This window comes from Callorhinchus milii, unplaced genomic scaffold (assembly GCF_018977255.1).
Source record: "Callorhinchus milii isolate IMCB2004 unplaced genomic scaffold, IMCB_Cmil_1.0 Scaffold9, whole genome shotgun sequence".
Classification (NCBI taxonomy): Eukaryota; Metazoa; Chordata; class Chondrichthyes; order Chimaeriformes; family Callorhinchidae; genus Callorhinchus; species Callorhinchus milii.
Window position 1 is genome coordinate 5,644,116 of NW_024704750.1, and position 122,312 is coordinate 5,766,427.

The following is a 122,312-nucleotide window of genomic DNA, read 5'->3' on the forward strand; positions in this document are numbered from 1 at the left end:
GTTGCAAAGTATTCTCCTACTCCCCTCAGCTCCAACGCCCAGTCAGAATTGTCAAACGCTGTGGGACGTCCTCCCAACATTGAAGAATTTATATAAGTTTCAATTATACTGTACTGTAACCAAACGGTTGAGAATCGCTGGACTAAACACTGACTGCCTGGGCTCAGGCTTGAAGAATGACCGACCACTCATGTAAGATACTCAGTGCCCAGAGCCCTCCTCTGCCAATTTGTATCATTGCCTTGTATAAAGGGAAAACATCAAAGGTAAAATCAGAAGGAAGAAAATAACATGTAAACATGTCAGTTACTGTAGCACCATAACCCATTACTGTTTAACTTTCAACTCTTGTCAATTACTTCCTCTGGCACCTGCTGTGGGACCTGTCAGGTGACGTCTCCACAGTGAACCTGCTCAAAGTTTACTGAGGAGTTGCATGTCGAGTGGCACTTGCTGCAGTGAGCAGGATGAATCCAGCGCACCTTATTCTGTGCAGTCTGCTTTTCGGTGAGTACAGCATTGATCCTGGAGTCCTTGCTTTACTGTTTGCTTGTAACCTCGAGACTGGGCAAAACCAATCGAGCTGCGCATTTCCACAGCAGTAAGACCAGAAAGCAAAGTTGGCAATTTAGGGGGTTTGTTGCAAAACATTACAAATTTACCATAGGGGGTGAGTTCAGCTGCCTCGGGAGGGAAGGGACTCTTATCAGGACCAGCTGGGGATGTTTAGCTCATGTAGAAAAAAAAAACAAATTCAGTGCAGTGATTTTTCTAATTCTACACCTTCAACCGCTTGGAGTTGTTGAGAATTGCACAGTCCAGGAACATGCTAATAAAAACAATCCCAATAAACTGCAGTTAATTATTGTTAGTATGTATGTGCCACCATAGCATTGTACAAATCAGAGTCCTGTAAATGTCACAAAAATAAATCCTTGCATTTTTCTTCCACTCCTAAATCTGCAAGTCAGTCACTTGTAATCAGTAAACTCAGCTCTGACTATCTTACCTTGGGACACTGCTGCCCCAATTAATTGGCTGCTGTGTTTCGCCCACAAAATATACAGTCAATTCACTTTACAGTATATTCTGTGAAGCACTTTGAGATGTCTCGAAGACGTGATAGGGCGCTATGTCAAATGCAAAGATTATTATATTTATAATATTGTTACCTGAGCTGTTTCTCTCCTACTACCCACTTGGTCTGGTTCTATCTAAATTATCTCAACCTACAACATACAGTCACTATGTTTTGTAGTCAATTCTGTGAATTGCTTTGAGACATCCTCCCAACTTGAAAGGCACTACATCAAGTACAATGAGTATTATTATTATTAACTCAATTTGTTTTGCTACAGATGTCTCAAATGCCTTGCACAGAGAATGGATACCTGACACCGACTTCCACAATGCCACAAACTGGGATAAGGGGAGGGTTCCTTGTAAAAATGATCACGTGTACTTTTCCAGAGATCAGGTACATTATAGAAGTCATCTCGGTCGTTTGGGTTTTCTGCTCACAGTGAGCAAATGAAACTCGCGTTGGTTTTTATTGGACCCTGTTGTTTTCTTTCAGAGTGTCTCTGTTTTTGTGGAGTCACCGCTTGCTCTGATGGACATGGTAAGGACACCACTGCATGTTGCAAGCTAACGGCAGCTAGTTACATACGTATCTCGGTTTTAGCCCACTCACCCCCACTTTCCCTTTCCCCTCCCCCCCCTCCCCACACATGCACGTCATTCAATAAATAGTTAATGTGTTTCTGTGCAGTAGTTTGACATAGTTTAGTCTTTGGCCTCTATTCCCATAAGTGCTTAAGCTGTGTACTTTGAACTATCTCATATTTATTCTATCAATATACAACTGGAATAGTTTTAAATAGTAGCAGACAGCTAAATCAACTTGGTATCTGGAATAAGAGACTGAGGAAAATAGGGAGAAATGTTTACACAAGGCGATTTCAGAGGGTGAAAGATAGCATTTTTGTTCGCCCCTCCACCCCACCATTTTTTTTCTTTCATTTCGGTCAATTCTTTGCCAAATATGTGCAATTTGGATTACTGTTTCAGCACTATGCAATTGCAACTCTGACTTGACATGGCTCAAACACAGGGTAGAGATTCCCCCCTAAACAATGAGGTTAATGTCTTTCCAGAAAAGTATGCCTTACTGCATGCCAGAGAGATTTCCATTCCCCATCCCAGCTGTTCTTAAACTCCCTCAGCTCAATGCTCCATTTCATGTCAAATTAGAAGCTGTTGTAAAAACTGGACTCGTATCCACTGGGACCTCATTTGAGTTTATCCAATTCAAAATTATTATTACTTGGGATCCTTAACAGCTGCCTGAAGACAGGCCGACATTTTATAAAGCTTATTATAATTGCTCATTGTTTAATGAGTATAGACCTGTACTTTCATGTAGAGAAGCCGTAATATAATGATTCTGGTCCAGAGTTTGGTACAAGGGTCCACTACTGTGTAAAGATTCCATTTCTCCTGCTCCCTCCCCATAGCACAATTGGTAGGGTTTCTTTAAAGCCAAAAGGTTATTGCAAAAAATATTTCACATTGCTGTTTGACTGGACTGGAAAGAAGAGCAGTGTTCCTTTCAGGTCAAATCTGCATTGACTATTCTCTCTTCCTCAGGTTTCACTTGCTGTATGAAATTTGAAATTAATAAACATCTGAATCAATTATATAGACACTCCAACGCAGTGCTGGGTGAGCTTTCCATTGTTGGAGGTGCCATCCTTCAGTTGAGATGTTAAACTGAGGTGCTGTCTGCTTCTTCAGCTGGAGATAGCACTATTTGAAAAGAGAAAGGAATTTTCTCCCAATGTCTTGACCAACATCCCCCAGATAAAATTGGTCGTTCACTTTATGATTGTTTGTGGAACATTGCTGTGTGCAAATGGTTGCTGCATGCGCCTACAAATACACAGTCACTACATTTCACAATAATTCCTGTGAAGGGTGCCTTTGAGACGATTCGACACCTTGATAAGGCATTGTACCAAATGCAAGGATTATTATGATGAAACAGGCTAACACTCCTTCTTCCCAATCCTTTCAGAAAATCCCTGTCAATGGAGAGTTCATCTTCAAACAAGGTGCTGGGTTTGTTGCTAGTGATGGGCAAAGTGAAGCGGGATGTGAGAAAGGTACACGTTCATTTATTGTGGTGACCAGTGTGTTTCCCCTGAAAATAGTTGGTGAATTTCTGTTATATAATACACAGTAATAAAATATGTAACAATAGACTCCTCCAGAGTCTCTGTCAGGTTGCAGGATTTGCTGAGCAATGCTCTGTACCCAGTTCAGGATCAAATCTCTGAGAGATACGCTCAATTTTGGATCGTTTTAAGCGTTTCACTGATAAATATTTCAAGTTCTGGATCAATAGGAGCTCACCTCTGAGAGGTACTGCAAGTTCTTGATCAATATTACCTCTTCCTCAACTGTTAATCCTAGTTCATGATAAATATAACCTAATTGGTGTTGATGCATCGTCCTCTGGATCAATAAGAGATTTTCAGTGACAAATGTTTCCGGGTCTGGATTAAATAAGAGCTGTTACCTGAATTCCCAAGTTCTGGATGTGCACAAACTTGTCCCTTGATTATGCTTGAAGTTAAACTCTCAAAGCTGGGTTCAAATCCAGTATAGTGATAGCATGAAATCTCCACTGTCTGTGGCCCTATATTAAATAATTCCAGTGACTAAGAGTTCATGTTGGATGGAGGCAGGTGTGAGATGTATGGTACAGTAGAGACAACAGTACAGTAGAGGGTGTATTTTTGAGCCTGAGGTTAAAGCCCTTTTGCTGGGATAGTGCAATGCATGCTTTAACCCACGTGCTTACCCCGTGCTGTAGCTCTGAGTACAGTTTTTGACCGGGCTCAAAAAGGAAACATATTTAGTTTCCAACAGTGCTATTCAACACCACGATGATCGCAATAAAATTCAGCATAAAAACACTCACAACCAGGACAAAAAATCTCAAAACTGAGAACTCGGCTTCTGAAGTGCGTAAGGTGCAAGACATGTCTTTTTCAATTCAATTACAGGTGAGGATATCACCTTTAAAAATCCCAATCGGTATCAATGGTTTGATCCCAAATACTGGCTCACACCTTTGTCCTCGGCTGAGCTGGAAAATGAGCCGTACCTGTTCACTATGGATGAGGAAAGGGTTCCCTGTCAGTATGATGATATCATTTTCCAACCTGAATCATCTTTCCGGGTGGGTTTGGACACAGATGCTCCTCAAATTAATGTCAAGACTATTTCCATCATGAATAAGGTGAGTGTTTCATGGCTTCAGGTCACTAACTGGGAATCTTAGCCACTGGACACAGCCCTCGTAGACTATTGAGGCAAAATGTCTTGCATGGAAAATTTTGTCTTAGTTTTAGAACAAGGAAGATATGACTTAAAAGAGTGATAACATATTTAACCAATTACTCTTGACTTTCTTAGTCCTTTTCACCTTTCTAAACTAATCATCCATAAATCCAGAAAAAGCTTTTATTATAATCTTTAGGAGATGGATCTTTGTTGTGCTTACAACAGACTCTGCCCTAATCCAAAGCACAGTCGCTGCACTTTACAATAAATTCTGTTGAAGGGCTTTTCCGTGAAAGCGGTCCACCAAATGCAAGGATTATTAAGAATTTTCAACAATTACTTTAGCTTTCATTATAAAGATGGTTGAATGAAAATTTCTGTAATTTTACCAAATTAAATTTTTCAGTCATCAAAAAAAAACTTTGTTCTTTTTTTCTGAATATTATTGATTGTATCAACTTCAGCCATTCAAATAGATGGAAAATGAAAGCCTCTGTAACTTGCTTCAAATAGCATATTGGAAAACAACTCGTGAATAAATGCAAGACGGAATATATGGATTATATTAATTGATTCTCTTTTGCTGTTTCATTTCATGTAGGATTAACTTTTTTTTCTCTCTCTAATAGAAATTTACCAGCAATGAAGAATTTGGTCAGTATCAGCTGACAAATACAGGAAAACTGCAGTTTCATGGAAGTGGCTCGATCAGTTTGACTAACAAGTCATGTGAAGATAAATCAGGATGTGAATGTGGTAACTCTGCTGTAAGCACGTGGTCGAAGCAAAGGATAGCATTAACTGTATCAACATAAATCCCCCCCCACACCTGTTCATTTTGCCATGAAACCTGAACCTTTCTGCACCTTACATTGTTATACTGAAGCTATGTAAAGTTACATTTCCATTTCTTTATATATACTTTACAACTACTTGCGCTTGCAGTTATAAAGTGGAATATTCCATCTTGAGGACAAGTACAGCAGTTTCCTTACCTTACAGCAGACTCTGCCCTACCTTATGGTGTGGCACATGTTTACTATGGAACACCTACCAGTAATAGATGGTGTATTGTGCATTTTAGGAACTTCAGTGATAGATCTCAACTTTATCCATCAGTGTTTACAGCCAGAAGCTTGATATGTCACCCCTGTAGATGATATTTTACCCTGTGTGCATCGTTTGTTTTGGGAATGTCTGTGAACTGGGGGAATGGAATGGTCTGCGCGAGGCAAGGATTAATAATAATAATAATTCCTACATTTGATAAGTAGTAAATGCATGCATGCATACATACATACATACACACACACATACATAAAAAAATCTGGTGCTCTGGCAATGTCTGCTCATCCTATGTGATGCTGACTAGTGAACAGTGCATGCTCACTCATGTACTGGTTCAGTTACTAAATCGAGTGAACCTTCGATGGAATGGCGTTATTTACTGCTTTCAAAATAACACATGGCCCAGCTTGGAATCATCCGTGTGCTTGGTATCATCTTGCTTAAGAGCATAGTTAGAATGAGCGAAGACCTGTACAAACAAGGAGTTTCAGGGAATTGGCTGCAGATAGCGTAGCCTGGAATTTGGAGGTGGGCAGGAGCACACAGCTGCAGTTTGCTCAATCTGTTGTGGTGGAAAAGTGAGAACAAACGGCTCCACTAACGCCACTGGCACTCGTATCTTAAACATTGAATACAATGCTTTTATTCAATTGCCTTGTGATTATATATTTCTACAAGGGTGATCCAATCTTCTGCTCTATTCAGCCTCCCGAATCCCCCTCTGAATTCTATTTGAATAACGTATGTGCACTACCTTCTTATCACTGTGACTCATAAGAGATGAGAGCTTTAAGTTATTGAAGCGGGAGCGTGCCTCTGTCTGTTTGCCAGATCCCCACCTCAATCCCCCCCCACCCCCACCCCAGGGCATGCTCCTTTTCTTCTGAAGGGATTAATTTATGCTGGGATCCAGTTGCACGACGTCCTTGTTTATGTACTGGAAACAAGCAAAGCTGAAGGTCAGAGCAGCAAAACAGAGCAGGGCTGTGATATGCTACCCAGCGTGAAGAGTGCTAGATAACTGCAAGTTATTATAATAATAATAATCCTCGTATTTGATATTGCATCTTATCACGTCAGCGAGACGTCTCAAAGCGCTTCAGAGAATATACTGCATAGTGAATTGACTGTATATTTTATTGTAAACACATGAGGTCTCCATAGGTGTTCTTCAGCTATGTTCCATAGGTGAATAATATATCTGTATACATCTGTTTATCCACACTTTCCTTCTCAGAACCTTGGCAGGATTTGTTCCAACCTGCAACAAGATTCAGGGAGCCAATGTCCAGGCCTTCATTGTGCAAATGCTCTGAAACCTCAAGGCCATTGCTGTGGGATATGTGGTGAGTGTCACTCATCTTTCCTTTACACTCTCATTTGCATTTATCATAAGTGAATTCAATTCAGATCCCATTCATTACATTTAGTGAAGGCTGGGTTGCATGGTAATGATGGAGCAAATTGGTCCTTAAATAACATGAAATTCAATCTCCGTCACTATAAAGCATCAGGCTGTATATTTGTGCTGAACTGAATAGTGTGAACTGCCAGTGGAGTGTGGTGTAACCCGCACTCCCTATCTCAGTTGATCCCTTCCTTTCCACCACCAACTAACCTTCGAAAATTGCATGAGTAGAAACAAAGTTTTTGACTCCGATAATGGCAAAACTCATTTGAGGGAATAACGTCATTGGAATCAAAATTCTTAAAAGTCATGGAGAATCTGTGTAACTAAAATCAAAAGGATCTTCGTTTGTGAATTTACTCGTTATCTTTAGAATTACTGTCCCATTTACATGCCTAGATGCAGATTAAAAACTATTGTGAAGAATACAAACTGAACAGCGCACTTAAGTAGAACTATGAGTCTTGGTGGAAGGTGTAAAGTTGAGGCAGTTTTGGTTTAAGATAAATTCTGATCACTACTTTACTGCTAACAGCAGATTCTACTATCGTAGCCAATCTAGTATTCTAGGCTTTTTATTGGTATTGTATCTTAGTTGCAGTTGAGGAAAATAGAGACTTTGTTTCTTTGTTCTGATATTTGTGAAAAATTATGTCTACCTTTAGTATTTATATTTTTCTAAATGTTTGTTCAATAACACTGTATTGATGGCTCGTTGAATTCCAGGTGCCATTATTTACTTAGAATATAACCACTTGTTTGACATAGAGGCCTACAGAGAACAACTCATCAACTCGTTCCTTGGTTTGGTATGTATGAATGTGTGAAGAGACGTCTCTCTTTATACATTCACCTCTACGTGTACAGTATTTAATTATTTCTTCAGAATATGAATAAATAATGGTTTATAAGAACATAAGAACATAAGAATTAGGAGCAGGAGTAGGGCATTCATCCCTTCGAGCCCGCCCCACCATTCAATAAGATCATGGCTGATCTATTCTAACTCCACCTACCTGCCTTATCCCCATATCCTTTAATCCCTTTGTCCATAAGAAATCTATCAATCTCAGTCTTGAATACGTTCAAGGACGGAGTATCTACAGCCCTATAACATAACATGTAGGAACAGGAGTAGGTCAGTTGGCCCTTCGAGTCTGCCCTGCCATTCAATCATGGCTGATCTTCTAATCTAACTCCAGCTAATAACCTGTCCCTGCCTTATCCCCATATCCTTTAATCCCTTTTGCAATAAGAAATCTATCTCAGTCTTGAATATGTTCAAGGACTGAGCGTCAACAGCCCTTTGGGGTAGTGAGTTCCATACATTCACCACCCTTTGAGTGAAGAAGTTCTTCCTCAACTCAGTGCGAAAGGGCTGCCTCTGATTTTAAGGTTGTGACCCCTGGTTTTAGTTTCTCCAACCAGGGGAAACAATCTCCCACTATCTACTCTATCGTGCCCTTTGATGATCTTATAGGTTTCTATAAGATCCCCTCTAATACTTCTATATTCTAGAGAATATAGGCCCAAATTGGTCAGCCTATCCTCGTAACTCATCCCCTTCATCCCTGGCACTAACCTAGTAAATCTACGTTGCACCCCCTCCAAGGCAAATAAGTCCTTCCTTAAATGAGGAGACCAAAACTGGACACAGTATTCCAGGTGTGGTCTCACCAGGGCCCTATACAGTTGCACTCTTATACTCTAATCCTTTCATAATGAATGCTAACATACCGTTTGCCTTCCTAATTGCTTGCTGCAAAGGTTTGGGGTAGAGAATTCCATAAATTCACTACCCTCTGAGTGAAGATGTTTTTCCTCAACTCAGTGCAAAAGGGCTTACCCCTAATTTTAAGACTGTGACCCCTGGTTGACTGTGACAACCAAGGGAAAAAGTCTCCCACTATCTATTCTGTCGTGCCCCTTAATAATCTTATAGGCTTCTATAAGATCACCTCTCATGCTTCTATATTCTAGAGAATATAGGCCTAAATTGCTCAACCTATCCTCATAACTCATCCCCCTCATCCCAGGCACCAACCTAGTGAATCTATGTTGTACCCCCTCCAAGGCGAGTACATCCTTTCTTAAATAAGGAGACCAAAACTGCACGCAATACTCCAGGTGTGGTCTCACCAGGGCCCTATACAGTTGCAGCAAGACTTCCCTACTCTTATATTCTAACCTTTTGTAACAAATGCCAACATACCGTGAGCCTTCCTAATTGCTTGCTGTACCTGCAAATTAACTTTTTGTGACTGGTGTACAAGGACACCCAAGTCCGTCTGAATGCTAACACTATCTAGTCTCTCCCCTTCTAAAAAATAATCTGCTCTACTGTGTTTTTGTCACCCAGGTGGATGACTTCACACTTCCCTACATTATACTTCATCTGCCACCACTCACCCAGCCTATTTATATCTCGTTGTTTTTTTTATGTCATCCTCGATGTTTGCTCTCCCTCCTAGTTTAGTGTCATCCACGAATTTGGATATATTAAGTTCAATGTCCTCATCTAGATTGTTGATGTAGATTGTAAATAGTTGAGGCCCAACCACTGATCCTTGTGACACTCCACTAGTCACATCCCGCCAATTTGAGAAGGTCCCGTTTATTCCTACTCATTGTTTTCTTTCCGTTAGCCATTCTTCAATCCATGCTAATATATTCCCCTTAATTCCATGGGCCCTAATCTTGTGGATCAACCTTTTATGCGGCACCTTATCGAATGCCTTTTGGAAATCTAAATACACTACATCCACTGATTTCCCCCCTATCTAATCTATTAGATATGTCCTCAAAAAAATCTAAAAGATTTGTTTAGCATGACTTCTCTTTTGTAAAGCCATGTTGACTCTGTTTAATCATATTGTGATCCTCTAAGTATCCCACTACAACATTCTTAATCAAGGATTCAAGAATTTTCCCTACCACCGATGTCAGACTAACTGGTCTATAGTTCCCCATCTTTTCTCTCCCACCCTTCTTAAATAGTGGTGTGACATTTGCGATCTTCCAATCAATGGGAACCATTCCAGAATCCAAAGAATTTTAGAAGATCAGACACAAGGCCTCCACTATCTCATGAGCTATCTCTTTTAAAACCCAAGGATGTAAACCATCAGGTCCAGGGGATTTGTCACTTTTTAATGCCAACAATTTCCCTAGCACTAATTCTTTGCTAATGTAAATTTCCCTAAGTTGCTTCCTATCATTAGCCCTTTGGTTCATCTCAATTTCTGGTAAACTTCTTGTGTCTTCTAACGTGAAGATAGAAGCAAAGTATTTATTTAGGGACTCTGCCATATCCTTATCCCCTATTATAGTTCCTCCTGTCTCTGCCTGTAATGGACCCACATTTACTTTTGCTAGTCTATTCCTCTTAATGTATTTATAAATACTCTTACAATCTGTCTTGATATTCCTAGCTAGCTTACCCTCATAATCCATTTTCTCACTCTTAATGAGCTTTTTGATTAATATACCATTTTCTTCAACTTTTGTTTAATGTTCTTTCTTTCAACTGTGCCCAGGTCTAAGACTTGTGATCAAGTGGTTCTGTAGCCTTCAGTTCCAGCCTTATATAATAATAAAAATTTGCTCATTTTTTCGCATTTTGTTTGCAATTCATTTTAGCTGAAAGTCTCTTTCTTTATCAGTCGGACTATAGAGACACTCAAATGGCCATTTCGAAGGTTTACAAAGAACGGTCTTCTGCAAAAGCAATCTCAGACAAGGGGGTTCCACAGATCCAGGTCGTGTTGATCGACAGCGAAACCGAGTCAAAATCAGGAACTCTTGCAGCTAAGTTGGCGCAGGATATCATGGAAGACATCAAATCCCAAGGTAAACGTGGTTGCATTTCATTAAATCCTCTAACAATCACAAATGGTTTTTAAGGAGCTCGGTTTGATCCTTCAACTCCAAACATTTCTTTTCTCCTCAGCAACTATTTACTCAAAACCACCGAGTTTGTCTAAGACGTGAATACTGCTCACAATTCTGGTCAGGCTCTTGTAACACTATACTTGCATATGGAAAGGCTTTTGGTCTCATTACAATCCAACCATTCTCTCTCTTTCTCGCACTGCGTTTTCAACCTCTCCTTGTTCTCCATGCTCTGTGAAAGCTTGATATTGTTAACTACAAACAGTCTGTTGTGCTTTATACAGGCAATGTGTTTGGAATCACAGAGGCTGAACACATGATAGCCACTGGCATTGCTGGAGATAGAGGGAGTAGCGGACAAATAGCCGGGATTGTGGTCGGTATCTTCATCGCTGCCCTGTTGTTTGGAGGCTTCTTATACCTCATCCTTTCAGGAAAAATTAGGTAAAAGAAAAAACTTACAGAATTATAAAATAGTCCAGGAGGATGAGAATTTCAGAGTCAGAATATTATACAGGGAGACCAAAACGTCATGATCTAATATTGATATTCCTTGCATTTAATGTAGCGCCTTATCACGTCTTCGCGACATCTCAAAGCGCCTTACAGATGATTCTGTAAAGTGAATTGACTGTTTATTTTGTCGGTGAAACTTGGCAGTCAATTGCGCACAGCAGTGTCCAGAACTATCATCTAAAAAAAAATCACCATTTCTTTAAGACTTATTAGACATTGTAATGGTATCAAGACTTTTTTGATCACCCTGTATTCTAAGAGATGGTGAATCCAGAAAGGGAAGGTTGTGTTTAACCAACTTGGTGGAGTCTCCCATTGTGGATGAATTGTGGAGCTTCTAGTTTTATCCCAACATAAATGGAGATAAAGAGAATCAGGCTAAAGTGGTGCTGAATGAGTATATTAGCAGGAGAAAATGTAGAAATATAGGTTATAAACAGGTTAAAATGGATTAAAACAAACAAAACATAGAATAAAAATACAAAGGACAGAAGAGATCAAGGAAAACCACACCGAAAGGGTAAAGTTTTAAAATATTTTATTTCTTTAAAATGATGGTGTCTGTATTTGTTTTAATAATAGGAATCATACGACCTGGATGTTTAAGTAGTTTTATTACAGTGATAAATATTTGTAGTTAGTATTTATTGCTACGTCAGAGTGTGTGAAAGACAGGGTGAATTGGTTACTAATCATAATCACTATTGACCTTTCAGCTCGTACACACTGAATCATTCTTACCTCTAGGACTATCTTACTGGTAATGATGATTCAGCTCTTTCACAGTTTGTCTCCCAAGCTTGAAGATGTGACTGGGATTGTGGTTTTGTCTTGTGAGTTTTGGTTTCTGCAGGTCTCAGTGAGCTGCAAACCCAGAGCTTCCGTCAGTTGACATTAAACAAGCTGACAGGACAGCTGACAACATAGCCTCGCTTTCACCATGAGGATCTCTATTTAACAGCGCTTTGGGGCGTTCTCCTGACGTGAAAGGCGCTCTATAAATGTAATTTTGTTGTTTTGTTGTTATTGTCTTATTTATTCTTTCTCACAGTGGGTGGTGATTGTCTCAAAACATCCAAATAGCTACCAGGGAGCCTCCAATTCAAATATCATCCTTCACTGGTCTATCAAACAAGCTCACAACTAGACTAAAATGGACAGAACAACAATAGCACATCACTATTAATAATTAATAAGTACATACTACAGAGTTCCGATTGTCTTTTAGTGTATTCTTTAATTCTGCACCACAATTCCTCACCACCGCTTGCACTGTTGCTAAATTACCCTTCACATTACTCTTTCCTCATAAACTAACGCTGAACTTGTGATGAGTGAGTAACTGGTTTGTGTTAGTTCCTGTGGAGTTTTGTTCCTATGGGGACAAAATATTTAGTGTTATATTGTGCTTGTGTTCCGAGGTCTGAGGGATTTGAAAGTGTTGTAAAAGGAATGATTAGCCCTTCTTCTTTGACAGGGTCAGGTTCCCATTAGGCCTCAGAAGTGACGAAGATTGTACCCACCTCGAAACCAGCGGTCCTAACGATGAGGAAATAGATCAAGGATTTGATAATCCCACATTTAACACACTACCAGACATGCCAGCTGTAAGTATTTTAAAGAAAAAATATCTGCTCTATTCTCTTTACCTATTAGGTACCCTTCTGTCTCAGTTGGTAGCAGTCTGACCTCTGGCTTCTGAGTTTAAGCCTAATGTCAGGACTTTGAGCTCACAGTCTATAGTGACACTGCAGTGAGGTTGTGCTCTGCATTGCCTGAGGTGCTGTCCTTCAGATGAGACATTAAACCGAGCTCCTGTCTGACAGTTCAGGTGGACGTTCATGATCGCACGGTAGTCCTCGAAAAGAGGAGGGAGTTTTTTTTTCCCCCTGAATCCTGACCAACAATATTCCAGATAAATTGGTCATTCAATTCATGTCTGTGTGTGGGGTCGTTGGTGGGCATTGCTGTTTGCAAATTCACGTTCGCTTCAAATACTCAGTCTACACACTTACACACAGCAATTATCTGTCAAGTGTTTTGACATTATTGGTACAATGTTAAAATCCAGGATTATTATTAGTAAATAATTGTATCCTGTCGAACACGGTAACTGCCGGGATTTGAATCTGTAACCATTTGATGAGAAACCATAATTTTCCGACTACAATTTGGATCCAGCAACCTTCGGATTGTTCCTGGATACGATACAATACAAAATTACATTTGTATAAGTGCCTTTCACGTCAGGAGGACGCGCCAAGACACTGGACAGTCAAGAATTTGGATCCTTTAACCTTCCCTTTGGGTAGACGCTCTTGTGACTATCGTTCCCAGATCTTTGGTAACCTCCACGCCCCACTTAAAAAAAAACATTAACGAAGCCAAATTGCCTAGATTAAACAAGGTGGATGTAGAAAAGGCGTTTTGTTTGATTGTTTGATACATCTTCCATATATTTTATACATTTTATTCCGTTTTATTATAAACACATTGCTGCTATGAATAGGAAAGCTCACAAATATTTAACCGTTCCTTGTGCATTACTCACCATCAGAGACTTACCGGAAGCAATCAATTAACAGGGCATATGAAGTGAGTGAGTGAATGTACACATTTTATGGGACAATCTAATCTGATTAGTTAGGAATCAAATTCCATGAACAATATAACAGGGAAGAATGAATGTACATACACCAGCCTTTCTCACCTCTCTCATTTTTTTTTCAGGAATGTAATGCAATATGTTCGGAAGAAATTAGAGTGAGGAAAATTGCGATATCTCCATCACAAATGGATTATCCCAATCCACTCTTTGAAACTGCCTGCAGTGAGAAAGATTGTTAAGCTTCGTGTTCCATAAATATTTGCAATGATAACTGTTTGCAAATGTTTTTAATTTGGGGACGACCAGTCTGTGTGCTTGCAGACAAGATGTGAGGAAGATATAAATGCTAATTACAATTTCACAGACACGGAATTTTGCTCCCGTTTCATTCAAGCCTTTCTCATTGGAAATTTCATGATGAGGTCCTAAATTATGAAGTGAGATGTATAAAGATGTGGGGACATTCATTTCTGATCTGCATGAATGCACAGTATTTTTAACAGTTTGATTTGCTCTGGATTTCAGAGAATCTAGTTTCTTTCGATCTTTGCTCGGAGATGCTGTGGATTTAATAGAATAAACAATATTAATATTAATAGTTATAAGATTCAAAATCCTAAACAGTGATTAAGGACCAGTGAATTTTCTTGCTTTATGAGCTCACAAGATGCATTCTCTTTTTTAACTGATTTGAAATCTCCCTCTTTGAATTGTCAAATTTTGTTTCTGGGCTGAATGAAGAGAGAAAAAAAAGAATTGGAGAGACAAAATAAAGGCAGAATGAAGACGGCAATAAAAGGAATTGTAGAGCAAAAGAAAAATGAGGGGGTGGGGGGGGGGAGAAGTTGAGTAAGATGCTATTTTCCTAGAATCAGAATGAACATCATTGTCAAATGGATAGATTAATGCTTCATTTATCCTGTATCCTGAAAGGTGAGCTGCCTCAGTTTGAACCTGGATTATCAGGGCCGAGAGCCATCTCCCAGGGTTTCTCCTTGGTGTTGACCAGACTAAATTACCAGTTTAGTGCATGCGCATTGTCCACAGGTAATTCAGACCAGATATTTATTTCTGCCGTAGATCTCTTGTGTCGAAACCCAGGAAAACTTCGACACCAAGAGCCAGGACCTGCGAACAGGGGCAAACAACTTTGTCTCATGTTCGCTTGACCATTCTATGCAATTCTGCATGTAATTTTATTGCTGACAGTATCCAAGCTTTTAAGAAGAATGAGATGGATTCACAGGCATTAGTTACAGACAGATTTCAGCAGTTAATATTGACCAAAGAAAAGCGATGCAGATGGAAGTGAGCAGGCAGTATATACGGCTTCTTTCAAATGTCGATACTTCTTATGTGTACCTTAAATATACATTTGTTATCATTTAAAAGAAAAGGCTTTGGACAAATTGTAAAAATAAAATCCCGTCGTCTTAACTTTGAAGTTTCTTTAAAGTTTCCGAACACGTTTCTCTCCAGACACTGACAGCACTATCTGACTTTGGGACGTGCATTTGGAAGAATAAGGGAGAATGCAATTGTGATTTCACATTCGCTGCTTCAACTTGAAATGTATTATGTTAATAAAGTCCCAAGCAAGCAATGGCTGCCCTCAGGACTGGTGACATATGATCCATTTGCGTGTGAAATGAGATCTTACCGCTTTTAAGTGTTTTTCAATTTCAAATAGTTTGCTCTGAGACGAGATTCCCTTCTCCAATGTGCTGCGCAAACGCAGCTTCAAACCACGAGAGGGAGCAAAACACCACCGATCACCAGGATTGGACATTTCGGGGCAATGACGACTAAAAATAATTGCCTTGTCAAATGTTTGATCTGCTGCTGCCTTTCACCACTTGATGGTGCTGTGTCTTATATGGAGGAAGCTGTTGAACAGGTTCTTGATCAATCAAGAAGCACATCTGTGGTAAACGGTGAGGTGTCGGTTTGAATCATAATCAGAGGGTTGTGTCACCACGGTTTTATGGGAGGAAAGGCATCCGTGGCTAATCTCTGGGAGTTTAATGAAGAAATGATGGAACTGGTGAGTAATGGGATATCATTTAATTGACCGTTGACAAGTTGCTACTTGAGAAGTTGCTTCACAACTTTTGCTTTGCGCACTTTTAAGCGCTCTTGAGATGCTGAAGGGCACAATATAAAATGCAAGTTGTTGTTGAAGACATAATGGGGCGGGCGGGAGAACTCACAGTTCTTTGGGAGAAATTCTCTCCAGTTAAATGAAGGAAGAATTCTTCAGTTATATCCATCAGATAGCCACCTGAGCAAGTAATCAATTATAGCGGTGTGACTATTTTAAGGATTCAGTTTTTGACTCTCACCTTTCTGTTGGTTGCTATAGGCGTCTCTCTCCAGATTGAGATATTTTTGATTGAATATAATCTTTCAGTTTAACTGGCTTCCCTGTGTCCATTTGCTAACCGAGACACAACAACAACAAAATTACATGCGTAAAGTGCCTTTCACATCGAGAGGACGTTCCAAGACTCTGGAGACAGTAAGCGGTCTGAGAATTTTGTTGCTTTCATCTTAGGTTTTAATCCCATTTGGTTATAATTTACAAGGAAAGATAATAAATGGAAATTTCTAATCATTATGTTTTAGATATGTTTCTATGGAACAATTCATCTACAAGTTGTTTTATTGCTACTGCTTTACAGAATCATATTTTTCTACCTTTGGCCTTTCTATCACTTTCCCTGCCTTTGTACTACCCTCAGCCAGGCGCATGGCATAATAGAGATGCAGGACAACAGCTGGTTGATCTACTTATTCAGCTCAATCTCTGGGTAAAAGCAGGAAACCTCCACTCACTTGTGACATGACTGAGATTTGCCACAGAATCCGTAGGTGCAAATCTGCATCCTACCACTGGGCAGCAGTGTGTGAGACGTCTCAATGACGTGATAAGGTGCTCTATCAAATGTAAAGATTATTATCAGTAGCAGTGCTGTCCATTAACATTTTATACACGAAGTCACTAAATACTTCACTATACATACCTTATACAGTAGGTGGCAGGAAAAGCTTCAAGACAAACACAGCATTTTCAATAAATTGGTTGTGTCATACATATTCACTGCGGTTGTTTTTTATGATGGAAGGACCAGCCACAGGCACTGAATGTATTTTAAACACTATTGATTTTCTTTTAGAACTCTACTGCTTAAAACCAATGAGGCTGTTCAATGCTGAGCACTGCCAAAATAGAAATGGATTTAAATTTTAAAGCAATAACAATATAAATAAACTTTATTCAGTGTCCAGAGGGTGAAGTTCTTTCTCGTAGCAGTTTCTGATCAGATACAGTGTGAAGGCTGTTCAGCTGTAGTGCTACGAGTCTGTAGCACTGCTTCCTGACTGCAGTTTTTATGCGTTCACTTTTCTGAATCTTGTTCCAGGAACAGATAAAATCTCTCACAGGGTAAAACAGTCAACAACTGAATCAGAGGAAAGCATTGAGTGAGATGAGAGAATGTTCCTGCGGTGGAGAACTTGTGACGGTTAAAAAAAAATGTTTAATGCCTTCCTATTCATGTACTGTAACAAGAGTAGAACCTCATAAACAGCCCATGAAGTATGCGCATCCCTCTCCACACACACACTTCCCTCAAACCATGAAAAAACATCATAGAATACCACACTGCCCAAGAAAAGTTTAACAATTAAAAAAAGGTCTTAATTTCACAAATATTTGGATTGGCGTTGTTGCACGTATCAACTGATACGCAGGAAACCTTAAATCCACATTCAGTCAGCAGGAACATTTAATGAGGGCAACATCAAAGTGCTGACTACAGCAAATGGCACTGGGAACAAAGCTATGCATTAGTGACATTTGAACCATATGCATGCAGGCAAAAGCACATACACCAAATGTCAATACTTCAAAAGAACAATGTTGTACTCCAGTTAAATAGGTATTGCATTTACTGTAACATTCTATAGAACTGTCACTTTATGCTGGAAACACAAGAAAAACCCACAACACAAAGGTACAACAGCCCAATGGACTTTGCTAACTTTAGATTTTAATCATAAAACTAACAGAAAGGGCGTAGCCTGTAAACTAATGAATGGAGACAATTATTCCTGCAGGAGTACATGCCTGTGCTATCTGAGCTTTCTAGATTAATGCCAGTAAAAAGTTTATTTCCACCCACACATCTGCACGTTTCATGTCTGGACACAGTGTGGTGTTACTTTTTTTGGTAAAATTATATGAATCGCTGTTCCAAAAGCACACTGCTAGTTAACTTGCTTTGTAAAATTATAGGAATTACTGTTCCAGAATATCCAAAGCAAATGCAAGTTACATTGCATTTTGCAAGTCAGGGCAGTGGTGCTTAGTTTTGTAAAATAAAAATCTGCTGTGGTACTCCCTGGATACAACGCTTGGATTATAAAAAAAGGAATGAGGTAGCTAAGGAGCTTCATCTTGAGAACCTGGAAAATAATGAATTAATAGGAGACAGAGTCACGAGCTTTGATTTAAATACAATGAGGGAGTAGGCTGAAGGAACAGAGTGCGGCACGAATTATCCGAGGCTCGAGAGGGACGTGCAGGGAAGCAATGATTATAGTATTATTGATAAACCAGAGACAAATGACTGGACGCAAGAGCTGCCCCAGCTCTGGAGCCAACACATGTTGCCACAGATCCTCTCCACAATAGTGTTGACTACTGAGCAGTGATGAACTGCCAATTCCTTGTTTAAAATTTTATATAAGATTTCCAATGTCAAGTCATCGAATTCAAAGTCACTTCAGATTCCAAAGAGATCTTCGAGACAGCAGATTCCTTGATTTCAACTGGCGCCCCATTTGAAGCAGACTAAATCAAAATGTTTGCAACAGACACAGCTCAAGACTCAGAAGTGTATTCAGTGAGGTTAGTACGATTGACCTCACTGAGGTGAAAGCAAGACTTTGCTTAAATTGAGTCAAGACAGCGGCTTGCGAATGCCAAGAGTTTAGTAAATCACGTAAAAGGCCACCCATCTACGATAAAACATTTAAATTGATGGGAGTAGAAAGGAAAGAAATATCTTCCAGGAATTTCCTTCTGTGAGCTAATTCTGTTTGTCTTGTCAGCAAGCTTCAAGCTCAACTAGTACTTCAGCAAAGAAACCTCCAGAGAGAGGAATTTAGCCTATGCTAATATTCTCTGATGACCCTTCAGCCAGACAAACTCAAAGATCCATATGTATGAAGCATCATTTGGGACAACCAAAGCCACAGGTCAAATATTTCTTATTAGAAAGCAGTATAAAAATAGAAGGGTTCAGTGACAACTATATTGTGTGTGTTTTATGATGAAATGAGCTCCGATACCTGAATTAATATCTCCATCCAGCCTTGGCATGTATAATAGATGAATGGTATGGATACAAGACCTCTACAGATCTAAACTGACATCCCCACCTCCTCTCTGTGCCCCAAGTGGAGTAAGAAACATTTCAACATGTAAACAAAGACTATTTTACACATTGGTACCTCTCTCTTATGCTTTATTGACAAGTCCATTTTCAATATTTTGTCAAAGCAGTTTCTTAATTACAAAGAGTGGTTAGCTGAATTTTAAGACTACCCACTTTCACAAATTAACATAAAAAAATCAAACTGTTTCACCAGTAGTGTTAGGCTCCACAGTGAGCCCTTTCGTATTTAAGTAAATGATAAAGAAAATCTGATTAGTTGCTTAATGTGACACGTCACAATTACCATCCAATATGCAGGGGAGCTGGGTGACTAAAACATGCAAATTCTTTACAGTGATCTATAGGGAACTTATACTGCATCTGTATAAACTGTAAATTGTCATAAATACATCACAGAAGGCACACAGGTGCGATGACAAATTTGATATACTGGCTGTGGTGTACAAGCCTTTAATGCAATACGGACACAATCCTATGAGTAATAATGTTATCATACACTGAACTTGAGTTTTATATATATATACAAACACACACACACACAACCACACATTAACTGTAACCACCAGGGAACATATCATCATCTTGGGGCATAGAACGTATAAGACTGCTGTGGAATTTTTAAAATAACCAGTACAACATTTTTGAAGGAATGGATATTCATGCAAGGACTTACAAAATGAACAGCAAATTAAAGCAGCTTTCCTGTATCCCAGAGTCTTCTGCCTTATACCTATAATACCTCATCAGCAATTAGAACAATTACATGTTTGTGTGTGTTTTACAATAGCTGTATGTCTGAAGCTGCTGCAGGTCTAAGTAAAGATTTTCCCCAACATTAATTTCTGCAGTGGGTCCATACACAAGACAGCACAACAAAAGCAAACTTACTTGAGAGATTAAAAACAATAATACAAAATGCAACTAAAATTCTTATTCACAGTATTATTTACTGGTGTCATGTATACCCTGAAGATAACATTTTTTTCTTTTTTTTTAAACTAATGGAATAGTACAAGGACAATTTTATTTCACCGTTTACCAACTATATTAGAAATCTGGCAGGAAAGTTTGGTGCAAAAGACATTGGCCCTCATTATCCCAAATTCTCAGTAATTCACTTGGCTGGTGCAGGTTAACCGTCAACAGTGCACAAAACCTAACGCGCAGGGAATATGATACTTAAGTCAGTCACTTTGTTTCCTGGGCCGACCATGGAAATACACTGGGAATTATTCATAAATGATCATGGATATATAATTTAATGTGCAATCTGCAAGAATTAACAGAAGAAATTATTCTTCATTCTTGGCACTTTCTTGTAGTAAGACTTAGAATTCAGCAGAAATCTATTTTTCACGTGGGGGGAGGGGGTGTAAGAAAATCTATAACAGTGAAGAATCCTATTGGTATGTGGCAGACGCACTATAAGTGTTTCTAGAGGCAATGGTCATGCATCGAAGGTGGAGTGGTCCGAACCATCCAGTGTCATTTGGTTCCTGTGGGGGGAGTTTGGACTGGGCGGGCTACTTGGATTTGAGCTGTTTGAAGGTGTTGAATGCCTCGTTGAATCTGAGTCCTGCTGATAAAGAAAATAGAATACATGTTAATTTGATCACATTTGTGGCTACCTTGAATAAGAAAATAAGATTGAAGTTCTGGATGCCATTGCATTTCAATGAACCCAAACGACAATTGTAGGTAATTACCTCTTTTTCAAATTCTTGATCAGGATCTGATATTTTACGTGATGAAATAGCTTCTCCACCTAAGAGGATGAACAGTGAAATAAGGTGTTGATACTTTCTGGCACATGTTTCACTTTTACTATTGCAACATATGGGGTAGGGACATAAGAATATACCATTGGTATCAGTTTTAAACTCATTCCTGATCCAAATATAAAGAATTTCGAATCACAGTTGCAGTTTAGTCTTTTTTACTCTTGTCCCTACTTCTATGATTCTACTTTTGAAGGATATGGGGAGAGAGCAGGGGTGCAGGACTGATTTGAAAGCGCTTCCAAACAGCCGGCACAGGCACGATGGGCCGAATAGCCTCCTTCTATGATGTAATATTCTATAATAAGCAGAAAGAGGCACTTTCAATGTTTTAAACTGCAATAGTGCAATCGTGATGTTCAGACGACAAACCAAGTTGAGCTCCTATCAAGACAATTTAAACCGATTGAGTTTTCTGTTCATAATCGTTACTTACTGGATTGACGTTTCATATTAAATCAGAACTTTAGCTACTAACTGGTTTAGTTAACAGGAATATTCAGACGTATCTTAAATAATTCTCCCTATTACCCTCCAGTAATAGGGAGAATTAAGAGCCCATTTAAAAAAAAACGACAAATAAGATTTTTCATGGGTTTGACAGCTTGTTTGATATACCCTAATATCAAAAATCAAAAAAAATGTGCTCTAGGACAACTAGCACATTTTTCACCTGTCGTGGAAGAATTTAAAGATATGGCTGCAGTAGATACCCTATTTCTCAGATGATCAAACAATTGAAAGGCATCTCACTAACAATGACACTCCACAATTGCAATTTTAACAGTCCAATCTTTCCTTCCACTTCCAAGACTCTGTAGGCAGGGGGCTAGATGACAGATCTAATTGTGTGATTCATTGAGTAAAATGGGAGGCTAGCGATATTTTCGCAAACACTTTCTTTGTACTCGGGGAAGATGCTGTTTGCTTGTTTCTACATGAACTGGGAGAGACCCTAAGACAAGATAATAAAAATAATTCGCATTTGATATAGTGCCTTACCACATTGTTAATTACATTACCTGATGGCGTACGTGAAATATATTGCTTGCTTCGCTGCTGCCTTGAAATGCTGGAATGGGAAGCACGTTTCTCCCTTGATTGCTCATCTTGTGATACTGGTGACACACTCTGCAGTAATAAGTGAAAATTAAATACATTTCCCCTCCCTATTTAAAGAAATGCTCAACACCTTTACAAACAATGAGCTCAAGATGATTTTGTTTTTCAAGGACTTAACCAGCTGCACTTTGGGATAGGTATTCCTACCCTGACTGAGTCAGAGGAACAGGGGCAGGAAGAGGAAGAGAGCAGAGGGAGGCCTTGCAGTGAGGAATGATTAGTCTGGAGATAGATTTCAGCAGAGAGTGTGTTCATGTGATAGACGTGCTCAAAGTTGGTTGGAGGAGATATCTGGGCATGCTGTTGAGAGGATGAGGGGGAAGGAAAATCGTTCTGCTAAGTCAACAAAAGGAAACAGACTTGTTAATTATCTTAGGAATAACATCAATAAAACTATTGTGTTATTCTACGATTCCATTATTTACAACAGGTTCAGATATTAAGTCAAAGTTTCACAGAAATGAGTGCAACATAAAGAATTAACTTAATGAATTGATTTTCATTTGGCCTTTCATGCAGTTTTTGCAAAATCAATATTTTTGGGGGATACCTGATAGTCGAACACTCACTGCCTAAACACGCAAGACAAGAAGCATTGTCATATTTTTTGCTCGCAGACATTTTTTGAACATTAGGTAAATAAAACTTTCAGTGAGATGTAAAAACATCAATTCTACAATTAGAGATAATTTTATTTCAAAACAAGCACAACGTACCGTTACATTTCCACAATAAAAAGAATTAGAAAGTGCGAATATGCTGAGCGCAAATGCAGTGTAGGATAAGCAGTTTAGGAATTGTGCAGTATTGCTACATACAGGTGAAGACCTTTCTGAATGTTTTACCTTAAGTTATTCAATTTGTTTTTGGTACTCCCCAATTTGATTTGCACGGTGAATAAAAATAATGCATTAACCAATTTACTTAAGTAGCTCTAGTAGTTTCCAAATAGGATTTGGGTGAATTGTCAATGCTCTGTACTACTTCCTACACCAACTTGGTAATCTGACTAAATGGAAGCGAGCATTTCAGCTGGGCTAAGCTATTACAGTGGTTTATTATCTGATCATAGATTAATCTTTAAAATGTCCTCCCTGCCCCGATAATTACCAGTGGGAGATCCATGAGCACTTGCATTCCATCGCCTGGTCCCATGTGAGCCACATGGTTGAAGTTTGTCGGATTTGATATCAACTTTGACCGCATCTCTGGATCTCTCAACATCTCTCTGTTATGAAAAGCATAACAACACATTAAATAAATCAGAAGTTTTAAAAAACTGTCAAACTTATGTTTCCAGATTGAACATTAAAAAAAGAAGGCTGTCCCCACCTCCTTTGTAGTAATCTTTCTTCTTCTGATACTTTAAAGGCAAACCTCTTCTTGCTCCGGGTTCTGAGCATCTGCTTCTTGCTGTTATCGGAAGTGTCTGGCACACTCAAATCATCGCCTTCTGTAAAAATTAGATGAAAGCAAATTTCTAAGACCAATTGTATAAGATGATATGGAATTCGAAGCCTCCAATTATCCGTTTAGTCAAAAACAGAGCCCAGATTTCAAAGGGTGATAAAAAAGTAAATTAATCTACCAACAAAATAGCATAGATTTATGCCATATATCCAAGAAATAATAACCTCCTACATTAATAGATACTCAATATGAGAGGCATTTATTTTCTTTATCAAAACTATAAACCACAGTTGTTCATTATAAAATAACTGTGGTGCATCCAATTCAAGAAACGAAAGGAATGTTCCACAATATAAATGTTCTGCACTTTTACTCACAGTAACATTCCTGAACACAGACCCACAGAAACAAAACAAAACTCATGTTCAGTTTCAGTTCATTAATACTGGCTCAGGACTGAGAAAAGCGAGAGAGAAAGAGAGAGAGAAAAAAAATCACATGCACATGTGAAAAGGGTGGGGTGGAACAGTCCTTGAGGTTAAATGGCATTAAAACAGCCAAAAGCCACATAAACCAGACTTTAGACAAAGTATCAAGTGTTCCACTTCGAAAAATACTGCTTTCAAAAAGAAAGGAACGATTTTATTCTCCTTTGCTCATATTATTTCTTCATGCATCACATTAAGTTACATATGAATTAGTGAAACAAACCTGAGTAGTTTTTCTTGAAGTATATTAACCGTGCAGGTTCGGAGTTGAGTTGGTTTAGTGTACCATCAGCATTTAATGGCCGGATCTATATATAAAAAAAAGCCAATATGAATACTGTGTCACATAATGTACTGGATGTCTAAAATAATTTGCATCCAGAGTAAACTTTGCAAGCACATGCAGTACCTTCCGAAGGGGAATTGTCTGGACCCAGTCCATAGTGTTTGCATCAAAGACGTCCACCCCATATTCACTGTAAACTGCTAGATATGAACAGCTGTAAACTGGTGTAGGTAAGAGAAGTGAAAAATCAATTATATATAAAACTAAATATAGAAAAAGCACATTATCACATTAAACTGCCAGGCTGTTCAAACTAAATCTGTAGCAGGAATCTCAGAGAAGCGTTGTTAAGGGAGCGTTTGCCGTGACACTGGAAATAATAATTTTTTTATATAAAAAAGAGTCTTGGGAATAAGTTAACTGTCTGCTTTAGGAGAACTGGCTTGATAGACTCAATCCCCTCTTCCTGTTCCTATGATATCTGGCTCAACAGATGAGGGGGAAGCAGGAAATATAGGGATTCTTGCCTTCAAATTTCTATTGCCGAATAAAGTAGTGCAATCATATGAGCTGGATGCCACGGCTATATTACCTGCACATAGCACTTGAAACAAAGAGCTAAGTTCAGGTAACTTGTACATTAAATAAAAGCTGAAAACAGCTCCTGCTGATCTAAAGCTGCCAGCATAATTCAGCTAGTTAGAAAAGAGAATCTCCATATATATTGTCTGAAGGTCAATGAATTTTCGACTGCAAATCTAATCGTTCTTCTATACTCACTTATAACCATCTAAAATTATATAAAAAAAACAAATGTTTTGAATTTGGTGGAATCCTCTTAAATGCTACCATTAACCACTGCACTTAGATGTTTAAAAAGATACATGAAAGAAACATTAGATGTAATGCATTTAACTTCCCACAGCCATTATACGAAGGAGAGGCTGTTTATTAACAACTTGCATTTATATAGTGCCCTTCACGCGGGGCAGTGTCTCAAAGCGCTTAAACAAAATATAGTCAATTAATTTGCAGTAAGTTCTGTGAAGCGCTTTGAGACATCTAAGATGTGATAAGGCCCTATATCAAATGCAAGCATTTATTATACTTTACTATTAAACATAAAGGAGAAACACAAAAACATACAATGCAAAAGTAAATAATACATATATACATACTGCAGGCTAAAGGAACCGCAGGCCACATGAGTTCTTGGGTCCGTGACCTTCTCCCTAGTGAGTCCACATATACACCCACATGGCTGAAGCAGAGCAAGAATTCCTTGTTACTAAGTTCCACTGCACAAAGAGCATCAAAAGGCTGCTGCGAGAGAAATGCAAGCGACGGGTCAATTGGATTTACCAGGTTAACGGAGGGCCCATCTCCCTGGACATTAAGCAGCGAGAATCCAGAAGGGTAGCCAACACAAAGCTTTTCCTCAAATAGCATCATCCATTGCACATTGCCCAAGGCCTGAACCTCATTGAATTTCTTGTAGTACGGTTTAGTTCGGCTAATTTCATAGCACAGGACTTGCCGCTTCACTGCCACAAAAAGACAGGATGCAATACCGTGCCGCAGATACCCAGTAGTCATAGTATGACAGCCTTTTGTTTCAGCAAGTTTAATATCAAAGCTGGTCTCAGATCCATCAAAAGCAGCCCAGGGATAAAAATGAACATGTCGATTGCGCCCACAGATAAGGACAATGAGTTTTTCTTTGGGTATAAGCTCAATCTGGTAGACTTTCTTGCAGTCAGCTGCTCGAACGATCACTGCAACCAGAGAATATTTGTTACTATATGAAAACATAATATTATTTTCCGCATTAAAAAACAATTACTATTGTTAAACCATTTTATTTGCTTACACATTTGCTCAGGTTTTGAATCACAACGGCATTTTAAAACTGCGCTGATAAAATATATCATACAAATGCTTGCTTTTACAACCAAAAGAAAACTTCTAATTGAGTATTATTTCCATCTATAAACACACTTTTCAAAAATCATACGTTCTCATATTTATTTTTTCACTGCAACAAGTAAATCAACAAAGGCGCCTTATAAACTCAAATTAAATTTGGTAATTTTTTAATGGCTTACTATCTCGTGTTAACTCTATCGCATACAGTCCTTCCTCCGTGCCAAGTGCTATACGTTCACGATCTACAAGAAAAAACAAGTTTGAATTTGCAAAATTAAATTGTACAATTTAAAAATATTAGAAAGCATATTGTCTCTTACCTATTCCCATAACTCTTCTTCCCCACCTTCTTTCACATTCCAAAATCTACAAGACATCCCCCCCTCCCCATCTCACGCGCGCGCACACAAACTCGCTGCCTCATTTCGCCCACAAAATAGTCACTTCACTTACAGTATATCCTGTAAAGCACTTTGAGACATTGGTAATGCAATAAGGCACTATATTAAATGCAAGAATTATTATTATTGTTATGTAAGATCACACGAGTTATCTATATCTTACCTATAACAGCAGCCGATAAACTTGTTTTAATAAAAGGTAGTGTACTGTCATATGCTTCTTGTGGAATATATACAACTTTGTTCCTAAGTTTATTTTTTTGCAAGATATTCTGCAATCCTTCTAGGATTCCAACCCATTTCCTCTTCTCATTTTCACTTTCAGTCAGGATTAGTAGTGAACAGGTTTTTGATGGCGAGGAGAGTAGTGAGGTTGTCACCTGTAGAATAATTATCGCAGTTAAAAAAAGTAAAGCTCGGGCTCAATAAATTACACGTATGTTATTTCACAAAGACAGCAAATAGTGTTTTGGGAAATAAAAGTTGGGATAATTTGGAGTTCTTCCTTAAGAATGCAAAACACATTTCTGGCCATTGGTTTGAGTAGTTTATATTACACTACCCCATAACACACTGAGCCAATAAATCTTGATTTTCATTTCACATTAAGGTGAAGAATGTCAGCATTGTAGAATGGAATGCAATGTCATCAATGAGTATCGCCAGTCTGGTTGCGAATGGCCATAGGCAAAATTCCTTCTAACTGCCCCAAATATGTACTCGAACCAATGATTCAGAACAATACCTTGATACCCAACCTGCAAACACTGCAATATTGCTCATTTGCCACATCCAGTGAACTGCAAACGCTCTGACAAATTCAATGACAATCTGTACATGTTGATACTCAACAAACTCACTTCATGTAAACCTGTGACTGCAAATAATGGCAGCTTTCATCCCACCAAACTTGATCAAGCCACCTTCCCCTATTCTTCATTCAAACTGCTAGGATGCTACACAGATTCAGGGCTTACACACTTTGCAATATAAACTATTAAACTGCAGTAGCTGAACACTTCAACACAATTTTTTCCCCGTTGATGTCCTGCTTCCAAATATTCAGTGATAACTCCATGTAAACATCCTCACATACAAATGGAACACCTGGCTATTTCTATTTGCCCAAATCCACCTATTCATCTGAGAGAGGATAACTCTGCTCAACATATTTAATTACTTTAAAATCTTACCTAAAATATACATGAACCATTGTATATAGTTGTAAAGTATAAGTTAGGGTAGCTTTTCTTAATTAACTTTAATCAATGTGCTGACAAATTGCTTGCTAACTGTTTCATTCTCGCAAACCAATATATTAAAAAATAGGTATTTTTGAGACTAATCCTTACCCTGAATATACAAGGGATGTCCTTCCTAGTGGCATGAATGACATCCGATGCAAGAACAGAACTCACAGAAAAGGCTTCATCTCTATAAATAAAGTTTAATAGTGTTAAACACAGTCCTCTACTTTCAAAGAAAGATATATAAAAAACTATCTTGTTAGCAATAACTATAGGTAACGCTTAAGGAACAGCACACAAATCTTACAGACTTGTCCTCCCACTCATATCTCTTCCCAATTGCAGTTAACTATTGATCAGTTTGGTATGGATACTCTTAAGCGTGGTGATATGTTTCTACAATTTTTTTTGACAAGAAATGAAGGATAAAGGTACAGGAGGAATGGACCTAGTTTGTGGAAAGATAGTTTTAATACACTGTTTCTATGGCTCTAGCCAGGTTTTATTTTTTTTTAATTATCTGTCTTCAAGCATCGTTAAAAAAAAACTCTTTGTTGCTGAAAGTTGACTTGCGTAACGACAAATATCAATGTTTGCTCATTTTTATTGAATCCAGGCAGGCCTACTCAAATCAGGTTATAGCTGTGAGCTCAGCTAACACACAATAGCATCTCTTCTTCATGAACGAGTGTGAAGTTTGTCAAATTATTTACGTTACTGAGGAACACTAAAGACTACTAAACTAGAAGTACAATTTAAATTGCAGTGACACGATCCCACTTAGAGAAAGGAATTCAGAAATAAATCTGCTACTGAACTATACATATTGGGACGTCCTCCTGACGTGAAAGGCGCTTTATAAATGGAATCTTGTTGTTGTTGTATACAAATCTATTGAAGGTTGCGAGAGATCATTTCAATTTTCAGAGTGTGATGTAAATTTTGAAAAATTAGTTATATTCAGAATTTGGGTAAATTTACTGGAAACATTTTAGGCTACTGAATTGAGTCAGTTAAAAATAAACTGTGGATGTTCATCTCCAAGAAAATCAATTTTGGGGGGAAAGAACGGACTCAATGAGATAATTCACCCAATGAATGTGACAAGTTAAGATCTCATACAATGATAGGGAAAATGCAATGTAGCATAGATTGCTTTAGCTTTACTTGAGCAATCACATTTTTGAAATATCTGTCTTGCTGCCAATGGAAAACCTATATTAAGTCAATTCCAGATTATGGAACTGACAGGAAATTGGCCACTGCAATACAAATTATGCCTGTTCCTACTCTATAGGAAAATTAAAAAGTCATAATATTAATGATTTTTCATTTCATTGCCCATAGTTTCTATTTTGTAAAGACTTACCTCAGGTCCAGGACCTGACTGGCAACAACTCCAGGCTGCATAGATTTGCCTTCAGCCACGTCATACAGAAACAGTTTACAGTCACAGACCACTGCGTATGCACGCTGCCAACCTTTCTTCACCCCAGTGGGCTTGGGAACCTCAAATGTAAGAGAGAAAAGAGAAAATATTAGTGCGTGGACAATGCATGGTAATGGAATTTAAACAGTAACAGTTCGCACATCTCGTCAAATTACTTTTACAGTTTTATATTGTGAAGAACCTACTTCATTGGCATTTTTTCATCTGAGTGCTGTTTAGAACTCTAATATTCTGGTCCTAAGTGCCATCATTTTAAAATTTTAATAGAGGTACTTTATAAAAGAAACATACAACACAGATTTGCATTCTCCATATTAAAACCAAAATTACAGCCCCCTTTCTCTACTGCCAAAATGACCTATAACACAAGAGACAAGAGCTTGGCTTTTACCAGTTATTTTTCTGCCAATTACAGCAGAAGTATCTGCAGTTACAGTTTATGATTACAGTTTATGATGCAATTAAAGTGAAATTGGATGTTAGAATCAGTTGGATAGGTCTCCCGTAACACAAGGATTCTTTATATCTGGACTCATTTCATAAACAAACTCTCTTATTAAACCTTTTCCATCCTCTAAGAAATACTTCCTGGTGTCTGCCTTCAAAAAGTCCTTCACAACTCTGAAATCTAAGCCATCCTGGCCTGGTACCCGATCATATTTGAAACTTTTGTCCTGATTTACATTATCTAGACCATTTAGTATCTTATATAACAAGGTTCAAAATATTTCAAAATATCAAAGTACTATATTTATCATACGTTATAACAGTCCAGCACAACCTTCTTCAACCTGTGAACCACTGAGCGCAAGCAGTGCTGTAAATTTTTTTTCTAACAGTGAACAGTTTGGAAAGTTCATTAATGGAAAGTTCACTAACACTAATTCTATTCATCAGCACAGTCATTGCTTACCCACAGCTTTACAACCGAGAGGCATATCATGCTGTGCAAACCTTTCCAATGCACATACTGTGAATACCGTTTGAACTGATTTTTGTCATGAATAATATAAGAACATTACATAAGAAATACTAGATGAATCTAGTTTGCCTACCTTCCTGGCGGTCGCATACACAAATGTCCCAAACTATGTACTGTATTGCATGATATTATTTCCTAAAAAAAACTATCTAGTCTGTGTTTGAAAGAATCAACACTTTCTGCTTCAACTGTCTCCTTAGGGAGCCTGTTCCACAGGTGGCATCCAAAGTTATACTGCAGCAGATTTCCTTACCTTTACATAGCCTTTGTAAGCTGTTCCTATCCCTCTCTGAACATCTATCCCAAGTGGCCTCTTTGTTTGCTCAGGGATAGGGCATACTTGAGGGGCATTGTCCTTGCATAAAACATGGCAAATAAAGGAGCACACTGTGGAAGAAACAGAAGAATTTTATCATATGATGGAGGGATGGAGGCATGCAGGAGGATACATTTAATTGTAACCAAACATTGCAATATTAAAATGGATTTTATTGACAAAATAAAAAAGTAGGCCTTCAGATGAATTTGCATATTTCGCTTTGCTTAATGCTATATATGGAAACATTTAAGTACATGCAAAAAATACGATCTTTTATAAAGAAAATGCTCAGTGTGTGCAGGTGATTTACACACCATAATACTGAACATTAAATCTGGTGTACCATAAGGTCTAGAATAACAACATGACACTCACCATCACAGGCATATCCCTGTCGTACTAGGCCAACCATTAGAGACGTGCAATGGCTGCACTGTGTAGGGCTGGAGAAAGTTCTGATACTAACTTGATGGGCTTTAGGCTTAATAAGAGAAAAGGTTAAAAAAAATCTTATTCAATAGACAAAAAAAAGTATATTTTGTTTATAAAGTGTTTAGAATATAGAATTCATTACATTAATTTTAAGATGATATAATGCATACAGTCTGGGCACGATCAGGCAGCTTGGTACCCCCCCCAATGTTATTCATTTATTTCCTCTTGTATAATCCACACTTTTTTAATAGATAGTGTCAGGAAAAAGCAAAACTGGTTTTAAGACCAAATTAATTGAACAAATTCATATTATGTTTGGGTTTCTAGGGCACATTTATGGCTGATTCTATGCAACTAACAGACTATTATTAAAAAAAATACCTTAGGCAAAGGAGTCGGCTGTACAAATATAGGAGTAGCAACAGGGATGGATCTGGGGGCCATTATTGGCTCCTGCAATTCACAAAACACCAATTAATGACCCTGTCCACACTCATAAATTTGAAATTTTCACGATTAACAAAAATTTATATTTATACGAGTGACAACAATTTTGAGAGTCAAACATGCTTCAGGACCAAATGCAAAGGATCATACGCTCATGTCAGCATCACATTACATAGAATAACAATTTTAGGTACATGATAGTACATGTTGCTTCAATTTAATAAAGTCAAAATACTTCACAGCTTAGGCTTGATAAACCTTTTGCTTCTAGTTTCCTAGCCATACTAAACTACAATGGATGAATTTGCAAAACAAAAAAGGATGTATAAAGTAACAAGCTAGAAAATTATCTTAAGACCTTTGTGTTACTTAATGATAGACCATCATTTTTGCAACTGCTTAATCTGTTTTCACAGAAACATCGGTTTTACATTCATGTTCCCACAATACATTTATTTAATGGGGTCCATTAACAAAATAGCATTGCAAGTTTCGTAAATTCCTAGACAGCAAAAGCATAAATTGTTTTAGAACTGGTATTTTGTTACAACTGAACAATGTAGATCTATTTTCTTGGGGATAATATTCTTTTATGGAAAAGGCTCACTCAACATAGTAGGATGCGATTGGAAGTTGCCCCCAAAATCTACCACACCTTCAGAAACAAGCTCATTTGCTTCAAAGGTTTTCTGGAGAAATGACAAATTTTGCAGTACTTACATCCTGCTGTTCAGCAAGACTAGAAATTGATGGTGATGGAGAACGGGAAGATGCTGGTTTTAGACCCCCGGGATCCGACTCACTAATGGAGCCACTCTAAAGAAAACAGTTTTGAAAATGAATGTTACAGAAATGACCATGCTAAATTAAAGCTATTGTACATTAATATGAAATCAAAACAGTTATTTTTAAAAACAAAATGCTGAACCTCATATCAGTAGTTGGAACAGCACCAAATTTGGAGTTGTGTAATAATCATAATCCTTACATCTGGCACAGGACTTTTCACATTGGGAGCATATCCCAAAGTGCTTCACAGGACAGAATGTAAAGTGCAGTGCTGTATTTTGGGTTGTAGACAATTTGCACATAGCAATATCCCACAAATAGCCTTGAAATGAACGACCAATTTTATTTGGGGGAATGTTGGCCAAGACACCAGGAAAAACTCTTTTCCAATAGCGAAAAGGTTTACCTGAGCAGCCAAATGGGACCTCAGTTTAATGTCTTGTCTGAACGATGGCATCTTCAATAATGTGGTGCTTCCCACAGCACTGTAATAGTGTTATCCTAGACAATGCGAGTTCAAGGTCCCGATGTGGAACCACAACTTATTGAGTCAGAGGTGAAATGCTACCAAGTGACACAGATTGACACCAACATATTGCAGTACAAAATAACAAGTGAAGCAAATGGCACCAAATTTAGCAAATCAAGAAAATATTTAGTAATAATTGTATCATTGGGTACCTTAAATAGAATCCGGTAAGCATAAAATATAAAAAAAGGAAAAATTCAGAAAATACACTTTAGAAATGGTTCAAAAATTGTCTTAAAGCTGCTAATTGTCTAATGAGTTACCTTGTCAGCATTAAGCCATACAGAAAGTTGTAGGTTTCAACAATGCTGCAAGCTTAGTTAGCTAAACATATTACAATTGCCTTCAGCACTTCTGGTTCAAGGAGGAAAAATCTGTTAGGATCCCAGTGCTATTTACCATACAGAGAACCCTGTTGGAAAGGTTATTAAGTATAGCTGTCAGCTAAAAAAATGTATGAGCCAGTGGTAGAAAAGTCTAATGCCTTTGGAAACAACCCGTTGAAAAAAAAATAATCAAAAAGAGGAAAGGAGAAAAAAAAAATCTTGGCAATTATAGTTCTAATAATGTTTCAAAAAGAGCCTTTTTTTCCCTCCCTTTTCACCATGAACTTTCTCCAACCAAATGTGGTGCAGGGGCTTGGTTCCAGCCTCCACCAAAGCTGCCCTGAAAATTACACCATCTGTGTGATGACTTTCTTCCAGTCGAAAATGTCTTGTTCTTGGCTCCTCATCGCCCAAGCCCCGTGCACCATTCGGCAGCAGTAGGTGCTCGTTTGGGCAGGAAAAAAAATCAATCATTTTTGTTCCTGCTGGAGTGTATGTGGTGTGGATGTTGGCTGAGGATAATGCTAAGCCCAACCACAATGGCTCCGTTTGAACAGCCAAAGCTCATACATAAAGAATGAGTACTTCTGGGAGATACCAAAGGATGTCCGTCAACTGTGGAATTGTATTCCAGTACAGGGCAACTCTTTGATAACCTAGTCAACTGGGTCCAATGTTTAAGTGGCCACATTATAAGTGGGATGTGAAAATAAAGACCAGGGTCTCATGCGTAGAGCGCAGTAAGTGACATCAATGGTGACCCGATGATCCCCAGAAGTGTGGGGGTGTTTAACACTGGAAGCCAACTAGTCAGTCAATGCCGGAAACTAGCTTGTCAGTCAGTGCATGGTACTTCTGGTTAGCACAGCTTCACACGACAAATGAGGCCGTGCTACAAGAAGTGGCACTTTAGAAGGAGGAAGGAGGCACGGTGGTAGTCAAAGTGCCTTCAGGAGGGGATTGCAGAAAATGGGCATGAAATCCTACATGTGTGCTAATGCACGAGTTCAACATACAGATTTTAGGTAAAATAACAGGAAAAGCACAGTTCCAAACTTCACGCAGCCAACATACTGACGTGCTAATGCTTAGGTCTGTTTATAATGCAGGTGCACAGAGTACCGTGGGATACAAAAGTGCACAACACACAGCTTCTGCCGCATACGAGCAGCTGCCTGGCCTCCCAGCCAGCATTGCAAATGCTCATAAGAGCTGTTCCTGGTTTCCTGCACTTATACACAGCCTGGTTCAGTGTCATCCACGACGTTATCATCAGCAGTATGCTGACCTGTAGGAACTGACCTACAGAATGACCCACTTTATAGACGCAAAACACTGCTACAACGGAGGACCGACTGTATATGCAAATACTTCCAATATAAGTCAATAGTGTTCCTTCTGTTGTACCAGATGATAGTCTTTTAATTTGTTCAGGTTATATTCAGGTCTTTCTTAATATAGGGCACACTTCATTATTACACATAAAGCTTTTGCCCATCCATCCAAGGATCAAGTTGTATTGAGGTTGAGGGATATTTAACTTGAAATCACCTATCAAATTACAAAGAGTTACCAGTTCATCCCTGCACCTTCATTTACTCACAGCTGACTACAGAAAGGATGCTGTCAGGGATGGTAAAATGTTTTCTTACATGTCTGTTCTTTATAAAGCAGGGCTTGATGGAAGACATCAAGTTGAAAGGGGAAGGTAACAAAACAAGAAGAATCATTAGAACAGTATTTCACAGAGCAAAGGGTGAAGTATATAATCACCAAGCGCCTGGAAATCTCAAGAATGGTTATGCTGTTTGCTCAGGAGTTCAAATAAGTAGTAATAACATCCTCACTAAAACCAGAAGATGAGGACCAAGGGATAACATTGCCCCACATCAGATGCCAAAGCTAGTCAATATCCAACACTTTGTTTGTAATGCATCCACTACAATTCAACAATTTTTACACTTCTCACTCACTACTTCTGTTGTTTATATTAATAAAACTCAAGAACCATTATATAACTAAAGCACTACACAAGTAATAATAATAATCCTTGCATTTGATATAGCGCTTTTCACGTCGGGAGGACGCCCCAAAGCGCTTCACAGAACACACGGTAAAGTGAACTGACTGTATATTTGTGGGCAAACGCGGCAGTCAATTGCGCACAGCAATGTCCCACAAACAGCCGTAGATTGAAAATGACCAATTTATTATTGTTTTTGGTTTCGGAGGGATTATTATTAGGGCTGTGTGTGGAGTAAGGAAACTTGCCCAAGGTTTCGCCCTGTGCCTGGAAATGAACTCAGGTCTCTCGCTCGCAAAGCGAGTGCTCTAACCACTGAGCTACAGGACTCCAAAGTGGCTATATAACAGATGAGGCCTAATTAAAAAGTCAAGTGCTGACAATTTTATTTGAACCCCTGTGGTTAATTTTCTACATCGGTGCTGCTGTTAAACAAAAGCCATTTAAAATGCACGAGTTTAGCTGTTTAGTAGAATGCTGAATTACAAGGAGCTTTTTATAATGGGAATAGAAGATTATTCTGAGTTTCTCCAAATGTTACAACTTGGAAGGTATGGCAAAATATGTTGTTTGTTTAATGGTTAAACACCAATGACTGAATAAGTAAAGGAGATTTCATGTAAAATTATAGCAGAGCTGATGGGCAGGGAATAAAGGAGTTAGTTCTAAGGGTCAGATAATGCAAGTTGGGTTGTAAATTGCTTACAGAAACTTACTTCTTCCCAAAATGCGAGAAGAGATGATGCAGACGAGGTAGAAACAAAGTCCTTTGTGTAACAAATATGAGAAAAATACACTCAGCATGCTCCTTTTTAAGTTCAAAAGCTACTAACCAGGATACTCTCTCAAAGAATCTCTGTGTACAATTAGGGTTTCAGTCGCTTTAAAAATAGTTAACTTGATGGAAGTTTTTGAAAAGTTTATAAATGCAATAGCCAGAATCAAACTATATCTGCTTTACTGAAGAGTGTGTGTGCATTGAGTGTGTACTTCTGCACAGATACGAACAGTTTTTTGTCTCGCACCAAATTAATTTGGGACATTCAATACTTTACAATTATAATTACTACAGGTTGATGCCATTTGGTTTCTATTTTAAAAATTACAGATACTGCTATAAAAATAACACAGGTATGCTCCTTGGGTTGAATTTCCCCACTAACTCCTTAATAAGCACTCACTTTAAATCCCAAATCATGTGGTGTTGGAGAAGTGTTAAAGTAGTCAAATATAGAGTCTTGAAAATCTGGAAGCTTGAGATCTTTTAAAGAAAAAAGAAAAATGAAAAAATAAACACGCTTCTTTTAAAAAAAGTCACACTTATTTAGATAGATGTAAAGCAATCCAGGTCTGGTAAATACAATACCTAGTAATAATATGACATGCTGTATAAATTACTAACCTTGCTCAGTTCTGACTCTGCTTTCTTCCAAGTCTTTCTTTAAAGTTTGTATCTCTTCCACAAATTGTTGATTTCTACCATCTGCGTCCCTCAATTTACTATAAATACATTTTCAATAACATGAATAGAATACAGGACGCATGCGAATTTAACAGTTAAACAATACAGTTTAGATTTTTATTGCGCTTTTCACATCGGGAGGACGTCTCAAAGCACTTGACATTGCTGGGCACCTAAGCAGGAGGTGGAAGCTGAAGAGGCGTGGAGGAGAAAGATGACGGAAAGTGCATTCCAAGAAGTACGTCTTGTTCTAATAAATAGTCACATAAAACCTGTCTGAAACTTTTAACATTCAATATTTTAATAATATTACATTCCTGCCAATATTCTCTGAAATACACTTTTGTCTTGAGCACCCTGATAACCTTTGAGATTTCCTCAGATCCACTGCCATACGTTACATTACTGATGATAGTAAAAAGATATATTATAGATCCAGCATCAGGGAGAGTTGATAATAAAAGAACATACCTCTCCAATGCTATGTTTGTAGCTTTCACTCTAGCCAGTTCTTCCTGAATTAACTGCTTGGCTCGCATTTCTGTTTCAAGAGCTGACTGCAGCTCTAGCCTGGCTGACATATCCAGCTTTGCACTACGTCGCACCTTCCATAGGGGATCCTGGGAATAAAGCAAAAAGAAATGTCAGCAAATAATCATGCAGATATCAAGGAGTGCAAATTTACTACTTAGTTGGAGTCTCACAAACAAAACCTCCCTGATTTCTCAAATAATTACAATGAATCTGAAAATCCTTTATTTTCTTTAATTGACACTTGAAAAATATTTAAACAGTGACCACTGATCGGGAACATTGGGGCAAAATGGCTTGGAAGAGATAGCAACCGTAACAATTTAATCAAGGACAATTTAGATTATTAAATCCCTGAAATACCTTTTGTTAATAATAATCGATTCTGATTTTAATTTTACTCTCATATCTTCAAGAGTTTCTCATCTAAATCCTCTAAAGTCAGTATTCAATGATTAAACAAAGATAAAATATATTTTAAAAAGATTCTAAAAGGAATCTAGAATTAGATATTATCCTGAATCGTTTTTTGTTACTCCATGACCAGCAATGCATAAAACAAAGCAACAATATGATATTCTTCTTAACTCATCAAAAACAATTAGTTTTGTTATGCTTCTCTGCAGAAACACAACCTTTGTATTGCAGGATATACATTAAACAGAAAATATAGAGCCGTGGCTGCATCGATTATACTTCAATGCTGTAGCTGAAAAATTATGTCTTATAGATTTGAAAACTGTCCAAATAGTGAAAACAGACTTTTGCATTAATTACACCATTAGCATTGCATCTGGTTAATGTCATGGGTTGAGGATATCCAGAGGCTTATTCAGGGATACATGTTGTTTTATTACAGAATTAGGAAGATCATTCAGGAAAAAGGTCAAATTAAACTTCAAAAATAAAAATAGGACATGGGGGGGAGGGACAGTTTAAAAAAAATCCACAGGTAAATGATATTAACATTTAATTTGATTTTATAATCTAGATTTTAGCCATTTTGGATTATTAATATAAGTACTCACGATACTCTTATAATGCATTAGCTCTAATATTAGTTTGCAAGTAATCATGCTGAATGAGCCAACAATGGACAGAACTGCTCAATTCAGGTGGGAATGGGAATTTTAGCAACATCTGCAATTCCACCAGCTCCTGCAGATTTTACTTTACACAGCAAACCTTGACGTAGTAATGGATCTCTACATATCCATTTTTTGTTAGTTTTTGTGAATCAGTTAAGATGACTGATTATGATTACTCTTGCCTGGATTCAGTAAAAATTTGTAAACGTCAATTTATCTTTTTTGTAATGTTCCTCTATTCAACATAAATAATATGTATCCATCAAAACTTTTTTTTAAGATGCTGTATGAAGAATTGCAATTTTAAAAAAAAAACTCCACCAACCATTGCCACGATGCATTAAAATGTCTGCTTGAAAGTAACAGGAGTATATTTTATAGTTCAATGTCACCAAATAAAAACATTAACAGTATGTCTTACCAGAGTTCTTGAGCCTAGACTGGAATTTCGCAGAGATTCCAGTTCTTCTGTCATCTTTGATGCCAGAGCCTGCAAATATCCTCTTGCATCCTTCTCATCACTTACCCTAACCGGATAAAGTATTAATTAGCTCTGAAAGTTCCTTAATTATATTATCAACAAATAATTATTAAATTATTACATGCAATATATACCTTCACCTCTTCAGTTTGAACGTTTATACATAAAAGGTTCTGACCCATAAATATCTACTTATTGTTCCAGTATTTCCAGTGTATAACTATTGGTACAAATTGCAAAAGGTGCTTAGTTAATTCCAAAGTGAATCTATGACAATCTTATAGAAAATCACAAAGATGACTGATACATCTACGATTAAGGACAACAAAATTAACAACCTAATAATACTTGCAATTGGCAAAGGGCTGAAAATTCTGAAACACTAAAGCCTTTCTCAGGGAATTCATCAAGTTCAACTTGTGCAAAAATCAGTTACTTAGGAATCAACTGGAATGGTGAACTTTATGGTATCTTACGAATTTTACAGCATCAAGTATTATTCATTATTTCCAGAAGCAGATTTAGATAGTAGACACACCAAAAGTTTTCCTACTTTTAGAATATGATCGATAATTTGAATATCAATGCAATTTATCAACATTACCAGAAATGCTCACAGATATTTAGTATTGGGAGTGAAGAACCTCTATTCTAATAAGCACTAGTACACACCACTGTATGATCTCTGCAATTTGAGCTTCCCAGTGGGCCACTGACTCCTTCCTGGCTGCCAGGTCCTGAAGCTCATCTTCCAGTCGCCTGTTCTGTGTTGTGAGTTTGTCCACAAATGAACACATCTTTAAAAATAACATTGGAATATAAAATGAAGAGTTTAAAAACGTGTACATTGCCTTTTTCAGGACATTTTAAACAGAAATTCACAGTATTTTGTAAAGAGTCCACGGAATATTAAAATCATAACCTATCACGTAAGACGTGTATAAATACATAATGGATTTTCAACTCCATGGTGACCTACACCTCACAACAGGAAACCACTTTGCTGGAAGCAGCTAAAAGGAGCTTTGGTAAGTGATCTCTAAAGAGAAATTGTCCAGCAGTCAAGACCTTTCTGGGTGCAAGAAATCTTAGCTGAGAAGAGTTATTCATTGGTCTGGCATAACTGTTCACAGCACGAGCAATTAGACCACTGATTGAATCAAAAGCCGAACCTACAATCAGATATTCTGTAACGTCAGTAAATTTATCATTCAATACTAAGAGTCCAAACAAGATAAAGCTATTATATATAAAACAAACTAATGTTGTTACTTCTAAATTAAATAATGATCAAATATTATTAAAAATATTTGTAGTTAAATTGAAAGATTAAGGCGACACCATAAAACACAAGACTAATACTTAATTTATGAATGGTACATGAACTGCAAGTAGTTTACATCCTTGAAGTTATTCCAACTCTTGTTTAGATAACTTTATTAAACTCAGTATGTTTTGGACTATGCAAGTCTGGAACTTTAGTACAGGTTTCGGGCTATCATGTTAGGTGTCCACTTATCTGGAAACAGTGATGAAGCAGGGTTTACAGAATCATACTTTTGAAGAACTGTTTTTAACGCTGTAGGAGACACATGAGAGCAGGATGGTAGGAGTTAACAAACAGAATTCAAGACCACATGGGTGAGGTGACAGAGGGAGACAGAATTAAAGTTGAGAATACTGCACTGTGTTCAAAATGTAAATTTATTAGTGCCTTACTCTATCGTTCTCGGCTGAAAACTTCTTGTTATCTTCGATGAGCATGTTTTTCTCACAGTCATACTTCTTTTTCAGCTCGCTCAAAGTTTCCTCCATTTCGTTTTGCCTATACACAAAAAGCTCGACATATTCAAGTTTCTTACCATGCTACATGACGTCAATGGTGCATTTCCATTCCATTACTAGGAGCTTTTCTGTTACATTGAACTGATACTGTGCATTATTTTGTTGAAAATCAATATGTCCTGGGATTCAAACTAAAGATACATCTCATTTAGTCCAAATCCTCCACAAAGGATTAGATGAAGCTACATCAATCCCCTCACTGACCCAGTTTGCTATTTTCAACTTAAATAATGATCAGATCAAAGCATTACAGTTAGAGCGCTTCACAAACATCAACATTATCTAATTGTTTCCCAACAAGTAAATGTACTTTGTAATGCAATTAAAATGCAACTTACTTCATACTTTGTAGCAAATTTAACAAAAACTGACATCAAGAAGTAGTGGAACGGGTCCATTAAACAATTCTTGAATTCTATGTTATAACAGTTCAAAGTATTATGAAAATGTGATTGAATTTTCTTTAGAAATTCCTAGTTTGCTATAGTTTCTTCTCTACACAACTTTAAACAATAATTTTCTCCTTTCCCTCATCTCACTGGAGCATGCAACATGTGATCGAAAAGATGGACAGGCTATACCTTCCAAGGAACATTTCTTATGGTAAGCTTTTATTAACTAAGAAATTAATTTGCAAGACGCAGTGGATATTTACCTATCTCTCTTGGCTTTCTCCAATTTGTCTTTCAGCATCATGACATCTTTCTGCAGAGCTAAGTGTTGGGCATCCGAATCATGCAGCTCCTTCCGAAGGTTCTTAATTTCTGTGCTGTGGGCAGATTCACACCTCACGAGTTCCTCTTCATAGAAAACTATTTTCTTCTCCAGTTCTGATTTTACCTTCGACAGTTCCTGCTGGTGCAGTAAGATAGAGCCACTTGCTCGGCCTCCTTGCTTTAGCTAAAAATATGGGGGGGGGGGGGAAACAAAATAAAATATTAATTGGCAGATATAGGGTCATTAGGGTCACTGCAATTTTTGTTTGCATTTTGTGAATGATTTGAGGTATTAGAGAAAATAGTTGGAAGAAAGACAGGCATTTCCTATTCTAACCTTGAGCCCCTCCACCTCGGTTTCCAGCTGCTTGGAGTAACTCTCACTATGTTCTCGTAGCTTCCGTTCTTTTGATCCTTCAGCAACGGCATCTTCCAACTGAGCTTCCAACTGGAAACAAACATGCGTCACTTAATGAAATCCTTTACATGCACTGTATTATGCACCACTAAATTAATGTGATATTTTGCATACATATGAACCTTGGGAGAACTGCAATCACACGTGTGCATCAAAACCCAAAGAAAAATGGCGGTTTTTGAGTTGAATAAGAATTGAGAATGTGAATGGCACTGTACATCTCTTCAATTCTACTTTGATGTACAGCATTAGAAGTTTGCAAAATCATATGGAGCGATTATAAACATTTACAAATTTTTCTTCCCCAATATTGATTAGCATCCACTTGAATAATGTATTGCCATTTGAGCAAACTTAACAATGAAGCTCTTTGTTGCAGTGTACCCTGTACTTTACTGCATTTATTAAACACAAAGTTGCCCTTGAAGAACTAAACTAATTGTTAAACTAATTACTAAACTAATTCTTATTTTCTGTTTGCAATTATATACCAAATTTGGTTTCAGGAAGGACTATGATGCGGGAAAGATCCTGATCATTTCAATGAAGATTACTTAATAGTTAACATTATGCAATTAAGCTGGAAGTACTATATGGATGGGGAAGGAAAACATTATGTTCAAAAATCTATCCACAATCAATTAAATTTAAATTCTGTGAGGCCCGTCATTCCTTTTTATTCACCGTTCTGTATCAATACAGATTTACCACAGCATTAGTAAGAAACAGTTCAGTCTGAAGAGCAATTGGTGAATAACCATCTTAAAGTCAAAGCTTTGGAAATTTTTAGATAGTTTTTACAAGAACTTAGTTTTGCTCTTTTTTTTTAAAGAAAAACTTGCTTACAATAGTCTTTGAGAGTGACTGCTGGTCTGCCAGGGAACCACTGAAGGGAAGAGTTTAGAAATCTCTTCTGCTGCAGTGCTCTCCATGACCAGGTGCACTGAAACTAAGAGTCAAGAAAAGAGATCTGGGGACAAACCGAGCAACACAGAGATAGTAACAATTAGGAAGAAACAGACTAAAAGGATCAGAAAAAGAAATGGCATAATTCGATAGGAAAGGAAGTGGGAGAGAAATATACTTTGAAAAAGAATTGAGCAAAACAATCAGAGAAATTAAAAGGACAAATAGGACTTCCTGCATTTCAGCCTTTTTCTCTTACTCCATTCATCGCAATATCTTTCAATACACTCACAATATTGTCTTTGCTACGTTCAACACTTCATGTTCTTTTATTTAGCAATAACCCTGACTTAAGATGAATTCAATAAATATAAAGGAAACATATATAAGCTAGAAATTGAAATTGCTAAACATCTTGTGGTAAGCTGATTTTTAAGTTCTGATAAGCAGAAAACCAAAGGAATTCACAATTATGGTTATTTCTTCCGAGTTTCTTGCCGTTAGTGATCCATTTTGGGCTGCTGCAGCCCGTCATTAACCGGCTCATCTGCTCCGATAAATGCTCATTCGCAATTTTTAAAGGATTGATTTCCTCCCGTTCCAGACCAAGAAATCCAGTACCAATACATATCCAAATATCAAATCCGAGGAAAATGTGGTCAACTGTAAGTAAATTGAACACAGTTAAAATTCAATTTGCCGGAAACTACCTCTTTTCTGGCCCGCTCCGCTTTCCGGATTTCCTGACGCATGGAGTCCATCTTCTGCATAATCACTTCCAACTCCTCCTCTTTATCGCGCAGGTGTCGAGAAAATTTCTGTTTCTGCGAACGCATTTCCGCCATCCGTTCATTGAGGTCAGAGAATTCCTGCATGGTTATCTTTCTCTGATGTTGTGCATCCTTCAACTCTTTGGTTTGGGATTTTTGTCTTTCCACGGCTTCAACAAGTTGCTATTGAAATTGCAGAACAGATGTTAAAGTCTCATTAAGATACAGTGCTCAACATGTATCTTATATTAATATACATTACCTTTGGCTTTTGATTATCAAAATATGCCACGCTGACAACCGAAGCAACGACTGAGATTTTACTTTTTATCTGTTTTTGACAATAATCAGGTTATTCTTTAGCCCCAGCTTGCTAAAAGTCAAATTTCCCCAATATTAGAAAATAATTTCACTTAGTTACCTTGTGACTTTCATCCTTTTCTTGTTTAAGTGCTCTGATCTGTCTGTCAAGTGCTTTTACTTTGTTTGCAGATTCCTCAAAATCCTGACGGACAGATACTGCATTTTCAAGTTGCTGTTCTAACCGATCAGATTCTGTTAAAATAAATCATCAAAAACTAAGATATTTGCCTTCAAGATAACAGCTTAAAAAGTTCTCCAAGTAGTTCAGTTAGTAAAGTCACTAGCTGGAATAAATTGGCATATAAATCCACGAAGACCCTGGGTTTGTTCTCTTGCTCGCATTGAGTTCGGTCATCTTGACCAGGGCAACAGTTGGGGTGCATGTATTGACATCAGCACTCCTAAACTTGGAAGAGAAAGTAAAATCTACCAAGGTTTCCATTATTGATTGCTAATCAAGTGACTTTTGCTGTTAAAGTGTACATGTGCGGACTCTTCTTATACATAAGCAGATTATGATTTTTCTGGGACAAAAAATTCTGTAAAATGTTTCCAACTGAATTGCAGCAGAGAAGCGGGCTGGGCTATGTGAGCAGGTAAGGATTTTTTTTATTTTTNAAAAAACTGGCCCTCCCCAGGGAAGTGAATCCCATACTTTGAGAACCTCTGGTTTAGCACATTCAGTGAATAGAAAAATAATTACCCTTACAATACCTGCTATTTTCTTCCGTAATTTTTCAATCTCCTCATTTAACTTCTTGATTTCCTTATCTCTGTTACTAGTTCCCATTCCACGTCCGGTCGATGTAGATTCTGAGGACATTGTTTTTTTAAAAATAAAATAAAAGTTCAACCTGATAAAAACAAGATAATCACAAGTCAACTGCACTCCAGCAGCAATTAGGAAAATGTTACACACACCTTGCAGCTTCCTAGTTAGTTCCAGTTTTTCTTGTTCAAGTCTTCGTATTCTCCGCTCATAAGCCTCCACTTGCAAACTGTTTTCCAAGTCTATTCGGACATCTGCATCCTTGCCAGTTGAATCCAATTGCTTGACATTCTTCAGAGAACTTCGGTCTGAAAATGGACTAAAACAAGCAAATCAAATTATCAAATCAAATCTGCAATCAGAATATCAGACAACTAAATAAGCCACACATTACCTGACTTCACGTGATGAAAGCAGCTATGCAAATTTTTCATAAACCACTTGAAAATTAGCAACTGTGTACTTCTCAACCCATCATTATAACTCCATCAACCTCAGGATCTGAATTTAAATCAAGTCACTTGATCAATTTTTGGGATTGAGAAATTAACAAAAGTGGTTCTGCCAAAGGGTCATACACAGCTTTCTCTTTCAGATGCCAAATGCCAGTATATTTCACTTACAATAAAATAGTAATTAAAGTTTGTACCATTTAATGCTGTTTCATACCACCCTTAGAGTGAAATTTTATATTGAAGGTGTGACTTTACTGAAAAAGGATGTACATAGAGATATGTTGACTTATTGCTTTAATCAAGCACAGTATATTGATATTTATTTATGTCATTTACTTGCAATAGTAGGAAATTAAACAAACTGCATGTTAGAACACTGAATTGTATCCTTTGACTACTTAGGGGATAAAGGACTTGAATTGTCTCACCTGCTCGTGGTAAACGTAAAGCCTACAAATGGTAAATGAAGTCCAGAGAAAGCAGTGTGAGTAGCTGGAGGTACCAATTCCTAGGGTCAATGGAAAGCTCATATTAATATAAAATAGCAATCTAATAATTTTTAAATACAACACAGGTCAATCTGAACCTATTAACAGCTGAGAAAAATGTAGAAGTTGCATAACAATTTAGTTAAACAAGCTGGTTATCACAATTAAATGTTGTTGTATCCGGAGTATTTAAGTAATGGCAAATCCATTATGTAATGTAACTATTGATGTTTGCGAGAAGTCAATAAAGCAGCCTGGTGCTGTAAAAAGCACTGCCTCAAACACCAGATGGTCACAGGTTTGAATCCCAAGGCTGCTTGATAAGCAAATTAGTCTGCTGTGCTGTATTTATGAGTTTAGACAGGTTTCATCCTGGCTGCTGGCTGAAGCATCCAGTTATAGCACTGTTACACCGGAGAGAAAACTGACAAAAGCTATTTAATCAATGAGTAGTTGAATCAGCTTGCCAGAGCTTAACAAACATTGGACGAAAAATATAAATAGGTAAGGATAAAAAGTAGAGAATAGCAATTAGAGAAACTCGCTCATCTAATGGATGACCTTAGATTTGATGGTTCAAGTAGCTTTCTCATAATGCTGTAATTTCTATGAATTTGTGACTCCTACAGACTGAAATACTATCATGGGATAAGGGGTAAATTGGAAAATGATAAATTAAAATAATCTAGGGATTAAATCTTAAAATAATCAAAGAAGCCCCTTTGGTTATATAATGTCATACAACCTAAAACAAAATAAATAATTTTATGCCATTTGTATTTGAAAGACAGTAGAATACTAAATTACTAACTGGATTTTTGAGAACATCGTCATCTACATCAAAGTTTGAGGTGTCGGTCGGACTGCTAACATCAGGAATATAAGGTGCTTCAGTGTTTCGAATATTGTCCCAATCTATCCCCTTGAAAAAAGTATGTTTTTTGAAATCTTCCATTCCATTCTTGCCAATCCGTTGCTCTCTACTGCAAATAAGGCGCTGTATCAAATCCTTAGCTTCGTCAGACACATCTGAGAGATGAGATGGAAATTGGAACCGTTCCTATCAAAGATTGACAAAGCATTACTGAAAGTATTATACAAGCAGAGAATGCACATTAATATTATTTCATTTCTAGATTAAGAAGTCAGCTGTTGTTCAGAGAAGACAGCCTGTACGTGCACTTAATATGGAAGCTTTTACTCAGTACCCAGAGAATGATGAAAAACGACATATAATAATTCAAATAACATGCATATCTACACTACCCTAAAGAAAACAATAGCTTGTAATTTAGCTATGCCAGAATTCCAGTAAAAATGTTGTAACATTTGATCATTTACCATACTATTTAGAGGTGGAAATTAACATTACTTCCAAAATGCGAATTGTTGCATTAGCTTTAGTCAATCATCAAGTCATTTAAAATGCTGGCCTGGAAAGAAATAGACCTTACTTGGTGATTCATAATTTTCCCATAGGTTTCCACTAATGACTCTGCGTAAAATGGTGTCTCTCCAACAAGCATTTCATACATGCACACACCAAGAGACCACCAATCACATTCTGGTCCATACTTCCCCATTCCATCCTCCATTGCTTGTAAAATCTCTGGGGAGATGTAATCAGGTGTACCAACTGCCACAGAGGATTGTACCTAAGGACGAAGATAAATTGTGAGGCACACACATATATTTTTAAATGTGATTAATAAGATATAAGCAACAGCTTTCATAATGGTATATTTCAGCAGCAGACATAATAATCTTTGCCAGTTTTTGTGTTTTCTATTTTTTTAAAAAATTCAACCTAAAACGTTGGGATATCTTATTTCTTCCCAAAGCTGCTGTTTGGCAGGCATCAACAGTAGGAAGTCGTGTTTATAACCAGACCGAACAAATTGTTACACTTTAAGCTCCAAGTTGACTGCGACCGGACACTGAAATAAACATCCAAGCAAAGTTTGTCGATAACAAGAGATTTCAAAAATGTGGAAAGGAAAATTGCCCCAAAGATGTAGTCAATCAAACTGAGAAATGCAATTTATAGTCCCAAAATGCCAAGCTTTAAAATGTAATGCATGTGATATTCTTTAAAGTTTAACCATTTCTAGACGAATGCCAACATCCATAACATTGTGCCAACGTTAATCGTTACTAAAAATGCCCGAGCTTTAATGTAAACCTTACTCAGAAAAGCAATCCATTTTGCAGAAGTGGTACTCACAGTGCCATCATTCATCAACTTCAAGCATGAACCAAAGTCAGCAAGGCGTATATGCCCATTCATGTCCAGCAAAACATTATCGGGTTTTATATCCCTGCACAAAAAAAGTACACCACCAAAAAACGTCTTTTTTTTAAAAAAAAGATAAGTCACAAATGTTTCACTTCAAAACACTTAAAATGCCATGTTGCAGCTTATTATCTTAGTGATTGTGAGAATAGTGAGAAATATTAAGATAGTGAGAAATGAGCAGACCAACAATTAGTTTTTTCTCAAGGTCACTGGTGAAGTGTGAGACTGCTAAACATATTGTGAATCTAAGGAAATCCATTCTAGTGACTTATGTAATGTCATATGATAGCAGCAATTTAAACAGGCAAAATAACCCAGGATCACCATCCATTCACCCAGTGACAATGCCAGTTGAAAGGTTCACACCAAAATGAATATTTCAGCAAGCCTTACAGCAAAAATGTGGAATCAATCATAGACAGTTAAAACATTTTTTTTATTGCAGAATTATCATGGCATTAATCTGGGAGTTCTAAATCAAAAACAGCCATGTTTGTTTCTTCAAGGAATTCAATGTATTAGCCTCTACCACTTTTCCTAGTAATCTGTTCAAGCAGTTAATAACTATTGACATAGTCTGAAGAGTCACTGGGTCTCACTTGATAAGGTGCTTGACAAGGAAAGACAGAAGCCAACATGGGTTCGAACTACTATTCTGTACCTCACGATAAATACAATTTCATTTTATAGAGTTATACTGCAACAATTAAATTGTAATTACAACAATTAAATTGCAACAATTAAATTGCAAAGGAGCAATGGAGAGTTACAGTTCTATAAAAGCCCAATGAAAGTCATAATGGAAGTTGGCTATTGTTCACATTTGCAGCCTGGTGTGGAGTTTCGGGTTTAAAAAAAGGGCCAAATCTTGCTGACAAAAATCCCTTTGTTCAAGATTACGTTTGAACGAAAAATTGAAACTTTAATTAGTACAAAGATAGAATTCAGATTTGTAAAAACAAAGGTTATTTTTCTAGGCCAATCTCAACAGAACAAGCTTAAAAACGTTCTTTTTTAATTAAGATTTTTTTATTGGGATATCTGAAGCATACTATATTCCAACTTATGAACTCTCGTTTCTGCAGACTTCCATGAAATGTTTGTTTATAAAAGTCATTCTTTGCGTTCTGGCTTCTATTCTGTAACCCAGGCCACACATTCCATCACCGTATTCTGTACATCTGTTCATTTCCAAACTTACATCTGCACAGCACAGCAGTTACACAGGATCTTATTGTTGGTTTTCTGTCATAAACTAGATATTTCCAAAAAATGGCATGTAACAGCTTCTCAATTCTTAATTTCTTCCTCATTCCTCATTGTGACTAACTGGCATATAGAACTTGTTTAATTCCTGTTTTACTACACAAATGAAATGTTATTTTTGTTGGGGGGGTGGGGGAGTGGAATTCTAGTCTTAAATTCTGCAAGACTCAAAAGATAACTCGATGTGTACATTCCCCAACTTTAGAGTACTGATATTTACAGTACTAAAGAACAGATTAAGCTCTACATAACCAAGTATACACCATAACCTGCAAGTAGTCACAGTACTAAATGAGCAATACTTTCATAAAATAAAATGTACCTGTGTACATAATGCAACTGATGAATGGAGTCGATAGCGAGCACCATTTCTGCCAGGTAAAACTTGGACATTTCTTCTGGAAGCCGGTCTTCAAACTTGCTGAGTAATGTCAGTAGATCCCCACCCACATAGTAGTCCATAACCAAGTACTGAAAATAAACATTAATCTTAATAAATACGGATTTGAAGCACAATTTTTGCTAAAGAAATATACAAACACAGACTATTCAAATTTTAACCAATAATTAATTCATCTGAAGAATTGTGTTGGTTTGATTACTATTACGTAACTTCAGTGAAATGAAACTTACCAAGTAGTTTTCATCTTGAAAGGCGTAGTGTAATGTAGTGATCCACTGATAATCACCGTTCACCAGAACATCCCTTTCTTCTCGAAAACAGGCAGTCTGCAAATAAATTTTAAAAAAGTTTAATCTTTTTTCCAAGCTCCCTCAAATCAAAAAGGTAATTGAGGGATTCAGGTTTCGAACCTTCCGAGGGAAGATGTTACTTTCAACCCAAACCGAATACCCTAGCTTCCTTAATTCTACACACTTTGAAACTAAAATGAAAGAAAACAATTTTGTCACCAGTATAAAGTCGTTCAAAACAATGTTTCTTGGTCAGCTATTAAAGTATCCATCGTTTATATGTTTTTAAAACAAAGATTTAAAAGTAGCATTAATATTTTAAACTTAAAACATTTCTAAAGTTGATTGAGACCGACTCCAGCTCACTGGTTGTCTAAACCATTGGATTGCAGTGGTGGAAATTTCTGATGTTAAATTTATGTTACTATGCCAACTTTTCTCTACAGCGTGTTTTACAAGAGTCCATTCTTCTTTCGCCCATACAAATTATTTTAAAAATGGTTCTAAATGTTTATGTTTCATTAAACATGATCAAATATTTTTGCATGTGAATTTATCGAAGGGGAAAAAAAACACTTCCCATCTACAAAGTACAACTCGCCTGATCACTAGCTGCTGTCCTTTCCTTAGGAGACTATGATCCTAGTCCAAACATACTAATTTTAGAGGATAAATTTCACTATACTGGTCTGTAACTTGAGCAGGCGTATACACAAAGAACTGACAGCTGGCAACTGGCTTTAAGAGACCAAACTAAGAATGTTCTTGCACAATTTCTTCCTTTCAGAAACACTGCATGTACAAATCAACTTCATAACAAGAGGATATATGAATGTACATTATATGTCCTCTTGTTTGAATGTGGCATAATTATTATTTAGAATCTAGTAAGTCAGGTTAGCAGTAGATAGCTGCTGAAAAAACATTTCTGAATAGCAGATGCCTTGAAGGAACTGTCAGGTTTTATTGCGAAAAAGTAGGTCAACCCCATTTTCAAGAACATCAGTTGATAATTCTTTTTAAATATCATCTTCCACAGTATCTGTAACAGTCCTGTCTGCATGACAAATCACATTCAGTACATCACTGAATGTGAGGAAATATCAATGCATTTCTTTTTGACACATGACCAACACAACAGCCAGATAAAAAAAAATACTGTAGCAATTTCACATCAACTGGTACTAGTTTATTGGAACATTAAATTCAACACCATTCCAGTCTTCAATGGGAAATGTGCACAGCAAATATCAGAATGGGCTGCAATGACTCATTTGTGTGCGTCAGGCCTCTTGATTTAATCAAGCTCTTGTCCGCTTTACCACCACAACTATGCTGGAATGTCTATTAAAAATGTCTGAAAGGCTACAGAAATGTTCAATGTTGCAGATTTATCCATTTTCAAGTTCTGATACAAATATTGAGAATTGCAACATGAAGTCCATACAATCAAAACATATCTAAAAACAAACTTAAAGAATAGTACAATAATATAGAGTTGGTGCATGTTTGTGGTGCACTTGTATTATTCAACTTCAACTGGACTGACACACGTTTACAATAGAAAGGTAAAGTATGATTTGCTGAAACATTATATCTGATTACGAGAATAAAGTAAAACCTATCAAATCCATTCTTACCTCAGCCCGTTTTAGCATCTCCCATTTGTTGAGAATTTTCATAGCATAAACACGTTCAGTGTTCTTCATTTTCACTACTGCAACCTACAACAAATAAAACTTGATCAATTTCAAACATTTTTCAAAAAATAGACCCGATACGAAACTGTGTCTAGACAGACGTTCAATCTCTGTAAATCTGCATGTTCTGCAACACAAAATTATATACTTCACCTACCCGCAAATATTAAACAATTTCTAATTATTTTGCATAGTATTCATGCAAGTTTTAAGATGTCTACTTTTTCTTTCAGACAACTTGTTTTGCACAGTTTGCATTTTTATATTCAGTTGACATTTCTATTCATCATATGAGAGATACCAGTGCTAAGGAATGGCACATTTCTTAAATTAAATTGCCGTTGAATTGATCGCTCCACTGCTTGAAGTAATGTTCGTGTTCCCATAGGTTAAAAATTAATTATTAAACTGGGCACTGCTAAAAGACAGTCAATTGCAAAATTGTACACAAATAGCTATTCTACCATTGTGCAAAACAGTCCAGGACACAGAAAGGACCTTAAGGGCAAACTCTGCTGGGCAATTTCCGCTAAGGAAGCACATGGATCTTAAAACCATTTAATGAATCAGTGATTCAATCAGCAGTCATCCTGGGCAATCTAGCCACATATTCACTTGGTGGGCAGTGCAGGAAGGAACATCCGACCAAGTACTTTGAACCATTAAACTCCCTCTTCAGCTGGCAGCAGGTGGCCACATTAAGGAAGCTAATCTGATGATGCAGCAGTTAAGAACGCTATGTCCAGAGGAAATGTACATCCAGAGTTGCTAGTGTCATGGAAAGAAATCTTCTTCTGATGACTCCCTTAACTTTTATGAGAAGTGAACTTCATCATACTACAAAACAAAAACAAAAGTCGCTGAGAACACTCAGCAGGTCAGGCAGCTTCTATGGAGAAAGGAAAGTGAGTCAACGTTTCGGATCCACGACCATTTGTCAGAACTTGTTCTGATGAAGGGTCATGGACCCAAAACGTTGACTCACTTTCCTTTCTCCATAGATGCTGCCTGACCTCCTGAGTGTTCCCAGCGACTTCTGTTTTAAGTTTTCCAGTCTCTGCAGTATTTTGCTTTTTTTCAATCATATTACATATTGGTGCAAGTTTTTTCCTCTGACAGAACTTAGTATAAAAAAGTCAATTCAACAATCCCAGCGACCTAGTCAAGAAGTGCAGTTAAAAATTGAGATATCACAACAACAACTTGCATATAACGCCCTTCATGCAGGCCAGCATTTTGGAACACTTAGATTAATAGTGATTTACCAAATTGCAAAATAGCAAAGTTGCCATGCAGCAACAACAACAAATTACATTTGTATTGCACCTTTCACATCAGGAGGATGCAACAACAACAACAACAACAAGATTCCATTTATAGAGCGCCTTTCACGTCAGGAGGACGTCCCAAGGCGCTGTACAGTTGGGTCATGACCCGAGCAGGGGGGAAATGGTCAGGGTGAGGGGAGGGAAGGGAGGGAGCGAGGAGGGAGGAAATGGTCAGGGTGAGGGGAGGGAAGGGAGGGAGCAAGGAGGGGGAAGAGAGTCGAGATGGGAGCTGAAGGCACGGTCAAAGAGAAAGGTTTTGAGACCGGCCTTGAAGGAGGAAAAGGAGGAGGCGGCGAAGGCACTGGGGGATGGAGTTCCAGAGCCTCGGGGCTGAGAGGCTGAAGGCCCGACCACCGATGGTAGGGCGGTTGGGGCGGGGGATGTGGAGCAGACCGGAGCCAGAGGAACGGAGGGTACGGGCAGGTAGGTAGGGGGATAGTAGGTTGGAGAGGTAGGAGGGAGCAAGGCCGTGATGCAGCCAACAGTATTGAGGTCATGGACACTAATCACAGAACTGTCATGTAGATGGTCTGTTAACAGTGATAAACAACAGTAAATGCACTGTCTTTGCCAAACTGAAGATAATCTTGGCAATTTATCACAACAGGATTCAAATGAAATAATAATAATAATAATCCTTGCATTTGATATAGCGCTTTTTACGTCTTCTAGAAGTCCCAAAGCGCTTCACAGAATATACTGTAAAGTGAATTGACTGTATATTTGTGGGCGAACGCACAGCAATGTCCCACAAATAGTTGTAGATTGAAAATGACCAATTTATTATTGTTTTGTTTTGGAGGGATTATTATTAGGCTCTGTGTGGAGTAAGGAAACTTGCCCAAGGTTTCGCCCTCTGCCTGGAATTGAACTCAGGTCTCTCACTTGCAAAGCGAGCGCTCTAACCACTGAGCTACAGGACTCCACATAGGAGCTCGTGGGTAGAAGTAAGAAGAGTCTATGGATGAATTTCTTGATGATTTAAAATCTTAAAAATTAGACTCATCGCAAGGGAAGTTTGGATGAAGAAGGCCCTTCAGCCCATTTCATTGTTCCATCACTGTACGGTCCTCTTTTTTAAAAAATTCTCAACACTGTTTTTGTAGAATATTGATGAAGTTAGTACACACAGATATTTCCCCAGGATTATATCAATGTAAGATTTCATAAATGGCCAGCATTAAATAATATGATGCCAATTAGCCTCTCTTTAATGCAGGAGGCTTGGAATTTAAGGAAGAATCCCATAAATTTCCTGTGCGCTGATGATGGTTGCTTCAAAACATTGATGCTTTTAGGTCACCAACTCAACAGCATTTAAGTGGTGCTAATTCCCAAAGCTCTGATCACACTTCCGACAGTTAAAAACATAGAGACAGTTGCAAACAGAACTGTAGGATATAATGTATCCAAAGCTCAAACCCTGCACTTCAGAATAAATACTATTACAATGAAAGAAAAATTCTAAGATCATTTCATGTGTTACATAAAATTTAATATCCTCGCAAAACAGGTAATTTTTAAAATCTTGGGGGAGAAAAAAAGTACAGATTGTGCTTTCCGAAAGATTAGATATGCAAACTGAGCTGGGAAGGCAAGTTTCGAAAAACAGGAATTGTGAGATCAATCTTTTCTAAAGAAATTAACATTTATCAAAGCCAATTAAGCCACCTGACTATGTTTTTCCATGTGATTAAAATGCAGTCACAAGAAAATGAAACAGCAAAAGATAACTGTCTATCATGAATTTTATTCAATTATCTCTAGTTTCCAAACAAATAATTCTATGCTAGAAAACAATATACATTAATGGATGTTTTCAACTTGTTACAAATAGGAATGTTTGGCAATGGCTACCATAACCATCATGCGTCAGGAAAACTGGCCTTAGTGCTCCTGGGTTAAGGAATGAAAAAAGAACCCCTGTTGGAAAACAGACGTGTAGACTGGAGTAGATTAGCCCAATGAACAAAACGTCTGCTGGCTCTTTCTGCACAAGCTCAAATGAAATATGGCTTAATGGTTGACATACTGAAGGGTAGCCGGCACTTGCGATTTGGGCAAAACAAAGGTCCGCAAGATACTGTGTTGAGATACAAATTCTCTGGATACCACTGGAGAATTCAGATCGTTCCTCTCACGCCACCTGCACTTCATCTCCTCAAACAGCTTCTCCTCTAGCCCCCGGACTGTCTCATGCGGCATTCCTCAGGGCTCCGTCCTTGGTCCCCTCCTCTTCAATATCTATATGCTCCCTCTTGGTGACATCATCCGCAGACATGGGGGTCAACTTCCAAATGTGTGCGGATGACACCCAACTCTACCTCTCTGCTTCGACCCTTCACTCTAGGACCACTGCTGTGCTGACAGATTGCCTGTCAGACAACAAGTCCTGGATGAGACTGAACGGCAAAAAAACCGAGGCTCTCCTGATTGGCTCCCATCAGCACCTCCTCACCTCAGGCGCCGACAGCATCACTATCCATGGTGGCCCACTCCACCTTGCTAAGTCAGTCCGCAACATTGGGGTCTTGTTTGACCCTCAACTATCCTTTCTACCCCACATCGCGCCATGACCCGCTCTGCCTTCCCCCACCTCCGCAATGTCATCTGGCTCCGACACTGTCTCACACCGCAGGCCACCGAAACCCACAAACCACGCTTTCATTACATTGAGGCTCGACTAAGCAAACTCATTGCTTATCGGCCTCCCCAACTCCTCACTCCACAGGCTGCAGATTATCCAGAATTCTGCAGCCCTTGTCCTCTCCCGCACTAGGCTCCGCGACCCTATCACCCCCATCCTTGCCCAACTCCACTGGCTTCCCATCACAAAGAGGATACAGTTCAAGATCCTGGTTGTCACCTTCAAAGCCCTCTACGGTCTTGCTTCCTCCTACCTCTCCGACCTAACCCCCTACCATCCTGTTCACTCCCTTCGCTCAGAGGGCTTCGGCATGCTTCATGTCCCCCACCTTGCTCGCCCTACTATTGGCGGACGGGCCTTCCGCCATTCTGCCCCCACCCGCTGGAACTCCATCCTGCAGTCCCTCCGTTTCACCCCCTCCCTTGCCACCTTCACGACCCACCTCAAGACCCTCCTCTTTGACCGTGCTTTCGATCTTCTTGCTTCCCCCCACCTGCCCTCCACCCTCCCCCACCCCGACCCCCAGCTGGGGTCCATAACTCTATCTGTCCAGCACCTTGGGACATCCTCCCAACGTGAAAAGCTCTCAACAAATGTAACTTGTTTCGTTGTTGAAGAATCATTTTACCATTATTGACTTCACTCTTTATTCATTTGCACACCACAGCATGAGTCAGTACCTTCAGGAATGAAGGGAAAAAAATGGAGATCAACAATTTTGAGAAAGAACTGCACCCGTTAGAATACTATCCCAGATTTTGTTGAGCAAAGAAAGGTACTAACTAGGCTTGGCATTTTCAAATAGCACCAGCTCTTAATATGCAGCTCCCTCATCTCAAGGAGAATAAATATGTATCAGCTATGAAGCATAAGTAACTGCTGTGACTCAATAGCTAATATAACAAACAGTGAGCTGTTGTGTTATTGACATCACAATTGCTTTACTACAATGGCAGGATCCTGATACAGGAATCTTCCTTTGAATTTGTATAAGCTATTGTACACAGATGACATTTCTCATTGTATTGATTTCAATGTGCAAAGGCAGAGAATGCAGTTCAGGAAACCACATTTGACCACCATTTCCCGGCACTGAAAATATCCTCTTCCTGACAGTATCCTGTAAGTGGTCTCATCCTCTGCAGTGCTCCTGCAGTGATTAAAAATAACCTACTTAAATATTCATTTTGTGACCGTAAGAGAATGCACAGGTATTTTCAGCTGATTTTTTTGCCGTTGATACATTACTATAGTCTTTTTTAAATCTTCTATAAGAAGTACGCATTAATGGCCACATTATTAAGCATTTCCTAAAGCAACAAAATGTTAGTTTAAATATGGTGCATGTAGAAAGTTAAATTTATACTATTGAAAACACATCCATCAGGGCTCAGGCAAACGCGTTGCACAAATAATGACAAAAATGCCACTGTTTATATTTTATTGCTTGCACCAACAACAACCACAACATAGTGGCAACATCAAATTAAAAAGTGAATAGCAGCTATTGACGTACAGCAATACTGCCAGAAATCAGCACCTGTAGTCACTTTCTGGACGTGAACATCCTCGCCACTGATATGGGTGTAGTTTTATATCAATAACTTATGCAAATCTTCCTCAGACGTCAAAGTACGTCCAGTCTGACTTTAATCCAAAGTTGCCATTAACAACTACATATATTTGAACTCGAACATATTCCAGCAGGACAATGGAATCAACACAGTTCAAACAGCAAAACACAGTACTTCAGCCTGATGTGGCTCTGTAATGCTGAAGTAATTTAGGAAACAACAGGGTAGAGAGGCTGTAGACATTCCAATACAGGTCAAGGTAAAATACCTTCTTAAATTTTACATACATACTACTTTTGAAAAAATCATTTGTTGAATATACCATTTTATATCAAAACTCTGCAAATAAGGGTTGCTGGGAGGAGCAGTGTGTAGATATTCAAATGGGATACGAAAATGCACATCGAGACATGAATTACAATTATACAACTTTTTGCACAATAATCTTTGCATTTAAAATAAAACATCTTCCACTTCAAAGGACATCTGAAAACAGCTACTACACTTTCCAGGATTTTACTGGAAAGTGCAGTAACTGGATATTTTGTAGAAAAACACGTCTTACTTACATTCTTTAGCAATTTTCAGACTGTTTTACAACACACTTTTGTGAGTTCCATAATCACACAAGTGAGCCCCATTGCAGCATACTGTCACCTCAGTCTCACTTAAATACCAAAAAGAGGGTCATAAACCTGTGTAAATGAATGAAACTACACACTATACATTAAACTACAATAGATCTCCATGATTTTATAAATAATTGAACCTCAATTTCACAATTTATAAGGTCATACAAACAATTCAATTAAGTTGTAGCCTTGCACATTCACTCCAAAGGATCCATTATTCTGCATCGGAACATGTATGTTATTGGCAAGAGACCCTGATTGTCTCAGTTGAATGTGAAATAAACCTTGTTGCCAGCTTGTGAAATCGACTCAAAAAATGTCAAAGACTAGCCTTTCTGGAGCCAGAAACATAACCTTTTCTTTCCCATTTGCAAATAAAAATAATTTAACTAGTGTGCAGTAAACTACAAAAGGTCACGGCCCAAACTCAAATTTACATTCCGACAGTGAATATTGCTCAAATAAGTGCTTTGCATTGAATGGTTGCATGCAGTTCATTTGATAGATTTTCTTTAAATATTTGAAGCATGTTTAAGCCTATGCTAAAGTCAGCAAAATGTTAAACTAATAATATTTCATATGATACTTTTTCTTTAATCCACCATCTGTGAATAGGGTCAATGTCTTTAACCCAGAGCTAGAAACTCACTAACATTACGTATCAGCATGTTTCTCACATTGTGGATGATATTGCATAACTTATTTTTTTGTTGATTATACCCAATAGGAAAGCTGGCAGTGATTTATAAGGCCGTAAGCAGTGGATCAGATAACTAAACCAGGAGTGAACCACAGCAGTTTATATCTGAAAGAATCCTGGAATTTGATTTATAGCCTTGAAACTCAGTGCTTGGTAATAATATTCGCACTATTTTAGTTTTCAAGCAACTGCAAGAGATGCCATCATCATTTTATGGTGGTCACAGATATGTGGATCATCTGACTTACACAAGGTATATGAATGAACCTTTCTTAATATACTGAAGATAATGGCCTAAGGCAATTCACAGTGTGTTACAAATTCCCTATCCACAGATAACTGATTTATGTGCTCAGGTTCAAAATTTAAACATTTTGACAGAGCTCCAATGAAGCTTGGCTTTCAAGGTTCAATAACTGGATTGATGTTTACGACTGCCAAAATAGATATAGATGATCAAATGCTGGACTGAATAAGGTTTATATGCTGCTGGGACCCTGAATGAGGCAAACATTAAAAAAAAGCTTGTCAGAGATGCAAGTGTTGGTAATAAAGATGAATTTGCTTAAATATCTTTAGAGATAATTTCCACTTTGTTTATAGCTGAGTCAGGTGACTGACTGGGCTAAAGTACAATCAATGGCATATAGTTTGTGGGCAGGTTGACACGGTAGTCACTTCCCTGGGTTTTAAGGTTAGAAAATGTCCTTTTGAGTAGATGCTACACTTATTTCCTCAGAGGTATTTCAGCAGATATAATGTTGCTACTGACCCTAACATGTGATCTTCATTTCCATTTAAATGTCAAACTCTTGGCATACAACAGTAAGATCAGCATGAATGTTTGATAGGTCTATTATAGGAGGTGAAGGAGAGGCAGACAACTATAATGACGCATGCGCAGCTGACACACCTCACTGTTGAAAACGAGCGAGAGAGAGAAAACCTCACCCTGGAGTTATGTGAAGGGGATTTAATTGGTGTTTATCAGTTAAAAACAAAAATTAGAAACCTCAATAACATATTATAATCCCTTTGGATTAATGGCAAAGTACCATAGTTCTATTTTACCCTCACCTATGCTGCCTACAGTGTTTCAAATGCAATTTTAGAGAAATTACTTTTTTTAAAAAAAAACATTCTTTAATAAGCACATATACAACATTTTTTAGGGCTGTGTCAGGACTATCAATGATTAAATACTCCCAAAGTAATAGGGATTCAAAACAGCATTGAGTAATCATGCTTTGAACAGCGTCTATACTACGCAGTGTTGGCATTGCGATTCTTCACACAGCACGTATCCAATCCCAGCCAGGTTTTTTTTGTGTGCACTGTTATGATACTTATACTGCTATAAAGGTACTTTCCCCTTCATCATTCCAATTGTAAACAGTTGATATTTTGATTGGTTAAAACATTGATTATGTTTAACTGTGTGTGTTTGCCACGAGACATATATACTCAATATTATTATAAATAAAACAATTAAACCATTATGAATTAACCCTACATATGCAGACCTATCCTGAGGATACACAGTTAACAGTCAGATCCATGGATATGGGTAATTATAGTTCTCCATATTACTCACTGTAATTGCACAGTGCTGCATGCCAATGATTGGTTCCTTGCAATAACAAACGCCTATTAAGGAAGAATCTAAAATTGCATCCCTGTTGGTTCTACGGCAAACTTAAGACTGCCCCCCTTTTTCAGAAAATAGAAATTACATTAAAGAATACTGAACTTAAGCCAGTTCTGCTAAGAAATGGTTCTCATCCAAATCTGGAACAAATGACCAAAAAATAAAGTTTTACTGCAATTAATGCAGTTGACTATTTGTTCCCAAAATGTTGTGCTTTTATTACATTTTGAAGTCTCAACTTGTAGTTAGGATTTCTGAAAACTACGAAAGTTGGCATGTTAAGCGCTTTCTTTAGTTCTTTCTAGGCTGAATAAGTCAACAACACAAACGTAATGACCAATATTGTAGTACAAAAATAGTTATATTTAGTAAGAAGATCTGAAGATTCTTGGCACTGCCATGACACACTGAGTTGGATTTTCTTTTTTTTTTTTACAGATGGTAGTTATTAACTAAACAGTTGAGTTGGCAACCTCCAAGACTTTAGTAATGTTATTACAAGACGATCCAGTGTTTAAAAAAACTATTAAAGTTTTTTGAATTATGAATGTTCCAATTTCTAACATTCAAATAACATATAAACATGACATTCATTACCATAGCATTGTGGGTGAAAACTGGCTGAAGGCATTAAACAATGTCATTCAAGTAATCTCCAGTATATTAGTTTTCTATTTGTAAACAGATATACTGAAGGGGTGTGCACTGCATTAGCTGACGGGCTATTGTAATGTTGAATGAAGGTTAGCATTACATTTTGTTTCAGTAAGCAGCAATGAGCCAACGTGTGTTCTGTTCGAAGAACCAGTTGCATCAATAAAATAAGTAAGGATGAAAGCAGTAGATCTAATCTAAGGGTTAGAATTGTGATGGCATAGTGTGATCCTATTTGTGGTTCTAATTTACTTTGAAAAGGTGGCAATTCTCCAACAGGAGACAGAAATCAATTTTCAGATATCTACACATTGCTAAAATGTAAAAAGCCTACTCTCACTCTGTTGAGAAGATACTTGTTAGAAAGAATTCCTCACCTATTGATAAAATTTTAATTTGCTAGATTATGGAAGAAGGATATGACCAATGCATCCACAACTAATAACGTTTGCTTTTCAACTCAACAGAATGCTACAGACCTGTGCTCTCCCACTGTATTTAGTCATTGCTCGTCTAAAGATAAACCCTGTCTTCAGACAATGTAATCATTAACAACTATAAGCTATTTTGGCAAACTAAATGGACTTCCACTTCCTTAAGAAGGCATTTGTTTCCCTTAATTCTAAACCAAACGAGACAAAATGTTGGCAGAATATTTGCAAGATTTAGCCATCATGTTAAAGTTTCTTTGGAAGAGATAATTAATCATTATGTTCCTATGAAGCAGATATCCGTATGAGTGGCACTGGGAACAACTGAAATGTTAAGCCAACAAACATCATGAAATACAAAATAATGAAAACAGAAATCACTTTGACAGTATAGACATTAAACCAACTGGTAGTATATGAAAATGATTATATATTTGATGATGCACGATTGAAAGAAATAATTTAATTATTTTCATGTCAGCACAGTAATCTTTTTGAAGGTATAACAAACTATGTTATGATTTCTAGAACTCATGATCGTGAAGTGATGACTCCTCACCCCAGAGCTAACAGTGCCAGGTAATCTGAAATACGTCTTCAGGAGATATAGAGGACAGAGAGAATAAGCAATCAGGGCGGAGAGCTTCTCTTGCTTTTAAATCTGTCACTGTGGAACAAAATTCTTACTAAAATCTGAACTGAAGCAATCACAGAAAAGCATGGAGGTGTTCTCCTTCATTTCCAATAAGAGTGAAATTTCCAAAATTAAATTTGAAAGCACCCAACAATAAACTACAAAGGTGTTAACACCATACTCAACAGTGAGGCATAGGAATCGAGCTTTTTCATTTTGGTTATAATGTTCGCCTGAATATAAATTGTTGCCAGCAATACTCCAAGAGCTGTAATTTTACTTACACCACAGCCTAAAGGTGAAATTCCCTCATATTTCATGGACCAATTAATTTATCATAATTATTGATTGGAATACTTACCTCACCAAATGCTCCTCTGCCAATAACTTTCAACATTTCAAAATCATCTCGATGCAGCCTCAGTTCCTTTACAGTAGAGGTGAATGGTTTAGCTGTTAAGGTTAAAAAAAAAGCAAGAATTAGACAGTTAATAATTTAACATTTAATAAACATTGCAAGCTAATTTCTGAAACTTAGCAAATGACATTTTCTCCATGGGTGTCACCAGTATTACTCTGATTCAGTTAATACTCTTACTTCTGTTTCAGAATGTTGAGCTTGTCAGCTGGGATTTGAGCTCATAGGCTGATGCTATTTATTGCAGAACTTGGGCGCCATTCTTTTGATGACACTTTAAATCAATCTACCTCATCTTTAGGTGAACCATAAAGATTGCAGAATACTGTTTAAAAAGAGAAGTGAGTTTCTCCAGATGTTTTGGCCAAACATCTTCCAGACAGATTGGTAATTTACCACACAATTGTTTATGGTACATTACAGGTACAACATAGCAGTCACGTTTTGCCACAAAAAACTGTCACAAACGCAGTCATTACATTGGACAGGAGTTATGTTAAATAGTTTGAGACTTTGACGTAATAAAGCACTGTAAAATGCAAGGTCTTGATTTCTAGGATCACTGGAACAAATGCATCTTTTTGAGGCATAGTGATTTGGATCTGAAAGCCAATTGTGCAATTTTAATTAACATGGTATCAGTTATTAAAATCATGTCATGTTCATTATAGGACTAAGGAGACAAGGCTGGTATGTAAGCTGCATCAAGTCTGACAGGGGAAAATATTAACTAAAAAGGACAAGAAAATGTTCAGTGACCGTGGCACCCAAGTGGCCCCAAGTTGAGCAATCATCAGAATAACAAATTGATAGCATGTGTGACAATTTCAAGCTCAGGTAATTGTTGATCATATCATGGCAAACATCAAATAGATTAATTTAGGAGAAATCCAAGGATTCGCCTCCCATACTCCATCATGGTGAAAGAGAAAAGCTGACTTGAGGTGCCATGCGCAAGTTTGAATCTCATACTGTTCCATGTTTTCAATAAGGGTGTGTTCATTATTTATGTTAAAAAATTGGAGCTGGAAATTTAACATGGAGGAAACAGACAACAAACAAACCTTCCCATTATACTAGTGACGAGTGTGACAAGTGATGAATTTTTTTTTTACAGTTTGGCATGTTCACTTTATACATGAACACTGAAGGGCCTGATCCTAGAATATTCCTTTAAGAAATCATGTATACTCATTCAACGGTTATTTATTATTTACAGGATCAGAGCCAAGACCATTTGTTTGAGGGTTGGGCTGTTTATAGATTGAACAGAATTTGAAACTCCCTCTTTTTGGCACATAACATCACACGTATAAACAATACACTTCACAGGAAATTAAAGCAATTGAGAAATTTAAGCATGCATTTGGGTACATAGTTGACCATACTTGATGAAACGTTGTACCAAACCTTCATGGATAAGATTTAATATTCTATTAAAAGCGAATGAAATATCAGTGCTAGGAAGTGTTCAATAGGAGTAAGTATTTACTTAGCCCTCCTCTGATCAGATTACCTTTTTAGTCATTTATTAAGCTCCCCAGTCTAGGTCCTCAGATTACCTTGACATTCTTGGTTCTAATTATGTCTTTGACCACACCTATGGTCACCTCTCACTCCCCCCCACCCCACTCCCTGCTTGGCTTCCAACCACGTTGCCGTGAAGCCCTCCAAGATATTATCCCATCAAAAAGGAAGCTATATAAATGCAAATTGCCGTTGAATGAAGTACCTTACTACAGTCTCATAGTTATTTTAAATTATACTTCCATAAGACAGTAAGTTTTAAAGTCAATGTCATAGCTGAACACTCAATGCAGAAATTGAATCATTAGCATGACCCACAAATGCTCAACAGGAAAAAAAGGCATGAGAACCAAGTGACTCAGAATGCTTTGATTAGATAGGAGACACATAACTGGGAAACAGTCAGTCACAATTCACAATGAAAAGGAATAAAAGGAACAACAATTGGGATATACTTCCTCTATAAAAAGAGAACCCATTACACAATTCTAGAGGTTCCCTCACGGCTGAATAGTTGAATCAATTCAAATAACTATACAGATCTGGAAAATCCCAGGTTCACTTTCTGATCTGTTTTAACTCATCTCAGGGGTGCAGCAAACCCACCAGAAATATGGAAGATCTGCAAAATAAGCAGATAAATATCTCCAGCTTATTTTCTCTTTTTCGAATAGTGTATTCAGCCAGATAGCTTAATTACAAATTAATTGACTTATCATTTTGTGATTAAGCACTTGTCATCAAGTCTGCAGGGTTCTTACACTACGATTATGATTACCTTTTCATGGTTTCTTAGTATTAGTGACATACAAATTGCTTTTCCCTCACAGCTTTTCATCATAATGTCACTTGGTATTTTACTAGTGCTCGCTTGCAGGAGAATACAGAAGATGGGAAGTTTGATAGTAGAAGTAAGGAATTAGAAAAAAGAAAAATATATTTAAAAAAATGAAAATGTTAATTTCACAGTTAGTGAACAGAGGACGTCACTAGCTCAGCTTAAAACTGAAATATGTTGAGCACAAGTTAAGCCACTGGTCAACCAGCTATGTTGACTTTCCTCAGGTGTGGCATCTCCTGTTGTCGACCATTTCTTCCAATAGCTGGGAGATTTTGATAAATCACGTGGCAGAAACAGATGAAGGAGAAGGGATTCTACACTCAAAATACCACTGGCTTTGGTTAAAACAAACCATTATATTGAGGTTAGCACACAGCCCCTTTCATCACTGAGGCTGAGTTTAGATTCAGCCTAAATTTCTGTGAACTTTTTTCACACACTGAAAATAAAATAAGATCAGAAAACCTCTCCTACTCACACAAGGTGTTTTTTATAGATTCTCCAAAGCAGTAGCACCACTGCAGCAAATATAAATGTTCCCTCCCACCCCCATTAATGCAATGTGACCAGTGCAATTGCTATTTTCACACCAGTGGTCAACGTGGACTGGGCTGACCTTCCCCACAGATCAGTATATATCTGGGCCAGGAAATTAAAGTTGAAAATGTGCTTATCAAACAAACAGTTGTTTGACTTTAGCTGTGGAATTTGCCCTGCACTGTAAACAAGGCCAACAAAACAGCACCGGAGGCTAAACATTACAGAGATACTACACGTTGAACAGGCTCTGCAATATAAAGGAACGAGGACATTTTCTTTGATTGCTCAGTAATAAAATTGCACAATTGCTCAAAACCTTAAAAGGCACAGTTTGAATACTTGTCATCAATGATTTCCAATACAACTGCAAATGAGAAAATAAACCAAATGGCAGAAAATAATGGACTTTAGAAGCCTAAGTTAATTTAACCTCAGAAAGCAGTGGAGAAAAGTGCAGGACACTATCAATCAGGGAGATCTATAACAGGGAACTGAAGGGTCATATCAACAGTTAAGAACTAAATACATGATTACGATAAAATATATATTCATTCACTACGATGCAACTGAAGTAAGAGCTTGGCAATGAACTCAGTGAAGCATAAAACAAGTCAGTAGTTGCATGCTCAAATCCAATGTCTAAAAGTTGGTCTAAATGTTGGCGTCTGACTAAATCAGACTTCTCCCAGGGGGCAAGTTCATCAGAGCAGCTAAGTCACAGAGAGGAAGGGGATCTCTTCCCACATCCCTCAACAACACTTCCTTGCAGTCAATTAGGAAATACAGCAGCAATGACTGTCTGTAAAGCTAGTTATTCACTTAACTGTTACACCCTACTAACCACAGACCCATTAATATAACATGCTTTTGTCCATGTAACACAGTATTATATTATTTTTAGCATTGTAAATATCTTGTATTATGGCACTTGAGCCATCTTTTCTCTTAACCCTAAACTGACCCTCCCACAAACATACACACTTAAAGTAGTGCATTGTATTTTACTTATTAATTTAAATGTCTAGTAGTATGGATATTTGGACCTACATGAGGTCCACAATGGCCGCTGATCACGCTGACAACATCTTTGATACAGTCACTGGATACAACTAAGGACTGTGGTGCCACAGGCATAATTATGCACAAATTGACTGCCACATTTGCTTACAAATACAAAGTCACATTACAGATCTTAAAATATTTTGGGACAATTTGATGATTGGATAAGACTCTATATTCAAAGCAAGAATTCTTCTGAATATTAGATTTGCTTATTGATCATATGATATACATTTTCCTCTGTGATGCTATTACTTTTGTTATCTAAAAGTGTAATAATAAAAAGTAATAAGATCAACTCGAGTCTTTCTTCATTGCTTTAGAACCCATTGAAACTAAATATTTGTAATGGGCAATTCATGTTTTCCCTGGCATGCATATGTTTTCTCTGGCCTTATGTGAACTTTTCATTGGTCCCGCATAAAGTAACTTGACAGCTGTTAGTGATGGTGTGCATACATTCCAAAGCAATGCTGACAGAAAGAAACCATTACGAACTAATTGTGCAACCTAAACATAGAAATAGCTTAGAGTGAGACAGAATGCAGAAATTCAACCAAGTTGTTCTGATTACCCCTGAACCACGAGTTTGTAGCTGATGCGCATTACCAAAACCGAATTACTGCTTTAAACTCACTGCCAGTTATTTGTTCTTTGAAACAATCTATAGCAATCCACTAGACCTAAAATAATTTTCAAAGAGATTTTAAAAACACAGAACCAAAGGTCTCTTTGCAGAAATGCTTAACCAGAAAATTACTTTGCCTTGAACATAAAATAAATTGGTTAAGACCCTTTTATGCATTTGCAAAATTGAGAATTTCACAAAATTACAATTTCTTAACCCAGAAATACAGAATGACCAGTTTACTGTAAAACAACATTTTAACCAGATTAGAATACAAAACATTCAAAAGCTCCTCTTGAAAAATAATAATTAATTTTCCATTAACATGCACCCTGAATCTATTTTGAACCTGTTGCGACAATTTTTTGACGTAAATTCCAGAGAATGTAATATCCGCAGCCTTTTCCTCTCCTCTCCCAAGCCAATAAATTGAGCTTTCAGTTTTTTTAAAACCATTCACTCAAAAGCTTTCAAAAGAACAGTCAAAGAAAGCAATTTAATAAAAGGCCTACCACAAGAAAAGGATGAAACAAACAATCAAAGATCACTGAAAGGCACCCAAGTAAAGCAGTAGAGGACCTGCAGCAGAGGGAAAGCATCCAGATGCTGCCACTGACGAAGGAAGGCACAAAAGCAAGTTCAGAGGAATTTAAAATGTTCTGATGTTTTTGCTTACCTTACGAGCTTTGGGAATGGGTTTAGGCAAAGTCAAGTACATGGGGTACGTTTATAGGTCCAGATAGCATGGGATAGGGTCCTTTCTCACGCAATGCTTGGTCTTACGTGAAAGACACTATACAAGTGTAATTTTGTTGTTGTTAAGCCCATATGGTTGTGGAGGGTGGGGGAGGGTATAACAGACAACCAGCCAAGCAAGTAATGCTACTTCTATACTTTAATTGCCCATCAGAAATTTTTGGTGTTGGAAGAGATTAAAAAATGTCTGGGTTTACTATAGATTAAATTTATGATAAATATTTTAAAAAGCCACCTCGTCACACTTGAGTCATTTCCTCCATTTGTGTCCCAAACTGTATTATTATTATCCTCGCATTTGATGGATATTTGAAACAGTTCAATGTGTAAAACTTAAAGGTCTATTGTCTCACCCTATCGTCGTTTTTACCAACACCTGAACACGATGAAAGAAACTCCTGCCATTTTATAATGTGACTTAATAAACATCACTGCATGCATTACAAGCAGCTCATAAAAACAAGGGTTTAAAGAATGTGTCAGCAAAGGAACAAAACCTCAACTCACTCTCATGATATAAAATAATACAAACGATGTAAGTCATCTATCTATGAACTATAAACTTGACGCAGTAAAAAGGGCTACGCCTTTAAAAGAAGGCACATTTCCTTTCATGGTAATCTGGTATAAATGTGCTTAGGCAAAGGCTGAAACAGCAATCCTCCAATAGAACTTCAGTGAAATACTGTACGTACTGTGGGTTCATGCTGACTTTATGTAAATGTGACCATCGAGTTTAGAATTATTTTGATTGCTTTGTCAGCTCTATGAGCTCAGATAATTTACAAAACTGTAAAATTCTTGTAAATCCACTTTTGCATGATTTTTGCAAAACAAACAATGCAAGTAATCCAGTTCGGAAGAAGTGTCACATCCACAATGTTGACCTATCTACCTTTTAGATATAACCAAAGCACAAAATACTGCAGATGCTGGAAATCTGAAACAAAAACAGTAGACGCTGGGAACACTCAGCAGGTCAGGCAGCATCTATGGGGAAAGGAAAGTGAGTCAACGTTTCAGGTCCACGACCCTTCATCAGAACCCTTCATTCTAACGAAGGGTCGGGGACGCAAAATGTTGACTCATTTTCCTTTCTCTTAGATGCTGCCTGACCTACTGGTTGCTGCCAGCGACCTTTTAAATGTGTTAGAAAATGCTGTAAATGAACAGCATATCAGTTACAGTATATTAGATTTCTTTGTCTATTAAGCAGGATAATTGATGGTACATCCAGCTTTCAAATTCAGTTGTGCTTTTGCAAGTTTCTTGCAAAAAGATTTAAACTTACCACATTGTTTTTTTTAGCATAAACTGTCATTTAACATCCTAATTACTGTATTGTTTTATTGTGATAGAAATCATTTTTAAAAAATGTCTACATTGTTGTTAAATTCAGCACATTCACACATTTTAAACACCCTTTACTTGGCTCCTACAGTGGACCGTAACTAAAAATTCAGAAAAGCGGAATTTACTGCACCTGTGTACAGTTTACCACTTCCCACACTTGAGAACTTTGTGGTCAAAGTTTGATAATCAATTTGTGGTAAATTATAGGAAGTGGCTGTCATGTGGGTTTGCGTCCTTCAGAAGGTGGTCTGAAATTACCCAATCTCAATTGTTGTTGAATCCTGGTCCACTTCATACATGAAGCAGCATCAGGAGACCTCAGATGACTGTAAATCCGTTACCAGACATCCACTTTATAGCAGCTTCACTGGATAACAATCAGGAATGGGACAGATTATGGCTGATTATTTTGTCTCCTTCCTAGCCTCGGAGCATTGAAGCAAACTGTAATTGTTTTGTTACTGCTCTGGCTGAAATCAAACCATTTAGCAGAAAAAAAGCTAAGAAACAAAGTCTTCTTAAAGCCTGTACAGCTCAGTGTAGTTCCTTATTTTGTGATCTAGATACCCACTGTGTCACTGATAAAGGCCTCAAACTTGCTTTTAAGGCCTTCTGGACTCACTAAACATTACCTGCTTCAGTGGAGGATAACAAATTCACATTGCTATAAAATTGTCAAACCATTATATTGACAAAGCTTGAATAGAGGTTAAATCTCAATTTATTTTTATAGGCTTACAACAGCATTGAAGAAGTGGTTACGGGCTCTAATATGGTGCAGCTCTGTAAATATTCCGTACTGGGCAATGGCTCAAAATTAATCTGGAGCATCAAAAGAGTTAGCCATTAATCATTTTATATAATTACTATAGCATTTTCATTGCAACAGTTAACGATTGCCAAGGTGACAGCAGATAAGTCAATATTTATTTCTGTGCTTCCCAGTGTGGTTGATGCACATTCATTTGCAGTAGATTCTGCATGGTTAGCTCCAAATTAGCACTTGCCCTACATACCCAGTGATTATGCAGCTTAACGCTCAAGTGAATCAAAAATGGGTTATTGGTATCCATTGAAGCCCCAACAGTTACAAGATCAATTGCTTAATGCTGACTCTGGTGGTGAGGTTGGTCACAAGATGTTCACCATAAAACATCTTAGATTTGTTCTTTTAAAATCATAATTATGCATGCCATCCATCAAAGCTGGATTTTTTTTAAAAAAGCTCAGATTGCAAAACAGTCTTCTTAGATACTCATTGCAAACAGTGATTTTTTTGTGTCTGTGAAACATTTAATGAATAATGTGTCCTATTCTGTACCTTCTTTTCATTCTAAATACAGTAGTTAAAACCATTTAATTCGAACAATGCAAGCCATCTGCATAAGAAAAGCACTTAATACTATGACAAAGATTCCAATGTTGTTTTATTAAGTGATACGGAACTGTTATTGCTTCACAAATGTTGTACTTCTCAAAAATGCAGGCCTCATTCTGTACCAAGTCAGAGGGCCAAAATAAATGTCTTTAACACATTTCAAAGTTAAGCAGACTATCTGCTGGCATGTTCAAAATAAACCTCACGTTAATTTTTGCACAGGTACTGCATTATTATTTTAGATCTCAGACCCCATGCCCTTCATGGAAGCAATCACGTTTTATGACCACCAAGCTAGAGAAAGTTTAAATAACTAAAAAAAACAACCTCAATGTTAGTAAATAAGATTTAGTGCATTTCTTGGCATAAAATCAATTAATGCAGCTGCCAGTGTAGTCTTGTGTCTTACAAGAGAACAATAAAGTGCTATTCATCTTCAGCTTACCAAAATATCATTTATATGAAATGGAATAATACTTGCATTTGTTACAAATGAATTATCTAGTTTTAGCATTATTTTTTAAAATTCTTAACTTATGTACATTGCATTACAGAAAGGTTTCAAACCCCTTTATGATCTAGCAAAAAATTCTACAAATTTAAAGAGATTGAAAAGCAATGATCACAGAAACAATGAACATTTGACGGAGATGACAAATGCTCTACTCCTTTAAAAGCATACCATTTTTTAAAAAATGGGGTCTATCTACTTACAAAGAGACTTTGTATGCAGCCCAAAAGGACAGGAAATAAGGCAGTAAATATGATTAGCTCACTGAATCTAAAATATGCTTTACGTAGTGATGGTTTCTTGCATCATTCGCTTGTGTAAAAGTACTGAATTATGCAGCTGTTGAGAAAAAAAATTATATAATATGTTTGCCAGGCTGGTTAGAATTAGAAGTGTATCAATCAAAGATAGCAAGATGGCAACCCCACAAAAACAAGATGCGCTAATATAGTTATAAATGTGAAAATGAAATAACTGGAGTTGAAATTAACTCAGTATTTCAACAATACAAAAAAAAAGCTTCCAGAAGAATTTCCAAAAAGTTCACCCTTTATTCATAATCACCTATGCTTCCTACCCTTACTGTTCAAACTAACTCTATGTTCCCTTCACACTTATAGCATTATAGAAGTTGACGTTAACTCACTTGAAACTCATGCCTTAAAGGCTTTCAAATGGATACTCCACTGCTCATCTGGACTGTCTGATGTACTTGTAGCACTCCAATCTTATAATAGTGAACCTTTATTGCAAGACATCTCAAAGCACTTCAAAGAATTTTATTGTGAAGTGTAGTGGCTATTTGTAGGCAATGCGGCAGCCAATTTACACACTGAAACTTCCCACAAACAGCAATAAGTGAATGACGATTTTATCTGAGGGATTGTTGGCCAGGCCATTGCGAAAAACTTTTTTCTCTTTTGGAATTTTACCATGGGATTTTTAGCATCCTCTTAAACAGGGCAGAAGACCTGATCTTGTTTTAAAGTCTCATCCAAAGGATTGGCATATCTTTAGTGGTTCATTTGTTCTCATATAGGACATGTTTGGGTGTCTATGCACTTCTAATGACGTTACCAACTTGCACCAAAGCTACATTCTTAACTGTTACATTTCCTCTTTAATCACTCTGTCATATTGAGTTGATGGTTCATCCTCTGACCCTTTACCCATTAACTCAAGGCTATGTCCACTCTACCACATCAATGACCTCCTCCAGTACCATATAATTGCAAATTATTTAGAACTCCGCAGTTCCAGACACTGTCAAAGACTTTGGAACTGCCAAAGTTGATGATAAATTTTGTTAGCCTCAACTACTCTCTCCTCTGTGGCTTTGAAGCTTCAGAAAATCTCCATTTCTCCACCCATTCTTACTTTCCTCTCCCCTCTCACAACAAAACATTGCAGTGAGTTATCCTGCGAGTCAGCCAAGGAAAACTGTATTATCTTCACTGCTCCGGGTTGTCAGAGTAATCTTGGTCTCATTGATGCCTGGTTGCTGCAGGAAAAAAAAGCAGAATGGGGCTGGGAACTTCTGGCAGACCCAGAGCGTGCTTGCAGGCTGCTCTGGCCTGCTTCACAGGTCCCGCCTTGCCCGCCTCACCATTGGCGGGTGGGCCTCAGCTTGCCTGCCCCCTCTCCCTAGAACTCCATCCCACAGTCCCTCCACCTCGTCTCCTCACTTGCCTCTTTCAAGATCCGTCTCAAGACTCTCTTCTTTCACTGTGCCTTTGGTCACCCTCCTACCCCTATCCTTCCCTAACCCTGATCCCAACCACCAGCTCGGGTTCGGATCCCTAAATGTCTAGCGCTTTGGGACGTTTTCTTGATGTGAAGGCGCTATAACAAACGTAATTTGTTGTATTGAGTTTGAATAGCAGTCAAAGCAATTACATATAAACAGGCATCTTCAATCATGAAATGTCAAAGCCGCTCTTTAAGGAGAACATTCTTTAACACACACTCACACAGCACATTCAAGGTGAATGAGTCCAAATCAGAAAACATGTTGCAGGCTTTTCCAATTCTTTCAGTCTTACTTTAACCTTTCTAGTTTGTACACGTTTGAAAATAAACGTAGTTCCACTATGCTAGACTTCATTATAAGCAGGTCCCATTATACATTTTAAAATCCATAAATTGTGCAAAAGAAAAATATAACACATTTCATCACACACTGCAAGCAATTATTTGTTCTGCAGCACAGTCGTAGTAAACGTGATATAAACTACACACAAAACGTTGTACTTCCTACTTGCCATAATTACTTACTAAATGTCTGAAATGCTGTACTCTGTCCAGCGCCTAGGGATGTCCTCCCGACGTGAAAGGCGCTATACAAATGTAATCTTGTTGTTGTTACTTCCCACAAAAAGTGACAAACAATTTGGTTTAATCTTTTAAATGTGGTTTTAACCTGCTTATAACCTTACACCATCAATGTGGCTAAAGAGTATAAAGTTATGTTGCCTGCTCACAAAAATAAAGTAGTTGTAGAGACTAGAGCATGATTCACAGCTCTTTGTACTACCTACCAGAGCATTATTTATTTCAGAAACAGTTGCAATGCTGAGTCAGTTAATGTTCACTAGCATAAAATAAGATGGGTTTTACACTGGCCATAGATATTTATACAGCTTATGATGAGACTTTAAAGCTCAGAATTATTCCAGCAGCATTATATTTAATTTTCGATCTCAATGAAACAACTGCGACAAATAGAACCTAAGCACTTGAGCACATTCTATTGAGTATAGATCACCACTGGAATGAATTTACTGGGCTACACTCCTCTGTCTATTGTTAAAAGAATTGGACAGAAAGAACTGTCCTGGCACTACTGATGAAAAATATTACTACAGTTCATTCTACCTCTTTTCCTCTGTAATAATCACAGCAAGGATATTGTATTCATTTGCAATGTTCTATGTGTTATAAACTGAAACATTGAAAACTATTCTAAATTCATTTTGAGAGATACAGTAGCAATTTAACTACTCTAATGTTCTAACTATAATTCATTGGTAGACTTGTTAAACCACTGCGATATGGCTATGAGAAGCCTTAAATCAGGTCTCTGTTTCATGACCTCCCTTTGTAAGGTTAAAAGATCACTGGAGGCCATGGGAAACCCCACTTGCTATTAATCTACAGGGCAACCTAAACCTGTCAGCAGCCAAGCTTTTTGAAGAAAAAAAATTGTGAGAAAGATCTTTTTAACTCAATAATGTGATGTTTCATTGGTGAAACATACTGTACACTCCAATGGTGTACTGCCAGTTTTGCCACCCAAATTTCCACATTTGTTTACTGCGAGTCTGCTCAACAAAGCACCAGAAGATTTAAGTCTTAAATGAAAGCCAAATGCTTCCGTCAGAAAATGACAAGGAAAGTTAAAAACCTCCTTATCATCCGGGTTGAGAGCAGACACCTCATTCAGGAAATGATGTGCAACATTGGTGAAGGAGGGGAGAAAAACAAACAATAGAACCCATGTACAAAACAGGAGATAATAATCATTGAAAATAATATTGATAGTGGGAACGAAAGGAGTAATAAATTAAGCACCACTTCCCGCTTAAGAAATGTAATCATGGATAAACAAATAATTTAAACTGCTTTAGTAACTTTAGTCCACAAGGCAAAAAACAGTGCGTTATCCTATTTAATCTTCACTGCTGCTCAGAAATATGGATCATGACTATTTCTGGCTACTGTACCTCACAGCAATGGGAAAAGGCAGTGGAGGACAGAAGTCCTGTAGATAACCGATTATTACTCTTTTACATGAACTGTGTTATACAAATGCAAGTTGTTGTTGCAACGCGTGACTACTGTGATCTTGCTCCCCTCTCCAAAGACACGGGGGGAAAAAAAGTAGCTCATTTAATGTCTCTCGACACCTCCAGGGGCAGCAGTGAAGTGAATGTAGTGTAAAGTTAAGATTGACATGATTACTTAGAGATGGAACACTTCAAATTAGACCAGACCTGTTCACAGTAATAGAAAGCCTAATCCTTTCTAACAAAGACACAAATGAGGATTCCTCTATGTAGGAGAATGCTTGTACATTCGACAAAATGTTTTATCACTACAGTATGTAGTTTGACAAACACAGACTGATTATAGAAAACATTTAAAACAAAAAAGGACCCTTGCCAGTACATTTCCAAGAGGTGTGGTGGCTGTGGGTAGTAAATTATATTTATTGTCACGTGCCAGTAAACTAATGTTTTCCTTACCAACACACGCCCAATTTATGCAGAACTTCCTTAGCAGTTAAGTCCAAATTAAAGGTCAGCTAAAGTCAAGTTCCTCCTTTAAGTAATGTTTAGTTAGTCTTTCTACAAAGCATGTGATAACAAGCCTGACAGTTCTTGCACTTTCAAATGTTTATCAAGAGACACTTGATTGTGCTGAATTAAAAGTGAAACTTTATTCAATGGTTAAAGTTCAAACACGCCCAAAGATAATCTAAATTAAGTATTTGAAAACATATTACAACAGATAATTATGTATTGATGCATTTTTGATCCTATGTGCGGAAACTCATTACACAGACTGAGGCCTCTACAGATTCTATCTGCAATATTCAGACCTACTGTCTTTCTTTCCATTGATCTCTTGGCAAATGGAAATCCAACTAAGTTGGTATTTTAAGAAAAATGCTAAATTTTCATTGTAAAAATAGCATGATGAGTTTATACATGTGGCTCTCAAGTGAGTCACTGTTTAATTTGTGTCTCAAACAGAAAGTTAGTGTGCCCCCCGGGTATAATGTTATTTTTCTAGTGCCCTTATTCCACAATTCTATGCATTAGATCAACAGATACTGCGAGGTAAATGGAGATAAAATTCAGAATATATTAACACCACTTAATGTCTCTAACAGATGTTAAAACATTCGTAAGGTATGCTATTTACGCAGGTAATCACAATTGTTTAAGAGAATTCAGTATTGCAATAGTTTTATTTTTTAATAATCAATATTGCTGCTCATTATAGTACTAATCATGTCTGACAAGCCAATCAGATCGGCATAAAAAAATTAGTCTGTCTTCTTATTCGATATTCCTTCCCCTCTCCCACAATGTATCTACAATAATAATAATCCTTGCATTTGATATACTTCAATAGAAAGACTGGAATCAAGTTGGATTTAACTTTCCCAAAACTATATGTAATTCATTTGTTAAAACAAGTATAACCTGCTAAAACAATATTTTTAAAAACAGCTTACATCTGTAATTGTTTATGGCTTAAACTTTCTGATCCAAGACAGAAGTACTGTTTTGGGATAGATTCTCACGTACTGTTAAGTGAACAAAATTATTACAAACAATAACTATAAACAACGAGTTTAGAAATGAACTAAACAGAAACCACTGCTTCTGCATTATTCTATGTAATGGGACATAAAAAATTCTTACAAGTATTTTACTTGGAACACAATATCATTGCTGTAAGTGGATGTAAAACAATAATGACATTTGTCAAATACATAGTGCATTCCAAAATCAAAAAGTCTGAATGGAACAGTTTACATTTTTGAAACACTATTCGATGATGGTAGTTTACTTGAACAGCTCTGTAACCAGCCTATAAAATTGTAGTAAGACTACAGCTCCCAAACCTCTCACAAATATTATTAAACATGGGAGCCAAAGAACGGGGTAAAACCACCTCATGGCACTAGAGGTGGTGATAGAGAGAAGTATTAAAGTATTCTCAAGTTTGAAATTGTACCATTAATACTATTTTAAATACAAAAAAGTTACGTGTTTTAAACACATGATAAACAGAATACTGAATGATTGATAATTAGTACACAAGTGACAAAAAATTAACACCAATTCTTTAATACTGATGGATGGAATATCCTCAAAGATTGTAGAACAATTCTAAACTAACCACTTAGTTGTGGGGGTGCATAGCATGTGTGTTGACATTCACAGAGCTATGAAACACTAAACATATAAATTGCTGTGAGAACTCTACATCCACACAAAGCTGCATTATTAACACAAGAAATTATAAATACACAAGAAATGTATGGTAAGGTCAGGTGGCTTCAGAATTTTGTACCAAAGGTTTTCTCATACTCGGTGTTGAACACAAAAGACGGAGCACCACTAACCAGGTGACATTAGTGTTACTTTGTCAGAATTCCAGAAAAACTATTATTTTTCAAATAAATTAACTATATTTAATAATTGCCACTGTAATAAATATTGCTGTTATTTAATAACGGTGAAAACTATTCCACAAATTAAATGTTTCTATCATGATAAGATTTCAAAAGTTGTTCAGTGACTGATAACCTTTGCCCTTGTAATATTGGGGCATGAAGGACTTAACTTTGTGATGCAAATCATGAATAGCCTTTAACTGTTAAAGTTTTGTGCTTATTTATGTGCTAGAGACCTTAAATATATTCCATAATAATACTACATTATATTCTCTCTCTCTCTCTATATATATATATAAATCATGCCTTATAAGGCATTAAGCTAGATTGGTTTTATTTTACAACAGTTAAGATTATTTTGCTTGGTGCGTCATAGATCTGACTAAATGTATGAATCATAAAGAAAGGAGTGTTTTCCTGTAATCTAACAATATGAAGTGCAATTAAACTACATGTCAGGCCTACCGAAGGAGTGGTCGCTTTGCAATTAAAAATTAAAAGCCAGGGACTGGTATAGTCTCTTAAGTAATGCTACAGCAGGTTTGAGTAAAAGCAATACATCTAACCCACCACCACTATGGGTGAATCCATTATCCTTCAACAGCTGCCACTCATTGCCAAGACTCCTACAGCTCAGCATATGAAAGCACTCCACCAGAAACCTAAAAGGAGACAGTAGTTGGGAGAGTGACAAGCTTCCCCTGAACTGCTGACTTCTACAAACATACCCAAAGTGTACCAATTCCATCAAACCTCTGAATAAAACACAAATAATGTACAGTTGGGTTACGGTATTAAACAGACTTACTTATTTTATGATCACAGATTAAACTGAATTAATCCACCATTGTTGTAGCACTGAATTCGAGACAAGTTCATCTTTGATGCAACTTTTGTCATTTAATTTTAATTAATACAAGTATTGAATTGTATTTTTGTCATCTAGGATTTATTGATCTACAAAACAGATTTGTACTGGTAACAAGATTGATGAAGATAAATAAGCATAGTCACATAGGGATATTTAAAATAATTTAAGCACATGCTTACAATATTTATAGAACAAATGTAGGTCATTTTTTTCTTAAATCACATTCCTTTTCAATGTAACCCTAGTTGAAATAGTTCCGAATTTGAATTCCTTGGAAGTAATTTTATTTTTAAAAATTACATGGAGACTTTAATTTAACTTAAGGAAATTTTATATATATATATAGAAGCTGACAGAAAATATTGAACAGTCACTGTATGATATGCAAAATGCAAAACATTTGAATATCTGAGACAAAAATCTACAATTATAGTTCAACAGTAAACATCATCAGATACATACTGTAAGCAAAGAGCAATCCAAAATGCTCATTTCAGCTAAGAAAATACTGATGTGCAAACACAGTATAACCTTTTTCAGCCACAAGCCGAGTAATTAAGCATGTAACCGTGCCCCTGTGTCAAACCATAATTCAAATATTTTTTAGGCTATTTTCTCTCTTCTCCTCCTAAAGGCAAAAACTCAAGTTAGTGCACGATTCCACAAAGTGCCTCAGGTGACAAATTCTTCACATTTGAGCCTAGTCTGCAAGCCTATTTGTCTGCAAGCTACCAACTTGAAGGCATTCACTTGCTTTCCAGTAGTTGGAAGTTGTTTTAAGTAGTTGCTTTCCATTAGTAATCAGAAGTGGGAATTGTGACTGATTTTCTCTTCTCCTAGCCTAAGAACTGGCTAGTTTGGTAGCCTGTAAATCAAACCAGAGATATTCTTATGGCTTGGTGCTAAACTCGGCTGTGTCTTCACCCACTAGGGGTAAAAGTCGTGTTATAACTCTTTAAATCTCCACTGTACAAATGGCACTCCCCAAAGTAAACTTCAGACAACACAAGACCAGTTGAATAGCAGTTCAAATTACAACTATATAAATAGTTCACAAGGTTTGCTGTAGTCATCATCTGATCAATTTATTTACACAAAATTTGTTTTTTTAATATGCAGCTGGTGTTCTTTTGAAACAACCCTGGCAAATATGGCACTCATCAATATGGAAATCATCTTTTACTAACCAGATATCTAGCAGACATTTCCATAATTTTCATTTCAAAATAGTGAGTTAGGGTAAAATGAAAATACTAATAGGAAGAACATAAGAGATGTTGATCATGCCAAACAAGAAACCTAAAGGACTTACTATAAAATAGGGGTGGAAAGAAACATTGCTGTACTAAATTAGTGCAATTAGGGAACAATACAATTAGTTTCTCCGAATCTAAAGTTTTAGTTTAAGTAAAGCAGCAAAGTAAATGGAAAACAAATTGATTAATGTATCTATCACAATAACTAGATAGTTTACAAATATAAGGTAGAGTAAATCTATCATTTGAATTCAGCAGCAGAATGCAGTTTTCTTTTAAGATTCAGATTAAGCCAATTTAAGCCCAGCAGAACTTTGGCTTCTCACAATTTGGATGATTCTTTCATTGGAATTGTAAAGATTAGTAGACAATATGAGGGCATAGTTCACATAGTCTAGAATTTATGGTCCAGGAAACAGTACTGAAATTGTTTTGAAAAGGTATTTAATTTCTCAATCCTAATGTATACTAACTACTATAATGCACAGCCACATACAGAAATAGCCATCTACAACTGAAAGCAAATCTTTAAAATACAGTTGACTAAATGAAAGAGATCCATATATCAGAATCAGGAGCCAGTTGGTTGGGTGTGGGGGTGGGGGGGGGGAGGACTCAAAACTTAATTTATCTTCGAAAAAAAGAGTACATTTCAAATTTATTTGTTGGGGGAGCACCCTAAAGTAGTCAAAAAGACTAAAATCCTTCGCTATCAGCCCCACAACTTTTTTTAAGTATATAATTCAACATAAATTCCTATATTTTTTGTTAGAATTAGTCAAAGGAATAAACGCTGATGAAATGTTGCTTCTGGATTTGAATTTAGATCTAAGGACATATGCATGCACAAAGTACTATGTCTTTATTTAAAAGAAGCAACAATAAGCAGGTTAGCATATGTACATGGAAACAAGCAATGGATTTTTAAGTTAGCTTTTCACTGAATTCATAGCAGATCTTAAGGGTGAAGGAAAATGTAGCAGATATCCAATAAGCTCTTTAGAAAAGCTTCTAAACTTTTGCTAGGGTCGATTTATACAATAAAAAGAATGTACACCAAAAGGCTGCCATAAAAAGAGGACATCTCTATAAATAGTGCAACTTAACTTAGTGTAATTATTGTCCATGATAAAACATTTGCAGGATCTAGCGCTTCAGTGGGCCTACCAAACAAAAGTCAACAACAATTTACATTCATAAATAGTACCATCTCTCACAAAGTGACAAAGTCTCAGAGCACTTCAGACAGGTACCAGAGTTGAGGGATAAGTTGACTAGGTGCCCAGCTGAGGGGGAAGAGAGCTGGGGGGATATTGTATGGAATAAATAAAGGTACAAGCACTATTAGTGAATAGCTTTTGTAGGGTTTTCTTCAAAGTCAATAATTACAGAATTAAAATGATGAAATAATTAAAGGCTGAATATACAATGTGGATTAACAACCAATCCCTGACAATTATAATAGGCAGTGCAAGATCAATGTGAGATCTGAGACACCACTGAAGATAGTCATCTGGAAATGGCATGCCGGTTAAAAGTTGCCAAATTATCACAATGGCAAACTGTTAAACTGAAATGGCTATGCACTGGACAATAAAAAATCTCGCAAACATACTGCATGGCAGGAAATACCTATTACTTAATTTCTCCACACCAGACGATAGACTGACAATGCAGTAGCTAATCTTATTAATGACATCAAAGAAACACTCCAAGAAGTGAATCCTCTTAGTTTGGTTAATATAAAATAGAATCAGATCTGCTTAAAACGAAAACCAAATGTTTCATAAAAGTGAAAAAGAGTGATTTCTGTTCGGGTTTAAATAATCTTATTCCAGTCTCCATAACCCACTCCCATGGCCATCTTCCAGAAAGGGGCATATTAAGAAATGATGATGGTTAAACTTATGGTAGCAAGAAAACATTGCAATTCTTTCATCCATCCCATCACCAGTCCACCTGCTGATTTGAAAATGTAAAACCTATATGTACAATTAAGCAATGGCCGCAACTCTGTCAACACCAACATGCAACAATTCTAGCAGCAGTAGACAGGCCCACCTTCGATTTTTTTAAAAAAAACAAAGATTGGACACTTTAAATCAAAACAAGTTTCCACACATCATGGTCGAACAAGTGGATTTTCTGGCACAGGCTTTTGGTTTTTTAGCTTATCGCACATTGACTTTTTAAGGTAACATTCATGAACTGTTAAAGAGTATAAACACAATTCCCACTGGAAAAAAAAACGCATATCTGCATTCTTCGGCTCTTCTTATGCAGGAACTAAATAATCATTACCCATGCTTTTGATCAATCCTAAAATTGGGTAAGAATAATAACATGCAACTTTAATATACGACCGAAATCGCCATAGCCCAACCTAGTGTGCAAAAGTAAACACATCAGTGGTTTCATAAAACTGGGCGCAGTTGAAAGTACATACCCCATTCCAGGAATTCTGCAATATATTTTTCCCGTCTTAAAGGCGAGGTGCTACATTCGTTGTATAAACAGATCAAAATATCCATCAAAGTCTCCACACTCATTGAACTTTCATTCTTCTGAGATGCGTTCAGGAGCAACTGCTCCAACTTCTTCAGGCGAACCTTCGCTGACATTTTATCAGTGTTTGTCCCACTCCCCCCCTCCCCGCCCCCTCCCCTTTCAAAAAAACGATTCTCTTCAAAAGGAACCACTGAACTATTCGAGCGAGTGCCTTCCTCGGCTCCAAACACAACGGATCCAGAGAGCGGTGATCTATTTCACGTTAAAAAAAAACGGACATGTTTCGGGCTCGAGAAGTATAAACCGCAAAGGAGAGGAGGAAAAAAAAAGGAGAGAGGAGGAGGGGGGAGTGGGGGGGGGGACAGAGGGTAGAGGGTAGAGGGAAGCTGCACTTCTTAACAGACTCAGTCAGGCCCAACTAACTGGTCATATTATTATTGCTCTTTCCCCCCGAAAATAAATCTCGACTTTCCTCTGCAAAAGACAAACTTAAAGCCCAGCGGCGGGAAGTGAGCTCGTCGGTCGTCTCGAGGGCGTCGTTGTTCATACTCCTGGGGGGGGGGAGGGGGGAGGAGGAGGAGGGGATATTTTCCCCTCTCAGTGAAACCTCGCTCGACGTCCTCTCTCAGGATTAAAAGTGTGTGAAGCCGGTGGTGGCGCACATTCCAGGGTCTTCTCTCTCTCTCTCTCTCTCTCTCTCTCTCTCCTCTTCCTGCTGCTGCTGCTGCCGCCCCACTGTACAATGTCGCTTCTCTTCTCTTCTTCTCCCCACCCCGTCCCCGTCACAACGCCCCGCTTCTCCGGATCGTTGATTTTGCTGCTGCTGCTGTCGTCGTCGCCGCCGCCGCCACACTTACTTCTCCTTGACCGTATATGGGGAAATATGGCCGATAAGCACAACCCCCCGCTCAGGCGCTGGGCCGACACTCACCACAAAGCCGCCGCCGCCGCCGCCGAGCGCCGCGCACCGGAAACTCCGGTGCGTCATCTGATTGACAGCGTCGCCGTGACAACCGCGCGCGAAGGCAGGCGCCAGAGCACGTACGCGCGCGCGCGCCCGCCCGGCGCCCCGCCCCCAGCGCCCCGCCCCCAGCGCCCAGCGCCCCGCCCCCAGCGCCCAGCGCCCCGCCCCCCGCCTCGACAGCAGCAACAACAACAACAACAACAAAAATTGCTATTATTGTTAGTGATGTATAATAATAATAATATAATAATAATAATCCTCGCATTTGATACGGCGCCTTATCGCGCCTTCGAGAACAAAACAACAACGACTTCCATTGGTGCGGCGGCGCCTTTCCCGTCAAGAGGACCGTCCCAAGGTCAGGAATCTGCGCCCGAGCTGGTGGTGGAGATCAGGATAGGTGGAGGGCGGGGAGAGTTAGAGGGAGGAAAGTGACCGAACGCACGGTCGAAGAGGAGGGTCTTGAGATGGGCCTTGAAGAAGGCCGGGATGGGGGCGGGCGAGGCAAAGTGGATGGAGTTCCAAAAGGTGGGGCAAAAAGCCTGAAGGTCGGGGTAGGGCGGGGGACTCGGAGCAAACCAGAGTCCACTGAATGGTGGGAGCGGAGAGAGGACAGTATGGAGTTAGCAGGTCACAGGGCTAGGGAGGAGCAAGACTTGAAAGCAAGGATTATTATTATTGAGGATTTTGAACTCTGTCCTCTGGGGATAGGGAGCCAGGGGAGCTAGGGGAGGATGGGAATGATTGGTTCATGGAGCTCTATTTCAGCATACAAGATGTTATTTTCCTGCAATTTTTATGATATCTATAATGGAAAAGATTGAAGATTGTTGTACCTCATTGAGTGTGTTTGGACATGTATGTTTATCTAATTCAAAGAAGAGCTGCTTTAATCTCACTGCTATTTCTAAGACATGAACCTCCACAGCTAATCCTTTCAAAGTATCATTGACAAGTTTGCAGATCAACAGCTCCCTCTCCATGGTTTTACATTAAAGATTGACCTAATGAAAACCACGATATGGGCTTGCCAATCTTAAGAGTTTTGTGCTTCTTTTGGATGAAAAAATGGCCATTAGGGCCAAAGTAATAGCTAGGTTTTCAGCATTTTGATAAAAAGGAAAAGGTTAAACCGTATTTTCTAAACGTATTAGTCTTCCACTCAAATAGCTCCTCTTTATCATGAATGCAGTGATCACTCAGGTGTCCAGGTGACTTGCTAAATAGAAGCTTTTGCAAACTTTATACAGTATATTGTCAATTTTTGGTCCATAATTAACACCAAAAGAGAAAATCACACCATAAGAAAGAACAGTTATGACTGTTCAGATCATCATACACATAATCCCCTGTTGCCTATTATATATTTTTGCAACACACTGAGAGGGAGATTGTGCAATAGCTCTTTGTATCATTTGTTCCATAAAGAGCTCTCCAGTAACGCACTTTGCTTCTTCATAAATTGTTTCAATACAGCGTTAGATAGGAAGCCATCCAATAACTCAGCTGGCAGTTTTCATTCACAGAGGAGTAAGAAATTCAACAATAATATCTTTACTAATTGAAAATTCATTACACTGCTTATGTAAAGTATGACTGTAAATTATAGACCACTCTTTTAATTATTCTACCAGCAGTGTCTTTGCCATATTGCCTTATTATTATATTGCCAAGTTCAAATCTGGATTTGGGGAGACGGAACTCTGTTTTCCAACCAAATATATTTTATTTATATTATTTGGTTGTATTCTTATAAAAATGTTATATTAATATTTGGAAAAAATATTTCAATGGCCCTCTTTTCCCCTCTACTTATCGTTCTTATACAGAATAACATAGATACACAAGGAAAATAACCATTCTGTCCAACTAGTCCGTGATGGCGTTTATACTCCTCGTGAGCCCCTACCTGTCTTATTCCCCTTTCCTACAACTTTCTATTCCCTTCTCCCTCACACATTCCCTTAAATACATCAACGCTTTTTGATTCAGCCACAGCTTCCAAAAGTCAGTTCCACATTCTCACTACCATATGCATGAAGACATTCCTCTTGTGCTCCCTATTGGATCTACTACCAGCTATCTCATATGTACCTGTATGTTACATAATAATAATCCCTCAAGAAAAAAAACAATAATAAATTGGTCATTTAAATCCACGACTGTTTGTGGGACACTGCTGTGAACAATTGGCTGCTGCGTTTCGCCCACAAATGCACAATCAATTTACTTTACAGTATATTCTGTGAAACGCTTTTGAGACACCTAGAAGACGGCAAAAGCGCTATATCAAATGCAAGGATTATTATTATATTATTATGTATTCTCATTTTGGACAAGTGCAGATAATTACCTTATCAAATCCTTTCAATATTCTCAAACACCCCTAGTAAGTCCCTTGCCAATAATCTCAATTCTGGCGAAATAAACTCCTTTGGACATAAAGCCAAATACTCTATTTGCATTCCTTATGACATTGCCACATGTGCTGTCTCCAACTTTTCTCCATCTATTAAATACATTGCCCTTTCTTTCAGTTAGGATTGAATAAATTCTACACAATTATCACACTGGACACTGAGCACCCATTAAGTTTATTTAACAACTTAATTTCCTCCTCCATGAAGAGTGAGACAATATCCTGAAGGTTTGTGAGACAACATCCTGAAAGTTTGAGTGAAACGTTGATTTGGTTGTTTGCTGAGCACTTGGTCTGAAGCACAAAGCCATGAATCAATACTATCCAATTCACTGCTGCCTTATCTGCTGAATGAGAGGAAAAAATTTGAGATGGAAAGTTAGTCAATACAGAAATAACTTAAATGTACAAGAGAATAGATAGAGAATCCACCCCTCATCAGTTGGAAAAACCACAAGGGGTCTAAGAGGCCACAATTCACTATGCAATTAGTCCGGGTGAATTTGTTAATTAGATTGACACTAAAGATGAGAGAACGCAAAATAGGATGAGTGAAAGACATGGTTTCATGATTAAAATCAATACTAAAGAATTCATTCTCATAAGCAACTCCAATAAAAATGTCATATAATCCTATTTTTGGTTTGGCTTTGTAAAATTTAAAACTTGCATTTTGGCTTTTAAACTGTACAACCAAGCTGATCAATCATGCCAATTTAATGTAAGTTGAAATAACCTGTTTTTTTAAATACAGATCATACACCTTCTAATATCTGCCATGGGAATAAATGGTTCTTCTAGGAGCTTCAGGCTGGAACGAATGCCGCTTTCAACAATTTTGTTAGAATTGTTTTGAAAGCTTTCTGGAATACTGTATTTAAGCACTGTAATGATCTTGGCAAAATTCATTTTGCAATGTTTCCAAATATTAGAACAAATTGTAGGATCGTTGATCTTTATTGAATTTTGTTCATAAATTTGTGCTGTTTTGTGTTTCTCCTGTTCCTTTCAGCTTCTGTTAAAATTAATGAACAGCTGGTTGGCTATTGAACAGCTGAATGATCTGGCAGGGGTGCTGAGACACTGATATTGGGATTATTACACATCATGCTGATCAGACTCATGGGTTATCAATTGAAATACCTTTGTTTACATATGCATATATGTAAACCTTATTTTAAGTATAATCTGGTTCATATTATTATTTGTCTTCATCTGCGGTATTCTTTCTTCAGCAGGTAGCAATGTCATTCAGGATGCTATTTGGAACTGAAGGATACCTGGAGCTAAAAGCTTCCATGATTTACTATTACAATTCAGACCATGTACTTTTTATTTGAAATCTGGACAAGAAATATTCAGGGAACAAGAGTGTACATGTACATCTCCAAGACATGTACAGAGTAGTGCAGTAGAAGCTGTTTATTTTTTATATGCTGAGAAATGCAGTCATGGCTGATTGTGTCTGTATATATATATATATATATACTGCATAGTTTCTAGGGTAACATTTCTACCATCTCTATTTGAATCTTTGTAATTAGGCGGTAATTTATTACAGATCAAAGTTGATGAAACCTCTTGCAAGAACAAACACTTGAAATTAACAGCTGATGCTCGTTGGACACAGACTATAGTATCTTCCTCCACATTCCTTTATTCCTCACTGACTGCTGGTTTATGTCCCATCTTGCACTGTCTCTTTGATCTCAAAGTTACTGGTGCTGAAGCAACACACAGTCTGTCATTGCTTGTCATGGTCAAGGTCACCTTAGCAAGAAGTCACGTGATTCTACATAGTAATTTTGCTGTGTTCCAAGGTAAACATTATAAATTGAACCACTGAGGAAAAGAATGTAAGTACTGTATAAGTGGAGAGACCCTCTTTTAATAGAGTATGAAACTTGCTTCTTTTCGAAGGTGTAGACAGTCTACATTTAGTCAGTTTTCAGCTACTAGTAATCATGTCTCCCCTGGGTGAAATATTTTCAATCTGTTTCAGGATCTGTCGAAGAAAGTCTCAGTCTAGTTAATTCATGATATTCCATGAATGAACCCCACAGGATAAAGCTGCCAATAAATTAACACCAATCGCAGTTAAAGGGCCCTTTAACGTTTTAGTTTCTGAAGAATTCATAAATTTTTTTTAGGTGAGTTAGCACAACGATAGTCTGAAGCCAAGAGGCAGCAATAACAAGAATAAGTTACTTATGAATTTAATACTGATTGTAACTAGCACTACAGAAAGACCTTGAGAAAATGTACCAATGTTCAAGCTAGAGGTTTCCCATAAGGCAGGAGCATCAAGGCCAATTGTAATCTTCCCATAACCAGTTTTATTAACTAATTTTCTTGTATATGAGATGCAGAGCGAGTTCTTTTACTGTTTCGTTTTCAGGATTTTGTGAAAGAAATCTTTAATTTATACATAGAGTGCTATATTAATGCTTTGAAACTTTAATTTGCTGTCAGTTTTGTTCTTTGTATGTGGTATTTCAACACATCTTTTATTGATGGTTAAGTCTGTGGCAGCCAACATCTCCTGCTTCAGATTGTCATGCATGATAAGGTGATTTGTGAAACATTTTCCAGAACTATCTTGTTCCTTCTCTATGTCATTAGCATTTATCATTCATAAACAATTTTTGGACAGTAGTCATAATACCACCACCAGTGTATCTTGATCTAATCCAAATAATAGCATCCATAGAAAAAAAAGCACATAAAAGTAAATGTGCATTATTCAAATAAGCACCCATGAAACCCCCATCTAAGCCAAAACAGCACAAAATCTAAAAGAAATCTCTTTACTTCAACTCTTTTCAAGTCTGATGTGGGGCACTCAACCAGAGTGGATTGTATGGGTTAAGGAAGTTTCCACTAAATAAACAGCAAACTGAATGTAATATAACTTAAATATTCCTTCCTTAATATTTAAAATTCCAAAATGTGTTCTGTGCTTTAGCAGTATAGATTTTTAAAATATACCAGACAAAAATTCAGGATTGAAGTTCCAAAGGTCATCTCTATTCAGAATTCTTTCTTTGTGCTTTTATTAATAGATCACTCAATTACATCCAGGTCAAGTGCCACCAAAACCATAGCTCCTTTAGAAATAGCATTTGTAGATGTTTGGGGAGAATAGAAACTGGGCTTAGCCATTGTTTAATTTTTTCTTGTTTAAAAAAAAATGCTGATTTTTTAAAAGCATTTAGAGCAATGTACATGAATGAAATATTTGGGCTTTACCCCAATTCTGATCCTGTAGCTGGCATTATTTTGCTAATAGAATATGTGCATAGCTTTAACCTTTGGTAGACAAAGGTTATTAAACCGTAGACCAATTATATTCATCCATTATCACAAACATAAAAATGTTTCAGTTTTTTGCATTTGAAAGGGGAAATTGTCTAACAACACTGCCATCTACAGTCACTGGAAACTAAAAAACATTATACATGTCAAGTAGTAGTACAGTACCCCCATTTGTTTCCCTGTTCATTTGCCTTTCATTAAAATAATTTTATTATCAAACTGCGTTGATCAACTCACTCATCCGTAGATGTAATTGCAAATTTGTCCACATTTGCATCAGTGGAAACACTTTGTATATTTGGGACAAGTTAATTATTCTGTAGAATATATTCTTGGTATTTATTAATTGCTGCTTTACTGAATAAAATAAATAGTACCTTGTAAATTGGTGGGGTTAGTGTAATGTATCTACAGTTGTTATTTAAAACCTTTGCTGTACTGAAGTGAAGAGTATTTCTCCATTGTTTGAAAATGTTGCAAGTACAAGCTGACCTCAGTATAATGATCCCTGGTTATTACGATCCCTCCAATTATAACAAACTCAAGAATGCAACCCGTTTTTTCCTATTGATTCTTACCTTGATTCAGTGATCATTGAAGCCCCTGATAATAATGAACCATTAAACTGAACCAGCAAACCAATACACGCTTGCGTTTTTCCCTCATGATGGTGTTGCAATCTGCAATCAAGTCAAAATGGTTACTGCGAGTAAGAAAGGGAGTTGGTCACTGTGGGTGAAACTGCAAATTGTTAGAGATTTAGAGGAGAAAAAAGAAAACTCAGAGATCTGCAAAGAACTTGGATTTCCAAAAAGCACAGTTGAAATGTATTCATACTTCCTGGCAGTACAGTGTGATGTAACAGAAAATTCATGTTCTTGACGGATTCTGATTATATTCTTGTTTTCAATTTTACTGAAGTTGAATCCAAATGACAATTAAATTCTCAGATAAGGCGCAGAGTTGTGAATTTGATAATGCAGTCACTTCTGCCATGTTTATGGAAATATGGAGACCATGTAAATAAAGGGTGTAGGCCCAAAGAAAAAAAATAACCAAATGATATTCAGGCAAATGACTTCTGAACCTAACAGTTACATTGTAAATTGTGAAGAGGACAAGTCAATAAATCCAAAGAGTAAGAAAGAGATTATGCGAGTGAGCAGAATTATGGCAGATAGAGTTTAACATTGCAAAGTGAGACAGTGCTCTTCAGACAGAAGAATAACAGTTGAGAGTATGTTCTAAATGAGGAGTAGAATAGCAAAGTGATATGGGGATTCAAGTTCATACATCATTGAAATCTAGTTTGCACATGCAGAAGGCAGTCAATATGGCAAATTGGATTCTGGCCTTTATAATAAGGTCTGAAATATAAGAGCAAACAGCATACCAAAGAGACTTTCACTGTGTTTAATCAAAAATTTACTGTGTTCAATCAGTAATCTGGGCTCAGCAATTGATGTGCATACAGTACCTTAATTCTGTGACACTTTTGTTTAAACATAGGATTTGCACAGAGAATCCACATTTTCTTGGTTGTTTAATGATATCGGTAATGATATTATTTTACAATGATATTGTATTGTGAGGAAAGGTGCCTTTTTTTTTGAGATCTGGAGAAATTAAAATATAATTTATTGGGTTTAGGATTGGATCATTGCATCTAATCATGAAAATATTTGAATTTGGACCTGAAGAAAAATCAAATCCTTGTTCAAAGTGGTTTGGCAGGCAGAGAGGCAAAGATCAACACTTCAGAAAAAAATAATCTTAAAATACATTCTTCCCTGCTGGTTTGCAGTTTGATGACCTCTTGTGGTCCAGTGGATGATTTCTGCCAGTTAAAGCAGTATTAGAAACTGGTTAAATTTGTGATTTTAAAGGGTTACAATCACTGGTTGTCTTGTAATCCAGAATGTGTATTTCATCTTGATATAATTTTGTGTGGTATAATTCATTTTCTTGTGGTCACTTTGTGGTTGTTTGTGAGGTATTACTGTGTGCAAAATACCTTACAAGATTCAATGCACTTTACAGTAAATCCTCTGAAATGTTTTGAGGCGTCTTCCCGACATGAAAAGTGCTTTATCAAATGTAAAGATAACTATTATTTTATTGTAATGGGGGGAGGGGGGATGTGTCCATTTTGTTCGTCAAGCTGCACAGAACAGTTGCTGGCCGACGGATCTGAGATTGGAACTTTGGTTTTGCAGACTGTGAGTTTCAAGTTGACAACATTCCTCAGTTAGCAGGCAAAAATATTTGTTTTACCCTTTCAGCTCTCCTCTCAGTATATTCAAAAGGAATAGGTGACCTGTTCCCTAGGCTATGTCTTTCCTATACCATTATTCAGCACTAACATATACATTAGTGGATGAGTTACAATGTGCAGTAACTCATCCACTAATGTCACCTCTATCCCTCTGGGGAAGCTGGCGGCCACTATTCCGCCCTCAGTCGGCATCAGAAGCTCATTTTAGAAAAATCATGGGTGTAAATATATATAAAACCATTCTGTGGTATTAAACATTGGTGTGCCATCATTCGCCACTACCATTCTGCCATGAAATCTGTTTTCTTATAAGTGATATTTATCAGCCATTCCCAATTTAATTTTAGTAGAAAGATATAAGTACAATCACATTCTCATAATAATAAAATCCTTACATTTTAAATAGAGTCTTATCATGTCGTTGAGACGTTTCAAAGCTCTTCACAGAATATATTGTAAAATGACGTAACTGTGTATTTTGTGGTTGAATGTGGCAGCCAGTTTGTGCACAGCAATGTTCCACAAACAGCCATGAAGCGAATGATCAATTTTTTTGGGGTGGGGGAGGGGAGGGGGGAAGGTGGGAATTGTTTACCAGGATAATGGGAGAAGCTCCCTTCTCTTTTCAAATAGTGCCACAGGGTTTTTAACATCCACATAGACAGGCAGACCTGAACCCGGTTTAGCACTTCATGTGAAGGGTGACAATGCAGCACACACATTACATTGGAATGTCAGCCTAGAATACATGGGTTCCAAGTTGTGACTTGGGGCATGAACCCACAACCTTGTAAATCAATGAAAAATTAATCTACTAGTTTGATATCATTTTAGTAAATTATTAAAGTACTGGATCAATGTTTTCATAAATGCGTAGTCCCTTTTATTAAAGATCTCACCTTACCCCACCCGCCACAACTGCAGAAATATCACCCTTGCCTTTCTGTCCTCAGTAAAGTACTCTTACACAATTCAGAAGCTATAAATATTCTGACTTTGGTTGACTTTTCTGTATTATCCAGCTTGAGGACAGTATCCTCTGTCAATGTGGAAGGATGACCACTTCACCTGATATCACAGACAAAAAATGCTTTCATGCACTTTAAGCTCTCCATGGACAAGATATTTTTAACGGTCAGTTGATGCTAAAAACAAAAATATCATGTTCAAGGAAAAATCCTTTGTTTTTCTTAAATATCAGACAGTATTCCATGAGTGAGTAAGACTGGATTGATAATTCATAGAAGATTTTTTTTCTGAATTGTTAGTTTTGCTAGAATATTTCTAACATTCACTGAAGACCATGGAGGCCTCTATTATAATGTGCAAACATGACCAAAATGGTCATCTTAATGTTGGATACAGAAAAGTTTCATCTCCATCCTCGTCAGACTTCAATATTTCCCTGTCTCCTAGAGGATCCATGTTAGGATCCTTACTCTCACCTACCAATCCTTTCACTCCCTCATTCCTCCCTAGTCTTGTGATCTTCTCTTGACTAGTGCTCTGCTCGTTCCCTCCTATCAGCCAACTCGGGCTTGCTGTGAATGCTATAATTTATGTCTTAATTGTGTGGTATATCACTTCATAAACTACAGTTAAAGTACCTCATGCATTAGTTGGTGCTAGGAATAGTGTAGAGTGCCACCATGTGGCGCTTTGAGGAATGTTACTAGTTATTACAATGCAATCTTCATTATACAGATAGTGGTTATAACAGTAATCCTTGTATTTAACATAGCGCCTTATCACTCCATTGAGACGTCTCAAAGGCTTCACAGACTATATTATAAAGTGAATTGGCTGTGGATTTTGTAGGCGAAATGAAGCAGCCAATTGCACACAGCAGTGTCCCACATTATTACCCCGGAAAGCGATCTGTCAATCCTCTAACAATCGGATATCTACTTAAAGCTAGGTAAACAAATGTGAGAAGTAAGGCAATTTGCCTAAGGTTTCGCCCCGACTTGATATTCAGCATAGTGGTTATGTGCTGAATATCAAAATATCTGAGAATTTAGGACAGGATAACAAACTTATTGATACTAACAGAACTAATTGTATATTTTCCATTATGGTGTCTGTCTGAGCTCCACAACCATGCCACATTACAGATGGCACTGCAAGCAACCATCATTGGAATTATCTCCCTTTATTTTTATAATCTTGTAATTTGATGAATTGTAACCATTAGAAAACCATTGTTCATAAGAATGCATGTCCTCCGTGTTAAAGATCAGATCAGAGGAACGAACTGTGGACCTCTAAAGTTGTAAACCTAAATCCAAATTTATCTCAGTATTTTTCTGGAAAGTATATAGGGATTCAATGGAAAAATCAATGGAAATAAAATCAAGTCTGCATTGTTATAAGAGTCAACAGGTAAAGTCACTCTATAATTCCGTCAGTTTATTTTCTGATAAACTTAAACTAATGATAACAAAAGGAGTACAAGAGATTTTAATGTTTTAATAAGATTTTATTTGAGCAAATGGCAAAAATATTAGAGTTACTAATTATAGTATATATTACACCAAGTCACCGATAAGAGGGAATAACAGGGAATGAATGGAATGTAATCTAATCTTAGGAATCAGGTGACATTTTTAAACTGTCTGATCTTTACCCTTCCGGTTTATGACAGCATCATTAGATTATAGCTTTACTTCTCAGTCTAAAGTATCAATTATTTCTACCTAAAGTGATCAGCATTTTATAGAGATCATATTTTATATCATTCTTCACGCAATGCTGCATTGAAATTTATAGAGGTGCATCAAATAGAGTAATACTGAGGATTTTGGTTATTCAAAAACATCTATCTGCTATGGGTCACCTTAGTTATGGTGGAATCTGTAGAGTACAACCTGCTATCTCGTTCGTAACAGAGACTGATCTTTTGTACAGGTTATCTTTGAGTACTGTCACGCACTGTAGACACGTGAATGGAAAAAAAATCAAGTTTGCATTGTTATAAGAGACAACAGGTAAAGTCAGAAAGAGAAATATACTTTGACCTTGACTGATTGGACTTGAATGTTCAATGTGCAGAGGTTTGGGTGTGTTGCCACGTCACCAGATTGAGTAAATGTAAACATTTAACTTCTGAATGTTTCTTTAACTGTCAACAAGCCAAATCAAACTAGCCTTACAAATAGAGATGAAGAATAATTTAGGTAAAGCGTTTGATTTTAAAACTATTTCAGTACCTTATCATGTTGTTGAGACACCTCAAAGCACTTCACAGGATTTTACTGTGAGGTGTCGTGTCTGTGTAGGTGAACATGGGCAGCCAAGCCAATTTGCACGCAGCAATATCCTACAAACAGCCATGAAGCGAATGATCGATTTTATCTGGGTGATCATTAGCCAGTAACACTGGATGAAACCTCCCTTTTTCTTTTCAACTCGAGCCATGGGATCTTTAACATCCACTTGACCGGGCAGGCAGGACTTTAGTTTAATGTTTCATTTGAAGGACAGCACCTCCAACAATGTAGCATGCTTTAACACTACTTTGTAGTGTCGGTTTAGACTGTAAGTTCGAAGTCCCAATGTGACAGTTGACCCCGTAACCTTCGGTGGCATATCAACTTTATATATATAAAAAACACTGAGTCAGGCGAATATAGTCATCAGCAGCTCTGTAATCTGCTGTTAGTCTGGTGTTATTGAAAAGTAAAATATCCAAATTATTTCTAGATCAAACCTCATCCTAAACATGAATATGGAAACCGCATTTCTGTGGTTGCGTTCAAATTTGGTGTTGCAAATAGGTTACAGTATTCTGTCTCCATAGGATTGTAGTCAACTCATTACAAATGCCTCTCATTGGCCTTATGCTGAAAGGTAAGAACTTAATTTGTAAACAATATACATACCTAAAATTAAACTTTTACAATGCTCTGTACAATAAACGTTCCTTATTCGTAAAGAAATCAAACGAGTTATCATTAGCACTAGCATGAAAAACTCAGTATCTTATTTAATCAATGGGTTTTAATTTTGTTTTGGTTAGTCAGTTATCTTACACATGCAAAAACCTATCACTAAACTTAAAATGTATCCAAACCAACCTGAACGTTTCACAGATATATAGCACCTACATATGGAAACTTCACTGTGTCTGAAAATGCAATGCATACGCTCTCCCTGGATGAATGTACCCTGGAGAGTATTAAATGCCGATTGGCAAGAGCCAAGAATTGGGGAGTCCAGAGTGTACATTGGGATGCTGATGGGATTTAACGAGCTACCAACGCATAGCTTGCCATTGAGAGAACAGGCTTGCCATTGTGTACTTGCCTGGCTAAATAGGATTTAAAAATTACTTTGTGTAATTTAAACTAACTGTATATAACGCTATAGACTTTTGAGAAGGTAAAAGCGTTTAATAAGTAACCGTGGCCTGACAAATTAAATTCTTTAACAGGTTTTAAACAGGGTGATTAAAATATGATCCAGCAATGGGTAGTTGAGTAAATAAGATACTAATCTTTTCAATGAGAGGCATTTGTAAAATTGCATCTGCGTTTAGCATTGACTGAAACTACAGCATAAGAATTGACTATCTGGAAATGAAAGGCAATAATTTAATTCTAAATCCTCTTTGACAGTGGAAAGGAGCCTAAAAGCAATTGTTATTGGTGACCTTCCCTCAAAATAATTTGAAGAGACAAAATAAAAGTTTGAATATCATTCATTTTAGAGAAAGAATAAATGTACTACAGTATATTTATTTAATTAAAAGTCCATCAGAAAGATTAAAAAATGGTATCATAATCCTGAAATAGAACCTCTGCAGCAAAATGTATAAAACACAATCTTTTAAATTTAATTGAAACACTTAAGAAATGTTCTGCAGTCACTTTTATGTACTCGTTCTCTTGTGTTACATTCTGCAGCTAGGTTGACAGGCTGTCCTTTCCGATAAAAAATATGTGTACAGTAGTTTGAAAATTGCAGACTGGTTAGTATTCAATGGCTTTACATTTGCACAATGATTTCTGGAACAGTGGTATGTCAAAGCACAAACATTGTCATCCTGTTAAATGTCTGCTTATTATAAAACACCCATTGAGAAAGCACAGGTGTAGATAAACAGTATCACTAATGTTATAAGATAATCAACACTAAGTCCTTTTGCTAGAATCTGAATCTGTTTTCATGAAGAAAACCTAGTTAGAGTCCATAAAAACACTTAAGGAGGTATTTGCTTGTTGTAAAACAAGGGACTATTTTATTCAGAAGTTGAATTTTTAAAACTAAAAATAATTCAGTGCCAGTGCAACTCATAGGGGAAATATCACAGTGGATAAATATAACACAGACTGCTCCTTTACTAACCTGACATTTTCTCCATCCTTCCTCTCTTTTAGCGTTAAACATTTCACACACTTTGAGCCTCTGATCAAGAAGACCCTGTTCACATACTTTAATGTCAAAGGTAAGGGTTACGTATGGAGGACTGAAAGACATTGTTGACATAATGGCAAGATACATCACAGAATTTACAAAAGAACTATTAAAGGCTTCATCAAAGTTTTGTTTGCATGGATAACAAAAAAGTAATTTCACCCATCAAACATACTTCTTTAAACAGACAATGGAAACTATATACCATCAAATACTTCACCTCGCTCAATTTCTTAGGACTGCATACATATTTCCTGGATTCCAAAAACTGAAAAATATTCATCAATATCTGATCCAATGGCATTAAAAGCTTATGTCCTATGAAGTAACTGCTCATCTTAGTCCGAATCTATCCCCATAATCTTCAAATACTGTTCTCAAACAGAAAACTACCAATTATTTTTGAACAAATCTGAATAGAAACTTTAAGCCAGAGAAACAGTTTCTTGAATTGATCCCAATAAGAACACATTAAAACCTTATATTGCTACGTGGTCATCCAGGTAGGGTTGACAATGTTGGGAGTGTTTGTGAGGTTCATTAGAAGGTAATTCTATTCAGCACCGTCAGAACCCTATTCTGTTTTGCAAAGCACCTCTTCCAGTTTGCCAATACTATTGGATCAAATCGATGCTACATTAATTGCTTTTGATTGGTGTCCAGTTGTTAAATCCACTATCCAGTGTGTCCAGAGTGGCACAGACAAGCTGCAAGGTCTTAAGGGTGCTATATAAATGCAAATTATTTGTGTTTTTTTTAAAACTATGTCTCTGTTGAGCTGACTGAGCTCAGCTCATACATCAATAAGAACATTGCAATTGGCCTCAGTGTCTCTGGGTTGGGGAGAGGGAAATCAACAACAACAACTTGCATTTATATAGCTCCCTTCTCGGTAGTTATTTCTCAGAGTTCCTTATAGAGGACAGTGCTGGACACTGAGGTGTGGGGGAGTGGATAGGAGGCAGATAACCTTTAGCCCAATGGAAGAGGTATATTTTTAGACCACATTCGAAGACATATAGAATGACAACCAGAAGGAGATTTCAACACCCCACATCTCCCCATGGTCAATATGTATGTCATCACTGACTGCATAGGATCAGGTTAAATAAGTATATGTATAGAACAAGTCCATTGGCTCAAAAAAATGCCCTATCACTGATGTGCAAGATAAATAAACCCAATTCAGCATAAATTATTCATGAATAGTGATTTATACTTGTATGCGTACATATATACATACATACATATACCAATATATATATATATATACATACATAATGATCCAGGAATGCTACCAGGTTCGGTTATTATAAGAATTACTGTTAAGATTTGGTTTGTTCATCGGATGATTTGGAAATAGTTGTCAGTTGGGGCGTTTCTTTGGTGTTTCGGGGCAACTCATGTAGTCCTTACAATGTTGAAATGTTTAAACTTCAAAAGAACAAATCTGAATAGGAACTTTAAGGCAGAGAAACAGATTCTTGAATTGATCCCAATAAGAACACATTAACGTGGTCATCCAGGGTAGGGGTGACAATGTTGGGAGTGTTTGTGAGGTTCGTTAGAAGGTAATTCTATTCAGCACCTATTTTGTTTTGCAAAGCACCTCTTCCAGTTTGCCAATACTATTGGATCAAATCGAATCCATACGTTTACTTTCGGGGAAAAAAAAACCGAGGACAAATAAATAGGTGACCGCCTAGTTAACCCTTGAACACATTCTCAGTTGGTTGAAACACTCCCTGAAAGCATTGCACATGTTGTGATTTATGTGCATACATTGCAGGGAGTTATTGTTTAATAATCAATGCGATTCGGAGTGTTCTTTTGATCTATTCCCTTCCATTTCCGATGGATGGCCTTTGCAGTCGTTCTCCAAACCCTTGAGTGTGATGGTGCAGGATGTGCAACCCTCTCGCCAGTGTCCGGCAGTGAGATTCCTCCTCCCTGACCCCGGCTCGCCTCTCCGTCTCGGTATCTCCATGTGTGCTCGGCTGATGATGTGGATGTGATAAGAAGGGCTCTCTCTGTGTGGCTCATGGACAATCGCCATCGCTCTTCCTGGGGACGGCTCAGACTCAGACTCGCCAGATCCCGTGTCAGCTGCCACCGCCAGCAGCTCACACAGAGCTGTGATCCCCCCACACCACCACCAACCGAGAGCCGAGCCTTTTCTCAGCAAAACACAGCCCCAACACCTGGCTGACCACGTAGCTCAGACCCCCCCACCGAAGCTGAAGCCGACCCCGGGACCGAGGACACGACATCCAGGTGGACTTTATCCTCTGAAGGTAAGGGATAGTGGTTGCGCTTCGCCACTGTTGTCTAATTTCCATTGCACCGGTTAAACCACACAGCGCACAGCACCGGGTGGTCGGCGGTGTGTGTGTGTGTGGGGGGGGGTTTAAGCGCTAAATAAAGGTCAATATCGACTGGACGCTCTTCCATCAGTTTAAGCCGAACGCAATGTATCGATGATCGATCGGGAAATCGCGTTTAAAACCCCCCACAATCTGTGCCACACTGTTTGTCAAGACTAAGGCAGCGGCATCTGTTAACTCTCGGCTACAAAAGACATCGGGGATGGGGTGGGGGGTGGGGGGGGGGGGAGAGGCGAATATTAAAGTTTTGGACAGATTGTGGCAAATTCCTGTACAAAACCCTCTCCCCAACCATCACACACACACACACACACACACGCACGATCCCTATTTTTCTTTATTTAACCGTTGCTGTGTTGCGGTGGGGGTCGCAAAACCACACTCGCGTTTTAATCATCAACTCCCCCCCCCCCCCCCCCTTGTGTTTCATTGACAGCTCTGGGATCGAGATGGTTTGAGCAGAGAAAGAGAGAGACAGAGAGAGACTCTCTCTCGACTGAATTATCTTTCCTTCTCGCTCTCCTCGCGAACCATCTGTTTTCTTCCAGAAAAAAAAATACCCCCCCCAAAAAAAAATTTTTTTTTAAAAATAAAATAAAAAGGGGAACCGATCAGCTGAGCTTCCTTCTGGCTCCCCCCCCCGCCAGTCACCCCCAAAAAAAGCCTGTGGGTAAAATCGTGCTCGAGTGTCTCTTCAAGCTGATCCTGGTGAAGTGGTGGATAGTAATTTTTTTATCTATCTATCTATCTATCTATCTATCTATCTATCTATCTATCTATCTATCTATCTATCTATCTATCTATCTATCTATCTATCTATCTATCTATCTATCTATCTATCTATCTATCTATCTATCTATCTATCTATCTATCTATCTATCTATCTATCTATCTATCTATCTATCTATCTATCTATCTATCTATCTATCTATCTATCTATCTATCTATCTATCTATCTATCTATCTATCTATCTATCTATCTATCTATCTATCTATCTATCTATCTATCTATCTATCTATCTATCTATCTATCTATCTATCTATCTATCTATCTATCTATCTATCTATCTATCTATCTATCTATCTATCTATCTATCTATCTATCTATCTATCTATCTATCTATCTATCTATCTATCTATCTATCTATCTATCTATCTATCTATCTATCTATCTATCTATCTATCTATCTATCTATCTATCTATCTATCTATCTATCTATCTATCTATCTATCTATCTATCTATCTATCTATCTATCTATCTATCTATCTATCTATCTATCTATCTATCTATCTATCTATCTATCTATCTATCTATCTATCTATCTATCTATCTATTATCTATCTATCTATTATCTATCTATCTATCTATCTATCTATCTATCTATCTATCTATCTATCTATCTATCTATCTATCTATCTATCTATCTATCTATCTATCTATCTATCTATCTATCTATCTTACCGTAATTTTGCAATCCCTTCGCAGAGTAATTAATTAATCCCCACACTCTCTTCACGACCCTCAGCAAACATTTATTTGCCGATTGAAGGTATACACAAAAAAAATTGCAGAAATGTTTTTAGGAACGTGGGTGAGATATTTTCTTCTCCATCAGATTTGGTAGGTTTGGCTGATGTGTGTGTGTGAGTGTGTGTGTGTTTGGTCGCCTTGAATAAAATGACATCGTGTGTGGGTTCCGTTGTTGTTATCGTTGCAGAATGACAGAAGTTATGAGCAGCTGCGAACCTGCGATGGAGGATTTTACTTTGAACCAAGCCACAGAAGGAGGACTCTCCTTTCAGGTAATCTTGGGGAGGGGGGAGAGAGAGAGGGGGGAGAGGGAGTCAATGCAATCAGTCAATTATACGGTCTTCGCCTCTGTCATATCAGTCTTTATTTGGCGACTCAGATTGACAAAGTGTCAGAACTATTAGGAGTGACGGTGTGTTATTAACACCTATGAAGGTTATCGCCTGTATTTCTGATGGAGCCGTTTAATTTTGTGTCTTCCTTCCAGACATATGGCGTGGGGAAACTATAATTCCCCGGTGTACATTTCATCACATCATTAGACCGGTATAAATTATGAGAGCAATAAGAAAATGACAACTTCATCTTTTAAGAACAATGTATGTCCTTTCCCAGCCTTCAAAAGCGCTATATCAAATGCAAGGATTATTACTATTATTATTATTGGTTTCACAAGCATTCTGGAGCAATCTGAGCCTGGTGAAGATGTTTTTATTTATTTATAATTTAACTTGTAATTACATCTTGTAATTGAGTCGTGGAGTCCTGTAGCTCAGTGGTTAGAGCACTCGCTTTGCAAGCGAGAGACCCGAGTTCAATCCCAGGCAAGGTGAAACCTTGGGCAAGTTTCCTTACTCCACACGCCTAATAATAATCCCTCCAAAACTAAAAACAATAATAAATTGGTCATTTTCAATCTACGACTGTTTGTGGGGCATTGCTGTGCGCAATTGGCTGCTGCGTTCGCCCACAAATATGCAGTCAATTCACTTTACAGTGTGTTCTGTGAAGCGCTTTGGGACGTCCTCCCGACGTGAAAAGCGCTATATCAAATGCAAGGATTATTATTATTATTATAACTGTTTATGTGCTCTTTCTACTTAGACTGATGCTTATCGTCCTGACTTTAACGTAGACTTTTAGTCATCTAAGTTGTCATTCTGATTGTGATAGTATTAAATGGTTATAAATATACACTTACTGGTGATGCCTCCCATGTTTGGCATTAAACCTAAACCCAAAGAATGCAAAGAATGAGATGGTGATGTTCTGCACTCCACTCTTCCTGAAAAAAAAGTAAAGTTTACAAAAACTATGTGCTCCAGTAAGAGAACGAATGGGAACAGCTGTCCACAGTTACTATCTCCCTTCACAGTGCCCCTGAAACACCGAGACATGGAGGAGGAAAAAGGTTGCAGTTTCATAGAATGTCTCAAAGTAATTATTGTCAAGGTGCAGTGACTGTGGGCAAACACAACAGCCATTTTGAGCACAACAAAAGCGCCTAACTAGCCGCCTAGCCACAGGGTGAATTGCCAATTACTGTACACAGAGCGTTGTTGGCTGGGAAGCTGGTTGAGTTTCTATGAGTTGAGACTCAGAAAGTGTTAAAGCACAGAAACAAGCCATTGGGGCCATCAAATCTGCCTTGATATTTTTCTTCACATCAGCCCCCTAATTAAATCCCACTTTCCTGGTTGCTCCCTACAAGCCTTTATTTTTTTCCGTTTCAAGCATATGAATTCAAACGTCTGGTTTATATTTGTAAAGAAAACTCAAGGTAAAACAGAAATTGGGCAGTACAACTCCTATCCGAACCAATAAAACATCGCAAATCTTGTCTGTTTGAAATAAACAAAATGCATTTTCATTCTGAATGCTCTAGATGTGGACATTTGACCATGTTGAGGTCTATGGTGCTGGGGAAAAGGCATCATGTTATTACCTGTTTCCAATGGAAGTAGTTTTAACATAATTAATCAAATAGTGTTGTGACAGATGGGAAACTGCTTACCTAGACACAGTGTTTTCCAAATGGCTTGAGGGGAGGGTGGAGATTGAAAAGTTGTAGCCATCGAATCATAGAATTATACAGCTTAGAAGGAGGTCATTTGGCCCATCGTGTCTGCGCCGGCTTTGAAAAGAGCTGTCCAATTCAATCCCACTCCCCTGCTCCCTCTATCTCTCCCCATAGCCCTGCAAACTTGTGCTCCCCAAATAATTATCGACTTCTCTCTTAACAGCTATCATCTACTTGGCTTCCACCACCCTTTCAAGGCAATGCATTCCAGATCCGAACAACTCGCTGTGTAAAAAAAATTTCTCCTCACCTCCTCTCCGTTTCTTTTAACAACCATTTTAAATCGGTGCCCACCGGTTACCGACCACCAGCCAAATAGTTTATGTTGTAACGTTAGAACATTACCTTTGGGGATTAAGGAGCATTTTAATAGACTCCCTGAATCAACCATGCAATAGTTGTGGGAACTGAAATAATAGGTTTTGCAACGGTTATGGAACAATCAGCCTTGACGGGCCAAAAAGGTATTTCCTCATCGTATTATTATTTGAGATAAACAAAATAGAAAAAGGTACTTTTTTTAAAAAAAAATAAGAATGTGACACAGTCGAAACGTGTGAAACAACAAAGTAGTGAAGGGGTGGGAGCGGGTTCTGTGTTCCTCTCTAACTCGCTGCTCGGGGGTGGGGTGTGGGGGGGGGGGGGTGCGGAAGTTTTTTTTCTTTTTGGTTCCCAAAAAAAAAGGAATGGAATAACTTCCCCCATCAAGAGTGGTGGGACACGTCGAAGGCGCAGCCATTGGCGGACTCAATGGCCGCTGGTGAATGCGTGGCGGACGCGTACGCGGGACACGCTCAAGTCTGGTGTGGGCAGACTTGGGTCCGGCTTGGACGCAACCAGCACGGACGGGACCCGCCACCCAAACTACTTGCTGTGTGTAAAATGGAAGTCAGTTAAAACCTCTTACGTTTCAGTTGGGTCGGGGTCTGGCTCTTGGGCTCCTGGGTCCCCATCAACTGCCATGTCTACTTGGCCCCGCCTCCCCTCGCGCGTCACTCCACGAGCAGACCCCGCCCCACTCCGCGCTCGCGCGCGCGCGCCCCTCTCCCCCCCACCCCCCGCCCTCAAGGCGGGGCCGGGAGCGGACCAATCAGCGGCTTCCCAGCCCGGCACGTGACACCCCCGGCGCGCTCGAGCGTTTGCAGTTCAACCGTTTTAACGGTCCTGAGCGAGGGGTCGGCGCGGCGGCGGTTGGTGGGTAACCCACTGGTAAGTCGGGTCTCTCACCCATGTTCACCTCAGCTCTCCCTCCCCATCCCCTCCAAAAAAAACCCTCAGTGGGGTTTGAATCGACTGTGACGGTTCCCCCCACAAAATATACAGTCAGTTAATGCACTTTACAGTATATTCTGTGAAGCGCTTTGAGAAATATTATTATTATTACTATTAGTATTACAGCAGCAGCAGCAGCTGCTACACCTTTTGCCAGAGTTTAAATACCAAATTAAGGCACTTCGGTATAGTATTTAAATACTTAATGAAGAACAAAATACTGTTGATGAAACGCCAGAAAATGGGAGCGAGTTGAAACGTACATACAATTCCCCCCTCAAAAAAGCAACACCCCAATGATTCACACTTTGGGATTTGGCTTCAAGACTTTATTTCAAGCTCTTGTGGTAAAGGGAAAACCTGAGCGTTTTCCTATCGACTCCTCATGGATGAAGCTCTCAGAAGGGAAGAGCACGTGTTATGGTTCGGGGGTAAAACGAGGGTAAAACTCTCGACGTTGCAGTTGTTTTCTTTGACGTGATGTGAGGATTCAGCATTGTTAATAAGCAACTGGTGTTTACTTACTTATTCACGGTGTCAGTCACCTGTATCCTCTGGTTTTAAACTGAGGAAAGTAACTTCTTAGACGTTTCACCACATTCCTCTTGTTGCTAATTGCAGCTACATTTGCCTTATGTCGCTCTAATAAGGCCACTCACTGTAGCTCATCGCAGAAATGGTGTGACAGGAGGTACTGGTGTGACTTACTGGCAAGACAAGATGGGAACTGGGAATCAATTTGAGGAAGGTCACCCAGACACGACTGAATTAGGCCCCGAGATGCAATCTGTCCGATTTGTCTTTCTATTCCTCACTAAACAACAAGAACATTTATAAGAACTTCATAAAACGAGATGAGTTAAGCAAAAGCATGCCATCGGTCACCCCCCATCCCCTCCCCTCCCTTATCCCTCCCTGACCCCAGCTCGGGTCTGAAATGCTGTACACTGTCCAGCGCCTTGGGAAGTCCTTCCAACATGAAAGGCACAACACAAATGTAATCTTGTTGTTGTTGTTGGTACCTCACATTCTCTGGTCCAAGGTTTCTGAAGAGCTGTAATTTGATTCATAAGCATTAGAGGGAGTTTATTCCTTCCCTCCCCTGGACAAAATGCAAATACTGTATTATCATATTGGTGAACATAGCTTCTTTCAGAGAATCCAACATTAATGTGTTGAATGCATGTGTTCAACATCCAAAAATAATATATTTAGTATTTGAGGTAAGCAAGTATTGGGGCATCAACTACCTGGCATACACAGCCCAGATGCTTTTTTCTATTGTAAATCCAAACAAATGAAGCTGCCTTCATCTGTTGAATACAGAAGAAAACATTTGTTTGAAGTTATCAAATTGATTTAGAACTTTCAATTTACTGGGTTATGAAGAATAATCGAGGATACAGTGGATAATTTGTGTTCCATTGTAATGCATCCAAATGTATTAGAAACTAAAATGAATAGCATGTTCATTTTAGTGAAGATGATGAGATTCAAGTACAATATTTACAGAAAAAAGCAAATACTTGCAAATATTAGTGTAATGTATTGTATCAAATGAAATTAGATACTCATTTGATTCCATGAACCACTACATTCAACAGTCTGACTACTGGATATTCAATATGATTTGTTGTGAACAGGTTATTCATCTACAATTACATCCATTTTAATTACACGATTATATGGATTCTGCATTGAATAAAATGACAATGTATGATGTTTAGACAAATCATCCATTCTATTTATGATCATCGTCTGTCAAATAGGATCAGTTTATACTTTAAATATAAAATATAAAAGTGTTGAACCCAAATTGTATCCATTCTATTCCTCAAGGATTATTTTGTTTTAGCAGTGGTAATTGTGAAAATAAACTAAATATCTAAAATCAAAATTAAAAAACAGGTTCAGACAAGGATGAAAATGTTTACTGTAATATTGTTTTATTTTAAATGTTTAAATTACATTTTTACTATTAATTCAAGTATGTACCTATACCTACTTACAGTCACTATACTTTACAGTAAAATTCTTTGAGACACTTTGACATGTTTCAACAACATAAGATACTACAGCAAATATTTTTGTTAATAGTAATGTGCTTGCAAAACATTAATAGGCTGTAATGTAGTCTAAAACCATCCAAGATTAAAAAAATCACTTAATCTTATCCCTCACTGTTTTTAAACCCTGCCCCAATTATCTCATACATTACTTGGCAAAGAAGGTAACAGGCAATTTGTTTCTTGGTCTCTGCCAACCCATTCAACTTTTCTCTCCAATCATATCTGCTGTGAGTGGTAATCATGCATGAAGGTGAAAGCCCACATTCTCTCTCCCTTAGTTACAGGCACTTTCCTTACCCACATTTACTTCCTTGTGAAAAACTATTATCCTATGATTTGACAATGAATTAGATAAATAGCATAATATAATGCTATTTTTACAAAGATTATAAAGACTGTACAGCATGGAAAGAGGCTATTTGGCGCAGCCAGTCTGTATCAGTATTTATACTCCACAAGTCTTCACCCACTTCTTACATGATTTGATCCTACCACCTCTTCAGGCAGTGTGTTCCACAATCTCACTACCCTCTGCATGAAGTAGTTCCTCTAAATTTCCTTTTAAATCCCTTTTAAATATAAGAACTATCTTATATTTGTCCCATGGTTGCCGACTCTCCAGCAAAAATAGCCAATTCATGTTAACCTTATTGAGCCCATTTATAATTTTAAACACTTCTATTAGGTCCCCCCTGAAACCAGCTTAACCAGCAATATAATTTACAAAATAAACATTCTTTATAGCAGGTTTAGAGATAAGTGTAAATTGCAGTGCTGATTAATATGCAACTTTTTTTTTAAAAAACAGATATTTCCTGATCCACTTGAGAAATCTGAAAGGTGTCCCAAGATGACAAAGAGATTGCCATCAATTGTGGTTGAACCAACAGAGAGTGGAGAAGTTGAGAGTGGAGAGCTGCGATGGCCACCTGATGAAATGAACCTATTGGAAGATGATGAGAACGAAATTGAATCAACTTCTAACCTACCAGATCAAATGGATAATAAAGGTATACATGCGCATCTTTTGCAGTTGCATTTCTATATCTAGATATTTACATTTCAACTAACAATATGAATGAGAGAATAACTGATTGGCAAAAACAGAAGATAACATTATAAAATGATACAGGTATGAGTGAATTGTATGGCCTGTTTTTATAAAAGCAAAATGGATAATAAAAAAGCCAATCTGTTGCTTTTCATGTATTTTTAAACTAATTAACAATGGAGCAAAATTACAACATTATATGAATCACCAAAATTACAAACAATAATGGAATTACTTCCCATGGAGCATCAGTATTTAAGTGTTGATTCATGGCACACCTCAAGCTGACTGAACCTATTGCCCTATGAAGTAGCACTCACTAAAAGTTCCATGGCTTGCAATGGTGGAGATCAGAGTCTTTGAGTGAAGTTGGTTGTGGGCGGGTGAGAATCAAACCCAGGTCCTCTCGCTTGCGAGGCGAGTGCTCTAACTACTAAGCAACAGAACTCCATTGATAGTAATGAATATCATTACATGTTGCATTTTTCACCCAATGTATCTAAAGTGTACAGAGACATTTAAATAGGACTGTTAATAGTTCAGAGTAAGGATGCTATAGTTTGAACGTTCAAAATTTAAATGTGAACAAAAACAATCATTAAGAAAAATATATGTGGAAGAAACCAAGTTAGCATTTTGACTTATATTAGTGATTTTCTGGAAGGATAATGTGATTTAAGTCCAGTAAGTCACACTGAGCAGGACTAAATATTGCTGCCTCTGTCAGAACCAAATGAGGAATTAGGGTTGATATTTTTGGCTCAGCAGTTAACACGACAGCTGATGCCTCAGGTCATTTAAGTGCACCTAAGTGGAGGTGTTCAGGGAAGCCTTCTAGACTACTTCAACAAACCTCTTCATATTACTTCACAGTACAATCAAATTCCCCTATTTCTGCTCAAGACTTCTAGGTTGGACAATATTTGATTTTTCTGAATATGAATGAATTATTTCTTTCTTCCCTGATTCCCAGTGTTCTTCAGGAGATTTAGGCAAAATGAGTGATGAAGATTACGTTAACCCGATCCTGGCTTTCAGTAATGCTAATCCAGAGGAAGGACCTAGTTTCCAAATGACAGCCTGGTCGTTATAAGGAATGGTTTCTTAGTGGCAGTTCCTTCAGTTTTCAGGAAGTCATTTGCAAATCAGCCTTGTTGAATCAACTTGGAAAATTTGTTTTAACCATGAAATTCCTGTTTTGAAGCATCCCTAGCACTTGAACCAGAGTTTCAGCCGTCTACACATGGTGGCAAATGCTGAATTTAATAAATGTTTTCATGATTTTTTCATGGAATTGATCTCCAGATTTCTTAGCATGAGCACAGAAAGAAAATACCACTCATTCTTTGATTTTTTTCTTGGGATTTATTCTTGACAAAATGATCTGTGCTCCCTTTAAGTCACTGAGCTGTTTTGAACACAAGTTCAAGTCACAGGGAAAAAAACACTTTTGGAACTGACTTCAGCTTGTAGGATAAACTTGTAGCACAAAGATCCTTAACAAATCATTACCTAAATAAAAGTTAGCAAAATTGATAGTGGAGTAAGTGCTCAACAGTTAGGACCACAGGACCAGAAAATGTTCAAGGTTAGTTGAGGGACTTTTCACCCTACTGGGTTAGCATATACCCTGTGAGCAACCCAAAGAGTAAGGAGTTAATGAGTAACCCAACCACCTCTATAATGAAAATCATTGTTATCCTACTTTGTAAAACATTATGAGGTTAGGGACAAATGGTGGAGAAATAGGATGATTTTATAAACGTGGTAAAACAGACTTGACGGACTGAATTACCTAATCCTATTCTGATATTATCCATATGATACTCATTTTGAGCTACAAGTTTACTTTTAGGTCACTGGAAAAGTAAGAACATTTTACACAATAAGGCAGTTATAGCCTAGATTTTGTTATTCTGGAGAGAAAGATCTGGATTAATCATGGAATTATGTCTCATTTCACTGCTGTCCATATAGAAGTAATGTTTATTCTATTAATTCCAGATACATCATCAACAATAGAAACCAACAGAAAGAAATGCGAGAAAAGACAATCAGAATCCTCTAAAAGCAGCAGCTAAGAGCACATACGATCTGACTGGAACCCCACTGTGAATGTTTTGTCACAGATTGGAACCTGGTGGAGAGCTTCAGAATGACCTGAGGCAATGAACTGGTTTTCTTAAGGCTTCATCTGAATGTTTTGCAGTTACTTGAATTTCAGTCATCTATAGAAAATATGGTGGTTGATGTTGCATAATTGATGGTACTGTTTATCTGTCTGTGACTTGGACATTAAACTTTATGCTCTTATTTCACCAATAATGTCCTGAGTTACCTATATAACTACAGGTATCGTAGCTGCCTTTACTATTCTTCCAATTCAGTCTAAAAACTTTCTAATCTCCAAATATTACTTACAACACAATTTACAGGATAAAGGAGAAATATCTAAGAGAAAGTGAAATTATTTAAGGTGATGTGAAAAAGCTGATTATGCTAATTCTGCTATTAAAATGCACATTCATGCTCTAGGATAAGAGTTTAGAAAAGGCCAGAGGCAAAATTATTTATCTCCTGCAAGTTTGTATTAAAATATTGATTCATGAGACGGACGCTCATGGCTAATGTGTATCTTTTTAGTCAACAGGAAATTTTGAATACTTGCAACTTCTCAACACAGACCTGGGATCAAATCAAGGATTCTCCTGATCTATATTGCTCAGTAACAGACTGAGCAGTACATTTACACATTGAGGCAAAAAAGGGACAAATGTTACAATTTATGCCAAAATGACATTGTTGTGCGCAAATTGGCTGTTGCATTCGTCTGCAAAATTCGGTCACTGCATTTTACAGTAAATCTTGTGAAGTGCTTCGAGATGACCTTTCACACTGAAAGGAGTTGTATCAAATGCAAGGATTATAATAAAACATTGCTACAACTACAATTTACATTTATAAAGTGCCTTTCACATTGAGAGGCCATCTCAAAGCACTTTGCACAGCTGATAGGAAGATATTTCTTAACAATATTAAAACACATATTTGAGGTAAAAAGCATATATTGCACCAGGTTTCTTGAATAGTTGAAAAGAACTGAATACAATAAAATCTAATTGTAGGACATGTGGAAAATTAAAAGCTCTAACCTTGTATCGTTTTTAGATGTGGTGCAAAACTACAACAGTAATTCATACAAAAATAATTGAATCTCTTTAGATTGGCCAGGCCTTTCACATCACTTTTGATTTCTGGTGTATTTTATTTTGATTAAGTACAGAATCATTTTTTTCTGCTAAATATTTTTTTTTAGAAAAAACTGACTTCAGTGATTTTAAGGGTGTCGTTTAACAAAAATACAAATAAAAATTGAGATTCCAAACAACCCTTATAGATCTTTTTAAAAAGCAAAATTGTGTTGTTTGCACCAGGGATGGAAGGTGGAAGAGCATCTCTTTAAGTTTCTGTTACAGCTAAGGCAATTCATTCTGGCACTCTGACTGGAAGAAATCAAGGTAAAGATATGAGATTAATACTATTTGGTAATTGCCTTGCTGTTTATCCTAATTCAACAATAAAACATTCTCTTCAATGTCATTTGCACCAAAACAAACCTCAATAAAAATTGGAGAAGCAATTTTGAATCTCTTTTACTATTTCTGAGTGAATTCTTTTAAGGAATTTGGTTAAAGTTTGAAATGTTAAAAGTTTCAAGTTTAGTTATTTAATATCCAAGTCACAAAACACACGAATAGAACATAGACAGAAGATTCGCTTTAGCAGAAAAGGTTAATTAACCTTTACAGCAGTTAAATGTAATTTTAGGTTTTCATTAACTTGTCATCCCTTAATTCTGGAAATCTTCCAGATATTTTAAATTGGAAAGCAAGATGAATGTACATTTGTTAGTTGCATTTTTCTTTAGAAGCTGTGTGAAAGTCTTGGATTTTTTGTCTTCATGTATGATACCTATGTTTATTCACGGGATAAACTGCATTTATTCCAGGCTTCTGAGTCATCCTTGCATAATACTGTAGACATTTTTGTCATTTTACTGTACTATCATCATTTAGCACTTCTAAATTGGCTTTACATGGTCATTTTACTCTCCTTTTTCTTTGTTTATTAGGCTTGTTGATTTGGATTACAGTATATCAAAATTTGCATGTTTTTCCAATAACACTTTATCACACTGATTTCTTTACAGTGAGGACAATTTCCACCTGTTGGTCCGGTAATCTGTTGTTCCACAAATACTAACATTACTTTCTAGATCTGTAATTTTATTCCTTCTTCCTAATGTCAACAGCCACCTTAGGACAAACTGACATGCTGATCTAGCTTTGCTTCTGTCTACTGGTGTTAGGGACAAGCCCAGCTGGAAGAAAGGCTTATTTGTCAACATAGTGTAAATATACAATTGAAAGTAGGCCATGGAACCCCGACTTTTATTAGTACCTGGAATGAAATGTTATTGCTATATTTACAAATGGACAGTTGGGTGTACTTTGCAAATAATGGAAAAAAAATAGACACACACTACACACATCAATTGTAGTGAGAAAGAAAATGAAGAGAGGTGACTAGGGAATGGAACAGGTTGCAAGATACAAAGTTGATATAAGAATCCCTTCTTTGACAGTATTGTATTCTGTTATTGAGCCAGAAAGGTAATCCTAAGATTACCATCAATGTTCATCATAGAGGGAGTGTGGAGAAACAACCTTGAGCGGTTGAGGCTTTCAACTGAATTATTCAACACTTCAGCAGAATCTTGCCTGTCCGAGTGTTTATATGGTACAACACAGAACATCTAGAACTCCATACATAGCTATTCCACAGCTAATTGTCGTAATGCAGAAGAACTTATATCAGTCAAAGCTATCCACTGACTTCTGAGTACAAGACTTTAAAAAAGGAAGACCATATCAGCGAAAATTGGTCCTGGGCTAAGTGAACAAGGATTGCAATATCTACTCCAACTGGATCTCTTCCCCTCCCTCCACAATTTACGCTAAATTCGAGTGTAAAGGGATTTTAACTGGTGACTCAAGTATACAGAATTGGGGGTTAATTATTAATTATAATACTTCCATTTGAAATAGACCCTTATCACATTATTAAAATGACTCAAAGCATCTTCGTAGGACTTACTGTAAAGTGCAGTGACTGCATATTTATAGGTAAAGCCAATGATGGCCCTAATCTTCTTTCGGGATAATTTGCATCAATATCAAGCACTGTTTAATGTGAGAATAGGGGAACACACAAAAAAAAACTTGACAGCATAGCTTTCCTCCACAGGGTAGGTGGAAACTACACTGCCATCCATATATGGAATAATCTAAACCATTGTCTTGGTTTAAAATTATATTTAGTCATTCTATTTCAGTCCTGACAATATTGTGCTTTTGTGTCCTATCTCACTTCCATTTTAATGTATATTCTGTTCTTCATCCTGTGCTCTGTGTCGTAGCAGAATATATTACTCAGTTTTCAGTCTGTGACAGTTTATATGTCAGTACCAATTTGACAATGGATGTGCACATTTGTAATAAGTGTCATGGCATTCTAACATGCATTACATTTCTAGCAGTTTGTCTAACAAGAGGGGTATTTGTCACTTTCTTCTGTCTAGGATTCAAAAATGATTCTAATATATGTTGCTGAGCTATAATTACAGTACTGTACAATGTTTTGTGCATATGGTTTCAAAATAAAATTAATTAGAAAAACATGATCTGTTATTATTTCCACTCAAACTAAATGGGTATCCATTCATATCATGTGTTCTTTATTTACACCATTCTTCGTGGAGCATTAGAATCAAAGGAATTATAGCACAAAAGGTCAGTCAGCCCATCAAATCTATGCTTTATATTTTCTCGGCCAACGGACCTATCCACTCTAATCCGAATTCCCTGCTCTATTCCGATCTCCTTTTATATTGTTTCTGTTTAATACTTATCTAATTTCTTTTGATCACATTAATAAACGTAAATATAAGTTCTGCCACATTAAAAAGCCTAATTAACATCCACATTTCACTGGGGACCTTAGTTTGCACTGAATAGAATTCACATCAATCTACCGGTCGTTCGTGGAGGTTCTGGGGCCTGAAGGAAAGGCTTTAGTAGCAAAAGCAAAAGGTCTTGAATAACAAGAACTGAAGAATTCAAATAAATAATTTTTTTCTATTATGAATATAAGGTTCACAGTTGTAATGCAGAACAAAAAAGTATTACAGCATACATGATACTCAAACCTGTATACATGGGGCTGACACTGGGGTTGCAAGATCACCTAAATCAGGAATTCCTAGACTATTTAATCAATATATTATAAATAAATGAGAAAAACTAAATTATCAGATGAAGATGTTGCTGTAGTTCTATTCAGTTTTAAAAATCCAACTTCTTCGATTCCAATTTGCTAGTTGTCAAACTCTGTTAATCGTAATGTCAAAATGATAATTAAAATTGCCTTGTAAATCAGCCGTGATGAATTTGGTCACTGTGTCAACTTGGAATTCAGAGAGAACTGCATGTACCAGTTTCATGGTTACACACTGTTTTACACTTACCGCTTTGATATCATTGTACCCCAAATGACTGGATGCAAAGCTGATGACAGTATATCACATCTTAATTTGTAGTGGTCTGTTCAGTCCGTTGATTGTATGCATGATTTCTATATACAGACCAATTATAAAATGCCATTACTAATCTTTTCATATTAATTCTCTGACTTTTAAATCAGCGATCTTGATTAATTAAGGAGGGAGATTGAAATTGTGTTTCTTTGTCAGATGATATTGAAGTCAATTCTAAGACTTGCAGTGTGCAACACGTCGTGGTTTCTCCTCTTAGAAGTTAGAAAGCTTTGTGAGGTGTCAGACACTTCCTCTTTCTGTGTGTTGGAGATAGCATGAAATAAGACGGTAAGAGAGAGATGTGTTCATTTTTCTTCCTTCTCTTGCATCTAAAGTCCTTTTTAACAGCAGAAAGATTAATTAAGAGATGATAACGTTTATATAATTATAAAATTTTAAGTACCAGAAACTGGTAGTTATCAAATAAAATTGAAATATGAAATGTTGATGCTGAATCTCAGAGCAGGCTGTTTCAAAGTTAGTAGATTGTATACATTTAGTTGATTTGGTTGATCATTTGTTAGTTACTAAAATGAACGCTTGGTTATCGTAGATATAAAATAAAGATTGATTTTTAAATCCATTATACAAAACCAGTAATTCTAAAATATTTCCAAATCTAACAGACGTATGGCTATCAGGATAGCTATACTTGGGAAAATAAAAGAGACATAGATATTGTTGGGGGAGTATTTAAACAGGTAAAATTCAGTTAAAAGATTTTCATAAATTTCATCAAAATTGAATATCAGCAGAATCCAGAAATGAGATCACAACCTACAATTGCTCTTCGGATGCTCATTGTTTACTAACACTATGTTGCCATTGTTGTTTTAGAATAAAAAATGTAATTAGTGCACGATTGTTGCTATAGAAAGAGTCTGAGTTTCTCCCATGTTTAATTGCAATATTGACAGTTGAAACAAATGTTGATTAAAATCATTAGAAAGGTGTAATTACCTACTGTGGCACTGCAACTGGAATATAGTTATACGACTTGTGGAGGGTATAATCATATCATATTTCACAAATAGTTATCTGGAATGTTACTACATCTAATATAATGGGTGCTGAGTGATAAATTGCAGTGCATGTGCTATTTCGCTCGGTTTCCATTCTATCATATAACATGTAAATCAGCAAGCAATTCTGCACATGTGTAATCCATCCACAACCATCCACTCTTTTACATTGCGCAGCAGAAAATGTACAAGATGTGCTTTCATTCCTTGACTTGTTTGTGAAGAGAACCATTGGGTCACAACACAGTGTAATGTTTCACACCCATTAAATGAACAATGGATGTGAAACATTATAAGTTTAATGCACAAACATTACATGAAATACCATTCATGTTCTGGCATGAACACACCATTTACAGGATAATATAACAATCACAGCAATAATATTTAAGGTTCTGGATTCTTAGCCACGCTCCATTAATCTGTAACTAAGTCCATGTCCTCCGGGTTTTCATGAGAAATCTTGGACAAGGAACAATTAGATCCAAGTGTTAATATCATGGCAACCTTACGTAAATGGACTGGATAATTAGAATGACTTGCCATCTTTACTCTTTTGGTTGTTGAAGGAATCCTATTAAATGCTTCAACTGCTTCATTAGTATATAGTGAGGTTTAATTTGCAATATTTCTCAAAAAATGGTTAATTATTAAATTTCAGCAATGTGCCAAGGAATGCATTTTATTCAATGTTTTATGAATTTGAAAATGACACATTTCTTATAAAAAATATTGTAATTAGACCCTGGTATTTAAAGCATAATTCATATTGTTGTATTATATTAGTTTTCCTTATTGTGTCACAGTTATTAAAATAGAATTTATTTTTATAGTACCTCATTACATTGCAATGTATGTAAGTGGTAATTATTTAATACAAGTAATACTGTACCATCAAGTACAGTGTCTTTTTTTATAATAATAATACTTGCATTTAATATTTTATAAAACAAATACAAAAATGTGTTATTAGAATTGCTCTTTGATGTTCTTAATTTGCTAACATTGTATAAAAACAGAATTTTATTGCAGATCCAAATATAGGAAATTGCATTCTATATTTTCACATATTATTTCAACCCACACATTAACCTTGTTTGATTCTCTTCCCCTTTGATATAACCTGTGGTGTTAAGACTCCCTGAGTAAATCAGAACCCATCTAAGGTGATTGTACTATAACATTTAATTGGCAAGGATTCTGTGTCTCACGGTGTTGCAATTAGTCAAAAGGTTCTACTTTAACAAGTTGATAAGGAATTATAACAAGTAGAATAATTTGATATTTGCCACTTTAAATATATCATAGTAATTAATCCTAAATCAAAGCTACATTGTTCTAACAAGAGCAGCCACAAGATAGACTTCAACATTACTAAACGGCAATATCTCAACAAAATTCTAAATAATATTTCAGATCCCATGTATAATTTCACTTATTCATCCATACATGATCTTCACATGATTATAAATTTATGGGATATGAGGACTTAATAGTGATTTCTAAACTTTATCATCAAAAACAATTCAATTTCCAGAGAGAACAGCAATCATTGGAATCAACTCTTAACTGCAGGAACATAAATACATGGACAAGGATCGTCTTTGCATGAGATACTGGAGTGTTGAATGTTAACAGGAAATTCACTACGGATAGAATAGGAGCTTTGCTCTCGAAGCAATGCAACATTAAAAGATTTAAACCCCGTTTAAGATTTACATGACATTTTTTTGGCAGGATGTCCAAGATATTCCCTGCGGATTATTATTATTTACAATTGCATTGTTCTACAAGGCGTGATCTCCAGAGAAAGATGCTTTGTTCAGATTTCGATTCGCTTTTGTGCATTTGCATGGCCTAATCTCCCAATGACGTCTGGACCTCGTCGCCATGACGATCACTTGCCTCAAGTGAGTCAGAAGGCTGTGTAGGAAAAACAGTCACGTTTTCTGAAGAGCATAAATTCAGCATGCGGCAATGTGGAAATGACAAAAAGATAAATAATAATTAAGGGAAAGGTGTCTAAATTTAGACTCTCGCCCTTTGTTGGGGACTGAAGCAGTAATAGTTTTGTTTTTCTACAACCACAGAGTCGGTGCAGCTGTAGAAAATGTATTTGTTTACTGGGAAATATTTATTCATACTTTACGGTCTGAATAGGCAGGGATTTCAATGCAGCCTTCAAGATAAATGCACATCTCATAGGATACATTAGTAAACACTTCAATAAAAGGTACGGTCACTTTTATCTTGATGCTTAATGCAGTCTTCAAAAGGGGACCGAAGAAAAGGGGCATCATCACAAGCTAAATGTCTCTGTAAAAAAATATGTATTTTCCACTTCACAAAGACTACGGTAACATCTGCTGTCTTTTATGTGCAATTCAATGCATCAGGGGCAGAATCTGAATTTAAAAAGAAAATTACTTGTTTGCTTTGTGGGTTAGTTCCATTTTAAAAAGCAACCCTCTTCAAACACTCTGACAAAGCAGGAAAATATTACTTCCCAGATATTGTGATTAAAGTATCTTAATTTAGTTTGTGTTTCCCCTGAATGAATGTAATATTAGCCGATCTGGCGATTAGCTCACTTGCAGTAAGTTAACCCATTCCACTCTTCCGATCAGGTTGATGTCATTTGCACATTGAATTATTTATTTTGGTAAGATGACATTCGAGTCTATCACATGTTCAGTATACAAGTATATTTTGTTCATACCTGTATACAATGTACTACACATACATGTATATCATTTAAACACATGACCCACTGCCTGGGTCATCTTGCATGGAATAATGTTGCTGTACATTTAATAAATCTGTAAATTTCCACTAGCGACAATCAAATACATATAGTAATTACATTTACTCTGTATTTGCCTCCATAATATTAAATACGGCTGCAACAGAATAGCAAATCGAACAGCTTCACTTTATTTATAATTTAACATCTATTCCAAAGGATGGCCCCTCTGCCAATACAGTGCTCCCTCAGCATTGCATTGGAGTTTAAGCCTGGACTATGATCTTGAAGTCCAGTTGTGGAGCACCCACAAGCCGTTGACTAAAAGGCGGGATAGTGCTACCAACTGAGCCAGTCTATGTCCAACCAAAGGAAGCCTTTCAAAAAAAAACTTGAATATTTGGGCGAAATAGAGGAGGACTTCACATTTAAATTTGGAATTTTAATTCTATTTTAGCCCCAATGTGTATTATCTTCGATCTAACATGAAATACCACCTGCAATTCATATGCTCTGTTCCGAAGTCTCTGCAGAGATTTAGAAGGTTATCATTCTGATTTCCATTACAAATGAAACATCTTTTATAGACTTACACTGCTCTCAGGAATATATTTTATAACTGTTATGAAGAGGAAAGGTCTCAAGGACATTGTTACACAATTGCAACAACTACAATTTAATTACTTTTAAGATGCTTTCAATATAGTTTAGTGCAATATTTGTCACAATCCTCAAACCCCGATAGAAGCAGATATATGTTTTCATGATTGTCTACAGTACACATCTCTTTCCCATGATGTATGAATAGTTATTTCTATCAACGTGGATTACTTTGAATTTCTCGGTTTAAAATCTCACCAGGAATTTATCTGTTCAGTTTATGTCATTGCAGTGGAGTTTTGCCCCTGGTAATCTCATGTGTCTCGTTTCCAATTTGCTGGTATTCAGACAGGGCCACATGATGAATTTCTGGGTCTGATTACAGTGGTGAAGTTCAAATGATGCTCAGTTGAGAGTTGGCATCTTTTTGGGCCTTAATTGTTTTTGTTTGAAACTGTGGAGGGATGGGAAAAAACTGAGTGAATGTAATTCTCAAATTCATGAAAATAGAGTGAACAATAGCAATTTGCTTTTCTTCTATCTGCTAGAATTTCAATGGAACAGTTGAAATAGAATCCACTGTTGTAGATAAAATCAGAAAGTACCTACTGCCAGAAAAATTACCACTTAAGTCAAATACTCTTGGCTAAATTAAACTGTTTGAATGAACAGCCTCCATTTACCAGACAATGATTAGAATGGTGATATACGTTTCCTGCTAACAACATTTTTAAAATGACTTGCAAATGTTGTCAGTGTATTGCAACTGAGAGCGGCATTGGAAATTGCTCTATTGTCATTTTATAGCAGTCGTAAAGATATGTTTGAAATTACTAGCAGCTCGTTAGTGGGAATGGTGTTAAAAATATTCCTTTGAGCATAACAGAAGATTCTAATACAGCAGTGATTTTTTAGTGATATCAGAGGATAAATGTTTAAGCATGAATAAAAGAAAAATAAAGCTTTTTAAAAAAAAACACCCTTGACAAAACAATGTTCAATATTTATAACAGTTCTTGTTTATGGAGCATTCTTGGAAAGAATCTTTCTCTGAAATTCTTAAATATCATGTTCACTGCTGATGCCAATGCATTTTGGGTTTTCCGCAGACCTGAACAAAACATCATCGAATAACGGACTCTACGAAGCACAACGGTTTAACAACAACAATAAAATTACACTTGTAAAGCACCTTTCACATCAGGAGGATGTCCCTGGAGCTGCGTCAAAAGCATTTTAGATGCATTTAATTTTATTGTCCCACTTTGAATCAATGTTTATTCAGCTTGGTTCAGTTGATAGCACCCTCGCCTTGGTGTCAGAAAGTTTCGCATCCAAGCAGGACTTGATCTCATAGTCTACACTGACTCTAGAATGCAGAACCAAGGGTGCGCTGCATTGTCAATGTGCCATCCTCTGGAAAAAATATTGAACTCACCTTGGGATGTCCTGTCAATGTGAAAGGAACTATATAACTGTAATTTGTTATTGGTGGATGTTAAAGATCCCACGACACCATTTGAAAAGTGAAAGGTGTTTCTCTCAGTGTCCTGGCACACATCCACAGGCTAATGGATGCACATCTCCTGGACCTTTGTGGCACCTTGTGCGCAAAGGGCTATCAAATTTGCCTAACAGTCACTACACCCGACAAAATAAATGCACGTCTTTCTTTTGAGGGGTTTGTTCCGAGGCCATAGAAATGACTTGATTAGTTTTGTCTGAGTCTGTGGATAACATCCAATTCTGGATCAAACGTGCCTGAAGAATACTGCTGAAAATAAATAAGTTTCCCATTCCTTGCAAGTGAGACTTCATAAATAAGACTTGTGTTAATTGTATATTCTTTTCAAAAGGATATAATTTGATTCTATTTAAATGAGTAATATAATCCTACCACCTATTTCTTCTAAACAAATGCAGCAATCTTTTTCCTGTGATGTATGAGTAAGTAATCAGTAATCCAGGTACATTGCCCCTCATACCAGCTTTGTAGATGATAAAAACACATTGAAGACTTCCATAAATATGACATGCTGTGAAAGCTGTATTTAGAGAACAATGGAAGGGTGGAAGGGAATTGAAAGACAGTAACATGATCAAGAAGAAGATCAGAATGATACCATCAACTTTGAAAGCTCATACAATGATCTGAATTGCAGAATTGTGTTATTGTGTTCAACTCCCTCCTAACAGGAGCACATCCAGAAGGTTCAGATAACATCCTTCAGCACATTTTGGAAAGTAGGTAGTATTGGTTTTAAATTCAAAGTATTTTTCCCCACACAGTCGAAACGACTTACATGATCTCACTTCAGGTAAATGAAAAGTCAAAGACTCATTATATGCCTGTGTTACTGGAAAGCGAGCCACAAGAAACAGGTTTACATTTGACAAATGTAAAATGATTACTTCACATGGATCATATTCGCAAAGAAGCCAAAATAGCGCATTAGTATAATAACTTGCATACGTATCATGTCCTTCAAGTAGGATAATGTCCTGGACACTTCAGTGGATAGGTCAGAGCATGGGAGAAGGGGTAGGTTTTAAGGTGTGATTTGACGACGGATACAATGGGAGCGAAGTGGAGAGATAGATAGAGACAGGGAGTCTGCTTTGAGCTTTCATCCTAAGTGAAGGGCACTAAGTAAATGTTTTTTTTAACATTGCTTTTGTTGTTGCTGGTTCATGACACTTTGTCTATTATAGTACATTTGAATAAAAAAACAATCCTGGACTGCAAAATTATGTATAGCAAGTTTACATTATAGTCTTGTTATCACAATACATTATGTGGCTTTCAAATTAATATTATACAGATGTCCAATTACCTTTTTACAAAATGATTCCTACAACCTCTCCCCTCATCATTAAACATTTTCTTTGCAGTACTCATCATGATGACGATATTCTGGTTTCTATTGTGCTCGAGTATACTATTTGTGTATTTATTCCATTAACCACAACATTACTGGTTCACAATGCATCATAAACAGGAACGAGAAGTTAAAGTCATTTGTAGGAGTATATAGACTCCAAAGTTCTCCAAAGTGGCCTTGCAGTTTGAAAACTGTGTAGCTTAATACTTCAGGTGACTCAGAAGAAAATGTAATTGATGGAGTACTTCAGCCTTTATCTTACACTGAAGAAATATTTGCAATACCTTCAGAATTCCTGGTCAATGCCTGAGTTATATCAGCTAACATGACTGATTACTAATTCACTTTCTAAAGAGAGGTACAGGGCTATCTATTACTACATATACTGTATGACATAATATGCAAACAGTGTGTGTTTGTTAGAACAACACAACTAACTACATTAGGGATACGAGATGCAATGGAAATTCATGTTAATATTCACATGGCAATGCTTCATAAAAATAGAAATACATTGTTCCCATTAAGATGTATAACAAAATGAAAAGCATATTCATATTCAGAAGCCATCACTTTGCAGGCACATTAGGAGGTAGCAGTGTTGACAGAGAGCACAGCTGTGAATTTGCAGGTTAAAATTATTCCTGACCTTAGGCAAAAAGAGGTTTCAAAATCTATCATACAGTATATGACAGAATCATTTGTGCAATTTGCTTGAGTGCTTCCCGGAAAAATTTCCCCCCCAAGCTTTTATAAATGCAACACTTTCCCCCACCTCTGAAATGTTCAATTAGCCAGCTCAGTGAATTAAGTACAGAATGCAAAAAACACTGTAATAGGGCGCATTGAATCAAATTACTCCACCAAACTCAGCTAAATTATTGTAGTTCATTTCTGTACAAGATCACATGCTCTGACGCGCAGTATGTGATTCATCATTATCTGAAGTAATAGCTTCGGAAGGAGAGGAAACATAAAAATATTTTTTTATGCACTGTACTCCTTAACATAGTTGCCCAGAATCATATCATGATGCAGCAGCAATATCGCAGAAGCCTATCTTTAAAGCTTTTTGAGTAGTTTTCAATCCAGAAAATCCAATAAACGTATCATTAAGATACAATATAATAACTCATTGTATTGTTATATTTACAAGGTTAATGGTGCCATTCCTGTTGAAAATATTGTTTTGGTCACTATAAGACATATGGATGGCCACATATATACACCGTTCATGATCAGTACTCAACCTTCAGGTAGAAGTTTAAATTTTAGACTTCACTGAAAATTTCACCATGTTTCCTTCTGCCAGTAGGTCAGCAAGTTTGGCTCCAATCTAATCTTTTAGCAATCTCAGTCTGGTTATCTGACAAAGGAGAAACTGAGAATAAGGGAAGAACAGCACTGGAGGGAAGTTGGTCAATCAACATGGTTGGGGTAATACAGAAGGGTATGTGCCTATGGAAGGAGGGGTGTAGCATCTCACCACTGTTCAGTAGTCTACAGGGTGTGTCCTTTCAAAGTCAATCAAGAAATAGCAGAATGGACTGCCACCTTCCTTACTAGTAAAGAGAAAAATGAAAAATGCAGACTTCTGTTAATATTACTTGTCAAACAAAGGCACATGGGCTTTGCTTGTTGGCCTGAGTGAAGTGGTTTATCTTCCCTCTTGAATAACCTCTGCTATAAAACTGGTTTCTATTCTACTGATTTAAGTGGTGCTACAGTAATCGTCGAGGGTTTTGCGTTGGCTTTGAAACTGTTCATTTTCTTGATGTTAAATTATCTTTCACTCGAAGGGCTGTGTTGAGATGGATCAGACAGGCAAGTACGGGAGTTCTTGCTGGCATTTTTCACTGCTGCCACTTCCTTTGAAACACTGAACAAATAAAATAATAATCCTAGCATTTGATACATCAGGAAGATGTCTCAACATGCAACGTGCTTCACAGGATTTGCTGTAAAGTGGAACAAGGTTTTCTTTTTCCAGATTGTGCAAACACATCTATAGAGGCTGCGTGTGGGAACTTGTGTTGCACAAA

The 122,312-nt window shown here is 37.3% G+C and overlaps 3 protein-coding genes across 5 annotated transcripts; 2 read left to right on the forward strand and 1 right to left on the reverse strand.

Annotated features, from left to right (window-relative positions):
* The first annotated feature begins 418 nt into the window (after positions 1 to 418).
* On the forward strand, positions 419 to 15,444 carry amn (amnion associated transmembrane protein). Its single transcript, XM_007888305.2, has 12 exons — positions 419 to 507; positions 1,359 to 1,477; positions 1,577 to 1,621; positions 3,077 to 3,164; positions 4,071 to 4,306; positions 4,980 to 5,117; positions 6,656 to 6,764; positions 7,553 to 7,635; positions 10,489 to 10,675; positions 11,002 to 11,161; positions 12,711 to 12,840; positions 13,964 to 15,444. The coding sequence occupies exons 1-12, from the start codon at positions 468 to 470 to the stop codon at positions 14,078 to 14,080; spliced, it is 1,452 nt and encodes a 483-aa protein (XP_007886496.1). The 5' UTR covers positions 419 to 467; the 3' UTR covers positions 14,081 to 15,444.
* Positions 15,445 to 19,355: 3,911 nt separating this feature from the next.
* Positions 19,356 to 81,993, reverse strand: cdc42bpb (CDC42 binding protein kinase beta (DMPK-like)). Of its 3 annotated transcripts, XM_042337915.1 has the most exons (38): positions 81,531 to 81,993; positions 62,118 to 62,209; positions 51,449 to 51,532; positions 49,749 to 49,844; positions 49,438 to 49,586; positions 47,778 to 47,871; positions 47,008 to 47,208; positions 46,365 to 46,613; positions 45,494 to 45,573; positions 44,763 to 44,929; positions 44,556 to 44,654; positions 43,900 to 44,033; positions 43,419 to 43,661; positions 41,722 to 41,832; positions 41,324 to 41,568; positions 40,543 to 40,648; positions 39,496 to 39,620; positions 38,764 to 38,869; positions 37,195 to 37,343; positions 36,664 to 36,761; positions 36,443 to 36,522; positions 32,315 to 32,410; positions 31,529 to 31,600; positions 31,088 to 31,193; positions 30,647 to 30,780; positions 29,331 to 29,470; positions 28,067 to 28,148; positions 26,878 to 27,094; positions 26,493 to 26,555; positions 25,566 to 26,162; positions 24,511 to 24,608; positions 24,325 to 24,409; positions 23,536 to 23,656; positions 23,314 to 23,431; positions 22,351 to 22,539; positions 22,104 to 22,212; positions 21,010 to 21,068; positions 19,356 to 20,882 (listed from the first exon to the last, which is right to left on the reverse strand). In XM_042337915.1, the coding sequence occupies exons 1-38, from the start codon at positions 81,703 to 81,705 to the stop codon at positions 20,751 to 20,753; spliced, it is 5,301 nt and encodes a 1,766-aa protein (XP_042193849.1). In that variant the 5' UTR covers positions 81,706 to 81,993; the 3' UTR covers positions 19,356 to 20,750. The 3 variants fall into 3 exon arrangements, with proteins under 3 accessions (XP_042193849.1, XP_007886494.1, XP_007886493.1); XM_007888303.2 differs by lacking the exon at positions 22,351 to 22,539 and having other exon boundaries at positions 19,356 to 20,879; positions 81,531 to 81,987; XM_007888302.2 differs by lacking the exon at positions 22,351 to 22,539 and having other exon boundaries at positions 81,531 to 81,986.
* Positions 81,994 to 97,760: 15,767 nt separating this feature from the next.
* Positions 97,761 to 108,690, forward strand: si:dkeyp-72h1.1 (uncharacterized protein LOC799956 homolog). Its single transcript, XM_007888301.2, has 4 exons — positions 97,761 to 98,274; positions 100,084 to 100,168; positions 106,126 to 106,327; positions 108,373 to 108,690. The coding sequence occupies exons 2-4, from the start codon at positions 100,085 to 100,087 to the stop codon at positions 108,447 to 108,449; spliced, it is 363 nt and encodes a 120-aa protein (XP_007886492.1). The 5' UTR covers positions 97,761 to 98,274; position 100,084; the 3' UTR covers positions 108,450 to 108,690.
* The last annotated feature ends 13,622 nt before the right edge of the window (positions 108,691 to 122,312 follow it).

What these genes read in the sequence shown, in the direction of transcription:
- amn (XM_007888305.2), top strand. Translation starts at nt 468, where the DNA reads ATGAATCCAGCGCACCTTATTCTGTGCAGTCTGCTTTTCG. An exon ending in TGTACTTTTCCAGAGATCAG is followed by an intron (nt 1,478 to 1,576) that starts GTACATTATAGA and finishes GTTTTCTTTCAG; the next exon opens with AGTGTCTCTGTTTTTGTGGA. An exon ending in CACTACCAGACATGCCAGCT is followed by an intron (nt 12,841 to 13,963) that starts GTAAGTATTTTA and finishes TTTTTTTTTCAG; the next exon opens with GAATGTAATGCAATATGTTC.
- cdc42bpb (XM_042337915.1), bottom strand. Translation starts at nt 81,705, where the DNA reads ATGTCAGCGAAGGTTCGCCTGAAGAAGTTGGAGCAGTTGCTCCTGAAC. An exon ending in GTCTAGGCTCAAGAACTCTG is followed by an intron (nt 37,344 to 38,763) that starts GTAAGACATACT and finishes CTTTATTCCCAG; the next exon opens with GATCCCCTATGGAAGGTGCG. An exon ending in TGCTCATGGATCTCCCACTG is followed by an intron (nt 22,540 to 23,313) that starts GTAATTATCGGG and finishes TTGTTGACTTAG; the next exon opens with CAGAACGATTTTCCTTCCCC.
- si:dkeyp-72h1.1 (XM_007888301.2), top strand. Translation starts at nt 100,085, where the DNA reads ATGACAGAAGTTATGAGCAGCTGCGAACCTGCGATGGAGGATTTTACT. An exon ending in AAGGAGGACTCTCCTTTCAG is followed by an intron (nt 100,169 to 106,125) that starts GTAATCTTGGGG and finishes TTTAAAAAACAG; the next exon opens with ATATTTCCTGATCCACTTGA. An exon ending in AGATCAAATGGATAATAAAG is followed by an intron (nt 106,328 to 108,372) that starts GTATACATGCGC and finishes TATTAATTCCAG; the next exon opens with ATACATCATCAACAATAGAA.